Source organism: Dicentrarchus labrax, unplaced genomic scaffold (assembly GCF_905237075.1).
Source record: "Dicentrarchus labrax unplaced genomic scaffold, dlabrax2021, whole genome shotgun sequence".
Taxonomy (NCBI): Eukaryota; Metazoa; Chordata; class Actinopteri; family Moronidae; genus Dicentrarchus; species Dicentrarchus labrax.
In genome coordinates, this window is record NW_026136705.1 from 19,546,174 (window position 1) to 19,690,352 (window position 144,179).

General features: G+C 39.4%; 2 protein-coding genes across 2 annotated transcripts; one reads left to right on the top strand and one right to left on the bottom strand.

The window, feature by feature from the left end:
- Positions 1 to 30,674: 30,674 nt before the first annotated feature.
- LOC127364349 (reticulon-4 receptor-like 1) lies at positions 30,675 to 111,397 on the bottom strand. Its single transcript, XM_051401800.1, has 3 exons — positions 110,698 to 111,397; positions 35,324 to 35,778; positions 30,675 to 34,358 (listed from the first exon to the last, which is right to left on the bottom strand). Exons 1-3 carry the CDS (start codon positions 110,708 to 110,710, stop codon positions 33,459 to 33,461), a joined length of 1,368 nt encoding a protein of 455 aa, XP_051257760.1. The 5' UTR covers positions 110,711 to 111,397; the 3' UTR covers positions 30,675 to 33,458.
- Positions 111,398 to 138,010: 26,613 nt separating this feature from the next.
- Positions 138,011 to 140,097, top strand: ovca2 (OVCA2 serine hydrolase domain containing). The gene is made up of 2 exons (XM_051402052.1): positions 138,011 to 138,374; positions 139,326 to 140,097. The coding sequence occupies exons 1-2, from the start codon at positions 138,221 to 138,223 to the stop codon at positions 139,853 to 139,855; spliced, it is 684 nt and encodes a 227-aa protein (XP_051258012.1). The 5' UTR covers positions 138,011 to 138,220; the 3' UTR covers positions 139,856 to 140,097.
- Positions 140,098 to 144,179: the final 4,082 nt, after the last annotated feature.

Below are 144,179 nucleotides of genomic sequence, written 5' to 3' on the forward strand. Positions count from 1 at the left end.
ACTGACACCATTACATCATTACATCAAGCATTGTTATGCATTTGTAAACGTATAACAGGCTGAATATCTACCATAGATATGATGAATCAGGTTTTCGTTGATGTTGATTTAGGTATATAATTCTTTGATGCCATTACGTGTATGTGTTGTTGTGATGTGTGACTTTTACATCCTTCTATGGACACACGTCTCACAGACAGTTTATGTTGCCCATTCATTTGGTGTTGGATAGTCATATAGCCAAATGTTAGATATCATTATAATTTTGTTAAATACCTGTTGACTACTCTCTCCTTGTGTCTGCCTTGCCTCCTACATTCACATCTCAGCTGGGAGGGACTAAGATGCAAGGAGAGGAGGAAAGGAAAGGAATCGAGGATGTACTAACTTAGTGTAGGGGTTTAACACAGTAGACAACTGTTCATTTCCAGTTTTCAACTGACAGGCAATTGGATTTATTTTATTTTATGTTCCCTAACAGCTACCATATGCTTTATAATTGTAACCATGACAATGAAAATACCTTTCCCTTAACAAAGTAATAATTTTAGCTCTAACTTGAATGTTTGTGAATGTTTTGTGCCAAACCTTAACCATAGTGGTGTAACATCAGCAAACAGTTGAAAAATGTTTTTCTTTGTCGTTCTGCAGGTTGCCATGCACCAACAACTAATTTTGTTATTTCATTTAAAGGACATGTTGTGCTTTTTACAACCCTCACAGTGGCACAGTTAGTAAAATTCATTCATTTCTTTAATACTCAACTAATTGTCAAAAACAGGATGAATTGGTTCATTCAGGCTTTTATAGTATGTTTATAGAATTGAACTGGGACACAGTGACTGTGTTCGAAATCACATACTAACCTACAATTTATACTATGATGTCAAATTGAGCATGTAGTGCGTTTCAGCTGTACAGTGAGTGAATTTTGTGAATGCAAGAAATGCCCAGATATATACTAGATACACTAGAATTTCTGAATGTATGGTTTGAGCTTACTGCACACACTCAATCACCCCATAATGCATTGCATCTCCTCTGACTGGTCAATGGCAGATGTTTTTTTTCCCCATCAAATTCACTTTTGAGAATATGAGTGCTCAAACTTTTTCGGAGATAAGAGGAACCGTCGTTGGTAGCTAGGAAGCCAGCTCGGAGTCAATGCAGTAGACGTCAGCAACATTTCTATCTACTGTTCCGTATTTAAGCTGTTTAGTTAAGCACTACTTTAGGTAAACTTAAAACTTAGGATAACTTACATAGCCAGAGACAAATGCTAAGATAGTAACATCCTTCTTCTTTTCCTGGCGTGCATTTGCCTCCTCAGCTCAGCAGCTCCCTCTTCTGCTTCTCAATAAAATATACTGACAAGCTGATAATACTGCCTGCTCTGTCTGTGATAATAATTCTTTATTCTTTTAATTAAATGAACAACAAACAAGTAGCCTTTAGTACCACTCTTTCCTCCTTTTTTACGTTAACTATTTTCATTCAGTGGTAGCTCGGACCATAATGTTGTGATTGGTCTGAAGTAGTCAGAGCTATCTCCACAGCCCTGTGTCTGAGCTCGTTGTGATCGATACAGTCATGTGATACAGATAAGACATATGTTATCCTCCAGTGTGAACAGTCATACTTAATCGTTCGTTTAGTACGCAGTATGCAGTACATACTGACTGAGTGTGTAGTAGGCAGTACATGATTTCGAATACAGCCAGGGTAGAATACCTCCTATTTGGTTAATGATTTCCCAGAATGCCTTTCAGCACCCCTCAGAGATAGGATGAGAACTTCTCGCACTTATGTTGTCGGTGAAGAGAGCAATGGCAATATCAAGAGAACAGGAGAATCATAAATTTAAGAGAAGCAGAATGAGCGAAATGTGTGAATAGCAGGCATTACTCAAAACACTGTATTATATTTTGGTCTATTGTGGCTGCTGTCAACGGACAAATTGGTGTCTCTGGGCTCTGTTCTGAAGAATCAGTGGTGCAGAGTGCTGCGCTCATGCTGTGGCAGCTGACTTTTGGATATTTTATTGCTGGAGGCATGTGGCCCAATTGAAGTGCAGTTGGAAACAGGGTGTGATTATGAGAAATATATTATCAGGATGTGGTAGGGGCTCACGTCAGTCATCATCAATCAAATTAGCCTTTTCCGCCTTTCTTTTCTAAAAGATTGGTCTGCTTCATGGAGCTCAATCTGTGATACAGAGAACAGTTGGGAATGGATTCACTACAAAAGCTTCTCTCAAGAGGAAACTGATGTCCTTGTGTGGGAGGTGCAGAATTGCCGTGAGTGAATATGTGGCACCTTAAATTAAATTAGGTTAGATAATACATTAATGCACTGTTGTAGGACAACCGTTATGCAACGTAAGAAACAGTTTGATGACATTTAGGACAACAGAACAAGTGGCAAAAGTTCAGTTTTTCACGGTGTATCAACCAGCTAGGCTGATCATAATCCACAGTGCATGTTTAAAGTTGCACTGTGACAGATGGATGTCAGAGACAGTATAGGGTGCACAGCAGTATGTTGGATGACAGTTATTCACATCACAGCCAGACTAGACTATAGCTGGCATGACAAATCCCCCCCCCACACACACTTACATCAGGTCATATTAAGCAGCATAGTCTTTGCAAAAAGTGTGTTAACTCTTAACCCTCTATGGTACAGTGTTGCCCTCAGGCAACACACCCATTTTTGGCCTGTCAAATCTCCACAATGCATCTTTTTGAATGATACTATACTTTTAAAAAGAGGTAAGACCATAAGGAACCAATAACAATGCTTTAATTTGTCACATGACTTTCAGTAAGCCATATTGAAACCCTTTTTTGCAGACATTTTCAAAGGAAACAGCTTTGCAATTTTGTGCCACAAAAAGGGTCTGAAAACGTCATTTCCCGGGAACTTTTCCAGCTGGAAAAAAATATATTCACACTAATAATGTGACTAACCCTTCATTTCTGATAGTTTAATGCATTTTTTTTTTTTTGCTAATTAAATAATGGAAACTTGATAAAATGCAACTGTTGCCCAGAGGCAACAACGTACCATTATGGACAATTGCATATGTTGCCTTGAGGCAACAGTGAACCATTATGGAATCACCATGGCAGCATGAGATTTTGGTAGTGTGTGTTTAGGTATATATGATGTTCAAAAGCATGTGATCTTTACAATTTAACAAAGATACATTTGATGTTTGTTGCTGTAAAGTAAAGTTCAGACTATTACTATGCTCTGTAGGCCATAGTGAGCTTTGCCTTATTTAGCCTTATAACTTTGTCTTCTTTGCTTATAATTTCCACACATTTTCCTCCATTTACAGAATTAATCCAGCCTCATTCTATACCCCTTTATTGAGGTAGAGAGTAGAAATCACACTTCAGATTGAGCATAGTGAAGCTGAATAAGAATTAATTAGTGATGAAGAATGCAGTGCCATCATAACCTGTGTGTCAGGACAACACTGACCATTGACCTCTTTGGGTGGAGAAAAAGGGCAGGTGCAAATACCCTGATGTAAGGGTATAGTGGAAGTGCAGTGCACAAAATGTGTCACCTATGTGCTTCACTCCTGAAAAAAACTGCTTCATGGAGTTCCATAAGCATTGAGCAGCAACACCACAAATGATGGCAACGCATGTCAGGAAAGACACAGGGGACTGATAGGAAACATGCATTGAAATGAAGGAGTGATGATCAAACACTGGAATCTGACACCAGTTTCTTGTTTTGCAAATGGTTATGATCTTTGTTTTGATAATTAGTTCATTTAAAGTTTGAAGAATTACGCTTACGCTTAGAATTACAACTCTTCGAAAGATTAATTTCAGTGGGTTGTTCCACAATGGTACAATGTTGCCTACAGGCAACGTTTAGACAAGAAACCCTTTAAAATAGTTCCTTTTATAATATTTTTCAATTTAAAATGACATGTATTGTAACCTGTTGAAGCTATTGAATCTTTTACACATGTTTATGAAATAAATTATGTTCAAATAAAAAAAAGACTTAAGCACCGTTATGGTACAATGTTGCCTACAGGCAACAAACCCCAAAAATGTATTTAAAAAAATATTTTTTATAAGATTTCTTTAGATTATGTTTATTTAGTCTTTTTTAAGACATGAAAACACTCCAAACATTTTTTTCCTAACTGGCATCATAATGCCATTCTGTAGTTTATTTCCTCCCTCTTACTTTCTCTGCAAGACCAATTTACAAAATAATCAGTCTTTTAGATACATGACAAACTGTCAGCCATCTGGCCAAACTTGTGTTTTTTGTCCATCCTTTGACTTTCCATTCAGGCTCCCCCAGATTTGTTTTTAACAGACTACTTTTATTATTTTTAAAAGCAAGTCTACATATTTTCCCTCATTGTGTACTAATCCAGAATGTATGAATAAACAAATGTGTTTTGTTTCAAACGTTTCTTGCGTGAATTGCATATTGGACCACTATTGTCCTCCTGTCTACACTGAATTGAGATTTTGAAGGTGAGCACAGAGAAATTGCACATACAGTGAGAATGCAAATAAAGCGAAAAAAGCCCTATCTAGAGCCAGTTTTTGGTTTGTCTGTTCAGGGCTACTGTATAAACATGACGGTTCAACCTGGCGGGCTCCATGGAAGGCAACCCGCTGCGTCTGTCGATAAAATGGCTCATTCTAATGTAACGAAAACAAAATGATTCCTATATTCAGGTGATTAAACACTAATGAAGACATAGAAAGACCTATAAATATTATGTTCCATTTCAGCCAAATGCAGATTTTTCCATACAAGGGTCACTGAATAGTTTGATGAGTATGAAAATCAGGTGAATCATATACAAAGGCCTTCACCATAACCAGATCTCAACCCAAGCTGAACACCTATTAGAGATTTTGGGCTGAGAGGATATCTTTTGGAATATGTGTGTTTGTCCCTCCTGTAGAGTTAAGAGAACTGGAGAGTCTATGCTAAGAAGCACCAAAGGTGTTCTAGTGGTTGTACGTTGTTTTTAAAAATTTTATTTGTCCTCACATTATTCACTCACCATCATCACACCACCACCCACCATATATTACTTGGTAAAAGTGGCACAGAACAGAGTTACCTGTTTTACATGGCATCCAAATTACACTTACCATTGCTACTGTCATGGCTATTCATCCTCTCCCTGCTTAAGGGACAGTCAGGTTTCCAGTAATTGGACAAAATCTCAGTGGGTGGGAAAACAACCAGTGTACAGCTGAACAAAATGTCACTTTACTGGCACGAAGTACACGCTGTCTTTTCTTTGATGGATGTTTACCTCTGTGGCAAGTGTGCAAAGACGCTGATCTGACCTTTAAACAAACTGCAGCTATGCTAAGCTAAATGGCCGTCCTGTGCATATATGTACAGTTCAGTAACTCACTGCTTGAATGTTTGTAATTACAACATAGAGAAACACTGTCCCTGTTTCTGCAGAAATAACAATTTATTTAATTTAATTTTTTTTTCTTTATTTAATCATTATATCATTATCGATATTAAATCATATTGGGACTGACACATTAATAAATGTAAGTCTACAGCCATGCTAGCAGCTCTGTGAGACTGTACTTAAGCACATTGGTGCTTCAGTTAAATGCAAACAGTTATAATGTGATAAATATAAATCACCAGTGGTATAAGCCTACGGTCCTCCAATTGTCTCGTACATAAATTTAAAAAGATCCATCTACCTCCATTGAGCAAATAAACCCAAACTATCTGCATGGCTGCCAGAGTAAGTCATTTTTTTTCTTTCTTGTAATAATTTGGGTGAACTTTCACTGACTTGGTGCCAGTGTAATTCCTCACCTGTCCACCAGGCTCCCTCAGTGTTTTCCCACCTCTGCACACCTGTCGCTGATTCTCTAATCAGCCCTTGTGACCTGCCGCCTGCCTCACCAGCTGCACCTCATTTCACCATTAGTGTCTCTGTATGTATGTATATATTTATATAGCTGACATTTTGCCTGCTGGCTTTTGTCAGAATGTCCAGGTTGTCTTCTCTGTTTTTTTGGCCACCCACCCATCACAACCTACCTATCTACCTGTTGTCTACATGTGTGTTTCTACTGTCGGTTTTGTCATAGATTTTTCGGAAATCTCCAACCTAGTTTCTGCATTTGGGTCCACAAAATTTTATTAAAACCCCACTAGCCTCGAAGTGTTGGGAGCATGGCATCTGTGCAAGATGATGATATAAGGAAATATTTCAAAATATTATTTTTAAAATTATTTTTAGTATGTTTATGAATTCCTTATGCAATGTCCATTAAGTGGCTCTGTTTTTCAGTCCATGTGATGCCGTCTCTATGTGCACCTGTAATGTCTTCAGGATGAGCCAGTAGATAACTGTCTTAAGCCTCTATCTTCATAACCTTAATCTGATCACAGAGAGATGACTGTGATAACTCCCTATTGTTTGTTTTGCTTATCTGCAGGATTAGATACACCTACTGGGATAGTTCTACCTTTCCATTACCAGGTAGAGAGAAGAAGAGAGGTGTGGGCTTTTATTATGAAGTCTAGACGGATGACTTTGATTTAGCAAATCATACATTCATGAATAAACTTGATGTTTTCCACCTTCACATGCATATTGAGGTTTAAACTCATTTTACTGGTTAGGCACATGGAAATGTTTTGCGTATTCTTTGTTAAAACAAAATAAAAGATGTATTTTTTCTTTCTTTGTTCTTTCTGTCTTTTATCAATTGTGACTTTATTTTAAGTTGTAATTAGTAATCAGTAGTGCCAATCAGTATTTTCATATGAACAATAGATTGAATGATTGTGTGTAATGTAAAAGAGGTCTGTCTTGATGTCTGTCAGTGATGAACCCACAGAGAATGATCACCCAACTTAGCCTCTTTCAGCTCATTGTTTTTTTAATTTTAAGGCCTTACTGTTTTAGTTCAGTCTCACAGCTCTCAGCAGCATTTCCAGCTATTTTCAGTGACAAATTCTGATGAACCCATTAAACACTACCTGCCCTGCAGAAACGGCAGACAGACAAAACTGAGCCAAAAAGTGATATAGTAAAAAATATGAGTCCAAATTAATTCAAATATTTCTTGGTATCTGCTGCATGTGTAAATGGTCCACTGTTTGCTAGCATGTTTTCCATATCAACTTTACAGGGTAATAATATGTTGTTGCAAAGCACCCAAGTGGCCAAAAAACATTGTCATCTATAAATTTTAAGTCAGGAACAAAGGATCTTCCAAAATAGAAAACATGCAACAACAAGCAACATTCCCTAAGAATACAAAAAAATATAGGACAAGGGGAAGAAAACAGTAATGACAAGCATACAGAGGATTATATTAATACTAGATTCCTAAAATCATAAATATTTAATTGGCTAAATCATTATGATGGTCATAATGAGACTCAGAGCAGCCTTAGGCCATTTGTTCATATTCAAAATAATAAATACTGATTACCATTGCCTTCAGTTTTGCATATGTTTAGGGATTTAAAATAATATAAAATGTTGATTTCAAAAGATAATTTGAATATTTCTAAATTCAAGGTCTGCTTGTTAGCCTTTTCCAGAGCTTTCAACTGCAGCTCATGGTCTCATCTCTTCATCAGAAGAGGGAGTTTTCATCCATGAAATGCAGCTGAAAGCTCAACATATGATTATGGTTAACCAAATCAGATATATTAGATGGAAGAGTGTCTGAATAGAATTCGAATGTGGAAGAATTCCACCAGGACACCGGCTTTACATCCACACATTGTGCATGAGTGTGCAGACATCCCTGTGCACTGTGTTTTCATAAAGGGTGCCTCAGGAGGGGGAGGGAAAAAAGGGAACGATGGTGATTGTATATACAGCATATGGGTAATTCTCATTATGCTAGCATGTGTTTTGTATTGATTTATTTAAAAATTGTATTATCCTGCTTTGGAATCAGAGTCAGCAGATGTGGTGATGTTTCTGTCTGCTTCTTTGCTCGCTCCTCTCCATGTTTCCAGCTGAGAGCTAAGTGGAGACACAGCTAATTACCCAGTTTACACCACAAACGTAATTACACCCCTATGGGAAGTTACACGTTGGGTGTGCAGTACGTACTAAATATGAGAAGATGGTGTGGAGGCTCTGTGTGTGCGTGTGTGTGTGGACTCACATCACAGGTACGTCAGTGAAGTGTTATTGGGAAATATTTTTCATGAAGCTTACGGGTCAGGTTAATTTTTAATTAAGCATTCAAACACCCTTTAAATGCTACCGTTTAAGCAGGATTAAATAAATAAAAGAGGCATATGAAAAGGCAAACATAATGGAACATGTCTGTCTTGCTGTTGAGCTTTCAATACCTGGTATCTGACTTAGAATAAAACAATGCTGCTTGAAGCTCATAAATCTCTCTCCCAGAGGGACGTGGCTAATCAGAGACGCACCACATGTCTATAGCTCAGTTATTTAGCCAGATTATCAGTGCAGGAGGTATCGAGCAACAATGCTGCAGACCGCATTCCTAAACACACAACCTTGGGAGGTGGTGATTGCTGAAAATTTTGCAACCTTCTATTAAATTAGATTTTAAAGGGAAAAAAAGGAGAAAGCTTATATTGAATGGGGGATTGGAGAGTAGAGGCTGTCAGAGTGGAGTTAATGTGTAAAGATGATCTTTTCTTCCCCGTGCTATTATATCAACCTGCTCAGCGACAGTCTTTGTCAGGATTTTTACCCACATTCACACGTAGCTTGTGAGCTCACATATTTAATCACGCACACAAAGCCATCCGCTGATCAATAACGCTCTCAAAATGCTGCAATCATTTCGGCTGAGTTATGTCTTTTTTTTAATCATCATAGCCATGAGTCTCTTCTTTGTCTACTGAAGTGATCATGAATTTCACACGACAACAGAGGAAGAGATGAAAAACTCAGAAATAGAAACTGGAATAACAGCAAAAACCAATCAAAAACCTATCACTATTGCACATATGGTGTAAAATCGGTCCTTTGTGTTTGAGGGCGCCGAACTGCAGCGGCACCTTTTTAAGTCACATTAGAGAGAAGAAGACAGGATAGGAGAGCAACATTTAATTATCCCTGTAGGGAAATATGCCTTAGATGTCGTGTTGCTGCGACAGTTACAGCACTTGTGTGACTGACGTAACCAACATATTATTTAAAAAAAACTGTTTACATTGCAAGGTATTGCACAATCCAACACAATCGAGAGAGAAAGCAAAAGACAGGAGCATCCTGTCACAGTACAAATGTCTTTCTCTCTGCCCTTCTTTTCTTTGTGCCCTAAAAATTGATGTTTGCACTTCCATCTTGCTGACTATCCCAGTATTGTTGGAAAATGGAATACGCAGCTTTGTTGGAGGACACACTTGAGTATTCTTTTTAGAAAGTAATTTTACCAAGTGGCAACCACACGTGGCTGAGTGTAAAGGCTCTTTAAAAGGTAAAGGCTAAGGGAGACAGGGCACAGTAGACATTTTTCACCACTAACAGCACTTTTGTCGTTTTATTTGTATCTCACACTCGTACACATGCACGCTGCAATGTGTCCTTCCATCACGATGACATGACCCACAGTTCTGCACACTACACAGAGCGATGATGCATATTGAGAGTTGGTGGCCTTAAAGCAATCTAAAATGTATCAATGAATATTCATACATTTTTAAATGACTTTATGAAAATGCAAGTTTAAAAACATTCAAAAAATATATATTTTCAAGTGTTTCATGATGATTGCAAGTATTTTCTTTTTTTTTTTTTTTACCCACAATGCATACATACATTGAAACTCATACTCCATAAATCACTTGTTTATTGGACAGTTTCACTTCTGTATATTTTAGTGGCAGAATCTAAAATTACTGGTCACATAGAAGGACTTCAAAGGTTAAAGACGGGTATGTGTTGTGTGATACTTTGCTTGATTGACTGACGTCTCAGGATATCATACTGCTGTTTCCTTATCAAACTTTGATTTTCTGGATGATTAGAAGGCAGTGAGAAGTGAAGTCAAGCTATAAACTTCAAAATGCCATTTGGAAACCTATGAGTGACTGACTGTGCTTTTTCAGAGTCATTTTCCCATGCTCTCCATCCAACTCTATTTCAAGACGACATCAGCAACACTAAGAGACACCGCAGTTATGTTCTTACACAAATATCCCCGGTTATTACTGATGACAGATTCTACAGAATATTTCTGATGGTAAGTTTTAGGGATGTGGCATTAAATAATTCATGCTGGTTAGTATTTTGTAAGCTTGATCCGAAACTCCCTGAAATGTCTGTGGCCTATAAAGCAGATTACACCTACATAATCCTTATTTTAATACATGTTTAGTGATAGCATGCTGGTTAATTGTCATAGTACAATGAAACAATGGTTACTTTAATCTGTCCAGACATGATTAAGTCCTGGCAGGAGACATGAGACTGGTGCTTGTGCAGACAAAGCCTGCTATGTTTTTTTCAGTATCTTTTGAAGGCATTTTTGATGCCACTACCCTTGAGAAGTGTTGGAGGAAGAAGTTGAACAATGGCGGGTGAGCAGGGCAGGACTAAGAGTACACTTCATGTCTCAAGTTGTGTATTTACTGTAACCTTTTCAGCTTAATCACCACTTGGCAGTCATTAGACTGTGACCAGTTTGATGCTCTTTTCCTCTTTGAGGAAAGAAATTCAACATTTACTGTGAACTCAGTCAGTCTGCAAACAATTTAGGGTTTTTTAATGAGCAAATCTATGTGTAGTCCTAAGCACAGATTGAAATGTAAGTATGAAAATGTGACTGAAGAAAAGCGTGTGTAGAAACAATCTGTAGAACTGTGATATTCCCTTTAAAAAAGATATATTTAACTACGTGGGTTTCTTAGCTTTTCAAACAGGATCATAAATGGAGCCTCACATGTTCCATAAATACAGCATGTATGACCACGACTGTGTCAAGAGGTGGTCTATATTTTTACTTAAGCACACATTCAGTCTGTCACTGCTTTTAGGAATGTAACTCCCTCCACCTTCCCAGCCTCCTCCTTTATCAGCATTTACATGTAAGTTGTGAATTTTGAATGTTTCTTTAAATATGTGTTCATGTTCATCAAATGTTGTGAATCTCAGGCTCTGTCAAAGTCTGTGTCAAGCTTGCTCACACTACAAGTGCAACATTGCCAATAAATGGTTCAAACCTTGACATGAGTGTCCTGACTGATTTCACAGATGTTTCAATGGTTTAAATCTTACAAACTTGATTGACAGCGAGCAACCATATTCAACAAGGCTAAAACATACGAAAAAGAGGCAAAATAAATGTCTTATTCTATTAATATGGTATCAAAATTAATACAAAAAAAGCAAGTGTAGATTTTGATGTGTTTTTAACTGAGGCATTTACCTTTAACAGTACCAATCTTTTTAATCTTCTGTAAGCAGCACTTTTTTTCCCTTTTTAAATTTAGCCTTCTTCGCAATAACAATCCTCTCTGGTCGTTTTGTCATAATTAGAATCACTCTCTCCTCACTTCTTTGCCTTCCCATTTATCCTGAACCTTCTGCTAATGAGTTGGGCTTAATCATGCATTTCATTTCACTTAGAAACCAATGAAATGTTGAGATCATTCACAAGTGAGTTTTCATTTAAAGAATAAAAAAATATTTCTTGCTCTGTCTGCCTTTTTTAAAATACAGCTGTTCTCATCGCGTCCGCTCAAGAGTCACAGTAGATTACTTTAACACAAAGAACTCTCTTCTCGCAGCATGTTTCTGGAGCAGGGACATAATTGGAGGGAAGGTTATCATACTGTGGAAGGCGAACTGAAAGAGGTGTTTCGCAGAGGAATAATAACATATTTTATTATGGATAGTCTTGTAGCGAGGGTGTTCAGGGGAACAGTGACTTATTGTGTTGTCTTAAGACTACATTGTTCACAAAGAATATTGTTCGTTCATCCAATCTCTTAGACCACAGTTCAGGGGAATGTGCTACATTCAGGAGCAGGCCCTTACAGTGTAAGTTGATAATTGCTGCTAAATGATGAGCTAATGTATGGCTCTGTTATATTTTCAAACGCACTGACTCAGAAGGCAACATGTTGTGAGTAGGCAGTTTCAGTCACTGACACACCTCCTTCTGCTACAGAGAGGTAAGGAATAAGAAACACACAGCATTTTATACTGTATTAGAGGAAGGAGTACAGTATTGCACTGAAATTGGTTCCTAATTCCGTAATTCTGTATTTGTAAGCAAGTTTCACTGTTCAGCTATTTTCATAAAATGTTAAATCCCCAATTTCAAGGATTGGAATAATAATCTAAAATGAACTGATTCATACACTTAATAGCTGAATTTCAATCCCCTGTGGAGTTGGAAGTTGTAAAGCATTTTGACACTTTTGGATAGTCCAGTACTACCCTTAAGATGAAGTGATTATGAAGAGTCCACTGAGTTACAGGTGATACTCAGAGCAGTTGAGTTGTTCAGTGTCTGGGTTACAATTGATCTGAGGGTTGAGTGTGCTGTTAGAATAAGTGCTAGGGCTGTGACAAAAAGTGGAGTCAGGTGTGTGTTTTTTATAGTCTAAAGCAAAGCAGTAGGTAAATGTGGAACGGTTACAGTACAATGAAGATATGAATTAAGTCCCAAATTTAACTTAAGAAAGTGCAGAGTCAAATGAAAAGTTTTAAGTTTAAGATTTTATTCCAGAAATATGGTGCATGGAAACCAAATGCTGCCTCTCAATGTTTACTTTTGAATGGGGACAGTAAGCTACGGTGGCCGACAAGGGCAAATGCGCCGCAAACGGGCAAAAGCGCCGCTAACAGCAAAGCACTGCAAACACAGGAATGAGGCAAAACAAAAAACACACAAATACATAAAAACAAATGCAAAAGAAAAATCCTGCAATCACAGAAACGAAGCAGAAGCAAAAACTTACAAACCCACAAAACAAATGCCAAAGAAAAATGCTGCAAATACCAAAAACACACAAAAAAACCCCAAAACAACTCCAAAAGAGAAACGCTGCAAATTCGCTCCACCGAATGGAAGTGCGCCAGGCCACCAGATGAACCCGACCTGAGGGATCCTCCTAGTGGCCTGGCGCACTTCCGTTTTGTGGAGTGAATTTGCAGCGTTTCTCTCTTGGAATTGTTTTCTTGTTTTGTCTTTTGTGCTTTTGCCCGTTTGCGGCGCGTTTGCCCTTGTTGGTCACCGTGGTAAGCAGACTTGTCCCAGATGATCTGGACTTTTCTTAACATCAGCAACAGGTCCAAAATATATTTTGAAATCCATTCTTTGATTTTAAAATGCACACAGGAAGTCCAGTTTGCAGATCTGAGACCTGTGAAGACACCATTACAGCAGCACTACTGCAGAGAAATGCATGAACAAGTTCTTCTAAATCCTGCTGAGTTGTATGTTGTTTATTTCTTGATATATTCTTAAGGTGATAAAAGGCCAATGTATTTGTCTAAATGGGGAGTTCAACAGAGCCTTGCTTTGTGAAATATCTTGTTACAGTGGTAGTATTTTAGCCAAAAAACTGGCTTAGAGGACTCATTAGGTTAGCTGCTTTATGGCCAAAAGAACAATACTCAAGAGATTCTGTGTGTGTGTGTGTGTGTGTGTGTGTGTGTGTGTGTGTGTGTGTGTGTGTGTGTTCACATTCATAAAATAAAGGCGTTATGCAGACCACCAGGCAGAACTAGGACGCATATACAATGTAGGTTAGCATTTATAAGGGAGCAGGACTATCTGTCTGGGACAATTCACCAGAGAGAATGTGTGTGTATGTCTGTGTGGATTTTATGTGAGTGTATGTATAACCCAATGAGTAATACCTGAGAGGCATGGTTATATGTATGTCTGTGTGTGCCTCCAACCAAGAAGTCCTGAGAGAAAACATGAGCAAAAGTTCCCTGGCCTGTGGAGTAAGTTAGTTGTCATCAGTAAATAGCTGCCTGTGTGGTACTGGGCCACTGGGCAGGCAGAAATAACGAGGACTGAAGATGGAGCCAGATGGAGCTTCTCTTCACACAGCATGGCTCTGCTTGACTTTCTAATGGATGCCGTTTTGTTATGTGAAAGAAAAACTCAGTTTTCTGTCAGTTGTCTCTTAGGCCAAAAATAGAGCAATCTTTATTAGTGCTGAAAATGCTGATCTGGAAATATTGATGGCCTGCGCAAAAGGATGTTACAAAACATGCACATTGTTCAGCAGTCAGCATATGGGAGCAGTCTGGAGCCTTATCAGATCAGCATTATTTTAATCTCAGCAGATAAAATGATATAATAGTTGGCAACTGAATGAAATAATATAGTCAAATCATAAAATGGCTAATTGGCTATAGATTATCATAGATGTCAACTGTGTGTACTGTACTATATTAACAGTTATTCACTAATATGAGATGAAGAACATAAAATTTGACAATTATTGCAGTTCAACTGAGCATGCAACAGACCATGACTAGATGGGATTTTTTGATAGAATCTAGTGCTAAGTTAACATCATCACGCACACGTGGGGATTTGTGGATGTGGTTTTGTTTTTGTGTCTGGAGCTTTGACATGTGTGTTTGCAGAACAAATGGTTTAGTGGAGTGTACAAGCATGGCCAGCTGTATTTGTCTGCTGTAAACCCCCCCAATCTGGTATCACCAGAGCACACTGTCTGAGTCACCCAAGTGTGAGTTTGCATGTGTGTGCGACTTAAGCTGGAACTCATTGTGAATTGTAAGAAATTGTATGAAAAGCAAATGCACTGTGTTTCTCTGAGCTCTCTTTAAAATGTTGAACAACAGCCACGCAGCAGTCACATAGCATGAAGTGATTGTGGAGAAGCTGAATGTGGTTATTGGATGCTGTAATATGTTGCATGCAGAGAGGCCAAATATTACATCAGGCTGAAGTGCTTAAACAACAAAGACTGCTGAAGTGAGAAAAACTATTTTTACTCAGTAAAGAAACATTCTTCATACAATCCTGGACAGAGCAAGGACAAAAGTTACGTTAAACCAGACCAGTGTGTAGGATTTAGTGGCATGGAGCGAGGAAGTTGCAGATTTCAACTAACTGAACACCCCTTGTGTCTGTAGTTGACGACCTAGGAACGAGAACGGGCTGTGAAGTGTGTGAAATTCAGTGTTTTCTGCAGCCAGTGTTTGGTTTGTCCGTTCTGGGCTACTGTAGAAACATGGCGGTTAAACATGGTGGACTTCATGGAAGGTGACCCAGGCTCAAAAAAGGGCTCAGTCTAAGGTAACAAACACACAATTCTTATATTCAGGTACACTAATAAAAGCAACCTGTGAATATTGTATGGTTTAAATTGCAGAACCCAAGGTCTTCATAAGGGTGGAAATAATAAAATAAGATATCCTTATAAAATCGTATATTAGCATTAATGAAAAGCTATAAAAAGCAACATTAGGTTCCTACACAGATGCACTCTATATATGAATAGTATTGGTATTATGTGCAACAGATGCACCAACAGACATATTACAAAATGTTTCTACAATACTAGGAAAATAACACCACATGGAAAATTTGTAACTAATAATAATAATAATATATTTTATTTATAAGCGCTTTTCTAAATACTCAAAGACACTTTACATAAAAAAAAAAAAAAAAAAAAAAAATAGAATAAACATAAAAGCAGCCCTGGCACACTTGTTCCTTTCAGATTAGCTAGAATAGCTGCATCATAATATCATGGACACATATGTTTGGCTTGGACATAAATGCTCCTTCTCAAATGTATGGACCCCTGATAACACTGGAATTCTATTTGAATGTGAATCCTCATCGTTAAGAAGTTTTCAACTAAAGTTTGCTTCTTCTTCTTTTTCAAGAAAAGGTCACAGAAGCTCATTAATTGCCTGAAAAGCAGCCTCAGGTTATGTAGAGATTTGTTATTCGATTTTTTCAAGATAAATACAATGAGCCTCATTGCCACCTATGGAGCGAATAAATTATAGCTGAACTCAAAACTACATCATTCCTGTTTAAAATCTTTCAGGGTAATGCATTATGTGTTAAAAAGGGAACTATAACAACTTGAGAGCCTTCTATTGAGATCTTCATAGGAAGACGTTGAAGCTTTGTCACAGCAGAGCTCAGAAAAAGTCTCACAGAGTAACAAGGAGGAGTGGAGGTGATTTACTTGACAATGATGGAGGAAGTGATGGATCTCAGAAAGCTACAGCCGAAGAAAAGATGGCAGGAATGCACATATAGGGATGAAGGGGGAGTGACAGGGTGACATGGATGGGTGTTGCACCCTCCTCCGGTTCCATTGGTCTTACAGTGATGAAAGTGTCAGTAGCAAAGACAGTTATCTAAGAGGCACAGGAGGAGGGAGGAAAACAGAGGGAGAAGAAAAAGAAGAAGAAGAAGAAGGAGAAGCAAAAATGAGGAGAGCAAAGGAATGAGAGGGAGAGACAGAGAGGGACAGAGCCGAAAGAGCAGGAGAAACCGTGAGGATGAGGTAAGAGTGTAAGGGTGGGAGGAAAGAGAGAGGAACAGCAGGAGGCATAAACACTTCGAATGTGAATCATAGGCATCTGGCAGGAAAAGAGAAGGAGGGGGGGACTGAGATGTGAGACATAAGGAGAGGTGACAGAGTTAGAGAGTGGGTGAGTGAGACAAAAGTAGGCGGAATGATGGAGAAAATGAGAAGCTGAGACGGTTTTGATGGAGGGAACAAAAAGCAGCAAGTAAGGCAACGATGATCAACAGAGAAATAGAGGCAAATAGAATGTAATAAATGTAAATCAGCATGTTTATCCTTATGTCCTTCTTATTTCTTTCTTATTTGTTTGGTTAGAGCTTGTATGGGTGATGGGCTTTCCCTGCTCAGATGTGTCTGAGTGAGTGTGTGTGTGAGAGAGAGAGAGAGAGAGAGAGAGAGAGAGAGAGAGAGAGAGAGAGAGAGAGAGAGAGAGAGCAGGAGGGAGGAAGAGAGTGAAATGTGACAAATCTTGTCAACTCGCTGTCCTCCCACATAATCTGCTGACAGCTTTTCTGTCCGGTGAAATAAATAAATAAATAAAAAAAAGATTTCAATTCCATCATTTTTCTTCAGATATTAATGGGCTCGCGGGTGGGGAGCTGAGAAAAGCTTTAGAGAGAAACAGTGAGTGACAATGAGTATTGAATCGCTCTCTTCCGGGAGTTTTTAGCAGAGGGTATAAGCAATTCACAGCTTCTTTGTGTTTATCATGAACCAGCAAGTTATGGATAGATTCACCCCATTTAAGGTAGAATTCAGCCAGTCTTTTGCATACAATAAAGGAAGCTGAGGCATGTTATGACAGCTATGCATGAGCCACATTTAAACTATGTATAGTAGCCAGAAACAGAGGCACTTAAACTACAAAGGGCTCCCTGCAGATTCAGCCTCTGATAATGTGTCTGTTTGAACTCAGGTTGAATTCAGGTGCAGCATTATTATAAGCATTGTTGGGAAAGTTGCTGAAAATTGGTCATTAGTTACAGTTACGTGCTATTTCTCTCAAAGGTAAATTAATTACTTCACCAATGACTGCATATAAAAAGTAGTAAGATAAGATAAGATAAGATAAGATAAGATGATCCTTTATTGATCCTCCGTGGGAGAAGTTTGACACAGCAGCACAGGGGAATGTAGTGCAAATAGTAGTAGTAGTAGTAAAAGAGTAATAACATAAAAATATAATAAAGATATAATTGAACACTATAATGGAAATATATACACTATATGCAATATGAAATAAAGTGGAATAGCTGTAATAATAATAGTTGTTAATAGTTACTAAGGAAAGTAACTTTTCCAATGCTTTTAAATGGTTGCTTCAATTCTCTTATTGATGCACACAGCTGTCAGCTATATTATTTTAGTGTTGCTATGGGGCAAGACAATTTTTAAATTTAGATTATCAATACACCTGACCACCAGTAACCACCACTAATTGTAATTGTGTTATTTAATCTGAAAATGTTATTAATAACAGTACTAGTTACCGCCAAAAGTAGTGTAATTACAGCATGTAACACATTACTGTAATTCCACTGCTTTTAATTCGCAACCTCCCAACACTAGATTATAAGAACTATGTATACCTCCCAGAGTTTGTATCTAAACCAATATGATCCATTCTGTCAAGATGTTTTATAATTTGGGCCAATTTAGCGCCAGTGCAATACTAGTGTTTGTGTTTTTAGTGTCTCTTATATTTTACTCTTGGGTTATTTACCTAAACTAAAATATGGTATAATTTTTAATTTTATAATACACTCGACAACTAACTATACATTTGTCTGTCCTCAAGGAGCAGTATGTAGGATTTAGACGCAGTTTGCAACTAACTTAACACTATTTGCCTGGGAATGAGAAGAAGCCAGAGTGGCTACAGCCAGTGTTTGGTTTGTCCATTCAGGGCTTCGTTCTGGCGGATTAACATGTATATGAATATTATATATTTATGTCAATGAATCCTCCTAAATGTCACACACTTGACCTTTAGGTAAAGTGACCATATTGTAGTTTTTGTATAGTAAATAACACCAACACTGGGGCAAAACAATCCATTGGTTCTGGGTAAAGTTAACCCATTATTGTTCCTGTATTGCTGCTATTTTGACCCAGTGTTTTTTAGTGTGCAGATGTCAGCAGTATTCAAAAGCATTATCATACTAACAACAACAATTCATATGACTCTGTGACAAAATAATCTCTATCCACTTACTAGTTGGAACAATAATGGAACAACAAAATCATAGTCTTGATCATCAACAATATTTTGTCACACAAACTTATCCCAAGGTCAAGAATGAACTTCCGTGCTCAAAATTCATATGACTGTTCATACAATCTCTCCCAACCCCTTTATGTGATATATTTTGACTTATGGCAAAACGTTGCTCCATTAACCTCTATTGATTATAACATTTACCTCCTTAATTACTATAGGCTTATTACACTAAGTCTCCACCTGTCTTCACAAGATGGATAAGAGACACTGTGCATTTCCTAAAATTAAAAGGACAGCACAACAATTTATGAGGATTTTTATCTAGCTCTAAATCTTTCAATGTGGCATTTGAAGGTTGTTTAGATACTATTGCAATTGTTATTGTACTATTGACTACATCTGCTGTTATAGGCATGCAACTTTCAGGACTCTCATTATAACACTCAAGAATGGGGATGACACACAGTACAGGGCCACATGCTGGATTTAAACCCATGGCTGCTACAGCAAGGACTCATCCTTGGTACATGGGGCCCTAGCTCTACCAGGTGAGCTACCAGGATGTCCCTGTATGAGCATTTCTATTTTATATCTGATTTGGAAACAAAACCAATAAAAAATATTAAACTCAAAAGATTCATATGACTGTTTTCTGATCTGCCACTGCAATTGTTAAGGTTTGGGTTCAGGCGTAAACATTACTTAGTTAAGGTGAGGGAAAGATTATGGTTAAAAGAAATCAACTGACAGAAAGATTTCATAATTTGACGTCCACAAGAAGTCCTTTTTTGGAAAAAGTAAACAACTAATGCTGTATTTGTGGCATTTCGGCCCCAACACAAACAGCCTTTAAGGTTGGAAAGATCCACTTGTTCCACACTTGTCTGACAATATCATGCAGATTCTGTATCAGCTTGTTCCCACAACAAGATAAGTGTAATGCCTACACTTGAGTGATATATTTTAAACTTTTTATAGCTGCACTAAATATTTCCATCAAATTCAATTATTCTGGATATGCACCATTTTATGCTAATGTCTCCCAACTTCAGCCTGACATATTTGGTATCTTTGGAAACTTTAGTATTCTCCACTAGAATTAAAAATACGTTACTGTGGGTTCGTAGTGACTGAACCAACAGCAGGTCAGCAGGAGTTGAGGGGTTGAATACGCCACTCCCTTGATCTGGAACAGTGGACAGAAGGACCTGAAATTGTCTGAGGTGATTACTCTTGATGAATTCAAGTCAGTTTTTACAAACTGACTTCACCTCACTCTCTCAAAGCTTTTGTACTTCATTTGTATTGTCACTTGAGAATTCAAATATCTCTAAAAGTTGTTGTGGTTGTCTTTTCTCTGCTTGAATAAAGGAATAGAAAAAGAAGAGAAGCATCACAAATGACTGCAGATGTTGCATGCTGAGTTGGTTGTACACAGGAAATATTGCTGAGATATATACCACACAGATGTGTTGGAGCCAGTGATGATCTCTCGGATTACTTCTGTTATGCTTGCTTACATTCACTAGTCCCTAAACTACTCTCTGCTGGTCTATAAGTAAGCTGCCCACCGAACAAAATTCTTATCTCTAATGATGATAAATACCGTGGCAACCATCCCTGCTAAGGATTTGTCAATAAATACCATGGCAGCATGTTGTCAGTAGTATTCCTGCCTTGAGGAGTTGCATGAATGCTACATCAGCCTCGGTCTCTAAGGACACACTGAGTAGTCTTGTGACTGGGAATTGACGATAACCAAATACACACTGCATTCTTTTTTGTAACCAGGCCCCTGTCTCACACACACACACACACACACCACACACACACACACACACACACACACACACACACACACACACACACACACACACACACACAGTTTAAGGTGTTTGGGACACACAAGGCTTAGGCAGGCTCATAAAAAACAGATTAAACCATGATGGATCTGGGAATCTGCAACAGAAGTCAGATAAACAGGGTGAGGTTATGAAGAGGATAAGAAGATGAGGACGAGAATGACAAGAAGATCTTTTGTTTCTCCTATATTTTCTGAGTCCTGCTCCCACCCCTTTTTTTCTCCCTCCTCCTGACTGTTTTGCCTGCTATTATGTGAACACTAAAAACATACACACACACACACACACACACACGAAGCTCAAGGCACAAGCCACCTACACTTAAGTCATTGTTCTCTCTCTCTCTCTCTCTCTCTCTCTCTCTCTCTCTCTCTCTCTCTCTCTCTCTCTCCCTCCCTCTATTTGGTTTTAATTTTCCAAATGCGTAGGCTTTAATTAATAAGGGAAAGAGAGAAGCCCTTAATTGAAAGCATTCCTGAGAATATCAACTACTACTCCTGAGGACTGCTCCATTTTCTCCCCTTTCAACAATACAAAGCCCAAGCAAAGCCTTATACTCCTCATGCTACAGATATTGCTCATCAGTGTTATTAGATAGAAACTGCACTGGATAATCTTAAAAAACTATGGAACAAATTCTTCCAGTTCTCAAGTATGTCTGAAATAATAAACCAGTGGAACTTTCTTTGTTGAATTAATTCAAATAATACTTGCTTGGATATCTGTGCAGGCACACAGGTATTAAAAGTGTCACTCAATATTTTTATGAGTAACTGCGAATTTTTAGGTAAAAAAATAAATGGTTAGAAATCATAGTGCTTACAGTGCTGTACTGCAATTAGACATACATAAATATGAACAATGCTGTAATATATATATATACGCAGGGTGCTGGCCTGACCATTGGGAGTAGGACTGCACAGTTAATCTATTATTATTAAATTTGCAATATGGCCAAGTAAAATATGCAAATTGCAGAAGGTGCAATTTTTTGATAAAGGTAAAATGTGTGACAAAACAGCATTATACTGAAGTACTGTAGTTCTGAAGAGATGCCCTGCCTGTTCTTCAGATTTAAGAGAACATGTTGGTACAGACCCCAGAAAATTGTATATCATCAAGATTGTTTTTTTTGTTTTGGCAAAAATTTAATTTTTGATGCAACAATGATCATTCCCGCACTACTTGTGAATCTTGCAATCGCAATACCTGTCAAAATAATTGTAATAAGAGGTTTTGTGCAGCCCTGATTGGGCACAATTTGGAGTTGGTCTAATGGTTTTAGACTGTGCTCTGACACATTTAAAGTAGATTAAATATAACCATGTCAATTTGTACTTAGTCACACACTAGACTTCAGTGTGTGATATGATGAAATCTCTGACTCAAAAGACACTGCAGAAAATTGATGATGTAACGTATGCATGAAAACATCTTTTTGGCCCGGCCATGTAAGTAACCTTACAGCCGGTTTCTGAAGCAGCCGATCAAAATGGAGCGGTACAGAGTTGAAACCTGCACTCTGGGCTAAGAGGATTACAGCTGAACATCATCCAGCGTCTGGGGCCAGACTAAGTCATTCTTGACTTTAAGAAGGACAGTCTCAGTATTGTTTGCTCCAAGGCCTGATTGGCCCTATTGTACACTGGCCTATTGCACTTTGAGATACTCACAACTGTTAACAGCTTGCGCGAGAGCAGCTACACTGGCTGTTAATGTAGACTTATATTGTCATTCTGTTTATTCCACTCTCGTGCAGTTTGGTACTGTATTGAACCTTGCATTCAGGACTAAGAGGTTTAAAACAGAGCATCGTCCGGTGTCTGCTGACAATAGATTCATATTCATTCATAGTGCTTAGACTCTGTAATGTACTCATGGTCTGCCATATGGTGCATTTGTCTTCTGCAACCAGATGATCACTACCCCCCCTCTTCAATGTGCTGAAGCTGCTGCACTGGGACAGTTACTTAAATAGAATGAAGTCTGCCTCCTGGTTCAGGTAGAACAGTTTTTTTGGGGAAAAAAGGCCTGTTCCCTGCACAACACAATGTGGGCCCGCTCTCTGTATGGCCCCCGACCCCCAAGCCCCAGTGCAACTGTATTGCCTGCCCTGTCTATATTTACACCCCTGTCTAATTGTTCTGCACTTCATTTATTACATTTATTTTATTTTCATTTTGGGGGGGGGGGTGATGAGAGACAGAAAGGTGGGGAAAAAGAGAGAGGGGGTGACATGCAGCAAAGGGCTGCAGGTTGGAATCGATCCCAGCCACTGTGACAACACCAGAATAATGCATATGATGGAGTTGCATGTCATTGAGGTCACTCCAAGTTCATTTTTAATCCAGGAATTTGGATAAAAGTCAAATTCTCTGTAAGTCTCACTAGCTTTCTGTTATTTTTTCTATTTTTAGCTCACATTCATTGAGATATCATTTCAATAACACTGGTGGATCATAATTAAATTCATTCACTCAAGTACCTTTCCTTAAGTACAGTTTTGAGGGACTTGATTGTTGATTTTTAGAAAAAGGAGGCAAAGAAACAGACCTCTTTCCGGTTCCTGGGAGTTAAAATCACAGAGTCATGGTCATCTCACATCTCCAACTTTGACCAAAAACCTCAGAAATGGCTGTATTTTCTGAGGAAATTTAAGAAGGCAAAAATCCTATGCCAGTTCCTTGTTGAATTATACAGAGGAGCAATAGGACGCATCCTGACTGGAAACATCACACACCGGCATTGGATGTGCACGGTGGAGGAGGGCTCAGCAGCGGGTGATTAAAACTGCTCAGAAGTTCATCCATCTACTGAGTATCAGTGATGTCAGTGAGGTGAGGTGCCTACAGAGCCCAAAGGATACCAAAAGACAGCACCCACCCCAACCACAGCCTGTTCACCCTGCCACTTGGCAAGCGATACATAAGTATCCGCTGCCATACCACTGGACTTCATAGCAGCTTCTTCCCTCAGGCTGTGAAACTGTTTAATTCATCCTCAGCACTCCACCATGTAAAACAGTTTTATTTCTATGACTTATTATCAATTTGCCCATCTAATGTATATTATTTTGTATATAACGTTTGTTTTTGTGAGCATTATAAAGGGAACTACAACTTAATCTCATTCTACGGCCTTTTGTTGTAAAATTCAAATATACCTTGTAGGCTTGTAAAGAGGAAAATCTCTTTACTCCACTACATTTATCTAACAGCTACAGTTGCTTGTTACTTTCCAGATTAAGATTTTACACAGAAAAAATATGATGAGTTAAAATGAGCTCCACTTTGACCGACAAAATCACATCTAATAATATGAACATTTACTGACAGGGATATTTTCTGAAGTAATATACGCTTTCACTTTTGATAATGTACATTTTCTTGCAAATGTGTTCTTATTAAGGTTAATTTTAGAATGCATCATATCTATCTATTTTGACAATCTGCTGTTCAGAATGACTCTGACACAGCTATGAAGGTAACAAGCCTAGAACAATGATGCATTTAAAAGTTCACTTTTACTTCACCAGCCACCAGATATGAGCCATCTGGTGCTCTACTTGTTCATGTTTTTGAATCACAAAAAAAGACACTGTTCATTCAGACAGCAAAATGGTGAGTGGTGTTTAATCCTTGATTTAACTATCTTTGACTGAACATACTGAGTTTATCAACTAACAACACCCATGTTTTGTTTTGTGTGGAATTACCGTCACGTTATGTATATAGTGTATGGCTTATATTAACTAATGCTGGCTACAGGCGGCTAAATTTGACAGCGACATTATGATTTCAGCTATGAAATTTAGGTTTTGAGGTCAGAAATTTAACCTCTAATCACCTGTTAAAAAAAAACAAAAAACTTGCTGCTCATGTAAGGATGGTTTTGTGGAGGAAAAAGTCCTGTGTGGATCCACTCCATGCTGCAGCTGTGACTCCCCTCCTTGAAAGTTACCATCCTTATTAAAGTGTGTAGGGTGTAGGTATGTTGGCCATATTAGGCAACAAAAAATTGAAATGCATGTGGCAAAGATTTGTTTGGGATCATGTGTCGCCATTACATAGTTTGTCCACCAGAGAGCCTGACAGGTTTACTGCAACATTGGAATTTCCCCATTGTGGGAATATCTTATCTTATCTATATCTTATCTTATATTTTGGTTTCGGCTTGCTGATGCTGTCTATGTTTGTGTATTATTTGTATTACTTCTGTGCAATAATACACTGGTATTCATTATAAATTATTTTCTTAGTGTGGCTTATTATAATTGGCTGGTGCATTAAGTGGTGAAATGTAATGTTTCAGTATAATGAATGTGGTTTTGAGACATGTATTTCTCTTTAAGCTGTTATTGTTGTTTAGAGTCTGTCCTATTGGCTTAGAACAAACTGTATGTATGAATGAATGAATGATATATATATATTATATAAATACCGGTATGTATGTGTGTGTGCTTGGGAATATAAACTCTTGTCTTGCACACAGCACATTCAGATTATGTCTCTGTATGGCTTCATAGAACACTCAAGATGTTTTTTGTCACATAGAGGTAGTCACATTAACATATTCAGCCAAACATTACATAAATATTTTACTTCAACTTAAAGGGTTTGTTTATTTATAACATCTTGTTTTACTATTATTCATATTTACTATGTTTCCATGTACTGATGGTCCCTCCTTCCTTTCTCTGATCCAAGCCATGCAAATATTATATCTATCTATTCCCTGCAGTGGTTGGAGTTACTCCTTTGCAGAATCACCATATGCATGTTTTTTTTTTTGTTTTTTGTTTTTTATGACAAAACTGCTATCTTACATGGCAGTACTGCACTTGTCACTCTTACAAGAACTCCAGTTGGACCAGAAATGTGTAAGTTACAGCAACAATTCCTACATTTGAGAGGAGCTGCTTAGTTATCCAGGTGACTTCAAGCTGTTGAGCCAATTTAGATTTCTCATACCCTCAAACTAAATGATGAGATGTGAAAAGCTCCTTCTATCACCCTGAGTAAGCAGGGAAGCTGGCACAATCCCCCAAAACTGAACTTACCCAGGCAAAATTCCTTGTGCATTCCTTGCACATGCCAAATGCAATGATATGATAGGAATGTGAGCTCAGAAATTGGTTAGTGACCATCAAAATTCAAGACAAGCTTTTTATCAATGCTGGGAGGGAACTTAAGCATCTTAAAAACTAAAAAGAGAAAGACTCACTGTCAAGAAGCTATAATTAATAATACAGAAGAACTTATGGTGTAGGAATTAAGTTGGGACAGCATCTAGATGACAGGTAGAGGACTAAAAGTGAGATGCTGTCTCCGCTAGGAATGGTTTCAAACCACCCAGCACAGCAGAGTACTCAGAAATAATAGATAGGACCCCATTAGCGGGGAAGCTCTGGGTGATGTTCCTAACTTTTTTTTTTAAAGAAGAAAAGTAAGAAAAAAATACAGAAAAAGTATTTTTCATACTTCTCAGGGAAGATTTTTTTTAGTGGGAGGAGCTTAAAATATATGGCATCACGTTGAAAAGCGCTGTACAGCTGTGGTGATCTTGCCATTATGCTTTTCTTTTCACACCTTGAAGTGGGTCACCTACACAGGTCACTGGACACAGGACAACCCTTTTACATGGATGTTTGACTGGTGTCTGACCTGATGAGCTCTAATCAGCCGGTCATTGTTCAGGCAACCAGATAGTGTTCTAGTCAAACAGCTTCCTACCACTCTGACTGATGCCGTGGTTCTAGGGATGGCGATGTCAACCTGTCAGTTTGTTGGTCAGTCCACCACTTTGGTCCAGACTTAATTATCTCAACAAGTATTGGTTTGATTGATTGAATCTTATTGACTTTAGAATCCCCTGACCTTTCCTCTAGTGCCCCCATGATGTTGACATTCAGAGGTTTTGAGTGAAATGTCTCAACATCTTTTGGATGGATTACCATGAACTTTTGTGAGGACATTTGTGTCACCCTTAGCATGAATAGGCCTTTTTCATAGCAGCCATTTTGGCATGAAATAGTAGGGTAAACACAGGTTTTACTAATGACACTAATTAAGGTTCCATTCAATGTAGCAGAGCCTTTCCAGTAAGCTTACATACATAATAACAGCACCCTAGCTCTGTTTGACCTTAACAGAACAGAACCTTAATTAGTCTCATTGGTAAAACACCTGTTTTTACCGTACTATTTCATGTCAAAGTGGCTGCTGTGAAAAGGTCTATTGTAACAACTTTGTCAAAATTTCCTTTTTTTGTCACAATCAGGTCAAAGTTTTACCCTGTCTGAAACTGGTTGAGGGTTCAAGATCAACTACATGCAAAAGTAATTCAATTTTCAATAAAAAAAAAAATTTATAGCACCGATCGTGTAACAGAAATTATCTCAGGACACTTTTCATATAGTCAGGTCTAGACCAAAGTATTATATTTTATAAAGAGTACGGTCAACTCTTTCTTTGTTTCATTCTCCACTTTATTTATTGTTTAGGCCAATACTTTCTAAGCTCCACCCCAGTCATGGTTTGTCAGTGCTATTTAGCTCTCAGAAGGGAACCAACATGCTGACAATAATGCCTGACTGTCATTTCCCTTCAGATGCGTTTGAATTACATTTGACATTTGTTTTGAGATTGTTTGGTTGAGGGAACGGTGCATTAAAAATGTAGTTTGAAACACACATTTGTTTCTGAGACAACACAGTGCAAGCACAGACTTCACTTATTTGAAACATTAATCCAGGATGATGAAACATTTAATAAAGCTGCAGCAAGACTCTAAAATTGATTAAAACACACTGACACATGTTTGATTCACCATGCATACACAACAGATGATGAAGACATCAGCTGCATATTTAAAATGTCATGACTCATATTTCCTTGTGCAAGACTCTGCTGCCAAAAGGTTAAAAATGTCTCCAGCTGTGTCTGACTGTTCAACTTTTTGTTCACATGCACATGAACTTTTGTTACCCTTTTGAAAGTGTGATATTTGGACTTGTCAAGTGACAATAATATGTAGACATATTGAATAAAGGAACCACTTCAGTTATGCGGGTTGAGACTAAGATGGAGAAAAAGGAGCCATCAATAAATGTAAAAGTGCGAGTAAATGTGATGAAAGTTTTGACTTGAAACAGACAGATCAAGTCACATCTAGCAGGGTACACACTTGTGGTTCCATGGCTGCACGTCCTTTTTGGCTCCATTGCGGTTCCACACCTTGACCTTCTTTCTAATTAGAATCAGATATGTGCCTATAATGAGTGTAATGTAGCTTGATGGAGTTATGGCAGCGAAAAGACGGCTGGCGTTAAATGGTGCCTAACGGAAGGTACTGTAAGGCATGTGAGCTGATGCGTGATAGATGTCATGCGCTTGGATGGCGATGGGAGCGAAAATCAAATCACGTAGTGGGGGAAATTCTGCCTGCATTTACCTTGAGAAAGAGTAAATGCAAGACAAATGGTGTATGCATCTGTTTGGTGAAAACATCATACATTTGCATCTCACTGAAGGTGTCTCCCATTTCTTAGTTTTCCGCTTGTTTCACAAAATCTACTACTGTTCTTTCTAGCAGTGCTTTATTTCTTTTTTTTCACTCTCCCTTGCTCTTTTCAGCTTTTCTTTTGCTGAGTCTCAACTCTTCAGGGATTCACACAGAGAAATCAATTTTGCTTGGCCTCTTTGCCTTTGGAAGGGAACATAGGCATATATAAATATTCACATGCGGCTATTTCAGATCCTCAGCTTAGGGACTGAACTAGTGGATGAGCTGTTCTTCTGTTTGATCATGAAGCCTGTATACATGCATCTCTATGGATGATTTCCCTCGTTCTCTCATGTGCATTTATTTTCCCCCACTACCTTGTTTTTTCCCTTAATTCCTTCCTTCCTTAACGTTTCACATTTCCCTGATCGTTCTCAAGAGCATCTTGATTTCTTGCCTCCTATCGCTTTCCCTTGTCAACTTAAGTCCTGGTCTCCTTTCTTTTCTCTCAGCTCTATTCCTTTTACTCCTCTTCCCTTCTGTTATTAGTTGTTCCCTTCCTTTGTTCTCCTTATCATTTCTTCCCCCAATCTTTTACCTTTTGTTTTCCCTTCCCTCCTCACTTATTATCTTATATTCTTAGTCCTCAACTTCCTCGAGCCTTTACTACTATTTTTCTTCCTAACTTATTTCTTAATTTCTTCTAACTCTTCTGTCTTCCTTTAGTACTTTCTGCCACCTTTCTCCCTTTATTCTTTCATGCCTTCACCTGTCTTCTTCCTTACTAAGATCCTCCCATGTTTCATCAGGGCGGCAGTAGCTCAGCGTGTAGGGACTTGGCTTGGGAACCGGAGGTTTGCCAGTTTCACTTCCTGTGCACTGCCGAGGTGTCCTTGAGCAAGGCAACCTGCTGTTAACGTTGCAGCCCCATCACTCCACCATCTCTCTCCCCTTTGCATGTCCACAAGTGCATGAAGTGTGTATTTCAGCCTGTGTGTGTGTGTGTGTGTGTGTGTGTGTGTGTGTGTGTGTGTGTGTTTGTGTAAAAAGAGTGAAAAGAACAATTTCCCCTAGGGGATCAATAAAGTATGTCTTCTTCTTGTATCTTCAATGTTGCTTTCTTTTTACTTTTATTAATTCTTACTTTCCTCAGTACTTTATATAGATATATATATAAACACACCTTTATTTTAAGTCCCTTCATATTTAAAGTGCCTTTAGGTGTGTGAGATATTTTATATTCTTCCATATACCTCTGCTAGCTACTAGCTGTTATTGATAACTGTGTGATTTAGAATTCCATTTCATTGTGTAAACAAGTATTGTCTTTATCTATCTTTTTAATGTCTATTTATTCTTAGGAATTGGAATATTATTCTCTTTTGTATATATATGTTTAATTTATATATTTAATATATATTTTGCACTACGTGGTTCAGGGAGATGCTCTTGAACAACAATAAAGATACTTGAACTCATTGACACCGAAGCTCTGTGCCCTAATTTAAATGCTCTTCATCTCATGTAGTGTCTCTACATGGATGAACACATGTAGTGGGACTGTCATTTCGCTTGAGACACACACAGTGATTGACCGAACACAACTTGGAGCTGATACTGCAGCCACCCATATTATGCCCACTTCCTCTCCCCTGGCTTCTGGTCTGTTTGGTACTGATAACTATTTCATGGATTTATTTTGCAGATATCTCCACCCCTCTGCCTTTAAATCATTGTGGTTTTCCTTCCTCTTTCTTTCTTTCTTTCTTTCTTTCTTTCTTTCTTTCTTTCTTTCTTTCTTTCTTTCTTTCTCTCTCTCTCTCTCTCTCTCTCTCTCTCTCTCTCTCTCTCTCTCTCTCACACCCCCCCAATTGTCAGCTTTGTTTTACAAACAGAGCAGTGATATTGTCTCTCTGAGGCACACCTCTTCCCCTGCCCTAGCCGGCTGTCAGGCTGGATCTGCCGTGACAGTGGGCATACTTTGTACACTGGAGAAACACGCACATATAGCACACAAACACACGCAGACTGAGAACACTTCCGTGCAGAGTGCAAACACGCATGGTTGAATATGAAAACTGTGCAAACAATCAAAGTAGATGGAGCACACGCTAGCACTCACTTTGACCTCACCTTGACCTGACACAAGACACCTCCCTTGCACCCTCACAGCTAACACAGCTCGACAGGTGTATTTGTGAGTTTGTGTGTGCGTGCGTGTGCTTACAGTCATTCTGATGCATATTTTATATGAGGCTGCTGAGTGTATGAGTGAAACTAGGACATGAAGGAGGCCAAAATATACCCTGGTTAAATCTGGGTGTGTTTCTTTCCCTGCAGTAGATGAATTTGTGTACTTATTCCATTACCTTTTTTTTTTTTTTTTTTTTACTTTTTAACCATTTTTCTTTCATTGCCTTATCATTCAGCTTCAGGGCTCATTTTGGAGGTCTGTCTATTAGCCACACTCACAAGTATACACGCACAGACAGATGTGCATATGTGCTAACAAAAGGGAGGTAAACAAACAGAGACCACCTCAGCCATTTGAGGACACTTTCTGTTTAATGTTATTTATAAACAGCTTTTGAGTCTGGCATTGTTTGATAACCACATACAAAACATTTGGGTTGCACAAATGAAGAGAGAGGAGAGGGAAAGAATAAGGAGATAGAGGGGGGAAGGAGGGAGCAGCGAGGGTGGAAGAGAAAGCAGTAGAGAAGGTGAAGAGGGAGTGAGAGAATAAGCAGACAGACAGGGAGGGAGGGAGGGAGGGAGGGAGGTGAGGTGATGGAGGGAGGGAGGGAAAGACAGAGGGATGAATAGGTGCATAGAAAAAATAGGAGGAGCAGAAGGGGGACAGTGCAATGTACTGTTTATCTTGAATGAGTCAGAAAAACCAAAAAAAGACAGAATAAAAAAAATGAAAATAATGATAATAATCATTTCAAATAAAAAATAAAGTTCCAGCCCCCAGCTCCCTGTTTATTTTTTTTAGGGAGCTACCGAGACACAACAGAGTTTCTCTTTTTTTTTCCTTTTCTTTTCTTTCTTTCTTTTTTTTTCATTTTATTTCTTTTTACAAAAAGTCATCCTCACAGGAATAAACAGACACAATTTACATCACCTCTGGGTTCACAGCAGCACAAACAAGTTCACCAGTAGGGGTCTCTAATCCTACATGTCAGGAGAATGACACCAGTGACAGGCTTCTGTTCGTCCCCAACATTTAGATAGATAGACACGAAAAGGCGGGACAGGAAACACACACAAGCAGGGTACAAATGTGACCCCTGCTCTTGGATTCCCATCCAAACTGCGCATTGTTACCAGCAAACCAAAACGAATAATCTTTTGTGCTTTTTATCAGCATGTCATGATTTTAGCTTTTTAGCTAGTACTTCCTTTGCATACAAGGGCAGCTTCTTTTAAAACAGAATTCGTAACATTGTAATGCTATAAGAAATAAAGAGACTTTTAGCATTACTGGCTAGTTAAGGTACCCGGACGGCCCGTGTGTATCTGTACAGGTTTCACCTATTGTAATCGAGCACTTGAGAGTGTGGGTGAATGACTCTGAAATAGTTCAGTCAAACCTAGACAACATCTGCAGTGCTCTGCTCTGGGATTGGACTGACAGGGCTTAGTAGTTCGCAATGGGACAGGAAGGCTGTGAAGGTGATTGGGCTTTATTAGGGGTGTGTGTGCTTGAACCGCTCCCTTTCATACAGGGCACTGTGTCCCGTAGTCCTCTCTGTCCTTGTTATTTCCTGAAGAAGAATCCCGAGCCTCAGAAAGGGCTCCTCTTGGACGTAGCAGCATTAAAATCCAACTCTCCAATCAGGGCTTACATATTGTCAAGTCCATCTGTTCTGGAGCGCACTAAACACAACAGAGAGGACAAAAATAAATTCAGTAGCAGTTTGTCAGTCCCTTTGCCCTGTGATGATCATCACAGACTCGAAACTGCTTTGTTTTCCAGTATCAGCAATTGATTATGCCATTGCAGGAGATATATTGCGGTGTTGTGGTGGTCATCAGTACTCCTTCCTGATTGTAGAAATTTTTCTTTACCAGCATTTGAAACCCTCCTGTGAGTATTTGGATTGAATCATCTCTGCTTGAAGGATATATTTTCTTTCCATTTTTCTCCACAGCATTTCAGAGGAAAGTGCATAACATTTTCTGGGAGTTAGAAGGTTTGTGAGTGAGGCTCGGGCCTCAGCTTTTCCTTGACTTGCATGAGTTGACCTTCCTGGCCTGTTCAGGCCTCTGTTTGGGAGCCAGTGAGGTCGCAAAGAGTTATTGAGGCTATCCCTTACCTATATGGTTTGTCCTCATTGGCCACTGGCTCTCATTAGGCACTCTTGCTATCTAGTGTCGTTCTACCCGCATGGCTTTTTTTTTAGTAGACACACATTCATACAAACAATAACACAGAAACTCATTCACTCACCTCCTCATTTACAGACCGTGACGGTTGGCTCTTATGATAGGTTAGTTCTGAATGGCTTTTAAGTTGATGAGTTGCAAAAACAAGGACAGCGGAAACCTTTTAACAGGACTAGTTTGAAGAATTGCCAGTTATATAGATGTGTCACAACTCCAGTGGTGTTTTTTAGAGTTAAGACTAAAAGCCAAGGATACAGATGTCCATTAAAGTGGGTTCACCTTGCTGTGAGACATGCAAGTAAAACCACTTTATTAGTAGATATATAGTGATTGTAGTTATTACTGCTCAAACGATGACTCATTTTACTGCCACTGTCTGCAGTATTTTGTTTCTGCATCTTAAGGTGCTGTTGAATGAGCAGTGTGACAGTTATGAATGACTGTGCCTTTGTCTCAGCATGAGTGACAGATGGAGGGTGCGCTGAGAGAGCACTATTGTGTCAAGAGGGCTAAACATAGAGACTGAGCCTTTAACTGTTTTGAACCTTATTGCGCGTTCTTCTCACTATTATTAGAATGAATCATTGGCTTGTTATTTTATGTGTCTGTACAGTTTTTATAAGTACATGTATTCAGTGAAGCAGTCGATGCCACAGAGACAGATGTAAAGTTTTCCTGCTGTTTCCCTTGGTGACATCATCAAAGAAATGGGCTAAATTGTTTTCCCTGACTTCCATGTTTTGATTATGACTCATATAGATTCCTGCCTTAATACCGCAGGGATACTTCGACAGTAGATATTTGATAATGTTCTTTTTACACAGTCATGTACACACACACTTATGCACACATGCCTCATTTAAAGAGCCAGGGCAGGGTGGTTCAGGAGAATGAATCATAAGGTTGCACCACCAGTACAAAAGTGTCCATTTCCTGTCTCAGCGTAGGATCACAGAGATGAGTGACAGCAGCAGAGCTGATGGTAAACAGAAAATATAATCTGCAAGGTGTGACCCTGCGTTATTATTAGCTCTCTGGACCCCACTTGGTGGGCCGACAGAAGTTCTGGGGATGCACTTGTTCTTCCTTCTTGCAGTTGCAGACAGGTCATATTTACCTCCATCTGGAGTATAGTCTTTCTCACCATCCTCCTGTAGCACCTGCACCTCATTGAGCCCCCCTTTTGCCTTGCGGCCCCGGCGGGTGCAGTTTCTGCGGCCTCCTTTAGGTGGCCGTGGCAGGGGCGAGGGTGAAGGCAAGCTGTACTGGTCCCCGTGGGGCAAGTACGGTCGCTGATGGTGGTTGTGATGGTTTCTGTGTCGATTCAGGTGGTTCAGAGACTCTCCATGCTCCATCTCCCCACCCGGGGCACCATGTGCATGACCCTCGCTGGACGAGCAACTGGGCAGCTCCTCTTTCTTCAGCGTTTTCAGGTCCTTCCCTGCAAGCTCTGGTGGTGAAACACACATGAGTGAGGAGGTGGAACCTCTGAACCTCCGCAACCAATCCCAAAGTGACAGGGCCTTGCAGTCACACTCCCAGGGGTTGTCGTTAAGTCGTAGGTACTCCAGTGCTGGCAGTAGAGTCAAGCTGCCACCAGATAGCTCAGTCAGGGAGTTATTAAACAGGTAAAGGGTGGTGAGGCGCCGCAGGTCATGGAAAGCCTGGCGGTCAACCCACTGGATTCGGTTCTGGTGGAGAAGCAGGCGGTCCAAGACCCCCAGACCACGGAAGGTGTTCTGGCGAAGGCTCCATAGTCGATTGCCATGCAGAAAGAGATGACTGAGGTTCAGTAGGTCGATGAACAGATCGTCTTCCAGGAACTCTAACTGGTTGTCCTGTCAGGATGTAGAAAGGTAAAATCAGAAGCTTAAAATTGGGTGCAGTGCATTACATTGAGCATCACTGATTATTTTATGGGTCATTTTACATTAATTCACTGTATTAGGATTTATTATCATTAAAACATTCTTATCGCTATTGTAATATTGATTACAGCAGTAGTATACTATGTATCACTTTTAGCTCAGTTCCAGCATCACACCAGAAACCGGTAACATTACAATATTATGCATTATGTACATTATACAACACAAAGAATAGATTAACAACAAAGAATAGATTAATAACGCACAGTGTAGGAAATAGCTGGACTATGCCAGGAATTCAGAGCCTGTATTATTTTTTGATGCAGGATGGTTGGATATTCAGTAATCTATACAGCTTCCAAAGGGCAGTAGCTTGAAAAGATGGTGAGAAGTGAAAGAGGGGTCAGAAATGATTTTCTTTGCACTTTGAGTGATGCGTTTGAGGTCGAGGACTCGGTTAGAGGAAGGGGGCCAATGGCTGATGATAGTGGCTGATCTACCCATGATTCTTGTTTGTTGTACTCCACTGTTAAATATGATGCAAGAATGCTGTCAAACATTTAAGCATTAACCTTTACCCTGCTCACTCAATGTCAATATCTTTTGATTTTCCAATCAATAGAATGGATAGGAGGTATTTTCATATAGCAGAAGCTTTTCTCCTCATACACTCACCATGTAATTAACAAAATCATATACTCAAGCCTGGATTTTAATTCCTGTGGTCCATCACAGAAGCTATGCAGTAGGTTACTAGTGTGAGGGCTGCTTTGTAGTATTTTCCCTGCACTCAGGATAACAGCTAGCATTTGATCAGCATCCAATTCATAGGCAGTAAGTGCTGAGCCAGGCTGATGCACAGATTACACCATAATGCGATTGTGGCAACAGATGCAATATACAGTAGAGATAAAAGAAGGCTGTTATCCATGTACCTGTAGGTAGAGATACTGAAGATTATGGAGGCCCGCAAAGATCCCTGGAGGCAGGCTGATCAGGCCACAGTGGTATAGGTGCAGGGCATGAAGTCTGCCCAGGCCAAGGAAGGTATCTGAAGCAATGGCATTCAGGTGCCGGTTGTCCCCAAGGTCGAGCTCCTCCAGGCGGTCAAAGCCGTGGAAGGTGGACGGTTGTATGTAGGAGATGTTGTTGGAGTAAAGCCACAACATGGTGGTGGTGGGCGAGAAGTGGCCGCGAAGCAGCCGCTGAATCTTGTTGTTCTGAAGGAAGACACGCTCGCTCTGGGCGGGGATGCCCTCGGGCACGGCATGGAAGTTGTGGGCCTGGCAGGAGACGGTGCTGGGTGAAGTGTAGCAGATGCAATGGCGAGGGCAGGGCAGAGAGAGATCCAGGCCACACAGCACCAAGAGTAACTCCACCCCACCATAACCTGGAAAAGGAGAGGAGGATGGAAATGATACAAGGAGATGGAGGGAAAGAGAGCATGAGAGAAAGACAAGCAGAGTTAATTGAATTCATACAGCAGAGCTCCTGTTATCAGACGCATCTTAAATGAAAAACTCATTGCTCTCAGTTTACAAGGACAACAATAGGCACGGTTCAGTGCAGACAAATTACAATGCTGACACAAATCTCGTACAAACGCACACACGAACGCGCACAAACGTTCATGTATTGCTTCGTGAGCCCATTCTCCACACATATATTTCAATCAATCCCAGAATGTCTACCCATAACCGTAACCTTGCCTTCCCTTCATTGTTATCTTCTTCTTAAATTGTTTCAAAATCTAAAACTCAGGGGACCATTTTTTCATGTTTTGCAAAAACCTTGAGTTTTGAATACCAAGAGCACCACACACAGACGCATAAAAACACTGCTCAGGTATACAAACACTTTTGGGAGAAGAGTGTGCTATGTTTCTTCCTTCTTTTTTATTGTGCTGTAGTATTAGTGTCACATACATACATTTTTATGTATGTATTCCTTGCACCTTGTTGATGATACAGCGCACACATACAGACAGACACACGCCGCACAGCGTTATATTCATTGGTTATCTTCTAAAGGCGACAGAAAATCGATGTTTCTCCTGCTTACAAGAGAACACGCACCACACCTGTAATACATTCCCACAATAAGGGAAAACCAAGAGAGAGGGAGAGAGAGAGGAGGTGGAGGATGAAGCGGGAATCATCTGCAGCATGCCTGTGAAGTGGATATTACTTTTTATTTTTCAGATTCCCCTCGTCTCAGTCATTATTTATTTGATTTTTTTTTTCCCGCCTTGGATCATTCCAATGTTTGATGTATTGTGGGGCCGGAGAGTTAAAAAAAAAAAAAAGGGGATGAAGGAAAAAGAGATTGGGGTGGAGACATGTTGATCCAGGGAGTAATTTCCGAACAGAAAGACAGACAAGTGATACAATATGAACATCATGTGCTGACATGTGTCCAGCCTGTGTGTGTGTGTATGTGTTTGTGTCGGTGACTTAGACAGATGTGATGGACAGATGTCAGGATGACCAGGACACTGCTGCTCTGTAAAGAACAACGTGTTCTGAAGCAGTATCAGAGCAGTATTATCCTGTGTGGTACACATGTGTCTGTATAGCTCTGTACACTTGTGTAACCACGTACGCACAGGTACCATCATGTGTTTCTGTTATTGTGTCTCTCTATATATGTTACATTTTATCTGAAACATAGTGTGAAAGCAGTGTGTCTGTTGTATTTGACAAGGCTGACCTTTTCATCAAAAAAGGAAAAAAAAAACAACACACAACAGCTGTTGTCATGGCAGCCCGTCTTCTGTCCTGTTGTACCAACAACAAATCAATGATTGGTTTGTTGTTTATTTATATATATAAGTATAAATATATATTAAACTTTCTTTTATGAGCCTACATTAGACCTCAGTAAATGTTTAAAGAATGATTATTAATTATATTTAGCCCCAGTAGCGGCATGGCTCTATGGACGACAATGTCTGTTGGTCGGTCCACCACTTGGATACAGACTGAACTATCAAAACAACTACTGCATAGATTGCCATTGAATTGTGTATAGAACTCCATGGCCCCAGAGCATGAACCAAGCTTTATTTTCCCCAGATTAATATTTCATTTTTGCAAATTGTAGCATACTAACATGCAAAACTAAGATGGTGAACATGGTAAAGACTGTACCAGGTAACTAAGATAACTAGGCCAAGTGAAGAACAAATTGATAACAATAAAAGTATACAAATGTAATTTCTTCTTTTAACAATTATTATACACATATGATTATACAGCGTGCCATTTTGTCATTTTATGTTAATAATCAACCAATGTACAAACTGAAATCATCAACTAGATAGCCTGTATTATTTACATGCACATACATATTTGCAGATGCATCATACTAGTCAAAATGTAATTAATTAATTCAAACTTTCACTGTTACATCAAATAGAGCATCTTTTTATACTTATTTCCATTCAGATAGACAAGATATTTTGATGTAAATAGTTTGGCCCTGTGATGTGTTTGTATTGATAGACTCACTGTTAGGATAGAGGAGAGTTAAATATTAAATATAAAAAATCCATTCACATTTGTTATTGATGCTTATGCTGAAGAGCTCTTTACAGCATTTCATGTGTGCAACTCTCTCCTTTGTCTCATATTTCTCACTTTCCCCCATCCTCTTCTTTTAACTGTCGTCTGTTTCTCATAGTCCGCTCATAGTTTTGATTGGTCAACTGTTATTGTTATAAGCTGGGACATACAGTGTGCATTCAGTCCCTCTGGGTATTGAAGTGATTTTATATCTCTGTTCTTTCCTCCTCTTCTCTACTCCTCTGCGTTATCTGTTCATCTGTGTTGCCCTTTGCTTCATGCTTCTCTGCCTCCTTTCTCCAGAGCGTTTATTCTTCCCTTCCTCCACAGCTTTATGAGCTGCTCTGTTCCGCCTGCTGTGTCTGTTAATTAGGTATAAAGCTGCTGTTTGCCTATGTATGTGAATATGTAAAATGTGTGCTGTATGTGCGTCTCTACGTCTGTGTGACTTTGTGTCTTTGTTAGTGTTTCTGAGGGAAATTCACTTCACAGCACTTGACTGACTTGTATCTTGGCTTGAATAGAACATTGCGCCTCATGTTTTATTAGATGCTTTAAGCTTATAGATTTTATTATAAAAATGTCACAATGGTGAAATTTAGCTCTTCGCTGTATATGTTATGGTTTTCATGTCTTGGTAAAATACGCTCTACATGTGACTAGAAAGGGTTTCATAAAAAAGATTACACCATTGTGGCAATTTTCTTTGTGCAACCCTCAACTGCACCACAAATGACAATTAGATTTCTCAGCTGCTAATGTAAGTTTACAGTGTTAAACTCACCAATGGGGTGTTCCCACTGGTCCCATTAATTTTTTTTTTTACATTAAAATTGTCTTCAGTACAAGTCTGCTTGACACGTACTTGTGATAGTGCCCCCAGCGTTAGTTTGCATTTCCAATCGCTTTTGCTTCCTCGTTGCCTTCTGTTTACCCCTGCAGTCTTTCATTTTTTTTCTTTTTGTATTTTCATCATCATCGCTTTATATCCGACTTCCTCCTTCATCCTCGTTGCCACTTTCATTCTTTCCAATTATATCCTCTCATGTTATTCAATGTGAAATATTGGGTGTACATGTGTGTTTGAAAAAAAATGTCCCTAGCTGAGTGTGTATAAATTTGAGCCCATCTGAGGAAAATGTGTGCAGATCTCTGCTTGTAGATTAACTGTGGGTGTTTCAATTTTACAGATTGAGAGATGGAAGTGATGATATTAGATAGAAAAGCTGCTGACTGCCATATGGCTTTCACACTGGGGGCAGCATATCTCCCACAAGCCTCCAGTCGTTTTATTTATTTATCATTTGCCTCGTAAAACATGGAATTATCTCTATTCACTCATAGCGTTAGTCTGCTTTAGACAGTAAGGCAGCAAAAGAGGAAAAAAAACGTTTGCCGTTTTAGGTTTCAATAGTATTTAGATAATGCATAAGCTGTTCTCAGCACCAGTGAGGGAAAGTCTCCAATCCTGCATCAACAACAAATTCTTGATACCTTGTTTTCCAGTGTTACAACATGTTTTCAAACATCTTAACTCCAAGTCAGCACATCCTTGGAATTACAAGTGCAGATTTTTGACTGTCACAGCACTAGCGCAGCCTTGAATACACAAATAGACAACTAATTTCAAATCAACAATTAGCAGAGGTATTGAGCTGGCATTAAGCCAAGCCTCGAACCTGTAACAACTCTCAGTAAGGAGCATCAAGGTACATAAAAATCTGTTTCACTTTCAATTCTTCATGACGCATTTCCCCATGTACCGCTGTTAAATAGGAAAATGAATCAGGGTGAGTTTCCATTAAAGTAATTCATGCCTGGTGTGAATCTCTGGTGAAGGGGCGTAATGTTTTAAAGCTCATTTGATACCTAACACCTTCTTAAGAGTGAAGTATTTTTAGTGATTTTGTCAACCAGGTGCTCTGTTGAACAAAGATGGAGAGCAGTGTGTGGGCTGCAGCTTAATTGTCTTATTTTTGCTTGAGCTAAATCATTTGCAAATTTCACTAACTAACTAACCTGACTGTGGGAAAAGAGAAAAAGGGAGCAATCAAAGATAATAAATACTTTCTCTTCTGCTCATCTAACATGTATAAAATACCTGAACATTATTGCTTCACAATTTGAGTAAACTTTACAATCACTATACATACATATATACATTCATACAGTAAATTTACAAGTATGTGGACACCCACACAGCATGTAATTGTTGATCATTAGGAACATGGCCATTCATTTGCTGCTACATAGCTCAGGGGTTAAGACACTGACCATAAACCTGTGGTTTGAGTCCAGCCAGGGACCTTTGTTGCATATCTCCTATCTCTTTCCCTGTCATCTCTCCACCGTCTGTAATACAGGCTTTGCATTCGTGAACACTGATGTTGAGTGATAAGGTCTGTGTTAGTCCCAAAGATCTTGGATGGTGCTGAGGTTAGAGGTCAGAATTTTTGGGACTGACTGATGATGTTTGTAGTGTAATTTGATTGGTCCAATATCTGTGCGGGCAGCAAAAACCTCCTAATATCACTATATCTGATAAGTTGTTAGCCACTGCACTTTGCCAACACCACAAATGGACCCATGAAAGAGAGACAGCTATTGCTAGCTAGACCCACCTATTCTGTATAGTGCAGGACAAACACAGCACTAAGTGTGTGAGACCGACCAATGATTCAGTCTAGCAGTAATCAGTGCTATAAACTTTCTCATTACAGAGTGAAATACAACCTTGAGTCCCCCCAAATGTTGGAGAAAGGGGCAGTATAATTTTAGTTTATATTCCCTCATACAAAAAGAGTTAATAATACAAAGTACAGTTTGGCTTAAAATAAAACAAAAGAACACAATAGCATGTGTAGGGTGTCCACATACCTTTGGACATATTGTGTAATCCCACTCTAAGAAACGTGATGATTACCGTCCACTACACCACACAGTCAACGATGTTTTGCAGTTCAAATTCCAGCTTGATTGGATCATAATCACACGGGTGATGATGTCCTTTTGTCCTCTGGGTTAGAACACACACATGGCTTTCACTTTATACCAGTAATTGTCCATTTCAGCAAGTGATGCCTTTTTAATCAAAACTCTCTCTCTCTCTCTCTCATTTTCTCTCTTGGTCTCTCTTTCTCTGCGTACGTTTCCCGATGGTTGTTTGTCTAAATTCTCATCTTAGCCTCCTCGGTTAGATATTTGCTGAAAGCTTCATCAAGCACAGCCAGGGTTCAATTAACTGAGCCGTCTCCCTCCCATCCCTCCACACCAATCATAATGTGCACACAAAAACACACCAAGGAATGACAAAAACACATAAGCACACACACATGCTGCTTGTCAGGCCATCATCACACTGCCTCCCAACTACAACTTGGCATCTGGAGGAGACACCTGCCGCTCATCCAGGAAAACACAAGGAGAAAGTAACAGAGCGGGGAATGTAAGAGAAGGAGGAAAAAGGAAAGGAGAAGAGCCAGGCAGGGGAGGAATGGGCAATATCATACTCAAAGGGAATGAGGAGCTCTTAAAACATGAAAGCAAAGGCAAGGGGAGAGAGGCACAGCGTGGCGTGTGGGAGGGAAAGAGAGCAGAGCGGGTGAGACTAGCTAAAAAAGGATGATGGGGATGACAGGGATCTACTGCGAAGCGTAGACCGTTATATAGGTTGGTGTGTAAATGTCTGTCTGCTCTGCACAGAACACGACTGTGACTTCCGATGAATCGCCAACAAATTCTATGACCTTCTGTGAGGTGAGTCAGATAAACACTTGCAAATTGATTACACATAACACACATGCATACTCACTTAGATGAAAAAAAGATTAATTTAGTCAAACTAAAACACATGTATTCTCTTGTAAATCCAGGTGCATACACACACACATACACACATGCATGCAGGCCGCAGGCGCATACACCCACATACAGACACAGATAATCAACCCTAATTAAGCAGCAGTGGCAGGATTTAACCAAGAGCAAGAGCAGGACCAAAACAGAGTAAAAAAGGAGAGAATTTACAAAAATGGTGAGGAGGCAGAGAGTGAGAAAGAGTGCAGGAGGGACGACGGCTAGCTCACACACTCAATATAGATGCTGTTCTCTCTTGTTGGTAGTTGATTTAGCTTAGCATAATCCCAAAGATCATTTAGCGTTGCTCATTCAAATGGTGATAAATCTCTGGCAGAGTTAATGAGAGATTTAAATGGCGTCATTGCCTCAAAGACACAGCTGAAATATCTCTGCACTATATAATCCTCCCCTCTCATGTAATATTGTACATAACCATTACATCCATCTTCATATTGGAGACAAATCAGGTCAATATTGCCGGCTCTGCACCACTGATCCCCTGTGCCCTAGGAATTACTATTTTGTGCCTTCTTAAAAGTTTATTTTATTTAAAGTCCCACTTCTGTGACCCCAAACAAAAAAAATCAAACAAAGCTTACAAGCAAAACACTGGCTGACCGGGCAGAGTAGGAGTAACAATTGATTTCTTTAAACAGACAAGATAGTAGCTACATCCCTGTCTTGGTCTGACAGTTTCCGGGCATAAAAGTTGGGGTAATAATGCTTGTGGGACATGGACTGAAAACTAAAAATAGGGTTTACACATCCAAATTAGAATACTATTTTAAATGTATTTTCTTCTGTTTCTGTATTTTTATTGTGCAATTCGGGACACACCTTAAAAATTAATGGAGAGAAGAAATATTTTATCTTCATACTACAAATCGTATGTATTGAAGTTTAAACAATTAGTTCATTGGCCCACAACCAGCAACAATTCTGATAATTGATTAACTGATTGATTAATTAACAAAAATGACAACAACTGGTTCCTGGTCTCCTTAAATGTGAACATTTTTTGGTTGTCTATGAGAGTAAACTGGAATACCATTCGGGCATTTGACCGCTGGCCATACAAAACAAGCAATGAAGACGTGGATTTGGGCTCTAGGAAATTGTAATGGGCATTATTTCACAGTTTTCTGACATTTTTAGACCAAAGAAATTAATAGATTCATAAATAATATAGATATTAAGAGTCCTTAATTGTCTTGAGCAAGCTCAGTTGCTTGCCAAACAGTAAATAAACTGATGTGTTCCCTTTTTACAACCTCAATGTTTGGTCATAATCTGTCTTCTAGGTTCTGTTTTGTGAAAACATAACTAGAAATGCAAGGATTTTCAGCAGCTGACTGAAATGTCCTTGAACACACCACCAAAGTTTTTTAAATCGTCCTTGCTTGTGAATATGCAGTGTCAAATAAATGGCAATGAAGTGCTCACTGTGATGGACTACCCATCTCATGAAAGTTGATGCCCTAACAAGTACATCAGTGGCTGCATGGAAAGGATAACATCTAAAAATGTACTGTATTTTATACTATGGGAAATAGCAATAAGGTAATGCACTAAAGCATGTAAATCACTTATCAGCCAGTTAGTCCTTTTTATTTTGTATTATAAAAGGAAACTGCAGACTCTTTAACCTCAGGATCTCCAGCACAGCGATGTTGTCTTCCTTTGTCCAGCAGGGAAGTTAACTGCTTAAAGTTGAAAGAAAAATCGATGTTCATTATCATGAAGCACCTAAAGTGGTACCTTGCCTGTTTAACAAATCCAAGAAGGCCAGCTTGAATGCTATTTTTCAAGGTATCTTATTGTTAGCGCCGGTCCTGTGTGGTCTTTTCTCCACTGCCTGATACTCTCAGTGGTCTGATTCTCTGCATCGCCCGCCTCGGCCCCTGTCATGGTGTTGTGACATCTGTTCAGCACACAACATATTAGCCCATTCAAAAATACACACACTCTGATCAGGGGGAGCACATACATGTCTGTGTGTGTATTTTTGTGTGTGTGTGTTTGGGACTGAGACAGTGAGGCAGAGACATTGAGGGGGAGAGAGAAAATGCAAAAATAACCTCTACCCTCTTTGCATGCAGTAATTGGGTCATTTGAAAGGCTAAGCTTATCTCAACACTAATCAAGCTCTAATTATACTCAGAAAAACTTTGCCCACCCCTCCCTCCCATATACACACACACACTCTCCACATGCATAATCAGATGATGCAGGTCACAGCTTTCCCTATTTAACTTCTGCCTATTAGTGGAGGAAAGATGTAAGCGGGAGTACAGTACAACGCTGCTGCTGCTGCTGCTGCCCTCCGTCTCGTCCTGCCTCACTGAAACCTCAATGATAACACAGGCCGACAGGGTGACACGTGTCAATGGGAAACAGGGGCCGTGTTCAGACTTCATTGCGGAGGTGTGGCACCCCTCCTCAGGCATCAAAGACTAATTCACTTAGGCACACAAGGACATAGGAGGCCAAGACCCACGCATTCAACTTAATCGACACAGAAACACAATGTACACTGTACTTGGGGAGCATTACTTTGATCATAAAATAGGTGAAAACTGGAAAACAAGAATCTATATAAAACTCCCAGTGAAAGTTTTGAAGTATAACTACCATATGCACCTCAAAGAACTTTATTCAAACTGCTTTTTTTCTGAATTACTTCTAAGGTACTCAGTTGCACACTTGCGCTATCTCGCCATTTTTCAGCTCACCTTCTATTACCAGAAATATTATCTGACTATCTGAGCTGCTGGTATTGAAAGAAACCTTGTTCACTGTAAATTATGGTAATGAGAGTCGTTTTAAAGCAGAAAACACGCTTGGATGCATGGGAATGTATAATCTGGGTGAAAGTGTTTTGTTTAAAAAAAAACAACAAGCTTGCAGGCATAAATGCAGATGCAAACACACAAATGTATACCACCCCATGGAGCAAATACAGTACACACCATTCACAGGAATTTTACAGCCGACTGACCCTAATCTGGCAGAAGAAATCTGTGTCTGCTAAAATGGTGTGTATGAACGCTTGTGTGTGCAGTTTCAATGTGTGTACACATCCACACACACTCGGCAGTTTTGGCTGAGGTGCTGGCTGCTCTCCTGTGACTTGCCATCACTGGATCTGGAACGCTCTTTGGCAGATATCCTCAGTGGAGAGCGGCAAGAAATGAGCTTGTCCAACAGGCCAATGAGAAGAGGAAGAGAAAGTGCAGCATGGGGGCGAGCTGGTTCTTCTCTTAATAGCTGTTTGTCCAATTCCCCCCAGCACGAGGAAAATCTCTCTTCCTCTTCTTGTGACTAAATCATTCCCTGCTCTCTACTCTACACTGCAGGTATGAATCACCCTTTGTCACCCTCCTCCGCTCTCCTCCCTGTTGTTCGTTTAGTTTCCCATCTGTCTCTTTTACAAAGACTGTTAAAGGTACATCAGGAGGTATTATTGCATAAATCTTTCATAGCAATGACTGTCTGCGCTCTTGCACCCTATTTCCACAGTATTTGTTTTTGAGGATCTCCAGAAGCGAGAAATTTCCGTCATGCTCTGGGATTACACTTGTAAATCAGACACGCACAGATTCGAGAGAAGGGAGAAGAAAAGAAGGCAGAAGGCAAGCGAGATGAAGGGTTACAAATCCAAGTATCCAGAATGACAAGTGAAGTGAGCGATCTCAGCACAGTGACATGTCCGAGGGATCATCTGTCAACGGGCTGTTTTATCGGATAACACGCTGCTCTTGCACACTTGCCTTTTGACTGAGCCAATCACAGGCAAGCATTGGCCATTTTTCAGACTGATTGGCCCAAACAAGAGTGGGAAATCGGCATCAGGTCTCTCATTAAACAGGCTCCCCATGGAGAATGATTTTAAGCACTATGGAACTGTCAGAGCTTGATGCGATCAGTTTCGTTCTAAATGAGTTATCCAGCAACTGACAAATGTGAGACCTACAGCAACAAAATGATTAATGACTTGAGAGCACAAGTACATATACAGTACACTGCGCTGGAATGAAATTGCTGGATCAACCCCCCCTCCATCTAAATCCAGAATGTCAAACTGAACTGTTTCTAATAGCTTTCAACTGACAGCAATTCAACCATTCTCACAACACCATTAGCATGATATTAGTGTAGCAAAGTGCTACACTTCCCCTTCGGCCCGCTTTTTCTTGTTGACATTTTTCACACCATGCCACTGGAGGAAAATATGTTCAGGTGAAATGACAGAGAAATAGCGGAGAGGAGACATCAGTCAGAAAATATGAGAGGGGCAGTGGTAGGGAGAGGAAGGATGTATGACGGGAGAACAGGAGGAGGTGTCACAGTTTTTCTTCATCAGCTAAAGAGAGATGGATGAAGCAAGAAGAGCATGTCAGTGAAATTTCTTCAATCTGTCATCGGATCTGGCTAATCTGAAGGTTGCCAGTAAACTCTGCCATAAGTCATGGTGTTTGGCTTCTGTGAAGGTTAGAATAATCTGAAAGTGTCTCATCTTCTTCTGCTTTCTAGTTTGTTACGCTGATCCTCTGTGGTTCAAGTAAAGTTGTGTTCTGTTCATCTCCTGAGCTTGATCATTCTCCTATCTCCATTTAACGACATACTACACTGAAGCTTGGGTTGTGAGTATAAAGTACTCCCCGTTTGCAGGATTAAAAATGGCCTTGGAAGGTTTGTAGCCTCATCCTCCACTGAGGACGGCAGCTGTACAGCTTGGATCGACAGCAGTTACAATGGCTTCCAAGGATGACTCAGTCACAGCATGAAAATGTCACATACCGAAACATTCACAGAAACCTTTCAAACCCCTCCTGCAGTACAATCATCTTCTTTGCTGTTGAGCTGTTCACTGTGTTCCAAACAATCCTGTCATTAAATCTAAATATACTACTTCACGTTGGAGACCTGACAGAGGCATTACAGAAGTAGGGCTTTTGACTATGTTTTGAAGAAGCTATGAGTGTTCCTGTTTGAGAATATTGCAAGAAAAGATTCAAACCTATTGTGGAAATCACAGTAACTGAAAATCAATACATTGTATGCAGCCTATTTGCAAGTGCTATAAGGGATGACTTTTTGTTTGGCCTACTTAGCCAATCATCTGCTTCAGTGGTGGTTTATGTATGTAAAGGCTGATCATCGAATAGGTTCTGAAACCCTCTTCCTCCGCCTTCTGTGTTTTATTGATGATATGAAGTGTGATTTTCTTGAATGTTGCACCCTAACAGAAGACAGATATAAATAGCCAAAGGCACACTGGTATTGATATGTGTGGCAATCGGATATTTCTAAAAATAAACAAACTCGAGATCTGCTCTAAATAACTTCTCTGTAGTTCAATGCGAGATGGATTACAAGAAGAAAAAACAACAGTGGTGCATTACATACATTAGACTCTGTGGTACAAATGTAGGTTTACATAAACAGATTGAGAGATGTTTTAAAGGATATTGTTGTTAAGGCTGCAGTTGATTAAAGTTTGATTACTTTCTTGGTTTAGTTGATGGTTTTGTCTCTAAAATTTGTAAATGTCAATGAAGACTTGTTCAGGTCATAGAATAACAGTTTATAAAGAGGTGAAATTAACTTAGGAATCATCTCCACTGATGCTTGTTCGGAACATGTTAAAGTACTGCCACTTATTTTAAGGGTTAGAGTTTTTTACTCTCTGGATATTTTACTCTCTATGTATGGAATCTATGTTTAATTGTGACTCAGAATACACAAGGGTCAGACAACTACAAGTAGTTGTAAAATATGAATGTTTTTTGATTTGAACTGAAAGAAAAAGAGTGGAGCAGAAAGCTTTTGGTCACATTGTTGGAGACTCTGATTGGTTGCACACCAGAAATAATGTGCCATGGCGTCAGTTCACATCATTCAGGATGTGCTTGAGATTTCTGGACATATTATTATTCCCACACCCAGCCACCATAATTGAATCACATATAATTTTAGTCCATTTTGGTAATTCACTTCCTGTTTGTTTTTTGTTTTTTTTGCTCTGAATTATTCCTGTGTTTTTCTTCTTCAGTTTCTTTTCACTTTCAGGGTTTTTTCTGGCCTTATCTCCAAATTCTTTTGCTTCCTTGTTTTCTGTCTCTCTCTACTTACAGCTGATTGTAGTAACTCTCAGTTCATTGTCATATTTTGTTTTGGTAGAAAGTACTTTGAATAAAAACAGTTCATAGAGAGGTCTGTGGATTATCCAGGGTAATTGGATTTGGAGTTCCTAGAAAGACATGTCACTGTTGAGGTTTTCAGATGTCATTTTTCAGTGCTTTGAAGACCACAAAATGAAATCCAATTCACCTCCATTGAATTGGAGCAGCGGCAGATGTTTCAGGGTGAATATAACAAAGCAATGGCAAATAAAACTAAAATTATCTGTGTGGCTAGAGCCCACAGGAGGTAAATAAGTAAATATTTTGTCTGATTTGGGTGAAGACTCTTTTAAATGGGGTTAGGTTAGAGTTGGGTCATGACTGGGCTTGGGTCTACCAGGTTCAATTTGTCAACATAATGAATGTTTCCTAAGAGGCTGCCTAACCTCTTTTTTGCTTCTCTTTATTTCACAAGTCATTCCATCTCTTGTTACACACAGACACACACACACACACAAGGGTTCTTCAAGAAAATACATTGTCGTGATCCAGGATTTTAAATTAAGCTAAAATATTTTATTCCCGGCAGTGTGACTCGACTCTCTCTCTCCTCACCTGGGGCAAGTAACAAAGAGAGAGAAGCATACCCACAGTGCAGCGTGTCCCTGATCTTTTTTCAGCACAGGGGCAACGACACTCATCACAACTCCATAAATGTTTTGATTTCCTTCCTCAAGGCCACACACCTCCAATCGCACACACAAGCACCCATTGAAAAACACAGAAACACAAAAACATGCCTTGACAGGGACACAGGAGCACACCCACATGAAAGTACACACATCACTACACTGGAGTATAACATGTGCAAACGCACACACCCCCTCTACCCACATTTATATGCTGAGAAGCATGCAGGAGGACACACATTTTTGCTTCCACAAACGTGTACTTCTCTCATAGTTTCACAAACACATGCCATCCCACGCAAACACATATTGTACATCACACCAAAAACGTGCAGACAAATGCACACACCAGCTGGATATGAATTATGAATGCATATCCCCGACTGCATCCTCCTTTCCAACTCACTATGTCCGTCCACTCAATCCACCTTCACCTTGGCTACATAATCCTCTCAATTTCTCAACCGTTTGTACCACCTTCCCCTGACCCCTCTCTTCACTGTTTCCACTCCTCTACTCCTTCTGTTCATCTTCCTCCTCCTCCTCTACTCCTCCACCTCCCAGATGTTTTTGAATTAGGGTTGACCCATGCAGTTTTGCTCTGAATTTTGATGCCTCATTTGTGAGGCACTGCATTTAAGGATTCTTCTAAGACTGTGTGGTGTTACGTGTGCGGGAGAGAATTATGTGTGTAACCACTAACCAATATTTTCCTGTTCTGCACCCTTTTTTGGTTGGCAAGCAGCACATCACAGCCTCAGTTGGTCAAACCTGTGTTCTGTTCCCTCCTGATCACTTTTACTGTATACTGTTTCAACATGTAAATAAATGCTTACCTTTAAATAAATAAAATACTTTTTTGTCATATATGATAGTGGACTGAATACTTTTGGGTTTCAGACTATTGGTTGGGAAATTTGACAATGTTGCCTTTCTGTTAAGACAAAATTAAAAAACATTTATATGAAGAGTTTGTCGTATGTTAAATAATAAAAAGAATCTTGCATTTCTCAGTAGCATCTATTTGTTATTGATACTGAAATTGGCCTCCTGTATTGGAAAATTTCAAACTAGTCCTAGGAGAATGAGTGAAAAATGATAGAGGGGAACAAAGGCTGATGCATGTGTATATGCATTTATGAGAGAGAGATGGAAAGGGAGCTGGTTGACATTTTCCTTCCATCTTGCACACGGCTGGTGGGCAATGCCAGTGACATAAGTTTGTGTGTTTATGTGTGTGCTTATGCATTTTACAAATGCCACTTTCTACAGCCAGATTATGGCAGCCCTGAAGACAAACACACTCATGCACACACACACACACAAACACACAAACACACACACAAACACACAAACACACACACACACACACAGATAGAGAGTTGTTAAATTTTTTCTTTGCTGCAGGGCTTTTGCATGATGGTAAAGTGTCTCACTGCACTGAGGTAAACTGTGTGCTATGCCAGCACCTTCCCCATCCCTCATATACACACACACACACACACACACACACACACACACACACACACAAACAAACACTCAAACACATTTTTTTCTCTCTCTCTCTGTCTTTATCTTTCAGTTTGTCTGTCTCTCCTTCAATTAGAGCCCATATGCTAGAAGGCCCCCAGCTCTCCATGTGCCCCTTTGAAGTGAAGTAGATTAAAAAAACAAACGTTTGGAAAACCATAAATGAGCATTTGCAGAGCTGAGAATCATGAGAGCTGAGAAAAGACACACAGACGCACACACAAATTCCCAGAAATACATGGATTAATATGCATAGACTTACAGTATCACAGACACACGCATGTGTACAAAAACACACAGATCGTGGATGAGACATGAATAAATTCATCAGTGTGCATCTGAATACATAAATACACACATACACACTGTCACCATATATTTATTTGATTCAATACTCAAAATGACCTCTGCTTTTTTCATAAATGTATGACACGTGTGCTGAGAGATAGGTAGAAATAGGGGGAAAAAAAACTTAAAGTGAGTGACTTGCCGAATGTCCTCTCAAAAAATCTAACTTATGCTGCATTCAGGAAAAAGCATTCCCTGCTGAATGTAGAGCAGGTTTGGGAAATTGGATTTTGAAGCCATTTTGTCCACTTCTTTAACTCCATAGATTTCTCTGCTCAATGTATTCACTGCACAGGGATTTGTTACCTGTAGTGCAGTGCATTATCTGTCTCTCTCTGGTTGGCCCTTACAAAACATACACAGCGATTACACTCTGACTCTGACAAAATGCACATAACACTGCAGACACACTCAGGCACATACACACAAACAGACGCACTGTCGAACACACACACACACACACAAACTTCCTGCTGTGTTCAGGTGGTATTTACATCCCATCCCAGAAGGCCTTGGGATTGCCCTCACAACATTGAACAACTAAGTTATTAACAGCAATGCTTCTCTGCTGGGAGAGTGAGGCAAACCACATACGCACATTAACAAGTAAACACACAAACAACACAAATGTGCAAAAGCAGATAGGCCCAGTCCAAAAGTAGAGAATGATAATGAACTCAACTGCAAAACCATACAATGTAAACTCTTTTTAAAGGATAATTCTAGTTTATTACAACTTTTCCGAGTAGCCATACCTCCTCTTGGTGATAAAAAAAGATAATAATCAATCATTTGCTAAGACTCATCCCTCTTAGTTACTGTTGCTATGTCTGTCAAGTTTTCTGTTCTTCATACAGTATGCTGTTCACAATGATAACAGTTGAAGATTTACCATCCACAATTTGCAGTAACTTTTTGTGTTTTTGATTTCAGACATCCTCCTTTCCAACTCACTATGTCCATCCACTCAATCCACCTTCACCTTCTCCTCATCTTCCTCCTCCTCCTCTACTCCTCGAACCTCCAAAATGTGTCTGAATTAGGGTTTGACCCATGCTGTGTGGCTCTGAATTCTGATGCCTCATTTGTGAGGTGCTGCATTTAAGGATTTTTCTAAAACTGGGAGATGTTGTGTGTGTGAGAGAATTATTGGAAATGGATAGAACGTGTGTACACAAGCAGATAGGCCCAGTCCAAAAGTGGAGAGAATGATAATAAACTCATTGCAAAAACATACAATGTAACTCATTTTAAAGGATAATTCTAGTTTATTACGACTTTTCAGAGTTTTAGCCATAACTCCTATTGGTGATAAAAAGATAATAATCGATCATTCACTAAGACCCATCCCTCTTAGTTACTGTTGCTATGTCTGTCAAGGCTTCTGCTCTTGCACTGCACATACAGTATGCTGTTCACAGTGATAACAGTTGAAGATTTGCCATCCACAATTTGCAGTAACCTTTTCTGTTTTTTTGTGTGATTTCCAACAGAAGTAAACGAAATATGCTCATTCGTCGCTGACCACAGCAGTATTTTTTTTTATCCTGATTTGATCTGCTGTAGCAAGCTAGCACAGGCAAATGTTAACTCTAAAACTCCAATAATTGGTTAAAAATTCCATGTGCAGCTGATGTTTCAGTGTCTGCTTATTTGTTTTGCAACCAACCCAAAAGGGGGGAGTTTTATTGTTATTTGAAAACCATTAATAAATAATAATAGTTTAAACCAGTACCTGTTCAGGACTGAAACATAAACTAACCACATATAACAAGATATATAGATAGTCGATGGCATCCCCCTTGCTTTTGGAAATAACACTTGATTACCACTACAGGTAGTAAGTAAACAGTCAATTGCTGAGACAGCGCCATCTCTAAAAAATGTGTTTGATATGGCAATAAAGGAGCCAGATAGACAATCATGCCAGTTTCAAACAAACCATCAGGTTATTTAAACTTAAACAGCAAACAGTAAATGGTCTGGTGTAAACATCCATCATATTTTATTTCTGGATCAATTTTGACCTGCTATACTAACTGTAGTAGTACACACTAACAGTTTTACTACAGAATGTATTAAAGACATATTATTGACATATTCCAGTGGTTTAGATAATCTGGCTGATCTTTTGGCTTGTTAACAAAGTATTTGATTGTATCCTCTCTTTTTGCAATGTAGTGCAGTTACTTTGCAAACATTATCATAACCAATAGAAATGATAGCCCAAACTTTGATGATGAGAACAAGTTGTAATAAAACAGAATTGTCCTATAAACTCCTGCTGGAAATAACAAATATTATCAAAGAACAGACCTGAAAATGTTACACTAAACTGCCACAAACCTTTCGCTTCTGAACAACATCCCTGCAATTTGAAATTCAAGAGCAACTTTTCTGCAACGTCTCCTGTGATAAGACAAAGTCTGACAGCACTTCAGGAACAGAGAGGATAGTGTTGTTTCTCCTTCGGCCTCCTGAGGTTAAACTATTTGTTTGTTGGGTTTTGGTGGCATCTAGTCTTATGGCCATTATGTAACAACCTCAGCCTTGACAAGAAGGTGAGAAGGGAGCAATGGGAAATGCTCAGTGTATCCGTGGGCAAGGTGTGCCTGCATGCATGTGTCATGTATCTGTGGGCAGGTATGTTCATGTGTGTGTGTATGTGTGTGTGTGTGTCAGTGATCCCCAAATCTAGTTCTGTTTTCTGTCTTCCATGTAATTAACGGCAGTCACCTGTCGACTCAGGTGTAAATCAGACCCTAATTACACTGCCAGACTGAAGAACTACTTGACAGAATAGAAAGCCAGAATGAAAGGATTTGGGGAACTCTGTGCATATATTCAAGCTGACACCATGGAGCACTGAATCACACCCGCCTGTTGACAGGAGTGACTTCTCCTCACTGAATACATTTACATACACAACGGAAAACCAGAGTACTGTGAGAAATCAGTCTGAGGCGAGAAATCAGATAACGTGTTTACATGTGCTCAAGTACTGCAAAAAGTTTACATGTAGTGTTGTGTGGTCTGTAATTGGACTGCTACCAAAGCACAAAGTTACTTAACAATACTTAACCTATCTTCTGTCTTTCTCATGCAAATAGTCAAACTTTCAGAAACAGTTTTCATGGCCATGAAATCAGGTTACTGCACAAAAAACTCTGTGTTAATCAGGTTTAATCTGATTTCTCATGATCACGTAACTTGCTCAAGAAACTTGTTTACAGTGTTTCAAAAATGAGGTTCATGCCGAGATCTTTTTATTTTACTTTACTTGTTCAACTTAGTTGTCGCCTATTTTGTTGTTATACTAAGACTGACAGTGCAGTGCATTAGTTAATACTTACATATAGTTAAAAACATATGTAAATATCATGAAAGATGCTAATTCTCACCTAAATATGCTAGATATTTTTGCCTCGATTGTATTGGAGAATATTCTCCTGCCCCTTTTAAGATGTGATGATTAAATAACATCTGACTTGTAGGTTGTTTCTCTTTAGGCTATTGGTGGCTGGACGATTACTGTATTTTACTGTATAAAAAAATAAGCTTTCAATCCTTTTGTCCTTGTTTAATGCATTAACATAGAAGGTCTTAAAAACAAATGTAGATTAGCGTAGGTGAGGTGCAGACATACTTCACATCTTTCGCCACTGCAGTGTTATTTTACACCTAAGCATAATGTCCTCCATTAAACCCACTCTGCATATGTCTAATGTCTGTTCTTCCAGTAAGGTTATAGATCTGTAAAATGTACATTTTTGCTATTATGTGAGACAAGCTCTTATAGATTTTTACGTAACATTACAGGTAGGTTGGTACTGTACGTCTAACTCTCTCGACGATGGGGGAAATCTCTGTCACTGTCCACTGAAAACCATGCACCTCCAAATTTGGCAAATTATATATTTTTAAAGATAAACACAAGGATTAAGTGTTTCTGTATAGACTGAGATAAGCTAAATAAACTATTTAAAAAAACACAGTTGTAACAAACCTGAAAACAGGGTGTGTTGTTTTTTTTTTTGAGGAAGACCAATGTCTGAGGGGGAATTATTGTAGCAAGTAATATTTATGCGTTGATTAAAATGAATGTGGGCTCGGAGCGTAGAGTGGGGGGTCCAATGGCCGGTAACCTACCTCTTATCCCACTACATCTGCCCTTGCTCAGACAACACCTATTTTCAAACTTGGCCGTGATTTTTTATCTCAAGTACACGCCTGTAAAGTTCAGTGACTGCATCTTGCACGTTTCTGTGGTAGTTCCTGCTAAAGTAGGTGTCTCCAGGACCACATTTTGCCCAGATGACACACACGCACAAAAAAAACTCACATGGTGAAAACAATGCCACCACACTGTTGCAGCAGGTAAATAAACGTGACAATTTGGGACAATTTAAGGGCACAATCAGGGTTTGTGAGTATAAACTGAAAAAGACTTATATGAATATTGATATTTTCATTAGTTACTAACAATTGCTATACAATGAGACAATCAGACAAATCACTTAAAAGCTATGGATTTAAAACCAGTTTTTCCCTGACAGACAAATCTGCTGTACGAGCAGTGAAGTTTGTTATTATCCTGTGTTCAGGTGGTATGTAGTTTGATCTTATGTTGTGCACTGTTTTTCTTTGAGATCATAGTCTAATGTATTTGTGATGTGTGTGTTGTTGGAAGTGCATTGTGCTACACTTTACTGTACGCAGCAGAGCTGCCCTTATGAGATCCTAAAATACTGCACAGTGGGTTTTCTGCCTAGAGACAGACACAGACACACAGAAAGATTGGGTAAGAGAGTAAAGATGAAAGAGGGAGAACAGCATAAGGCGGGTTGGGCCTGAATGTATAATAGGCAATCTATAATGGATGACAAGTTGACCAAGTTCTTGCTCTCTCTGTCTTTCTCTGTCTCTTTCCGTCTGTCTTTCCCTCCCTCCCTTTGCTTTTTTTTTACTCTCTCCTCTTTTCCTCTATGCTTCTCTCTCACTGTGACACCATGTCACTGCTTTGAGGCACATGTTCTGGAAGAAGACGGCGACTGCCAGCCTCCCCTGAGCCTCTTAGCTGCCTTTGGAAGAGAGCCGCTTTACTTTATGGGCTTCTCAAATCTCCTGGAGAAGCTCTCTCTTCTCTCTACTTCTCAAAAAAGTCCGATTAGAGGACAAGGGATGTAAAACAGGGAGAGAGGAAAGACGAAGGAGGGCGGGTGGGAGAGGGGGAAAAATGACTGCAAAAAGGAAGTAAACACTCACACACACATAATTTCACAAGACTGTAAATAAGGAAACTGTGTAAATGGGAAAAGACACTCTGGGGTTTCGACATTTGGCACCTGTATATGCTCTTCCACTTTGCAGAGCAATGTCATTATCCACCCAAAAATGGGTAAATTGATGCATTTGCAACACACAGTGACTCATTCAATGAGTAAGAGCTCTAACACATTTGTAAAAAATCACTTATTATTGCCTCCACTCTTTGAAATGGTAAAACAACTCCAGTATGACTGCGGGAACAGACACTGAGAGAGAATCTGTTAAGTTTCACCATTTCTCTTTTTCAGTTTGTTTATCTCCTTGTTCATTCATTGTCAGTCATAAACACTTGCACCTGTTATGAGAAAGCAGCGCTGCATGATTTGCCATGCTTGGCAGCAAGCAGGATGTGGAATGGTGCAGCTCCTTGTTGTTTTGTCTATAACAGCTGTGTTGGTTGTCCATAAGCTCCTAAGCTGCCTTCCCTACCGCGCCACTCCCAGTGTTGCACAGACCTCCTGTGGTGTTCCTCTGGTAAGTTCATTGTACATATCAAAACAGAGAGCTGAGCATATTACCTCATGGAGAGAGCTGGAAATAATAGCCAGGCAAACATCTACAGCCTCTCTCTGCTTTGTGCGTTGGTATTTGAGACTCAATCCACCTTGTTGTTGAGACAGAGACAGGAAAAAGGCAGGCAGAGGTGGAAATGACTCTTTCTTCCTGGATCAGATTTGTGCTTGTTATTGGATATTAATGCCAGAGCTGAACAAACATACATATTCTGGTAGGGGCCAGTTCAGTGACAGTGAGAGGAAACCTGGTGAATAAAGGAAAAGATTAGATAAAGGAGATAAGAAAAACAGGGTTTAAAAGGAACAACAGCTCAGGTGATTTCTTTTTCCACATCAACATCGACTCTTCCCTGTTGGTGTTAACAGTTGTTCCGGAGTCAGCTGGGACCCAAATCGCACAGCTCTTTGGGACCCGCTCAGTTTTTCCATCACTCCTTCTCTGTCCAAAACATTTTCACTTTCAATGAAAGTCTAAACTGCTGTAATTTTACAGTGAAAGACAAAGATTAGAAACTGTCATTGCCTTTTTGTGATTGCTATTTTGGCTTAGTTTGATCTATCTTCATCCATCTTTTAGCGGTTAGCCACATCAGTAGTCTCTCTCTATTTTTTCTCTCTCAGTACAGCAAATGCCTGCGAGGACATCAGCTGAAATATTTAACACAGCTCTCCCTGAATCCACACTCAGCACACAAGCAGCACTCTGTTAGCAGCATTAACTGCACTCCAAACAATGTTGATGTTGTCTCTGCTGTACCACGCTCACTACCCATCAGCCTCAGTAATTGGCATCCTTGAAGGTTTATGGGGTCAAAACTTGATTTAAAATGAATTTGACTTTGGTTTCCAATTACTGCGCTGAGATGCTGCAACACACATATAATAACGTCCATTTGACACATGAAGCATGTTGAAGCTAAATATATTCCAGTGAAAGCACATGAATCCTTTAGTGAAATATAAACAAAAGATTGAGGCACTTGTCACAGCTGGAGGGTTGTCGGAATAAAGAATAATTGGTTATTGGTTTGTTTTACACTCGTACACAATGACAACTGAAATTCTGTATTTTTTTCATGCCAAACAACCAGGAAATGATATTTTAACGACTTAATACTTTACATAATAGATGTTTATGGTGACTGACAGAGTATTTTCAGAATCTGTTTAGAAATGGGAGTTTAAGGTTTTTATTTTCATTGTATATTTCTCCATTTACTGTTGCCATACCCCAAAGATGTCTCTCTGTATAAAATCCTGCACACCATTAAGTTAATACCAAATCCCTGGCCTACAGATATTTTGTTTTATACTGTAGTACGCCCACTGCTATCCCACAGCCTTATAGAAAAATTCCTTCAAAAATATCAGCTAGACCCCTAATTAGCTCAGTATTTTTCTGATGTCTGAAAGTTTCCTCAAGCGACGCAATCACACACAGAAAGGGAATCTAAAAAGATGACCTTTGGTGACCCAAAAGAATCATATACATGAGTCATCAGAGACAAAGCTGCACCACAGAGACTTTATAAAGACTAGAAATTAAGCAGATACATGCATAAACACAAGCAAGAACACAAATATAAACACACATTTACACATTACACCACATAATTCTCTTTTTAGTTACTCTAATTCTGCCTTTGTTGGCACCAGAAGTGGAACGCAGACACACAGCAGGATGTGGGGCAGACGCAGCGGTGTCAGTATAAAAAGTAAAAGATTCAAACATACAATTACACTTGTACTGACTTCACAGGAGTCTATATATATATATGTGTGTGTGTGTGTGTGTGTGTGTGTGGACGCGCTGCTGTTTGATTGACAGCTGCGGTAATTATAGTTCCACAGTGGCAGTAACCCCCGCGCAACCTCTCAGGCTGAGTTCTCGCACCCCGGCACTGATGAACCCCAGCACGGAGGCTAATGCCAAAACTCACGCTTCCTCTGCCAAAAATATACCTACTAAATTACCGGGGGGAGGAGAGACGGACAGAGTGGGGAGGAAGGATAAAGAGAGAAGATAAACAAAGGAAAGAAGGCGCACAAGTTGGCCAAGACTGCACTGACCAACCAGGAGGGAAAAAGTGATCAAAAGAGAAATGAAGAATCCCCAGGAGGAAAATGATTTAGGTCAGTGTAAAGAAGAGTGAGGGGTGAGCAGAAAAGTGGTGGTGAATAAGGGTGACTACCACCATGCTCTGCTGTGCTAACAGGCACAAGACCAAAATAAATCTGCAAGACCGAACAGAGGTGAGAAAAGGCAACCATTTTTAATAGAGAGCGAGGAGGGAAAAAAAAGAAGGAGGTAAAGAGAGAGAGAGATGCTGAGGGGAAGGAGAAAATAATAAGTGATGATATGAGCAGGGGGATAGTCAGTGTGGTAGAAAACAAGGCATGGAGAAGATATAAAAGAGATAGAGGGAAGTGCACAGCGGGTTGCACCAGCTATTTGTAAACTCATTTCTAAGTTTCTCCTTCCAAAGTAGCTTCTAGCAAGTTTTTAACTAGTGATTTACAACATCAGGTTGCACAATTAAAACTTAGAGCTGCTAAAATCAATATTTCATCCATTGTTAATACAGAAAGGACTGTGTAATGTGAAAGAATTATCACTGACTCGGCAGTTCGCCTCAGCTCCACTGAGCACTACAGATCATATGGACCACAGCGTTACTATTTGTGTTCGCTCTCACAGCTTTCATCAGTGTTACTTCCAGCAGCAGCAGGCAGCTGTTTCCAGTGAAAAAATTCTGACGCTACCCGCCCAGCACTCAGGCCGTACAGACCAAGTTAGTGACTTAGTTGGTGAACATAGTGGAGCATGTAGCAGCTAAAGTGCCAGATATTTCCCTAAGAAGTTGGTGGAGACTTAAAATAGAGCTAAAAGGAGAGCGAATATTGGACTACAACTATGAATTCTGATGTTACTGTTTGCTGGATGTATAAATAGGCAGCTAACAAGTTCGCCATGTCATCTTTTTCAGGTGATAATATCTCAGTAATGTGTTGATAGCTTGCTACTCTGCATCCAAGTGGCTAAAAATGTTTTATCAATGCAGGTTTAAATCTGAAGTAGTCTCTAGTGACCTAAAAACCTTAATGTGTGATTCAACACCATCTAATCAAAAGTAATCAACAGTGTAAACATTAACTCTCATGAGCTGTAAAAAAAACTTCCAAAATAATATTAACTCTGTCTTAATTTATATACACTATAATAGTATATAATAGATATATAATTTAGGGGGAGGGAAATGTTTTTCTGGGTGATTTAATCTACTGTTACTGGAATAGTTTGTAATTTTAGGTGTATTATCTTTTCTTTTTCTCATTTAATGTTAGTTAAGAAAACTTGCAAGTGTCCTTAACTTCCTAAGTACATTTAGTTCAAATCTGTGATGATGTTTGTTAATTAAGGTGAGACTCCACTCAGCCAGGTCATTTTTGTGCCAGACCAAATATTAACCATAGCTGTGGTGGATCAGAATATGGTCATATGAATAATTTAACAGTCATATGTGCCACATCAGAAAGCATTCATATGTATCAGTTGTCATTAAGTTTGGAGGACCTGTGTTTAATGAAGTGATGCACTCGTCTCCACTTGGTAAAGACACTATAACTCGACTTAAGTTTGAACTCATGAACAGCTGGTACAACTCTCCAGATAGATGTCCTTCTCTTGTTCTTTTTCTCAGTTTTTTTCCCCTCACTCTCCCTACCTCATTCTCTCTCTCTCTCTCTCTCTCTCTCTCTCTCTCTCTCTGTTCCAGGTCTTCACGAGTTTGATGAAATATTAATCTTTTCCTGACGTAGCCTTGCTCTCTTTCCCCTCCCTTCTCTCCACCTCTTTCCCTCTGCCTCATCTGTCATTCAAATTCAAATCAGTTATCTTCTCCTTTCTCGTACTAAACCCATCTGTGCATCCCCCCATCCCTCCATCACTCTTTCAATCACTCACTTCAATCTCGCCCCACCTCTGCCTGATATCTCTTGTCCTTCTCCTGTCATCTTTTTACCTAACTATGCTAAAATAATCTGTAATCTGTGGGTTTAGTCTGTGCAACGACTGTACAGGAAACGTTAATAATGTAAAGGATCACAGAGCAGCAGATTATATAAGTTAATGTGACGTACAGAACAGAACAGTTCTGTTAGTTAGCTATCTGATATACAGCAGAGTGAAACACGCTCTGCTAAGCCTCATGGGACTTCAGTGACAGATGATAAGTAAAAAGAATTCAATAGAGCAATTTATCTTTATTATTATAATTCATCACTTCTCTTTTCATATATTTCTCTTCACAAGTTACTGATTCACTGTGTAAACTCTTTATTTCTAAAATGAGGAAGTCACGATTCAGCTGAAATGAGGCATGTGCATCTCATCATTGGATTTGACATATTAAGGTCAAATTTTGATTATGTTTCAGGATGTGAGAGTATGGTCCTACACAGTTGTTTGCTTTGATTCCTGCTCAGTTTCCAGCTATTTTATGCAGCCTCTGTAACTTTTTCTAAGCAGGGAGGTCTGTACAGTTATAAACCAGTGTCAAATGTTTTTCAATCTAGAAAGCACTCAGAGAATGCATACCTCAACTAAGACTGTGCAGTCCTCAATGTTTATTATACATTTTTAATGTGCAGACACATACAGTAGTTATAGACAGTCATCGGATACATGTACTGTGTATTTTTCACTTAAGTAAGTGCTGTAGTTTTTCAGATGTCTTGACATTGCACACTGTCAAGACAGGGGCCGGCTACTCTACTTAGCAATAACTATCAAAACAATTCAGCCTTCAGTGATATGATTGTATTGTAATGATATGAGCTTATTGAGTTGTTTTTACAAAATTGTGTTCACATGAATGATTCCAAAGAAAACATAATGAGTTATTGAATGTTTTCTTATACCTATTGATAAGCTTTGTCTGATGTAATGCATTATATTGGAATGTGATTCATTGCATTATATATCAGTTTAATTATTTTACATATATATCACAAGTAGAAACATATTCTTATTAATATTATGATAGGGATTTCAATCTTTGTGATTCAAGTATTTATTCGTTAAAGGAATAGTTTTTGGGAAATATGCTTTATTAGGTTTTTTGCAAAGAGTTAGATGAGAGGATTGATACCACTCTCGTGTCTGTACAGTACTATGAAGCTACAACCAGTTAGCTTAGCACAAAAACTTGAAACAAGGGGAAACAACCTAACTCTGTAAAAGAAATCCACCTATCAGCACCTCTAAAGCTCCCCAATTAACACATTATATTTACAAAAGAAAGACGACAAGTTGTGGTTATTGGCGGGAGTCTTGTTGTTACAGTGAGGTTGCCAGGCAACCAGCAGAGACTTTGAAACTATTGATTGACTTATTCTTCTCTCCATCTTCAAAACAACTAGGAGTGGAAACATAACCTCCTTGTCGCAGGTAATAATATTGCAGGCTTCTCTTCATCACCTGATAACTCCTTTAGACGAGAGAATCCTAGCCACCGTTCAAAGCTGTGACAGCAGTAACATCTTCCATACTGTGCTGACTGCAGACACTGTTTAATAATGAACAATAATACTGGAAGAGAAGGAGAGATTGACTGTTTTCTGACAGGGATTTTTCAAGGCAGGAAATAAAGATCCAGATCATTCCTTGAAAAATGCCTCTCATGCCTCCATGCGCTTTTGGTCTATTTTGGTTCTTTTTTCTAGCTACTGTAATTCCACCAAAAGAAATTATACAAAATATTATTGTGAAATGATCTGAGCAGCTAAATAATGTCTAAACTTGTTTATTTCCTGTGCTGAGGGAAAGCATCAAATGTAAAATAAAATATTACTGCTTGAAGGAAACGAAATGGAATGAACAAGATGACTAACATGATGACATGTTGGACCTGATGCACACAGTCTACTCTGCTTCACATAATTACTTTGGGGAATAGAGTGCAGACATGACTCTATTTCGATTATTTAGTTTCAATATCATAACAGTGGAGTGTTTGGGGGAAAGAGGTGAAAAAATAGCCTGTGTGTGTGTGTGTGTGTGTGTGTGTGTGTGTGTGTGTGTGTGTGTGTGTGTGTGTGTGTGTGTGTGTGTTAGTCTGCATGCATGCACATTTGCATTCCCAAACATGTGTGCACCTTTGTGCATCGTCTCTGTGATTGTCTGAAATAGAGACACCACAGCCTTGTCTCCGTATGATACAGAAACTGCACGACAATGCTCTCTGAGCCAATCAAACTCTCCAGTGAGGGAGCTCGTCCAATCAAGGAAGAGGTGGAATATGAGGTGGAGCGAAAAAAAGAACTTGAGAGAAGGCAAGATACAGAGAGAGAAAGAGAGATGTTTGTGCTCTAAAGACACGAGGATAATGATTGTTAGTCCTTCCATGCTGCTAACTCTGTCTTGCAACTGGCTGTTTCCGTGTTGATTACATTGTTTGTATGTAACTGTCTACACACCTATTCCCTGCCTGTCCATTTTGCAGGAGTTTTAGATGCGTGAATGTGCAATATAATGTTTAAATAAACCATTACCACCACAGACAATTGCAGAGTTTTCTAATTCACATTCGCAGCAGAGAACAGATATTCTACATTCTCCCTGATAAATAAATGTGTCGATTTGTTGAAGTCAGCTTTTCAGAGCATGCACTGTTCAGGTGTCACATGTGAGGCGATGTTTGTCTCCCTAGTTGACAGTCCACAATAGAAACACCATACATGTGTGACTTTAAATAACACCACATGCAGGTCTCTCTCTTTCTGTCACACACACACACACACACACACACACACACACACACATATACACACTGTGGCAGAACTGCTGACAACAGTCTCTGGATTATCTCTGAGCTTCTCCATCCTTCTTTACGATTCACACAACCATCGCTTTCTCTCTGTCCATCTCTCCATTCTCTTTGTCTCCTCTCCTTATTTTGCAATCGGCCTCCCACATTAATGTTTTGACTTGATTTTTCACACGTGTGACTATGTGTGTGTGTAGGTGCAGTATGTGCAATATATCATGGCCTTCCTGGTTTTCAACCATCTAGAGTCTACTTTTAGAATCACACCTTCTGATTGAGTTGAACCCCCCTCTACATACAACCACACATACAGAAAGCCTTAAGCTATTTTATTTATGCAGGTTTGAGCATAAACAAATAATAGTTAAAGAGGTTGCAAAATAAGCAAAGAATAGGCAATCATCTGATTTTCATGCTTTGATTTGGAGTGAGGCCGAGTGTGATGAGAATATCGTCAGCCATGCAGTAGCAGCAGGGCTGAAATATGTGTGTCATTGCCATGACTGTCAGGTGCATCAGTCATACTGTTGACTAGAGGCTGGGGCTGCCCTGGAAAAGCCAAACCACTGCAACCAGTGGTTAATGAGGTGTGTTCAGCACACTGGCAATTCTAACCATTATCTAGCATGCAGGGGAACAAAGCCACAGGAGGCTATTGATTATCTATTTGACATGCTGCTGAAGCCAGGAGGGCAGGAAGAAAAGGGGGGACAAGGGCAAAAAAAAAAGTCTCAGAGTCAGACTGACAAATAGATGGAGACAGACAGCCAGACAGGAATCAAACACATCAGGCATAAGCTCTGATAAAATTGTGTGAGTGTTTGTGTGTGTTCAGGAAAATCAGACACAAGGGAGACATGAAAAATGGACACTCTTGCAAGATTACTGTAATTTCCATCTCTTATAATGATTAGTTTGAAGCAGGGTTTACTTTTATTGTGACAAGATTTGCACAGTTCCTTGATGGTTATAACATCGCAAGTAATATTAAAAGGGACTCTGCTGTGTGATGAGCAGTTTAGAGCTTGCTGTCATGTCCAGCACTGTTTATATACTGTCAAACACTGTCAGCATTCTGTATGTAATGCAGGAACGGGCAGATCGATTCCAAAAGTGTTAATATGTATACACCAATGCTAATCACTGCGTCATTGATGCCACACTGGCTCAAGGAGTCTGCATCAAGCTAGATGGTAGGAAGAATGCTTATGTTACAAACACTATTAACAATGGCGCAGATCTATTCAAGTGTCCCAGTAAACCATGGCATGAGTGCCAGTAAGTCAGCATGCACAATATACAGGACCTGAAACTTTCACCAAATGAGGAGGAATATGTTTTCTGGTAACTCCTAGCATTATTAACTAAAAATGTATTATTATTTATTAGTCTTATTCTCTTGTTGTATTGTCTTAGCTGTTAGCCAGCCACTGGTAAGCCTACTTTCAGGAATCACATGGCTCCACTGCAAGGACAGGACTAAACCACATGTACAATGCTGTGGGTGTACAGTCTGTAACTAATTTCTTCTGCTGCTGTGTAATTATTTTGAGTAATAAGTTCTTAATAATGAATTAGTTTACATTACCATACTCAGTATGCTCAAGTAATGCTGCTCTGGGGCAAAATGGGCAAAAAAAACCCAGTAAATTTCTCTCTGATTGCTGATCTGCTGACTGATGGTACTAAATAAAAAGATGCTAGATTAATGTTTGAGGCTGCAGTCAAAAATGTTACTTCTTTTTTTTTTTTGCCAATGTTGTTACCTTGCGACTGTCAGACACAGTCCTTGCCCACAGATGATTATTAATACAACAGTGTTCAGTTTTCTGGCTATTGGCAGAAATCAAGGCAGTTGATAAAATCGTAATGATCAAAGCCGACCCCAGTGTGAATGTAAGAATAAGTAAAAAGAGCATCACTCCAAAGTCTACATAACAACTATAATGATCACACAGATGTGTCATTTTCAAGGCTAACGGTACTCATAAAATATAATTTCTCAAGTAGGACATCACCATTAGCTCTTGTGTGTGTGTCTCTGTCCTACAGCTGGAAACCAGAAAATCAAGACTATAGTCTGTGATGTTATGCTGATTTACATCCTGGTGCTGTTCAGTTCACAGTTAATCAGGGACTAAATTTGAAGATTTGTGATTGTTTGGATATCATATTCAAATAATTTAAAATGCATCATAATAATTGGTTCTAAATCAGGACTGTTTGCTCTTAAAATAAAGATGGATTTCATCTTAAAATGTGCATATAAATAAGACATTTCTTAGACAGCTGTCACACAAGACAGTTCCACATGTGACTGGGAGGTGAACTGAATATAAAAAGGAGAGACAAGAGTAGAAACAGCCAGGGGATTTTGCCTTTTAAATAGCACAATAGAAATTACATGTATGGTGGGCGGATATATCTCACTTCATGGACAAAATTTGACATTTTTAGTGTTTGTCATTTAAAGATACCCTCTGGATGTTTTTCGCCAACGGCATCATGGAGCAACGTTTTAGCGAGTGGGTAACAGCTTTGTTTGCAAGCACATGGATGAGGACACTGTGACCAGAGTATAGCATAAAATTCTGGACCCTGTACATGTGCACCCCCTATGGGGCCCCTCCTCTAATACATGGCTATTCATTCTTGTAACTTTGTGGGCCAACTACTTTAGTCACCTTGCTTTTTCCTTCAGTAACTTACCTCTTCTCCACACAAGCCACGCACACATCTACTCTACTCTGTCCAAAAAGCGCAAGTCGTGTTTGGGATTTTTTTCACCAGCGATTCCATTTTAACAACAGCAGGTGAGCCACGTGTGAGGGAGTCTTTGTTAATGACAGAGCCTATCCTAACAATCGAAAACAACATGGTACCGAATGTGTTTACTACTGTTCACTCTTGCTTTACCTGATCCGCGCTGGTTAAATATCCCCCGTGTCTGTGCCAGGGAATGTGTCTCTGTGTTTCTCTGCAGTGTGACTGTCAGAGCGAGAGGAGACTGTCCACTAGTTAATCGCAAAACACTATGTTAGAGACGTGTAAAAATATCTTTGGTTCATTATGAAACCATGGTGGGGGAAATTATACTATGGTGGGCTACTATAGTCTAGGTAATTGATGGGAAACACTGAAATGGATGCATCATTGTACATTGTTCTTAAAATTATTGTTCCTTTCATTGTTTCTTCATTCATTGATGTTTTGAGGCGAGCTCAGGTCTTTTCTAGGGGAAGAAGCATTCACACAGTTTCTGTCTGTAGTTCACAATCTGCATATCAGAGTTTAATTTCTGCATTTCATTAAATTTTACCAGACTGTGCTGTTTTGGAGGTGTTGGATGTTGTGAAGGGAGGGGTCTGAGGCATTAGTGGAGAGGTCAGTGGGTTGCCATTACTAAAACTGTTGTGTTTCTGCCCAACACAGCACAATGTGACACACCATCCATTCCCTCTTAGAATAACTGCTCCCACAGGGATGAAGTCCACCCCTCCCAACCACCCTACTCCCAAAGTCTTCTTCACACAGACCTTCTATTATCAAAGTCATCGGCTACAGACCGACATCAATACGTACAATTGACCGGCGATGTCAAAGAGTAGATGGGTTACTTCATGGTCACAGGATCATCTTCATGTTAAATGATTAGTCTTATAGTCATTCAGGTGTAGAGGTCAGTGCTTATATTTGTGTGTGTGTGTGTGTGTGTGTGTGTGTGTGTGTGTGTGTGTGTGACTGAGTGTGTGTGTTTCTCTAGGCTTTTATAAATGTTAGTGTGCAGGGATCTGTAAAAAAGGCGTCAAATAACTTCATGTTTCATTTCCCAGAAGGCTTTTCTCTGGCTTAGCCAAGGTCAGAGGTTATCAAGGATAGAGAAAAATAGGATTTAGTATGGGATGTTTTCTACCTTTAGCAAGGTAGAGACAGAAATTAGAGACAGATTAAAACGTAGAACGTGATGAGAGCAGTCCCCAGAAACTAAATTAAGCCATCGTGAGAGGAAGTAAGTAGTACGTAGAGAAATTATTTTTAACATGCCGAAGGGTTCAAGAAGTAAATAATCGGCCGTTGCTGTTGTGCTACACACATTCTCAAAATAATTCTCACTCTTACCACATACGTAAACATCTTGCTTTCCTCGCTCTGATCTGTCATAGCTCTGTCATTTGACTGTAAAAAAGGAGATCCGCTCACAGAGGCATCAAAAGCCTGCCACATCATGTGAGTGAAGCATGCTACCTGTGCCTAGACCTGTGTTAGCTGCAGGCCCAGCACACAGAAACATGCACACTGTTGTTTGTGAAGGGATTTTTGTTCTGCTGAGAAAAGAAAAGTGAAAAAAAGGCATTGATAAAGTCATAAGCCTTAAATACACTAGGATATAATAGTTGACGCATGCGGGTATTAGTGAAGTAAGATTAACTGCTATGATAAAATATTAGATAATGCTTAATAAATAAGCCAGCCTGTCTGCCAACATAGAAAGACCTCCTTATGACAAAGCAGAACAGTGCAGCTGAGGCACATCATGTCCTGTTAACCATGCTGCTTTTTCTGTGCAGAAAATGTGCAGAGATTACTGGTTAAGAGAAAACACCACAGATTTGTTCCTTGAAAGCATGAAAGACAACTCTCTATTTTAGAGATCAGGCTGTATAAAGTTATTAGTCTACACCTACAGGTGCTCTGATAGCACTGGAAAGAAATTCAAAACATCGTAATACAGCAGTGGTTGTGTGAAAATCATATTGTCAGAAAGTCTGTGCTCATGAGCTCATGAGATTAAAACTGTGGTAAATGTTAGAGCTTGTAGAGGTCAAAAATAATGATTTCTTGAAGAACAGGAGATGTTTCTCCACACACTCGCTTGATCACCTAATGAAGCGTGGCATTGCATGGTCATGCAGCAAGGAGGTGAAAGGTGAAGGGAGACAGTAGGGAGGATCTGATGCCTGAGAGGGAATTGACAGAAAAATGCAGAGAAAACGCAAGATGGTGAGCGAAGCATACTTTAAACTTGATGTCGAGAGCAGAAACACAACCTTTAGTATGTGTGACTCTTTCAGTAGGTAGATGTTGGGGGCATATTGCCTGGAGAAAACGTGCGTGTGAGTAAGCATTAAAATCATTACACGTGACTGAGCGGCTAAATGCACATACAGTACCAGCATAATCAAAAGTTTCCACCTACACCCAGTGACATGGAAAGAGAATATGATAATGTGCATCGCTGTAGGGATTTAAGAGTGGTTCTATATTGGCACTGCTCAACTCTCAGCTCAGCTCCACAGGAAAGACACAAATGTTCAGTTCACACTAGATGAACTGTGTACACGTGCCAGATGTTGGTTAAAAAAAAAAAAATCACAGAACTTATATATTAGATTTGCGTGTAACAAGGTTTAATAGTTGTGTAGAGTTTAAGCAAACTAGTCTGCTGCATTTCATGTATGTATTCAGTGCTATTTCTGTCCATCAATTGAAAATCACATTTAGCATTAGAATATTCTGCTGTTTTTTCCTGTACAAAATTTAATGGTAAGCCATCAAACATTTGTTGAGATATTGCAGTTTGGACCAAAGTGGTGGATCTTGGGGTCCAGCCAGTATGACTAAAAATAAAACAATGTGAAGAAGCATTGCCTAAAAATTGTGAGTGTAGATCAGAGCAGTGTCCCAACCTCATGTGATACAACTACCAGGGTAGAAAATTAGAGAAAAAAATTATATTTTATTGTAAATGTACTTATCCACTTTTTTTCTTGTGAATTACTTGGTCATCTTTACCTATTCAGGCATCAAATTAATCAGATAAAACAAGAAAAATGGGTCGCAAGTAGACATTTCTTCATTTTAAGGCGTCACAAGTATATACGTATACGGAACCATTGCATAAGAGTTTGACAACACAATTGTGGAGCGGCTGAGCTGATGAAGCTCACAGTGACAGGAACCAGCAGTGATGTGACTCATCCACACTGAGCATCCAGCTCCACAGCTGAACAATAACTGGTTCTGACTGTACATCATAAACCAGGAACAAACACAGATGTATATGCAAACTGACTCTTGTGGGCCAAACATGATGTGAGATGCATATGGACCAAAGAATGTGCATAAATATAGCACACACTTATGCATACAAACACAAATATGTGCATACTATTACAGCATACCATCATTTCAACACTGTCCACTTACTGTACTTACAGTACTTGCTGTAGGAGTGCAGTGCAGGCAGATGCCACTGGCATGAATATTGACCGAATGGGGAAAATGCTACTGTACAAGCCATGATTATGGAAACATGCGAATAAGAGTGAGAATATGAATATGGATATAACCTTAGGAACAATGCAAATGTGTCATTGTAGAAAGTTATAGAATTGCTACACTCTGGCTCAAGAAAGGCTTTAAGGAAAATTAATTCAAGTACAAGTGCAAAATGAAAACAGGCTTGAACCTGAATAAGCATGTTTTTATGCAGGAAAAAAGCACTTGATTCCCTGAAGAACATTTGCATATGGTTTTAAACCAAAAGACAGCATCTGTACAGCTAGAAGTTAAGGCATACAGGCAGTTGGAAGAATCAAAGCGTTGACTCCTGCATTATGCAACAGTACATGTTCTGAACAATGATAATTCTATAATATCCTTTTCTTAACAATTCCCTGCCCTGTCTCTCTTACAGCGCTCACCTCAAAAAGCAACTAAACAAAATACTCTGGCTTTACTCACTCGTGTCACTTTACTGTCAAACTGTGGGCTCATTCATCACAAAGAATATTTAGATTTTTATCAGTGGATGAAAAATATTCCAGAAACTGAGTTTGTCTGGTTTATGACACGGCCTTTAGTTTGAATCCCCTCACTGAGAATATTTTGGCTGGGAAAGTGAATTGGTAATTTTAATAAATGAGTAATGCTCCATCCTTACTTTTTATGAATTCATCTCACAGAAAGCTGCTTTTGCCATATAAGCATGCAGCATCACATTATAGCTACGAGACCATTGTTTGTCTTTTCCATCTGGCAATGCAACAAACGTGCAGCAGTTAATCATTTAAAGGAGAACTTTTGACATTTTGACAAAAGTAAAATCAGAACATTGGCACATTTTCCAATTCAGTAATAAGCAGCATGAATCACTGTTTTGACTTGAGCTGTTTGGAAGCATAAAATGTGTGTGTAAGAATATGAAATGAGGCCCCTGGATCTTTTAAGGCCCCCCCCCCTACACTGAAGAGCATATTGTATGTAGTACCACTATTCCCAAACTGGGGTAAGTGTACCTCCAGGAGTTTTGGAGCTCTCCAGAGGGGTACCAGAGGAGATTCTAAATTTGGCATCAAATTATTAACGATGAACCTCATTAACTTTGAGAGCCTTCTGCTTATCATTGCCTCTCATAAATGTGGGCACTTGTTACTAGAATCCCTAAAAAAAATGTTTTAATACAAAATTCTGAATACATTTTTCCTGTCTTTCATGGTCTCAAATATTTAGGACTAAAAATACATATTTTAAACATGTTTCTTTTTGCTTTTGTATGGTATGTCCGCTCTATTTTTGTCTTGCACCTATCATGTCAATCACATCTTGTAGCTGTCTTTCAGTATATCACCTGGCTCAGACTCCTTGTGCGGAGATTGTACTTTGAGGATGAAGGCATTTCTGACTGGATGATGGCATTTTATCAAGGAGTCCAAATGAGAAGTCATAAACAATCTTGTTTAAAATCTTGTTGCAACATTGCACATTAGCTCACTCTTTGATCTGCACTGTTTCTGTGTGTGCCCAAGGCAACAGAAAGATGCAAACCAGCAGGCAAACAGTAGATCAGTCAGGCACAGCGAAGAGATTTGATATTCCAGAAATTTCATCTTCTAGTAGCCCAGCCAGTGACAGTGTAGGGTTATTTTAAGCGTTATGCAGCTTGTCCGTTCCATCTCCTCTAACATGGACATACTGTACGTTGTCTGGTTCCAGGCCAGACTGAGTAACTTGGGGTTCACAACAACAATTCCTGCAACTGCAAAACTGTTTCCAAACCACAGTGTGTCATGTCAAAGTGCCCTTGAGTACGATTGAACCCCTTCCTGCTCACTCACTGAAAGCTACTGTCGATGAAAGTGTGCTTATACATAAAAGCACTAGCTAAAGATTCAGCATTGTCAATAAATTTGACTTGATGTAAGAGGCTATTGTATTACTGAAAGTCATCCAGTATCAATCAATCAATAACTTAAAATGCACTCAGAGTTTACATCTTCATCAATGGGGATGGATCCTCCGGTGGATATCACACCTGAGAGCACAACTCCTGTCAATTACATTTTAGGTGACATGGACAGATTGTGACTGTTAGGATTTACAATCAAGTCTTTACCTCTCATTATGTAGTTATTGTGTGTAGTTGAAGAAACATTTGTTCAGCAGTTTCTGTTATCCCACTCAACATAATCCTATAGTTTGTCCTATAATTGTTGTATTTCATACATCGTTTAGTTGTTCAAACATTTACATAATACATCCAAATATAAATTAACATATCAACAGTAGATAGCCATCTTCTAATAAAACCAACAACCATGTGCTTGACTGACAGCTCTGATTAAAAATACACTGAATTTCAAAAACAACAATCACCAGAAAACAAACAAACACAAATATTTACATTTTAAAAAACCATATAGAAAATTCAGTTGACTGAACTGTTTTCAGCTAAGCAGCTGGATTTAGATGAACTCTTTTCAACAGTACATTATTTCTGGATCACAAAATTTAATCAACTGTTCTTTCCTCTCAGTCCACCAAGTTTAATGGAAATCCAATTAAAAGTTTTTTTTTTTTAGAAAAGCACTTAGACAGACAAAATAAAAGCTACACTGCTGCTACTACTGCTACAGGTACTCCTCCTCATAATAATAATAAAAATAATAACTCTTTTTACAATAATTATTACTAAACTGAATAAAGTGAAAGATTAGATAAAGTTACAGTACATAACTATATTATAAGATGTTCAAAGTAAAACAGAATCAAAGACAATACAATAAGATGAAATCAGAAAATCCTGAATTTGACAACTCTGAAGTCATTTGATCATGAAAGTACATTTTAAGGATTAAACTCTCCTTTAGTTCTTCAGACATGTTTTCCAAAGCTTCAAGGCTCATACTGCAAAAACCTCATCACCTTCTGTCTTAGACCATCCTCCCTGTGGAGTAAAGGCTGCGTACTGGCTCATAAGGGATTAAAAGGTCTGATATGCAGCTAAATGTTATCAGTACAATAAGAAAAACAGTTTTTAAACTAACTGGCAACCAGTGTGTGGAGGCTTTTACAGCTTCCATTATGGTAATCAGCTACAGGGATAATGTTTTTCTTCACACAGAGTTTATGAAAAATCTGAGTAGACGAATGGGGAAACATCACAAAAGTAGATGCTTTCATACAGGTACCGGGGGCTCTCTGGAAGATTTAAGAAAAATTAAGTGAATCACATGCTATGGCCTTCATAGTCACCAGATTTCAACCCACAAATGTGTCAGACAGCATCTATGCCAAGGCACATTGAAGATGATCTAGCAGCTAATGGTGACCCAAAATTCTCCAAGTTCTCCAAATTAAATAGAATGACACATAGGAGTGTTTTCTGATCTAATGTGTCCGTGCCTTCTTAAACTATTACAACTGACTGGTGAAAAATATATACATATTTTTGAGTCAGAATGTATATATACATATATATAGATATATGCTGAGTTACACACATAAAGTGCTTCACAGTAGAGCATACAAAAATTAATCACTAATTCAAAGTGAATAAATATAATGCTAAAATAAATCAAACTTAAGTAATTAAATAGTGGATTATGTCCTTTTCATTGGCATTTTACAGACTGTTGATGTACAAAACATTTGCCACCTTATAATATAATATCATAAATACCGGTTTATGTGTAGAAAAATGGTGTATGCATGTGTTTTGTGTGTCCGCATTGTTCACACGTCTGGCCCTGGATGTGTTGGAGGCAAACACATCCCATAAATCCCGGTCCCCGGACTCCAAACTGTCTTTGTTGCATTGTATGGATGTGACACTATTTCCTGTACTGGAACCGAACACTTTGGCTGTTTTGTGTTTTAGCACAATTCACAGAAATTATTTGGTCCAGTTGAGAAAAAACAAAACAAAAAAACAACACGTCATATCGTCAGTCCGCATTACTAAGGGATTAGGCCTCAGCAGAAAGCTTAAAGAAAGCCGGGCAGGAGTATTAAAGCACAAGAATCTATCACTAAGACCTCAATACCAAATTGATTTGTGTTTGATTTTCCATCCAGCTGTACATTCAAAGGCTATTTTATTTGCCTAAGGTACGGAATCTGCTGCTTTTGTGAGCTGCTTAGTATCATGCACTATTATTAAATAAAACGGAGTCTAGGGTTAGAATATCAAAGGTTCAGTTTTCTTTTGATTTTCTTTGTGAGAAATCTGCCTCTGCGTGATGGCAATCGATCAAATACACCCTCCATTAATCTTACCCTCACTTGTGTGAGAAAAAAGTTTTATTTTGGTTTTTTTAAACTGTGTTTCTCCCCGCTCACTGCCTGTCTGGGCTCCCAGGAGTGGTACTCAGTGGGCAGCCTGTGCTAACACACGCAGACACACACGCATACGCACTGACCGTATACGCCTGCAAAACACACATGCACACCCCGATGCACACTCACATAAACACAGAGACACACACACAGAGCGGGTAATCTGTCTGATTGAAAGAGCTTTCAGACGGGTAATTAAATTTCCCAATGATCCGCTGCGGTGGCTACACACGAATCCAGCTTTCAGAGGTGAGCAGACGACCGAGACCCACAGCAATAACACACAGCTACTGCCACAGTGAGAGAGAGAGAGAGAGAGAGAGAGAGAGAGAGAGAGAGAGAGAGAGAGAGAGAGAGAGAGGGAGGTTATATTTCATGTTGACAAGGACAAGATAAACACTGGGGCCTTTAACGACCATTAGCTCAACCCTAACCTTCATCTCCAGCACTTCTGCCATCCCAACGTAATCCAAAAACAAGCACACATGCACACATGCACACATGCACACACACAACACACACATAACACATATGCACACATACTTGTATCAGTGCTACCTGCCACCAGTAATTACAGTTATGCCATAAATAAAACATTTTATAATAGCATTTCTGAAGATAAAACACATACAATGACAAACTTATAACACGCATGAGTAAAACAGGTGCAGCCTCGGGTGCACAAGCCTCATCAATTTTCAGATTTTTATCGAAAAACAACCCTATTTTTAGAAATAATTGCAAAGGAGTAGTTCAACATTTTGGGAACTGGCATCCTTTAGTTGACTGCTATGTGAGGTTGGTGGCTTTAAATGTATAAATAAATATTTTGGCACATACAGTATGCTTGTTTGCTTTGAGTGAGATTGGATGATCAGTATTAATCTCACTCATTAATTATGGAGCTCAAGTCATGACGGTTACAGTACAGTAGCTTAGCATAAACACTGGTGACAGAAATCTTGTTTGTTTAATCTGTGATATAAAAACAACAGTTTGTGGTATAAGAGAGTGTTATGTGGTTAGAAACCACAGACACCAAACCTGTCCTAACCACTGTTTAGTGGAAATGTTGTGTTTTTCACAGCTCACAACACGGTTCACGCAATCAGAAAGAAAGACAAAAATAGTGAGAAAAGGCAAATAAGCTGCTGATTGTCTGCCTGAATGCCTCAAAAAATGATGAAGGAAAATAATAAACTAAACAGTTAAACTCTTATCTAATTTCCCCACTGATAATAATGAGCCCACAATTAGTTCATTACTGGTCGCAACAATGGTTTAGGGGGGGAAATCACTCGTTTTCATCTTGCCTGTTCTCTCCTAGCAGGTGGCTGGTTTCACTTACAGTATTCATCCTTCCAGGTGAAAATAAATAAACAGCGTTATTAGGAGAACATGTTGTCTGTTCAAAGCACATAGAGGCCAGGAAACACAATAACAGCCGCCTGTCGGGCCAAATGTAGCACATCGGCGGCAATGAGAAGAACAGAGGTTATAAAAGCACCAGTGTGATTTGATCACCAATTGGCATGGCAACCAGTCCTGGCCAAGCAGCCTAAATTAATTGAGGTCTACCATGTGAGACAAAGGCCAAGCTAATCAAGCTGCTCAGACTCAGTCTGTTAAGCTCAAACGCCAATGACAGCAGGTTCGACACACGTCTGTCATCAAACACAAATTATCTAACACTGGAGCTCCAGTAACTCGAGTCGATGTGTAGTTTTAAGTGTGAGAGTTTATTCATTCTCTTCACTTTTCAGTTCCTCCTCTGCACAGCAAGGTCAGTGTGTAGAGCTCAGAACAGAACAGGATCCCTGGAGCAGATACACTTCGAAAGGTGTGTGTGTGTGTGTGTGTGTGTGTGTGTGTGTGTGTGTGTGTGTGTGTGTGTGTGAAACATTCTTATTTTTGTCACTTTTTTTGGACAATAGTAAAGGACAACCCATTTCTCATTTACAGTGGTCAGACATTCGTGAAAAAAATCAGGTAAGATTAACAGTGATAGTTGAAAACACACATACACAGACATACACAGAGAGGGAAGCAATGCTCCCATCACTGCTTTTTCTTTATTTTTTTATATGCAATTACTCAAATCTGCTGATGACATCAGCTCACGTCTTCAGCTTCCTCGCCCATCTGGACAATATGCGCACAGTGCATGACTCAAAGTGTGTTTGCATTTAACAGTGTGTGTGACAAGAGGTAGAGAAGGAAAAAACAGGATAAAATGAAAGAAAGCAGAGAGAACAGGAGAAAGAAGGTTTGGAGGGATATAGAGAGAGGGATATGGCTTGTTCTTTCTTGTTCTGTCTCTTTTTTTTCCCTTTCCACTGTAATTAGACAGGTCTGTGTGAGCGGCATAGCAAGCAGAATGATAGAGGAGCCACAGTGAGGTGGGGGGATGAATTAGTCAGGGGAGACATGATGAAGCTAAATACTAGAACAGTGCAGGGCGATTAGATTAGATCAGATTGAAAAGGAAAGGTGGGCAAATAAACAGGGTCGAGTGGCTCAGATGAGACAAACCAAAGCGTGATATGATATGATACTGCGGATATGATGGAAAATTCCTCCTCTGTTTTTAATTGCGGCTGCACAAAGGTAGCATGATAATGGAACAATCAGAAGAGGAGTGCCGAGGTTCAGCCACTACAGCTACTCCATCTGTGGTGTTTATCTGATACCTGATTTCAGCTGTTGGGAAATTGGGACATGAGAGAGAGGCTGGGACAAGAGAAAGACGGTATCTGAAGGGGGGAGAGAGGTGTGAGATGGTGAGAGAAAGAGAAAGGTGAAGAGGGGTGGGACTGGGAGCAATTCACAAGCTTGTTAAAATACCACTAATTACCAGCTGGCCTTGCAATATAATGAGTCTATCTGAGTGCTAAGAGCTGAGGGGAAACAGTGAGACGGATATAATAGCAGGACAGGATGAGAGCAGAGAGAGAAAAGGAATGATTAAGAGAGAAAGATAAAAAGGAAGGATGTGACAAACGGGGTCACTGAGGGCTACAGTGTTCATGTAAACAGAGGCACTGTCACATAAACAAAAGTGGGAGAGGCTGTAATTGTAAATAGAGAAATGCTCATTGTGGGACAGAGAGGGAAGCAGACCTGAGATTATAATTATAGCAGAAAAACTTGTGCTTTGCCTAAACCAGTGGTTCCCAACCTGGGGGTCTGGACCCCCACTAGGGGTTGCCAAAGCTACATGTGGGGTAACAAGGCCTTCTTGATTTTAAGGCTTGCTAGAAAACTTTTAAACTAAATACAAAGTGGATCTATATCTCAGCATTTGGTTCACTTCTTTGAAGAAAATAAGTAAATGTAAATTATTAAATAAATTCTCTAATGGCCCTGTATCAGGGACAAGAAAACACTGAATTTGTCAAAAAAGAAGCCTATTAAGTATGTATGATTTTTTTTTAAAAAATAAAAAAAATACATAATACAGAGAATTGTATAAAAAGTTGGTGGTGCTAGAGAAAAAATGAGGGGATCACCAACGTTTGTAGAATTCATCCTCAGGGAAACATGAATGCCTGCACCAAATGCCATGGCAATCCATCAAATAGATATTGAGATATTTCAGTCTGGACCAAAGTGTACGACCAACTGACCGACGTTACCATCCCAAGAGCCATGCTAAAAAGACTCATTATATGTTCCCAGAGCACCACATCTTTAAACCAACGGGCCAAAATTTAAATTAAATAAATTAAATTATTAATTAGTGATTTAAAAATTGTTGTAGTTTAACCTTCTGTTAACTAATTGAATCAACAGCTAATGGTCAGTTTACCTTGTGTATAGACTGAAAAATGCACTTGCATTTTTATACAATATGTGCCTGATGAGTTGGGATATTGTTGGCCAGCTTTGGATTGACCACTGTTATTAATTTTTTCTGCAATTGTATATCACTCTAACAATTTGTCATATTTGTATTTTTTATGTTTTTAAATGAATTGTATATGTGTACTTTTGTTAGCCCATTTGCTAACTTGCCCTGAATTGCCTCTTGGGAAGAATTTTTAATTGAATTGAATTATATAATTTTCAGAACAAGCCTAAGTATGTATATGACCAGGAACTTTGGTGACAAATCTAGAGCACATTAAATAAAACATAAATCATCTGATATGTCCAACAATTTGTAACCAGACATTATAAAGTGTACTGCAAACACAAGCGTGAGATGACTCTATCATTTCTCTGCTTTATTGGGGAATATAATTTCTGCTCCATGAGGCATGCACACTAAACACAGAAGATACAGATCCACAGGATGGAAATAGACTTAAAAAGGTCAGAGCTTACAGCAGCATTGACAGTACTAAAAGCAGTGTCCTTGTGGAGCATGGCAGCAATAGAGAGGAGACTGCAGTACCTTGGAAGCATAATGGTTCAAATTTCTAGTTTAGCAAGCCCTGTGTGTTAACCATGGTGTGTTAACTGTGAAGCAGATGAAAATATATTTTCAGTGAGCATACATAAGAGTCATTTTTACAGATTATTTATAACCATCATTTCTTTCTTTTTTGACATCCTACTGTAGAGTGAGACAAAAAATGGGTACGGATGTCACAGACCAGACACAAAGCCAGAACATCACTGGTACATGTTAACAGCTGAGCAAACTGAGACACCAGGATGCCCTGAGGACCTCATGTATGACTGCTTTTACGATTAGGGACATTTGAAAGGAAAAGAAAAGAGAACACATACATTTACTCTGTAATGTACTTCATATATCCCAGAAACCTATGCAGGACAGTCTCTTAATGTTTTATTAAAACACTTAGAGATTTGGTCTCTTGCTCAAGGACTTGCTTCCTTTGATGGGATGATGTGAGCTACAGTAGTAGAAAGATACGTCGTGCCAGAGGTGCCAAAGTACAAATAATTTGTTGCTATTACTGGAGTTTGTTCAAGTATCTGTACTTTGCTTGAGGAGTACTTTTTACTTCTACGCCTACATTTTTACACAAATATCAGTACTTTCTACTCCTTACATTTACAAAACAGGCTTGTTACTTGAGTTTTAATACGTTTGAGGGGAACTATCGGTTGTTGCAGATTTTTTTTATCATTGCACGCCTTCAAGACGGTGCATGTCAACATCAAAACCCCCCCACAAAAACGATGTAAAAGATGACAAGAGAGACAAAAGAAGGGGACTCAACCTTATTTTTAGTTTCTGTAAGTTTTGCACAGAAACATCCAGTAGAAATGTCCTTCAGAGAAACCAAAAGAATACTTGTCACTCAACAAGAGTCCATAGCCTTTACTTTTTCACTTTTGAGTAGAGAAATTGAATCAGTACTTTTACCGCAGTCTTTTTTACTCAAGTATCTGTGTGTATGTGTGTGTACTTTTGCCACCTTTGCAAGAGATGAATGTGAACAACAGCCTTCTGTACTCCGAAGGTCAAACATGACAAACCAGGTGAAGTAACAATGAGCAAAACATTTTTGAGTGGAGCAGGACTTTAAAAATAGATCAGACAATAAATGAAAGTGTTTACCTTTTACAAATACATGTGTGTAGATGTTTAAAGGAAAGGAAAGGCTTTGAAAACCCTCCATCAATAAGTAAGGTCATGGGAAACAATAGCAGAGAGCTGTAATTGTACCGCACACATTACTGACAGTGTATATGAACCAGAGCCATTTGAAAAAGAACATGTCGTTGCTCATTAAAAAAAGGAAAACAATTTAAGAAAATATCAAAATGTATGTTAATGACTGGCTCAACAAAAAGAGCTAGTTACAAAACACACATGATTCATAAGCAACATTCTGCTACCATGTTGATGAGTAATTATGGTTCTGCTTTCATAAATAAGCATAATAAATTCTTACTTTGGTGAATGCAGTTAGCATTGTGCAAAAAGACAATGTTGAGTAGGCATATACACCTGTATCGAAGTACTGTTGACTGTGACAGAGATTTTTAAGCCACAGATTTAGGGGAGCGTGCTCACAAAGAAATCATTATCCCACCAGAGTCACTGGAAAGACTGATTCAGACTGAACTAATTGTTGATTAATCACCCGTTATTAGAGAGATTTTGCAATGAGTGAAAATGCATGCAAATGTATCAGATGAGAAATACATTTCTAAAAATTATTTAACAAGACATGACTGTGTGACAAATGTTGTGCATGTAGGTGGCTGAGAACCTCTACTTTTAAGATTATGTATCATGCATGATTTCAAAAGCCCATCAGGACGTACAGACTACTTCTTTTTCACTGTTCAATCATCCAACTCAGCAGGAGACACTGTAGACAAAAATGTAACGGTGCTTTGTACTTTGTAATCATCTCTGTCACAAAGGGTTTGTATTCAGTGAAGATTTTGCAGCACTGGGAAACATATCAACACTTAAGTAGAATCTATAGGACGTTCTCCAACTGTTTGGCATGCTGCACCATGAACATGGGATCAAGGGAGCTCATGCGTCTGACACCAGCACACATCAGAGCAGCTCTCTCAATCAACTTTTCACTGATGGTGGCAGTGAGGGAGAAGCACTCTCTTTTCATCTACTTAAAGCTCTGCTGGTTTTCCTGGTGATTTTATGATGCCTACTGTTATGTAAAGATTGCATTTTATGGTTTCATTGCACTGTTTTGTCAAAGAGGTCCAACTTCACCATTTTTATTTTTTATTTTTGTCTATAGTGGTTAATAGGATGCCCCCTATATGTGTTCCAGTTTCTTTAGCTAAAAGGTTACCACTGGGGCAGCTATCTGAAATTTCAGAAATGCTCTAGCTGCACTGCAACAAAGAAAAACTGTGGCTCTGCCTCAAAGGGATATCCACTTGGGGGGCCTGCTGTCATGCCACTCATGTGCATGAACAGCAGTGGCCTTTTCCAGAGTACTGTAGGATGCTGATGAGGTGTCTGGATGAGGACACTTTGACATCTTCTGCTTTGCAAGTTTTATTTTTCTCTGGCTGTGAATGTATTCCTACATGCTCCTCAACTCTTACATTTTTCAACCATCCATTGACACAGAACTTTGAAGGAAATTTGAAAGGAAATGGTGATGTGCAAAAACATCTAGTGGTGTATCAGGGAGAAGTTGCCAAGTGGCTCTCAGGGCTCTCACTGTTTCTGGTTGTTTGAATGGTCTTAAAGTGTTCCTCTCATCCATCTCAAATGACTTACATCTTGAGTCTTAATTCAACCCCACTGTGCAGTGGCATGCACAGACTAAATATTCATACAACAGAAACACCATTTGGTAGAGTAACCTGATTAGGGATGTCACGGGAATCAATAGTTTGGGTATGCAGGAATGCAATTGTTTGGGACCTGGTGTGGAAACCCATGTGCCTACAAATATTCTAGTCTGCTGTTCAATGTCATAGGAAGAAGTGCAGCTGTGTCTCCACTGTCTGTCTCTTCACTCTACTGTGTGTGTGTGTGTGTGTGTGTGTGTGTGTGTGTGTGTGTGTGTGTGTGCAGGAGCAGGAAAATAAACACTCAGCAAAAGACAGTTCATTTAAGTAATTTAGGCAAAGGCATCATCGAAGTGACCAACACTGCAGGACACTTTTAAAAGGGAGAGAAAGATTTCCAAAGACAAGACCAAAAAGGATTACAGAGGGAAATTGTTAGACTATTTTATAGCCTACTTTGTTATTTACTTAGTATAAAAAAACATTAAAGAACAGCTTGGATGCAGGCAATTTTCTCTGAGTGGAATGCAGAGCTAGTCATCTGTATTATCTAGGAAAATACAAGTATTGGATCGGGACTTGGTAACAGCAGATACTCAATATTAAATGGGGATGGTAGCGAAAAAACTTGAAGGGGACTTGCTGTTAGACTGGTAGCATGCCCTTGAGCAAGATATTGAACCCCAAACTGCTACCGGCAGCCCATCTTTCCACATTTGCACAAGATCTGTGTGTGTGATTGTGTGATTCGAGTGAAAAAAGAATTTTCCCATTGGGGATTAAGTTAATCTTTTTCTTCTAACAGATTTTTTGAAATGCATGACATGGTGACGGTGTGCAGTTCCCTACATTGTTTTGAATGAGTCGTGTTTCAGCTCCAGATGCAAGTAAATGCAGATAAATGGCAGCAACATGGCAGCCTGAGTACATTTGGGTATTGTGTCTTCCAGCTTCCAATCTTGGTCTCTTTCCACTGTTGATGAAAACTGCAATACGCTGTGGACCACAGCTGCCAAAACTGATCAACTCTGACATGTCTGGGTCTTCAGGACTTCTGTGCTTTTAGAATATCTTTAAAAAAAAACCTCTAGGTACATATTGGAGCATTTCAAGACGGACATTTTAGAAATGTTCAAAAATAGTTTTAGTTTTTTATACAAATCTACACACTCTGAATCCAGATAAAGTAACCTTTCCTTCTTAAACTCCCCAACACTGTAAACCTATCTTTTCAGACGGTGTCACTTTGTTTAAACCTTCTTCAAAAGATATGACATCGCTCTTTGACAACCTTGTATAGCTGAGTGCCTATCCTCTGAAGTAAGATGACAGACCAAAACATGAAAGGGAAGCTGTTTTTGTTGCACAACATGAATATAACTTTGCAAGTTCAGTGTCTGGAAACATTTGCTCATGAATGCTAGACAAGTCTGAGCATGAGTTGAATAAAAAATGTGATATAACATGTTGATGACCCAGAGAATCTCTGCTTCATGCACTGCTTGGTCTGAGAATATAATTCTTAAACTTGAACTACTGTACAGTGGCAGCACTGTGATGTCAAGTTGATACTTCCATTTGTGTTGCGAACATATTTGGTAAATTTCCTTTCTTTTGTCTGCACTTCTTCAGTTGCCTACTTTACATTGTCTACTTTAGGCTTTGCGCCTCACTGGCTTTCAATTTTTGTAGCAGATGAAGCTCTCTTTGTTTGATGTAAAGGTCATTTTGAGATTGTCTGAGACCCTGAGATGGGTTTGGCCCTGTGCATAACCCTTGAGTGCTGAAAGATCTATCATCATCATTATCAACATCAAAGAGTTTGCTTTACAATAGTTTCAATACACTCTTTTTGTATCCAGAACCCTCATCCATCCACATTATAAACGGCAAATCTTTGTTCCATTATTTGAATGCAGAATATTGTTGGTGCACTCTCAGAAAGCGATGTTTTTAAGAAATCATAATCTTATTGCTCATTATTATTTTTATTTCTTTATTTTGTGGCTATTCAAACTAATGTTACAATTAGATGGCAACAATAAGCTATCACAACATATAGCTAAAGGCTGATAGCATCAACAACTGCATTTAATGAACAGCAGACTTTTATCAACACTGCACAATGGGTTCGTAGTACATCTTATATATATATATAGATATATTTAATATCATTAAGTTGAGTGTATTGAAGTGAAGTAAAACTGCCTGTCACGCCAGTTAAGGCTTTAAAGAACCAGTGCAGAGAATTAAGCTATGTATGAGTTGTAAATGTTTTAGTATTTTTCAGCAAAACTATCTTAATTGTTAACACCTCCCACACTTCAACCAACCGCTGACAAACACAGCTGCAGTCCTGTTGTTTTCTTCCTTAACAGCCAAAAGATAATACTTGTTTTTTGTTTTTGTTTTGTTGTTTTTTGCCTGAATGAAATGCTTAACACAACTCCTAATTCTTCATCTTTTGGCAGCTTCCGTTAGGGGTTCCTACAGAGGATGATCTGTTTCCATCTCTTCCTGTTCCCTGCATCATTCTCTGACATGCCACCAGCATGTCCTCCTTCACCACATCCATAAACCTCCTCTTTGGTCCTCCTCTTTTCTTGCCTGGCATCTCCAGCTTTGGCATATTTCTCCAGACATACCCGACATCTCGCAACTTGCTTTGTTTCCCAACCATGTAACCTGTGATGTCCCTCTATTCGTTCAATTTTAAGTACATTTAACTTGTTGCCCCTTGTTAAACTTTTGTTGTTACTAATTTTGTGTGCTATGTTTAACCCTTTATAGGGCACTCATTGAAATACTTGGAATTGAAAATTTTAACATTGGAGTGGTATTGGTGGATATAAGAAGACATTTTTTCTTTTTTTACTTTTTTCAAAAGTGTCAGTTTTAGGCTGCAAATCAAAGTCAATGATGTCTAGGTGGTTTGGCACAACAACAGTGTGTGGCACAGCAGGCCTCCTCTTCCCATAGAAGGACTGATCAGACAGCTGCTGCAAAAGAAATATGCCACATCAATATAATATGAAAATCAAGATCAAGCACAGTTTGAGTTATTTGTGAAAGAAAGCCGTAACAGTGAAGTGTATATTAGTATATCACCTATAAAAAAAACCCACCAAAATATGCCATAGAAGTGTAATAAAAACATAAAAGGAAGTTACCATATATGGTTTCTCGCCCGATAAACTGTGGAAGTGTCAGATGTGTTTACTTAGGGCACAGATTGTTTGAGGCTATGTGTGACAGCAAAAGTATGGGATGGAGGAACTTGGCCAGTCATATCAGGGCTGAATTTTAAATTTTTTTTGCAGTTTCCTCTGTACAGTGCTGGGAGAAGGGCTGTGGTTGAGGTCACGACTCTATTGGGCATCCTCTCACGTTCACTGCGACCAGTCTGGCGTGGTCAGTGGCTGAGATCTCACAGATTTGAGAACAGGAGAGGTTTGTCACAGAGGTGAAAACTGACAGGGGTGGAGACGATGAAGGAAAAAAGCATTTGGCTGCAGGAGCTGTGTCTGTTTTGGTGTGGAGGAAATCTTGACATAAGTTACATTTGTCAGTAGTAATGGAGAGGATTTCCAGAGTATCATTTGGTGATGTACGAAAATGGACAGAGCTTCCACAGCTGACAGGACCCTGATATTGCTCAAGTCACAGTGGGTATGTAACTGCACACTGAATGCACAGCACATTAGGGATGGTAGCTGTTTTCATCAAGTACACTGATGAGGTGAATCCAGGCAAAAGCCATTATCTCTTATGGAGTTCCCTTATTAAATATCAATCACAAAGTTAAACGGAACATGCAAAGATGCTGATAAACAGAAGCAGATGAGTTACAGTAAAAAGCATATGATAATTAAAATGTGACGGCAGCTCAAAATCAGAACAATGTCCCTGATATTTCGCACTTCTGATGTAGTTGTTCCTCAGTGGGGGTGGGGGGGATTGTGACAATCATTTAAAATTGAAATTTCCGACACTAAAATTAACTGTGATTGCACCTGCTTGCACGCAGTCTCCTTTGAATTGCTTTCTTTTCAACCTTGAAACGGGTTGTGTTGCTGCAGACCTTCTCAGTGTATTGTAATAAATTTTAATCTGTGAATATTTGTTTGCTTTCAAGCCACACAACACACCTGTGTACATGCATATTCTATATCGCGTGCAGACTTCACACATTTCCTTTTGTCTCTCCGGGCTTCTTACAAATGAATGTACTGTGGTGCTGTGATGTGCTGCAACAGCTGTACCATTTCCAGTTGGACATACTTTGATTGCTGCTACCTCTCATAGTTTGTCAGTCTTGACGTGTTTGGTGTACTTGAGTGTGTCTGATTATAGCGCGGGTGCACGTGAGTGACAAAAATAGGGAGAGGTAACAAGCAAATTATTTTTTGATGGGAAGGCATTTATTTCAAACAAGTTTTTAAATTTGCATACAGTGATAGCAATGAAATCTCCTGTAAAACTGCTGTAATAATTGGCACGTTTTCATCTGGGACACGATTGGAGAGAAAGAGCTTGTGTATGTGTGTGTGTAGATGTGAACATACGTGTAAATGCACTTGTTTATGTATCTCCATATTAGTGCACTAGGCCTGTTTTGCATAAATGCCTTCCTCCTGCGGCCCTGTGAAAGGAGATGTGGATGGGGACAATAAAGGAGGATTAGATTGTGTCTAAGGGTCTGTGTGTGTGTGTGTGTGTGCGTGTGTGTGTGTGTGTGTGTGTGTGTGTGTGTGTGTGTGTGTGTGTGTGTGTGTGAGAGAGAGTGTTTTGGCTGTTGTCTGAGGCATATGGGAAAAAGATTTAATGTGAACCTCCAGGCGATGGAAACTAAAAGATGATGAGAAAGCATCTCACACAAAGGCATTAAATAGCCAATATTAGAGAAGTTCTGTTTGATTTGGACAGGGACACTAACATGTGAAATAAAATGTGAGTCCATTCTGTTTTATTACAAACAATGCATTTGATTTAAACAGTGGGATATTTGTGTTTATAAACAGAGAGAGATTATTGTGAGATTATATTCCTGGGGTGTTGATCCCCACAAATGGGATCAGACTCTGATGAATATGACAGCTGAACAATATTCGCTGAGGGTTTGAATGTTACGCCTTTTCCTACTTGTCATGGCTCTGCTCCCCTCCTGCTCCCTTTGCTCCTCCCCCTTCCCTGTGTGTCTGAGGGTGCGGCCTCCATTCTCCTCACCTGCTGCCTGCTGTCTCACCTGCTCTCAATCATTCATCATGCTTCAGTCTTCAAGAACCCCGGTCTTCCTCCCATTCATCGCCAGATTGTTTCAGCCTATGTGGTGGTAACTCTCGTGGCTCCCTTCAGTATTTAGTTAAGCGATTCAAGCTCTCTTGTGTTTCCCCTGTGCCTGTCCCCTTGTCTAACCGTTTCTCTCCCGTGCCCCAGGGTCCCTTTGTGCAGTTTGGCTTCCTGTGTCCGCTCACCTGTGCCTCTGTGTCTCCGGTCTCTTCCGCCATCTCACCCACCCGTTCCTGCTGTGGCCGCCCCTCTTCCCCCCCCCAGTGTGGGTGTGTGTGCGTGGAATAAAACCCCCTTAAACCTTCCATACTGTCTGGGTGTCTGCTCCTGGGTCCGGTCCTAACACCAGCCTTGTCACTACTTGTGTCTTTATAGGATTAAAGGCATGATGTCACATCACGAAGACAACTTTTTCACTTAAAACGCCTAAAGACCTGGCACAAATCACTTTTGCATATAAACATTAGCATTCGATTTAACCTCGCCAGATGTGCAGGGTTTAGACCGTCAGGTCAAATCAGGTAAGTAGTCAGTCATGAAAAAGTATGCTCAATTTGCTCTCAAAGGCTTTCCTGAGTGGCAAAATCTCTAAATTTGGCATCTCCCAAAGTCATAGCAATCTATGAAAAGTTTCTGTAAATGCAGTTTGACCCAGGTCTGTGTGTACGCCTGAGAATTTAATTTAGTCACTTCAGCCCACTCCCATTTCTGCTGTCTGCCTCTGCTTCTTTCACCCTGTTTTTCCCTTTCCTACTTTTTTTTCTCAACGTGTTAAATCTCAACGTGTCTGACACATCTCAGACATTTCTTCGTCTTCCATCTACGAAGCCTCCAACGTCAAGCGGAGGGGCTGGAAAAGAGGGGTATGAAATATGAAACAGAGTTACATAAGGAGGACTCAGTCAGATGCAGAAACTTGAGCTGAGTTAAGCATCTGTGTACAAGAAAACCCGCTCTCTGACACGCACCAATACACGTAGTGTTCTCACCAAAACACATTGTGTGTGTTTTCGAGGTCTAACAAACATGTTGAATGCATTTCTTTCCTAATACAACATTTGCAAAGCCAATGTTTATTGTTTGTTTTTTAATTTGGAAACCTTTTATACAAGGCATACAAAACAGAGACCCAATTATAAGACTATTGCTCAATAGCACTACTAGTGGTCAAAAACTCCACAGGGTACCTTTAAGATCACATTGATGCAAAGATCCAGTATTGACATACTACCTTGAATTGAGTGATGAATAAGGTATTTTGAATTGAACGGAATAAAGCAATCAAGCTCATTGATTTTTAACATTGCCTACAATATGACAGTGTAAAAAGGTTCTGTCACGTTACACATTTTTATCATCTCATGTTATATTCTTCCCTAATTCAAGCATAACCTGAATGTCATAGACAGCCACCTCTGACCATTAGACATACACAGTACAATGCAGTCACACTTATTTTCTTTACAAAAAAAGAAACAGGGAAATTCTATTTTCTGTTTATCCTCCTCCTCAGTCTCTTTCATAGAATATAAGCCCCACAGACTCTGTGTCTAAATCTGTATACTCTGGCACTGGACAGTGTTATGAAACCTCCTCCCTGTAATCAGCAGCATGTCCTCTTTGACCTCCATAGGTCTGTTGTGTGTGTGTGTGTGTGTGTGTGTGTGTGTGTGTGTGTGTGTGGCGAGAGAAATTGTTTGTTTTCATTCTTCTCTCTACCTGTTGGAGTGGGTGCTTTCTCTATATTTGAGCTGTGTGCGAGGTTATGTGAGAGCATGTGTGTGTCTTTGTGACACTTAAAAGGTGCTTTTCCTGAATTCATTTAGTACCCTTCTTAACATGTTCTGCACCATGGACCACAACCCCTAAATTGAACTTTCACCTTCCACCTTTACAGACTCTAAACATATAAAATTATACCTGACCATTGCTATAGTTTAATCTATCCAGTGGCTAAGGTGCATATGAAGTAGTCAGACAAAGCTTTCATGTGACCACCAGCAATTCAACTCCGACTGTTCTCCACTGTTAGTTTTGCTGATAGTTCATATTTCTTTGGACTTAAAGTTTTGAATGTGGGACTTCCTGTTACTTCTTATTTCTATGAGCATATATTCACATTGCAGTGTTACTACTGAACCTGAATATTTTTCCACAATTTATTTGTATCCATTTTTCACACAAGAAAGGAATCAGCAGTAGGTAAAAAAAGGAAAGGTGCAGGGTGACTGAGGTGAGCAGGTAGAGGAAAATAAAATGTTAACAAAATAAAATCCTCTAGGGAAAGGAATACTGTTGCTGAGCTACCTCGTATGCAGGGAGCCAACTGCCTGTTAAAATGATGTAAATAAATATTGTAATGCTAACAGTACTCCACTTCTCTTCAGATATGACTACACAGATTAAATACAGTGTGTGAGCCACCTCTGCAGCCACTCAGACCCAAACCATTCTCTGAATAGAAAGCTCTAGACAAATTAAAGCTCTACATTGAAGTCTGCTTGCTTTCACATGGTTATTTTCGTTTTTCCTCCATGTTAACTAGGTAGATTCTCCACATTCATAGCTTAAATAATGGGAAAATGTCCTAGTCCCATTGCAGCATGGCTGTCAGGGATGCTGTGTGAAAACATCAAAGCCACCGCAGCCCCATTTTCTTTTTACACCTCATCAATTCTGCTCCAAATTCCTCTTTTCTCTCTTCTCTCGCTGTGGTTTTTAATTCACCATCTACTTAGCCTCTGTGACAAAGATTACTTGACTTGAATTCGATCCTACTGCACTCACAGTACAAGTATTATGATGTGCAAAATGGGCAAATAGTAAGGTTATGGCAAACACAATACAATCAGCCTATTATTAATATATTATTATTTTGCAGTAATGGCCACACTTAAATAAATATTCATCAAAACTGCTCTAAATTACAAAAACTTTGTACAAATAGCAATCCAAATCAGTTTGGCTACCTTTTATGCCAGGAATATCAACAGTAACAGTAATTATGTGCATCTAATTAAGTATTGATGTGGTCATTTCCATTGGAGCTACAGTACATTAATAATAGTGAAATCAGAGATTAAATCCAAACCATGATTTAGTGGACTTTCTGCAACACTCTACCATTGCCCCTCAGAAAAATGCCAATCACACAACCTTACGGTGAGTGCATCCGACATGCAGTGTGACAGACACCCCTGACTATATAGGGTTTACTGTTTGATTCAAATCTAGTCACTCTATGTGATGGAATGCAGTAGGCTCATGAACTGTCTCTCGAATCACACATCAGAACCAGTGGTTAAATGAACTGCTGCAGAAGCAATTATTTTCTGTGTTGCTGGACTGACGACCAGTAAAGTGTGTATCTTTCTTCAACCCAGTGTATGCTGGGATGTATGTGGATGTGTGTGTGTGAACATTTTTAGGTGTGAAAGTCATAACACAATAACCTAAGAAACATATTTTTTTTAAGCTTACATTACAAACAAAACTTGGCACGAATTAAACTCTCACATTAACATTAACAGGTTTTTGTTTTATTTTGCTTTATATTTATTTACTTACTTACTTACTAAAAGGCAATGAAAATAAATTAATAACAACTGTTCTGCACTTTAAGTTCCATAAAAATCCTTAATATGTAATGTGGCTGTATTACACTTGGTTACTGATGAATCCTCAGCACTATGTTATTTTTCAATCCTTTGTCCAAGGATGGAGGCGGTGGACCGGTTAGTCAGTTCATCTGCCCATCCAATACAGCTCTACAACATGATATGTTAATAACTACTGGCCTTGACATCAAACTAATAATTTTGGAGACCCTGTGATGTCAGTCTTGATGTTAGTGGTGGGCAACTTTCTTTCCTCTAATGCCACCAATGGGTCAAAATGTCCACTTGTATTAAATAAATATTAAACCTAGTGGACAGATACTTTGAAATTGACTAAGCTTGTCAATAAAGTATGAAATCTCTTGTCAAATTGTTGACTTTTTACATACTGCAACTTCATTCCATAACATTTTCTGTTGATTTGCACAGTGACCCCAAACCTTCCTCAGGTCAAGTTGTCAACTACAAACATAAGATATCAAAAGCCAACCTCCAGAGTTACACGAAATTTGCTGAGGACATTTGTGGTCCCCAGGATATTTTTTTGGCTTTTAACCACCCTCACTTAAAAATTTTTTTTTTCCTGTCTGCTTCTTGAAACTGGGGGTGTGCAGACCGTCGTCTACTGTAGGTAACACACTGACTATGGGTAAGTCCCCTATACCCCACTACAAAAAACATTAACTATTCCTTTAAGTCTTGTTTTAATTGTGGATTTCAATGTAGTCTTTATATGTAATAACTAAAATTATTTATGGTCTTGGAAAATGTATCAATTATGGGAAATGAAATAATTTCCACTGGATCCCTATTGCTTTTCCACTTACTTAAAAGGTTTTGTTCAGCCAAGGCTACATTAATGGCCCTGCACATACGAGTGAGCCCATTAACTTTGTATTTTTTGCATTTCTTTGATGTCCTTCTCTTGCAGTCTTTGCAGAGACTAGCCTTCAATCCCCGCAATACTTCAAGCTTCCTTTTTGCTCCCTCTTGATCCTCCTTCTCACGGTAGCCTTGCCCTGTCCTACCCAAACAAGCTCCTAATGAGGCCAAACCTCCGTTTTCACACACAGACACACGTACACAAATCCACGTGCAGACGTGCTCATGCATGCACACTCACACCCGATCAGTTCTCAGGGTGGTGTTGCATACCCTTGTGGCTTTGGTGCAAAATCTACTCTCCATCTGTCAATGTTTTACACATCTCACTCTCTCCCTCTCCGTCTCTCTCAATTGATTTCCACCTCTGGAAAGTGGGACAACGACACGGAGGTGACACAGATAAGATGGACACTGTGACATAGTGTAGAGGACCTCTGCCCTGCACCTACCCTTGTTTTTAATTCCTGTCTCTACGGTATTTTCCAGCGGTCTGCTCTTCCCGGCCCGGAGCAGCAGATGTTACGGAGTTAAGCTGTAATCGTTCTGCTTTAGCTGTAGGCGACAGCTGTGCTTAATGTATTCTAAAACAGCAGAATATACTCCACTGTAACATCTCCCTCCCTGCTGAAAGAGTGATAGTTATTGGACCAAGCTTATATCACAGCAAAAATCCACTCTTTGCTCCAATACACTCCCGACTTTAGCGTTGTTCATTTGCATCGATCTTTTTTTTTGCTGGCTCGATGAATCGCTTTCTTTTTCATCTATTCAAATCATTCCTTTTCCATCTCTTCTTTGTTCAACGCCATCAATCTGATGGTCTCCCTCCGTAGTATCTTCCCACATTTCAGTCCTTTGCCTCAGTGTCTCATCTCCATCCGGAGTTCTGTATCCTTTTCTTAATTGGTCTGTCCATAATGCATAATGCCACTCGGTAGCCAGGCTTAGTGCCTCTCTAGTTTCCTTGTAGATGAAGGAGAATTGATTGGTTTATCCCTGATACCATGGTGACACAGTCAATGAACATAATCAGTCGAATGAACTTCATTCAATATGGCCAATACTCTGTTGTGTGTGTGAGTGTGTGTGTGTGAGAGAGAGAGAGAGAGAGAGAGAGAGATAGAGACTGAGACAGACAGAGTATCTGCAGTGGAGTTTGACAGACTAAAAATAATGCAGTACTTTTTTGGGTCTAGCCTGTTCTATAATAGAAACCAGCACAGTGAACTGCTCTTTCCTGAAAATACTTCTGTGCATTCAATATTTACTAGGATGATCTAGGATGATGCTCTTACACTGAGCACTTAGCAATTAGCATTATGGAAGACTAAGCTTCTCTTTATGCTTCACTAGCTGTACAAGAAAACAAAGACAAAATTGTTATAGTGTGTTTACTGTATTGGTTTCTATAGTGAAACAATGATGTGACCTGTTATTGCTCTCTGAACCCACTCTGAACTGTTAATCTCTCCTCTTCCTAGTGACCAAATGACCTCCAAACTCTAGGCGGAACAGTAACAGTATAACAGTATAACCTACAGACTCCTTAGAAAGCACTTCCCATGTCATTTAAAATCAAAATTTTAAACAAAACTTACTCTAGAATTGCAACAATTAGTCGATTAGCTGATAGTGAAATTGTGAAAATTAATTGGTAACTATTCTAATAATTCATGCCATTAATTTGCTTCTTATCTCTTGTCTAATATGAAGATTATCTCCAGCTATTCTCTGTTTTATATAATTGCAAACTGCATATCTATATATGCATTTTGGACTGCTGATCAGACCCTGTAATGTAACTTTGATGGGCATTTTGGATTAATTGAGAAAATAATCAGCAAAATAATCAATAATGAAAATAATCATTGGTTACAGCCCTAAATATACTACATTACTTAATACAAGGCACAATGTTATAATGTGTAGTGCTTGTAATACAGAAATGTTACAGTTCTGGCCCTGCGGGCTGGTGTCCAATATCCACTAAGCACTGATGGCTGACCACACATATACAAGCTGGTGCTGCGTTTGTTACAGCACGGTCTGTTGATGCTACTATTAATGGAGAAATTGGCATCACTGCCTACACTGCCTATCTACAACCCATTTTTGTCGTGTATAATTGGTGAATGTTGGTCAAAATGGCAGCTCTAGTGGGAAGCTCTTGACCTTTGACTGAAACTTAATTTTATTGAAGTTTTTTGTATTTAGCTATAATGGAAATACTGCTTATTCTATGATAGGTTAGGGATGGACGCCACAAAACCAAACCAGTTCCAAACAACCAACGACACTGTGCCTTTTTTGGGGACGAGCTCATCCTGGCTTGCTGCCGTGTTGTGTTTAGCTGTGGAGAGGCGGGGGGACGGGTCAGCGCACTCTGACCTACGGGAGCCCAAAGGGAGCACCGGTGTTGTGGAAGTTCAAGAGAAAACCGATTTTAACTAAAAATAAATCGTGATTAACTACGAATTTGAATTAATCGATAAAATCGATTTTATCGCCCAGCCCTATGATAGGTAATTTATCTGTGAAAGCTGTATTAGCAGATATGCTCAAAAGTTATTTTTGCAAGTCCAAGTCAAGTCTTGTAAAGTCTTTGAGGGGCAAGTCCAAGTCAAAGTTCAAGTCACTGTCAAATTGTGACTCCATCTCTGGTAAATGGTGATGCAAAGTGCATTGTCAAAATCTGTGTAAATCTAATTTAACATGAAACATGTACCACTGACTCTTGATTTGTGACAGCTGAAGTGAAAAAACACAGAAGAACACTGTGAGAACACACTCAGTGTGTATGACTACAATGATTATAGTCAGTGTATGTGATTGTGTACAGTGTAGTCCTCATCTCCTTGTCTCTTTACAGATAGTCAGTGTGAATGTTTCTGCATGTTGCACATTCAGAAAGAATGCTCTGTTGATATGTTAACATAATGAAAGAAATCCATTGTCTGTTTCCCCCAAAATGTATTAAAGTCCCTCAAAACTAGGTTTCAAACCATGGGTATTTCTCATCTAACATTAAGTATTCATGACTAAATGAGCAACAATCAACATTGAAGCTCAGAAAAAACATTCTTGGTTATTATTTATTAAAGCTCAGTTAATCTTCATCAGGGCTGGTTTGATCAGATGTCATCATAAGCAAACAATTCATCCGTTTTTTGTTTAAATGTTGATAAACTCTGATTGGTGTACGAAAATAAGTGACTCACCTTTTTTCAACCGACCCACTTTAAACAGTTTCTTACGTATGGGGCTGCATAACATTATGACCACCAGGGTGCCCAGGTGGTCATAATGTTATGGCTGATCGGTGTAATTGTAATTCTTTGGAGAAATGGTTGCATTAGGTGCTGTATATATGTGTGTGTGTGTGTGTTGTGTGTGTGTGTGTGTGTGTGTGTGTGTGTGTGTGTGTGTGCGCTCTGGATATCAGTGTCTCATTTAGAAATAAGCTGATGCTCACAGTCAGATAAGAAGCTTATTGTGTAGTGAGACCATCTCATAATTAAAACTGAATATGAATAATCTCTAGAGAGCATGTTTCATTAACGCAATGTAACTACTGCGTTTACTCCAGCGTTTATGTATGACACGTAACTATGCCTACGTCATCCTGTGATAATATCTCTGTCAGGATACCAAAACAACTGAAATTTGATAACCACAAAACATCACGAGTGCATCTAGAAGTAATAGTGCTGGTATGTTTGCCAAGGATGCTGGTGTTAAAATGACACACCTGATATCCAGGAAAAAAAGAAACAGCAACTGCAACACAACTTCCCCCAAAATGAATTGATTTTTTTCTGCCCCTGTGGAGAAGCATTCAATTAAAAATGCAGGTCTGAGTGGAAGGCAACAGCAGTGCATGAATCAGCTCGTACAAAGCGGGATTGATAAACAATAAGCTGTCAGGATGATAAAATATGCCTTTAAAGTAAAGAAAGGTGAGGCTGGCACAAATGGGCCAAAACTCACAAACACAACCACACACACACCTTGGGAAGTGATGAGACAGCTCTACTTTTGAATTGAAGCTGCCCATCTTTGGTCAGGCCATAAAATTCCCCTCAGAATCACAGGTCTGAACCATAAAATTCCCCGTGATAAAGGGAATATATGACAGCCCCCCCCCCCCTCCCCCGTCTCCCACTCCCCTCCATCCTCTCTCTCGCTCTCTCTGGGAGATTGCTGTGGATGGCCCAGCCCCTTTGATGTGAGTAGAGCAAGGGCTTAACTCTGCTCCGGCCTGGCTCACTGACTCCGATTCCAGAAGGTATTACCATGCTAACTCTTTAAGGTAAGCCTGTGCTCTGTCGCCTCTGGACCACAGAAGGCTCATGGGTTAACACAGAGGAATTGTATTAGGAAGGAAAAATTGGGGTGTTGGGAGTGTGGTTGTAAACAATACCCAGCTAAAGGGGCAAAAAGTACTGCTGGGACAGAGTTTGTGTTTAGTTTTAACATCTATAGTACACATTTAATCCAAGTGTTCCTGTCTTTATTAAAAGCCCAAACGAGCGTCCAAATAACTTGCAGCCATAGGAAGGGATTGAAGAAATGGATTACATGTTATTACCCTCTTTTGTGATGACATCTCAGGATGATTAAGGAGGAATTAAGTCTCTCCATTTCCACCATTTAATATCACAATACTTTATTTACCCAACATCCTACTCCTCTTCTCACAGTGGAAACATATGTAATCTATTTAACACACCGATGACAAGCACATGAGACATAATTACTCCGGACAAAAATATGGTGTCTTCAGAAGCACCTCGACTCCTACACGTTGTACAAACCAACAGTGCACACGCACATGTGACTACATGAAAAACCTCTTCCGTGAACGTGTCTGGGGGAAAGCTTGTGAAATGACATTTGGAGAAGATGTAGCTGTCGCGATCTATTGCCGAACAGAGCATGTAAGGTCCCTCAGACTAGCAGAGGAGACAGATGGGAAGAGACGGGGCAGGTAGGAGGAAGCAGTGGGAAATGCAGACCAAAACACATCCTGAGAGGTAGGCAGGAACCTTGGCACTCTGTATTAGTGTCATATTTGTAATGGTTTCATATTTTTTACAATAATGATAGGATACAAAATCCCGTTATTATACATTTTTGCGCGTTTCATTTAATCTCTCATTTGTTTTGTTCATTATTTAAACATTATTTTTGTCACTCCTTTGTTTCACAATGAATAAAAACAGATTCTTCTTCTGTTTTCCAACACAAAAGGTGTTTATTTTGATGCCCAGATCAATACTTTTTACATTTCTAGCAGCCCTCATGGCCCCAGGTAACATTCCATGTAAATAAATTAAACTAGACTTTGCAGCACTGCAGCAGTTCCTCGGAGTTGTCCGTATCAATTAGTTTTCACAAGTTCTGAGTCAATGAATGTGAGTGTCGGTGATTCTGTTCAATACAAACGATCTGACTGATCAGGTTAGGGCAAAAGACTCACTTTCACTTACGGGACATATTTATGTTGGCAATAAAATACATTTACATTAATGGCCAAGTTTAATATTCATGCACCACTGATCCTCCCTTCAGTGTAGATTCACTGTCACTTAGTGCCAAGATAAAAACATAACCTGTTTTTACAATGCAGACAAATGTACACATCTCGGTTGCCCTAAATCTTGGGTGGTACGGCACAAATCTGCCCCGGGGACAGGTAATATGCTCTGAGAGTTGTCGCCTGATTTCAGTCACACATATTCAGAGAGGGGAGAGAGAGCAAGGCATGAGAGGGATATGATAGATAGATAGATAGATAGATAGATAGATAGATAGATAGATAGATAGATAGATAGATAGATAGATAGATAGATAGATAGATAGATAGATAGATAGATAGGTCAGTCAGTAGGTAGCAGAGAGACAAAGAGATGTAGAATAATAATGTTTGTTTTATTCAAAAGGTCAACTGATTCATCCTCAGTTTATTGTTTACTCTGGCATTTGGTCTAGTTCATTAAGAGATGTCAACTGCAGTCAGACCTCAAGGCCGAGCGTTTGTACCTGAGCAGGTGCTAAAAGTCTGTCAGAAGTTACTGTCTGCTAAATACAGTGTGCTGAATTTTGTGTGGTTGCATACTGTTCTTGCTATTACAAGACTGATTGCAGCGGTATTGATCTGGCTGGCTGAGAAATCGACCTAAAGCATGTTTGACATCATCTTCTCCTCCATCCTGCTCTGTCTCTTTCACACTATGCCCTCGGTCCTTTTCATCATTCTACAGTGTAGGCCGTTTTCCTTCACCTCAGCGCCGTACCTCTTGTTACAAATCACTCTCTCACCTTTCCTCTCCTCATGTTATCATTCTCGTTGCCATCACTCTTTTCCCATAGCTCACCCTCCACCCCACTCTCATCCATCAAGACTGTTCCTTGGTTCGCTTCTTGCTCCACTTTTTCTTGGATCTCACACCTCTTTGTTTTTCTAATACATTAATTCCTCCTTCTTTGCATCCCTTTGCTTCTCAAATCCATCACTTTTCCCTTCTGCTTAAGCATCTGCATCCCCCTCCTCCTCCTACTCCTTCAGTTCTTTTTTACTTGTATCCTCCAAATTTTCTCCTCCATTGTCCTTCTCCACATTCTGCCGTTTCCCTTCAACTCTCCTCTTTTGGCTCCAACTTTGTCATCCTTACAACTTGCTCTTTCTTTTTTTAACCTCGCAACTCATCCTCCTGTCCCTCCCTCCCTCCTTCCCTCCCAGGGTGATTAAGTGATGGTTGGGCTGGCACAGCTGGTGTAGTTGGGCAGGCGGCCCATCTTCATGACAGCTGTGCTGCAGTGTAGCCAGATCCTTATTGGGGCAGTAGCACTGTTGTAATCATAACAAAAACACAGGTCATACAGGCTTTTTGGAATTCACTGTATTATTATGTAAGCATCTGCTGTGTTGTGATTATCTCTTGGGTCATTATATCATGAAATATCAGGTGCAAGCAAAGGTGTAAAAATTCTGTCCTGTTCGCCATTTGCTATTTCACACATCCTCCATGGTGTTGCAGCATTTGGTTCATGCCACTCCTGCATGCACACCTTTTATCAACTCACACCTGCATAACCACGTGAGTGAACTGACATTAACTTATGAACCAGTGGTGCCATCTGTTAAATTGCACATCTGTGGGGAAAAAAAAGATCTCTAAAGTCAGTGTTCTCTGGCGTGCCCTGGTTCACAGGGAGGTCACACATACAGCAGGCAGAAAGTTGGACTGACTTATGAGTGAGCAGAAACATCTGAGGTAAGCACCTTTCTCAAAGCAGTAATTGAATTGTGCCAAGGTGATGGTGCTACAACTCAGTTATGAGCTTGGTGAGCTGTGCTAAACTCACTATTAGTCACAAGCTGTTGTCTACTTGGCGGGAGTTTTTCCTCTTCTCTGCGCACTTGTGCATCATCAGTTTTAGGTCATGCTGACAGCTTAAGAAGATTAATGCAGTATTGGTTGAAGGGGGAGAGGAAGTTCGGAGGGTGCACTGTGGATGTCTTCACCCTTCCTCTCTCTCAACACTGTAACACTGTTCAACTGTGAGACAACCACACACTGGTCCTTGCGTTGTAGTAATCATCCTATTACAGACCCTAACCCTTTAACCCATTAACTGTGCTGGCAACTCTCCGACACAGATGCTGCAGGGACAAGTCTCCCATAAACACCACTTGTATGCGACAGGAGCACCCCCATAAAGCAGCTCTATCAACAATGGCTATACCATCTTGACACTTTTATTTAAAGCTCACAATATTTAATGTTGTCTCTCTCAGCACATGCTGTAGCTCTGGGTGAACATGCTGGCCCATATCAACCTGTACTAATCTCTCCATGATTCAAAGGCAAATGTACTGTACACTGGTGCACATGACATAAATGAGACATTTCATCCCTAGCAACAATTCACCATTTTAATGATTACTAGCATAAAACACGAAACCTCACTGTGGATTATTACAGCCACTACCTTCAGCCCATCATGTACAAATAATTTCCAATTTGCTGAACATAGAGCAGACGGGGTCAGGGCTGGTTAAGTGTTTTGAATTTATCCCCTTGATATGTTAAAGATATACAATATGCAGTAAATGGTACTTCATTTATTGTATTTTATAGTCCAGCTACAAAAAAAGCATCCCCAAGCTTGATTTCCATATGGTAACAGCTTAAAACTAAATATGTAAAAGCCAATCTGAAGTATTCTGACTCACTCATTCTGTAAAAAAGCATCAGCAATGCCTAAAATATAAATGCGATGTCATGAAAATGAGTGTGGGTTTTTGCACTGATGTATAATAATGATGTATATTTACTGAAATACTAGAGTGAGTACACATTTATGACTTTTCCAGCTCTGTGAAAGTTCGTCTCTGATTACTTTTTTAGTTGTGTTCCAGAAAACCTCCACGCTAGATCCAATAAAAGGGCGTCATGGGATTCATCTGTACAGTGTCCCCAGCTGAGCATCTTATTGTTATGTAAGACCTAGTATGACACACACACATACAGTGAACACACACGCTCATACGCACACACAAGTGCCTCAGTGTTATAATGAGACTCAGACTGAAGACACAAACAAGCTGTGGCAGCAGACAAACAACACTTTCTCACACGTCCCTCATCTCCTGTTCTCTCACATCACTCCATCTTTACTTCCTCTCGTCACTCGGAAGCACACATCAAACACGAACTCCCACAAAATAGAGGCTTCTTCTAATTTCAGCCATTTCATGCGTCATGAGTCTTTGTGTGGTGTGCTGGTGCACCTTTGCGTGGGCTTTTTGCAATGTGAAGTCATTTTTGGCTTTCCCTTATTTGTTCTAGGGCTAAATTAGGAATTTAGTCAAGACTTGGATTTAGCATCGGTATAAATGGATCAAGATGAACTTCATTAAACCTGCTGGTGGGTCCTGGAAAATTTCTGTGCTTGTGTGTGTGAGTGTGTGTGTGTTGGGAATTGGTTGCTGCACAACCCAAATCCCCAAAGGACACATGAATGTATACAAAGGATAGAGGCATTCTTTTTGTTAGCAATTAATCTTCTTATTATGTATTGATTAATAATTTAGGATTAGGGTTAAAACATCAGAAAGCTGGAAATATACCCATCGCAAGTCTTCAAGAAAAACAGCTAATCATTCTATTTGAGACACTGGAACAAGAAAATATTTTGCATTTTTGCTTCATAAAACACTTAACTATTCACCTATCAAAAATGTTGTTGACCAACCGATTAATTGAGTTGAACATTCATGAAGTTTATCATGTTCATTATTCGTCAAATTCTTTTGAAAAGGGTTTATTCAAATGTATAGTCATTTTTGAGGTTGTAATTTGTTCTTCTGTTGAATTGGTTACTGATAGAACATTAAAACATTCACGAAGGGAGGATTTATTACAGGGTTTTTGTGCTAGACTGTTATAGTTTTAGCTGTGCGTTTGCCTTGATTGTAACTTCAAATTTACAAATGGAACTAGAAAGCAGCTGCATTTAAGTTTAATTTAGTAGTGTATCTCCTTTCAAAAAATGAAAATGTTCTCAGTAGAGACAGAAAACAGTAAATCTTATTCAGTCAGTTTTCACCTGGTCAGTCTGCTTGTAAGGACAGTTCAGGTGCTCTTATATTGTGGGCACTTGTATTAAGTGTGTATCATTTTAACAGAGCTCTAACTCGATGTGTAAGCACCAGTCAGAGGCAGATGGGCTCGTTAATGCAGTGATGTAGTTATGTAAGACCTGCTACTGCTGCCGCTCCTGTCTGTCTGTACTGCAGTACAAGAGAGAGAGAGAGAGAGAGAGAGAGAGAGAGAGAGAGAGAGGGAGACAATGTAAAAGAGAGCATGTGGGTAAGTCGCTGTGTGTGTCTGCATGTGTCTGTTCGAGTGATTATGTATGTGCAGACACACACGTGTTCAGGTGTGTGTATAGGAGCACTGTGGGACAGCTGGGGAGTGATGTGGTAAATCAGGAGGAATTGACTTGTTGTCCTGGGTTTGATGAACTCTTCTCCCTCTTTAACCCATCTCCTTCAATTCCCCACATGCTGGGTAACAGCCAATACAGGCTCTAAACACTTTATTGCACAGAGGTAGCAGAAAAGGAGAGAGTCACAAAAGCAGAGAGCCTCCGAAGCAAAGGCAACAAATAAAGAAGAAAGGTTGTAAGGCAGTTTTTGTAAATACATATTAATACACCAATACATTCTGGGATACTCAAGTGCTCAATTTCAGATATCTTGAAGGGGGTAGACAAAACAACATGAATAATAAATGAAAAATTACTTTTAACAATGTAGTAACTGAAGTACAAACACTGCTTCAATGTGAATGAATCATATGAGGTTGAATGCCGATGTGCAGCATTTGTTAACTTTGAAAGAGAATTTTGATATGAGCATTTGCAAAATGAGGACAACAGGACTATTTTTCCATGGTGGAAAAATAATATACAACCCGAAGTTCATCAGTCAAAAATATAACTATAAATATAACTATCTTGTGTCAAAGTCACACACTTCCTGCCTGTTCTCTTCATGTTACTTAGGTCTTTCTTTCTGATAGACAACAGTTACAATTCACATGGCAGCTAGAGGTCCCATGCAATAACCTGCATGGGCTGTTGCAGTATGAACCAGTTTATGGTTTACTTATTTTTCTGTCTCTTCAAGTTCTGTTTCCATAGTAATATCCAGAAAAAACAACATTTATTTATATTTGCAGGGTTGTTTGTAAGGAGAAGGAGATGGATATCAAGAGCTTATCTAGAATAAAACCTGGAATAGGAGCTGTTGGCTACAATACAGTACATGCAAGTAAACATATTAGAGAGAATGTGAGTGGCGCATATCAGAATATGGAAAAAATGTGGGGGAAAAATAATAATAAAAAAGACGAGATAAAAACAAGGAGGTAGCCAGAGTGAAGAAGGAGAAGAGAGAGGGAGTGAAAGGATGGACTGAGCCGTGTGATCCGCCGTGAGGAAAGCAACAAGCCCATACTGCTGAGAGCTGTGGACCCCAAACGCCTTATCGGAAACCAAAACAGCTATCAATTATTCAACAGGTACAGAGCGAACCAGCTACAGAGGAGAAGACATGGGAGGAGAGGAGATTTGAGTGGAGAGGGGGATGGAGGAGATATATCCTGCATGGAAGTTGGACACAAAGGATTTGATTTTCTTTTATTTTGTGAATGTGAATGTGTGCAGAAACATGCTATGTGGTGCGTGTTCATTGATAATGCAGCCATCAATTTTTGACTAATGCATCCGCAACAATGAACAAATTCGGTGCGTGTAAGCCTAATGTCAGTTGGTTGACAATTACGTGTAGGTTGGCTTTAACGGCTTTAGTTTAAAGGAATAGTTCAACATTTTAGGAACGTACACTTCATTGCTTTCTTTCTGAGAAATCAATCTGATGGTGCATTAAGTGAGCAGCTAGCCTCATTCTGTGCTGCATGAAAGAACAAGCATTGTATCTCCTTTAACAGATTCATGGTGAGAAATGTAAAAATGACAGCTTGTAGTTTTAGAGGGAGTTGCCTTTGAGTCGGTACCAGGGGTGCACGATAATTATCGGGCCGATAGTTATCGGGCCGATAACAGGAAATTATTACGTCATTCCGATAACTCCGATATCATGACGAATAGCCCCGATAACATATATAATTTTGTCAACACGGCAGTGCCCCGCACTCCCTATGAGACCTGAATGGCCTCCAGTGAATGCTGTGTTCAAGTGACGTTGGCATAATCAGAAAAACTCTTCTGGGAAAATTCAAGAATACCCCCTCATGTCAGTAAAAACTCGTTAACTCGGTCATAATTTTGGTAGTTGCTGACTTGAATTGATATCCACAGTATTTTTCCACGTTACACAAAAACAATAGAAACACGAACTTAACAAGGCAGAAAGAACGGCTACCAAATGTGGGAACAGGGAATTTCCGTTACACCGTGAATGCAGCACAGCGTGCTAACGTTTGAAAACAGACAACACGGCGTCGATTGTGTGGGACTTTTACAAAGTTTCTGAAGAAGACAGGTCGCTTGTTATTTGTACAAACTAGTGCAGTGCCCGTAGGAAGTATGTGTTGCTATAGAAAAGTGGGAGGTTAAGTAGCTTTTTCATGGATGGCCAAATGAGGTTGTGTTTGAAGGTGCAGCAGCTAGCTACAGACGAACATCCACAGATTCCGATTCCAGTTTGTTGTCCTCGCGTATCCGGATCTCCTCAGACCGGAACAGACTCGGTCCGGACTCGTTCAGTGTCAGTAATCCACAACGGTCAGTTTAGATGCACAGAACGGGACCGAACAGCCGGCAGAACCCGCTGCAGGTATAACGTTAGATCAGCGTGTTTCTTAAGGTGTGTCGTGGGGGTGGGCTCTGCAGTGATTGGCTCTGGTGTGCACATGGCTGTGGTGGCTATGGTTGACAATGCTAGCAGAATTTTCTCTCTCTCTCTCTCTTTCTCTCTCTCTCTCTATAAAATAACTGAACCTCATTTACTTTAGTGAAAAGGTATTCATTTGAATAGAACCATAAGCCAAAATCATTCAAACTTAATGTTTTGTTACTATGGAATGCACTTTTTCAGTTTGTTTACACAGACAAGTCTAACTTGTGTCAGTGCATTGTGCACATTTTATTTATTGTTATTGAGGAATGTACTTTTTCATATTGTGTTTACATAGAAATGTTTAAATCTAACTTGTGTCAGTGCATCAATTTTCCATATAAATATTTTTTTGAACTTCTGGAATATACTTTCAGTTTGTAATCCCGCTGCATGTACTTGCATCAGTTCAAGGGGCCTTTATTTTTATTTTTTGAGAGGCTTCCCAATAGTTTTTCATTGGAAAAAATAAATATCAACATTTAAATTTAAACATTTAAAAACAAAAGTGTTTTTGGGTTTGTTCATTGTATTAATGTCATGATCTTAGGTCATGATCATATATATTATGTATATTGGTTATGGGTATCGGTATCGGCCTTTAGGAGCTGAAAGTTATCGGTATCGGTTTTAAAAAAAAGTTATCGTGCATCCCTAGTCCAAATGTGCCTGTATGCAGACTAAAACAAATGCTCACCAATCTAGCAACCTGCGTTTCAGTTGGATGGATGAATTACTCATGTTTAAGAAATAGCTCAAACATTCACCAAACACTCCCAATACAGTCAACACAAGTGTCACTCTTACATTTCTATATATGTGGAACTTAACAAACATGATACAATATATTTAGTACGCTTTAGAGGTGTTGGTAGGGATATTTTTTGACTTGGACCTGGCTAAATGTTTCCCCCTTGCCTCCAGCTTTAATGCTCAGCTAAGCTACTCTAGTTCTGTACTTAATGCACAGACATGAGATTGATATCGATCTTCTCATCTTACTCTCAGAAAAAATGCAAAACACCCACTTTAAAAATGACTATTCTTTTCATATTAAGGTTATGGCTTATAAGATAAGACATGCCGGCATGAACATGAATAATAGTGGCACATTCACTTCAGTTAGCAAGCTGCTGGAAGCGATTGGTTTGTCCAACTGTCTCTCCCTCTGGAGACAAGAAAATACCAAAGTTCCTGGGCCAGAGCGGGAGAAAGTGAAAATAAGCCTGAAACACACACACACACACACACACACACACACACACACACACACACACACAATCAGCTCCCGTCAGCTCAGTTTTCACTCGCCACTGGCTCTCTCTCTCTGAATTCCCTTATCCTCCAGGTGAAGTCTGTTTCCAAATAATCGCTCATTTTCTTTTTGTGTCCATCTTTCTGTCTCTCCCCCCCCCACCTCTCTATGCCTTTTCTCTCTTTCTGCATGTCTGCACCAACATCTGCTTGGTATACAGTATAACTCCTCTAGTTCTTCAGCTCTGACATTTACACTAACGATTCCTGAGGCTCGCACACACACACACACACACAAAACCCTTATGATTACCGTGTTCTTGCTATGTGATCACACACATTTGTGTCCCTTTCATCCAAAAATCTTCATGTAACACTTGTGTATGCACACACACCTCACTCTCTGTCTCATTGTATCACACACACACATACAGTACATGCACAACTAGCTCTAGCTGTTGCTAAGTGAACCTGCAATCAGAGGCCTCCACAGGGCTCCTGTTAGGGAGTAATATCTCATTTGATTGGGCACTCTATTCACACAGGACCTTCCCGCTGTGTGTGCAGCCAGATCTCAAGGTGAACCTCCAAGATTCATAAGGAAATTAGAGCACGTTATTTACCAACAAATCAGCAATAACTTTACTGCAGCTGCAATTAAACTACAAGTATGAGTCCAATTAGGGGGAACTGAGGCATACGCCTTTTCTACTTTGTTCATTTTGCTGTGCTAGCCTTCTGGGTTTCACCACTTTTTTTTTGTTTGAAATATGTAAAAATGTGCAGAGAAATGTTTCCTTTGCTATGGCTAGCTCCATTAACTTGCACTGTAACCTAGTAAAAATATTAAAAGCGCAAAAAAAGTATGTTTGCACATTAAGATAAAGGTGTGATAGAGCTTTGTTTGGCAAAAAAGTTGGAACAAAACACAACAGGGATATTGTTAAATGCCATTTCATGGTCTGTACAGCATAATTTGTAGCACTTGGTGTTTGCCTATTAAGCATCAAAACAATTCATGCTCATTCAGTGTTTCTTTTTTTCCCTTTTTTCCCATTGTGTTTGTGAGGGTTTGCAGTTTAGAAGCTCTGAGCTGTAAAACATCAGTCCTTGTAATTATTTTAACGCATTTCAACACGGTGCATCGATTGTAAATGCTACACACGTTCAAGAAAATTGTCGTGCAACTTAATGATAAAATAGATTTCAGCAGGCAGACCACACTGAGCTCAGGATACAGCAGAAGAAAGAAGGACTCTGTGAGTGACCTTGATATCAGGCAGAAGGAGCGGTTGCAAAGGTCATTGATATGCATGGCCATCGCACGGACGCTCGCTGTGTGCGGCGGTGTGTGTGGTGAAGCGTTTCATCCTGTTCGCCACTGTGACTTGCATTAGAAGATGTAATTGATTATCATATGAATTCCATTCCAGTCATCAAATCCCAAGATGATTTAGCTATCTAATATAATATATCCACGCTCCCTATATTGTGTTCCTCTGCCTTTATCTGTAAAATCTGTCCACTGCCTCAGGATGGAGGTACTGCAAAAGCAAATTTGGATCAATCTCAGCACTCAATTATCCCACCATTTGGTGCTTCACGACCCGAATAAACATTTTGTCACTAATCCATATGTTATTATCATCCACCAAGGCTATCATAGATGCAAGTAAACAAACACACATATACACACACAGTGACACAAAGCAGCAACAGCAGCTTCTAATTCTTTGACTGTAGATTTGACAATGGCCTGCAGGCAAAATGTATGTGTGCCAACGCAACTGTCAGCTCAGAGACAGAAAGTAAGGATGTGACATTAGTCTTTGTCGCAGTGCCATCAGATACACTGTATGATAATGTGTTTATAACAGTGTCAATCAGATGAAATTAATCCTATAAAAAAGAGCGTTTGAAGATGACATATTATTTCAGCTTAATTAGCATCAGTGACTTACACACAGGTCAACATTTCAGCATGAGCATACAGTATGTACGGAAAATGTTGGGTTGAATGAGGACAATCTTCTCATTCGTTTAGGCTCAAGTTGAGCAGGAACTCCATTATACTGCTGGAAAGTTTCATAATCAGGCCAGACCTTATTCACATTTGTGCCCAGAGAAAACCATTGGCCCTCAGGCGAGGTTGAGGCTGTAGTCTGAATGAACAGTGACTTGCAATTTTACCATCATATATTGATATTGATCAGTGGATTTCGGTACTGAGCTGAAGTTAGTTATATATTATCATGGCTGAAGGTAATATCACAGAACATTTCACTGCTTCAGATATTGCAAATTTTTCGTGGATTACAGTATATTCTTTGGTGGGGTGGGATGAAGAGCGAAAGCGAGAGGATGAAATCAAATTAAGTAGTAATGATAAGAAGAGAAGAAGAAGAAAAGGCAGTTTTGTGCATGTAGAAGTTCAAGCTCAGAACTCAAGAAGCAGGAGTTGCACTTATCCACAAGGGTTTACACACATTATTCCCCAAAAATGTCAAACTATCTGGTCAAACTCACACAAAACTCAATTTACTAAATTTTCCATATGAATTGTACTTGTGTGTCTTAATATGACTTCATCTGACACCATGGAATCCATAGACATACTATTATGCAACTACTGTAGTATTTGTAAATTGTGTAGATTCAGTTTGAAGAGGGACAAACACAAGGCAAAGAACCTGCGGGAGGTGCAAGGGATAGGTGCTTTTAAATTCGTGTTCCTTTTTGGTTCCAAATCTGAACAAACACATGATATTTTTAGACTCAGTGTGACTTACACTTCCCGTGAATATGATTATCTCCAATATCCACTGTGAATAAACGTCCAAAAATAATAGAAAAATGATGCTCATTATAACTTGTCAGAACTTGCTTAAAAATCGTCACGTTTGTAAGTTACCAAAGTGATCCAGTGATAGTTTTCTGTACATCCGTTGGTATATTGCAAACATGGACTCCTAATAGCTAATTCGGCTTACTTTTAATGTTGCCAAATTAAAATGTTAACACATATGGGCTTAAAATGTATAAGATTTGTCAAATTAAAATGTGCTCATCAATGTCTTACAATTCACTGCATTTATTTCTCACTCCAGTCCAGCCACCAACAAAAATGTATTTCCACAGCCCATTTTGGAAAGTTGGCATATTCTTCTCTTTCTCTTGTTCTATATTTCTGAAAACTAACATATAAAAATCCAGATGGTAGCAGTTTGCTGATTTACAGATACTCACAGGAGTCTCCAGAGAAAGCCTCAAAATGATGCCATCAATTTCACTGTATATTTTATTCTAAAATAGTTTGCCTAGTGGGATCAGATAATGTAGCCTGATTTGACAGTAGAATTATGGGGCTGCACTAGTATGATGGTGTATGCTTTTAAAACCTTCATATTGATTGATTACAGTTGATTTGTCTGTCTGATCCACCGCTGTCACAACTGTAGAGCTTCATCCATGTTTGCTCTTGAATTCATCCCCACAATCTGACTGCTGATCACGTTGCACTGAATGATGGTGATTTCTAAATTAAAGCACAGGCTTACTGTGATTTATGAGTATAACTGCATATTTGATGTGGGAAAAGGCTGAATTAAATATCCTATTTACTAAAAGGAAAAGAAAAATTGGATGAATAGTGCTTAGCTTTGGTAAGATCTGTAAGCATGGGTTTTATAACTTAAGAGCATCACTAAATTCCTTGCTCGTAGTCACAGAAGAGAGTAGAAAGTGTAGAAAATAGAGGTGAAACAAATAGTAGAGAAATTGATTAAGTGATTGACAGAATATGTATAGGCTATTTTGATAATCACTTAATCATTTCAGTAAGTTTTTCAAGCTTTAATGCCAAATATTTGCTTATCAAATGTGATTATTTGATGTTTTCTTGGTCATATATGATGTTAAACTGAATATATTTTACTTTGACTGTTAGGATAAACATCCATTAAAACATATCAGAGCTTTAGGATATTAAAATGGACATCTTTCAGGCATTTTATAGAAAAATTATTAACTGAGAAAATAGTCACCAGATTAATGGATAATACTAATACTAATAATGTATTGCAGGTCTAGCTGAAAAGCTTTTACAGGCTGTGACAGAGCATGATAAAGCCTTTCTTTTGAGCCTTTCTTATTAAAATGAACGTTTCATAACAAATTTTAAGGTTTGGCTTGTTTTTTTTTGCTCACACAGTGTCAGTGTGTACGTGACTGAGAAAGACTGTAGATAAAACAAAAGACAACTGAAGAGTTGGATACAGAGGCAAAGTCAAGTAAGGGTAACAAATCCAGCTTCAAACAAGCTGGGAAACAAAGCTTCGGCAGCTACCCAAACCAGCCAGCTAGTAGCCAATCAGCCTGCCAGGCCTCTCTCCTCTCAGACTGAGGCTGGCAGCAGGAACTGGCCAAGCAGAGAGATAGAGTGAGAACGTGAGACAGACAAAGAGAGAAAGAGAGAGGGAGTTTTCATTACACAAAAACACTTATCCTCCTTCTCCTCCCTCTCTCTCTCTCTTGTTTTATCCCACCGCAGAGAGATGCTGTGGGTAAAGGTGACAGACATAGATAACTGTATCTCAGGCAGACTGCACAATTACTCTGAATTTTATTATTGTTACTGACAGCCACATATTTGTAGGAGGAGATACAAAGCAACGCATCAGCCATCACCACTGTGCGTTAGTGTGTGTGTGTGTGTGTGTGTGTGTAGGTGGGTGGATGCTATCCATCTGAAATTACAGGAAGATTAAAATTAAAGCTTGTCTCCCTCTAGCCAGCAAGCGCTCCTTGTCTCTCTTCTGCTCTGTCATACACACAACGACAGCACTAATCAGCCCTCTGTCAAGCCCATTAGGTCCCACCCTTAATGAGGCGATCGCCCAGCTTGTGCCCTGACTTGGGCCAAACCAAGTGAGCTAATAGATAATGATGTGCATGAGTGTTGTGTCCCTCGTCAGCGTCGGGCTGCATTGAGATGACAAATGACAGACTTTCAGTGTCTCTATTAAAGAATGTTTTTCTATTATGTTCTCAGGGTTCAGTCATCCGTGCGCCCCACTCATCACAAAACAGTACCCTGACAATCTGCCTTTCACTGGCACCCTACTGTATTTTTTTGAAGGGGGGGTTGGCAGATGAGTCACCACTCCACAAATAGGCCTTCATCTTTTTAAAATGTCCCTGTGTGTGGTGTGTTCGTTTGTTTATACATTGCACTACATTCTTAATCACGACTGAGTGACTGGCTTTTTTTGAAGGTGGAATATCAAATTTGGTGAAACGGACTTTTTAGGATTTCTTCAAAGTGATGTTAATTGGACCTCAGCTTTGTCGCACACGTGCGCGCTCGTGTGCGCATGTGTGCACGGACAGGAAGGCTGACGGTGGGATTTGGAGCTTCCCTGTCAACACATACACAAGCGCAAGGTCATTGTGGTAAAAAAAACTTAATACGTCTTCGCACCACAAAACAGCCGCGTGTCGGAGTGATAGTAAACAGAAAGGTGTTGGGCGCGCGCTGTTGTTCTCTTCTTGTCTACTCCTCCACCGGGAGAGAGCCACCCGCTCCCTATAGAGCAGACACAAGTCAAAATACCCTGCTGCTGGTAGGCTGGGCGCCTCATTCTGTCAGCCAGATGTAACCACACAAGCGCGCGCACACACTCGAGTCACAAGTGCGCGCGCGAACGGGTGAAACTTTTGTAACAAAAAGCACAATTGTCAACTTTACCCCCCCCCCACACACACACACACACACACACACACACTCACAACCACCGCCAACAATATTCTCACGCGCTCTCTTCCTCTCTCACGAACACTGGCGCGCGCAGCAACAGCACCAGCCGTCCTCGTGCAGGTAGGCAAGTCCCACAAACTGCAGTGCGGCAGCGGTTCGCTATTTTAAGAATAATTTTTACATGAAGAGGATAAATATTTAATTCCCCTCTTTTTCCACTCCCGGCCGTCAGAGCGGGTGAGGGACCGGCTGGTAAGTTGTTAAAAAAGCAGCACCAAGAGGCTCCTTTTGCGACTTTATTTAGCACAATAACAAACCAAAAAAAAAAAAACAACATTTAAAATGAAATAAAACACTTCCAAGAATTTGTACCAACTCTCACACACACGCAAACACATCCACGCGAGTAAACAAGCACCCAGCCAACACGCACTCCACATCACCGGCAACAAGAACAAATGAATTCCTCTTTCTCTTACCTCGCCTAAACATATTGGCAGCGGCTGTTCGGACCGTCTAGTAGTGTCTGTGCGGGAGTAGCATCCTTGTGAGGGTCCAATCTTGTGCTTGCTGTTCACTAAATTGTTATTTTGATTCCCTTTGACCGCTGGCTGGCAGGCTGTAGTGTTGTCTCCTCGGTGGCTGCTTTCTCAAGTGAAGACGGTTGGAGGAGGAGAAGGAGGTGGTGGTGGTGGAGGAGGAGGAGGAGGAGGAAGAAGAGAAAGGGGGTCCGCCACCGGTAGAAAGCAAGTTTTCTCGCCCGCAGCTGTTATAAAAGAGGTGAGAAATAAAACACCCTGTCCCGTCCCAACGCTCAGATGTGTTTGAGTGATATTTCAACTCGCCGCCATCTGGTGTTTATGAATCAATAACGTGCATTCTGACTTTAGATGATGCCCGAATTTAAGAAGAAATATGCTGTCAAGTGTGGATTGGGGGGAAAAAAAAAAACAATTCCCCAGAATCGGAGGAAAGTTCCTTCCTTTAGGTCTTCTTCATCGTCTTCCTCCCGGTCAGGTTTGCAGGTCAGGTAGAGTGTACAATGCGCTGTGTGGGGATCGTCAGTGTCCGTCTACTGTCTCTGTTACCGGAGAGCTCCGAGGCAGCCGCTTCAATCCCCCTCCCACTGCGAGATGTGACTGATGAAAGCCAGAACAGCTCTCTCTCTCTCTCTCTCTCTCTCTCTCTCTCTCTCTCTCTCTCTCTCCACATTCACATGGGTTATGCTTTATTGGGATGACAGGCAAGAAGATATGTTGATGAAGCAGTTATAGGTTCCTCATTAAAATGCTGCTATCAGTCGTCGCACCCTCTCACTCTTCCACCTCGCCCCTATATCTCCCCCCCACCAATTCAACTTCACTTCCAACAGTTCAGCGTGCTTTATGGGCGTGAATGTTGCACAAACAACATTACCCGAGCTTCAGTTACAGTTCAGTTACTCCCTTTCTCTTCTTCTGATCAATCTTCTTCACTGTATTTGCCTTCACTCGTTTGCCCCCACTCTCTCCATCGCTGTTTCTCAAATTCACATGAAAAATTGCTTTTTGTTTTGGTGACCATAATTGAATTAAAGTGCAGTGTTGCCAAAGCATGTTGTACTAGGTTTAAAATCCAAGTTGAATAATTCAGAATAAGAGAGTTAGAGGAAATTACGAGTCAATAAATGGCTGTTACAAAATGGTCTTCTGTAGTGATCGTTGCAAAGAAATCATTACAGAAAAAGATAATATATATGTAAATTTGAGATGTAGTTTAACAATCAAATGTCCCAGAGCTTAGAAGAGATTAGATATAAAAATCAAAATAAGGCATTTAAGGAGATCAGTATTGTGCATTCTGTGAGGTATTTGTACTTAAATTTCCATTTTATTCTACTTTTACTTCCTCACATTTGCTCCACAACATGTATCTCATGGCTATAGTTTCTATTCACTTTGCAGATTAAGATGGTACATACAAACCCTATCATTATCTTATAAAATGTTATGGTTTGTTAGAGATTTAAGATCCCCTCCAGACATGTATTAAGTATATACAGATAGTCTGCTTGGAACAATAATGGGTGTTTTTTTCCACAAAGAAAGTATAATTTGCATATTAAAATCCTTAAAAAAGGCATCTACTCTTTCTACCTCATGAAAGATTCCAGTATATATAAATATGCAACTTTTGTTCATTTCTAAAGTTCCCTTTAAGTCTCCGTCACTGTAAAGCCCATTTTTATTGTAAGTTAAGTTTCCTACTGGACTAGGATGGACTTCGAACTCTTTTTGATGTCACTAATCGTGCTAAAATCAGATTTTCAATGAGCACGGAAAAACTTTCCACTTCCAGCAGGTGAATGTGAAAACATGCTTCTGGTGTCAAACTCTACATACATCATTCTGCACAGCTAAGCTCAAACATCCAACTGCGGGAACAAGAAGAAACAGATTTTTCAGTGGAAGGCGACTTTAAGCTACCTGGTACAATATAAAATGGTTTAAATTAGCCCCACCACTGCCAGCTGCAACATACTTATGTGTGATATAATAATATAACTCTCCAAAACGTACTTACTTACTTACTTTTACTCTGCCACTTTATTAGATCTAATGCAATCTAGTGCAACAGCCCTGCCACATGTTCTTCTTTTATAAAGCTTAAATGTGTTTAGTTTTTGTTCAAACTTTTCTGAGAGGTGTTAATTCAACTAGGTGTTTCTCATTGAGGTTGCAGTTGGTGGTGGTGCTGGGGTGAGCAAAACATTAGAAAAACCTCAATATAATGCCATCTGCTTCAACACCAGTGCAAACTACAACCACAATATTAAACATAGTTAAATGAATACCTCTCTGACAGCATCTTTGTAAGGGTAGAGTTCATGGCTGAGCTGTTTTATTGGATCGCATTACATATTACACATTACAGATGTATCTAATGAAGTGACCACTGAGTGTATATATGTGTGTTAAGTAAGTATGACATTTTATACGTGTGTCAAATTCTTGTTGTTTTTAGTTGTATTTTGATATTGAGAATACATTTTGTGCTGTCTCTACTTCTTGTCTTTGACAGAAGTGACACAATCTGCTTTCTCTGGGTTGCCCGGTTTGTCCACCAGTCTCAATTGTCCAGGTTGTGTCCACTCAGTCTGAATTTTCATCACGTCTTTCTCAGTTTCTGGTTGCTCACGGTGCCCAGATGGTGTAGTCACGGCCACTCTGTATTGTCTGTTTAGTGCTAAATGGCATTGAAGTTTACAAGGCTTGTGTTCTCTCAATCTATCATATCCAGTATCTTTATAATTTTTCATTCCTGGCTTAAAGTTGAACAAACATTAGTATAATGACTGCTAAAGCAATTAACCACCGCTAGGCAGAAATTCACATTTGAATGATGTTGACACCTATCAGTGAATGCATTGTGTATTTGTGTGTATTTAACAAAACAGTACAACAAAATCACTGCAATCATGTGAGGACTCGAAAAAACAGGAACAAACAGGCAAATGCTGATGAGAGTAATTACAGTTTTCATGTGTTTCTCAAATGGTTTTCTCTTGGCATGCCCTGATATATTTAGCTGTCTCTGGGGAGATTTTTTCCTCCCATGAGGCATTTCATTTTAAATTGGTCAGAAGAGGTATCATTCTCTTTATATTTGAATTTTATTTTTATGAAGAATTTGGTCCCTTTCTGGATCATATTTGCTACAGTGGAGCAGAAAATCTCATCTCATTGAGGGCAGAACTGACACATTGTGCCTTCTCTTTGCTGCCAGGTTTATCTTTGTGTCTTTTATACCCCTCGTCTGCCTGCGCCGTCTCACTTTGTGTTTGTCTCTGTTGCTGATGAGCACTTTTATTGTGCTTAAATTGTGACAATAAAGGTTTTAGAATCCAGAATCTATTCTCGCCCCCTCTGTTTACTCTGTTTTCACCTCTCCCTTTCTCTGTTTCTTTAAATAGAAACAGAAACTGTTCACATTTTAACCGCACAATTGCTACAAACTATCAATAAAACAACATAGCCTGAACAATTAGAAAGACAATTACAACTGTAGAACACAAAATGGGAATTTAAGTGAACGTGTGAATTAAGTATATGAGTGTGTGATGTGACTGTTGCGTGTATGTGAAGGAGTTTGGGAGTGGATGTATGTTGAGATGGATATATCTGTATGATGTCGGGGGATGCGCGGGAGACAGTTCGTATTGGTATAGGACATGTTTACCTTTTCATACCCATGTCTCTCCAGGCAATGTATTTAGGAGTAAAGGAGCGCTACAGTTATACTATCTATGATTCTCTAGAAATCATACTGTGTTCAGCGTTGAATCTGAAGTGAACTGTGATGGCTGAGAGAGAAAATCTCACAGGTGGTCACCAAATATGATGAAACTGTCCGCTCGACAGATAGCACCTCGATGCCAAAAGGCAATCTCCAAATGTCCCATATTTGGTCAAACACACAAACAAAACAAGCTTTTATATGAGTGTATGATTTAATTGAAATCAAGTGTAAGATTCATCATCATTTAGTGTTAGTTGTTACAAACAAGGAAGGGATTCCTTGGTACAGGGTAGAGAAAACTTTGGCATCAAGAAAAGAGACGTGTCTGTATCTAAATTTAAATTAAAATGTATATCAACAATAACAAATCAAGAAAAAGTATTCTTTTATTTTTTTTCTGGCCACTTAATGGTAGCCGAACAAGCTGGAAACAAGACAATGACACACTGTCGCAGTATAAACTTGTTACTGTGAATGTGTTACAGTAGCAAACGTTCCTCTTGAGTTGTGTTTCCAATATTCGCTCTCATTAACCAGGCTTCAGGCCGCCTCAGCCACACATATTTGCTCATTTTCGCATTAGCCGGGAGACGGCAGTGTCAGGACTGCCCAAATGGCAACGGCCACAGCCACCACACTGAGCTTCACAACGGCGCTTTAGAAAAAGGAGACTGCATCCAGGCTTAATTATACAGTGTATGGTTTGAACCTAAGAACTCTTATGTTCACCAGCTAGTTGCTAACTTTGTATATTGTTTGGCGCTGGACAGTTAAGTAAGCAGCCTGCTATGACTGTTAACAGCAACCCCCTTTGACATTACATACAGTTGATTTATTTTCTTAATATAAAAACGCTGATTAGTGCTGCTTTAAAGCACAATCTTTAAGCGGCTCTATGGACATTCCACTTTTGTAATCCTTTAGTAACTAAAAACTAAAAACTAATGACATTCCCATCAGCCTCAGTTGTATTTTGTATGTAGTGCTAATTAGCTATTGTTGGCATGCTGACATGCTAAACTGAGATGGTGAATATGGTAAATCTTATACCTGCTCAACATCAGATCAAAGCACCGCTGTGCTTCATTACAGCCTCCAAGAGACACTAGCGTGGCTGTGGAGTCTTGATCCTGCACATCTGCTGATATATCTGTAAATGCATTTAAAAACAACATAAAGGGCAAAAACTCTAATAGCAGTGTACTAGCATCTGCTAAACACTATCACAAAGGAGAACTTGAAAAAAAAAACTTGACATGGTAAGAACTATTCAGTTTAATTCATTAACAAATAACTGTTCAGAATAAAAAATGTTGTTAAAATGAGAACTAATGTTCCTGCTTTTTAAACATGTAGTTTGATTTCCTTATATTCTCTCTATTTTAATGGGCCCTGCATACACCTTTGTAAGGGCTTTGGACACCCACACAGGTGTATTCAGTTACTGTGGCTGATCAGACGTCAGGTGGAGGTTTGGTGGAGCTCAAAGATTAAATAAGGATGCTTATAGTTCAGCTTGGAATTAAGTGATTTAAACTCTCGTGTATAAGAATGATAACATGTAAGTCATCCCGCCCTAACAGGTGCAACACAACTACAGAGTGGGGGGGGCTGTCTATCAACTGCTTTCCCACACAGTCTTGAAAAGACGGCTAAGCAGGTAACAAAGATCTGTGTGTGTGTGTGTGTGTGGACTTGTAGGGGCTGTAATGGCACTACTGAAGGTCATATAGTCCACAATACGTTCCTTCCCACAAGCTGAAGATATGTCAGAGCTCTAGATTCTCTTTTCTTCCCCTCCCCCAAAAGGGCTGAGGTTCATTAGCAAAAGCAGTTGGATGTCTGTGTCCTATATTCAATCATTAAAATAGTCTTCCTTCGGATTATATTGGCCACAGTGAACAGGGAGTTTCTCTATACTGCAATATGATATAGGAATAGTACAGTAGGTAGCAGATTTTAAGCATACATCTTTATTAACTCAGTTTGAACTGGCACAGGAATACTGTCTGCTCCTAAATGCAAATCACGGGTGTTAGTTCCTCTCCGGGATATAAAAATAAACACTTCAGCAGTGCTTGTATCTGTCCATGCCATCGGAGTTAATTTAACTTTTACATAGTTTTGAATAGCTGCCCTAGAGCCAAATCAGCTCTAAATGGACAAACGACTCCAATCAGCAAAAAAACAATTGTTACAGAAAAAAATAATAGTACAAGCAAATTTTCTGTTTTGGAGCATAATGGTGTTTTGTTTTGTTCTTGTTTGAGCTCGCTCCGGAATGAATTGATTGCAGTTAATGAAACAACCATACAATTTGGGGTAAACTTAATCTTGAGTCCAGGTCAAGAGGCCCTCAGTTTTTCATATTTTGAGTAATATCACATAAGCAAGTATTTATTAGTGTACAAGGGGGGTGTATGAATATTTTTTGTCTAGTGTTGCAGTCAATTCTCCAGTGCTCCAGTCAATTCTCAAACCTCATTAAGTCTGAGCTCTGTTTATTTTATAGCTTTCATGATTTGTTGTTTCTTTGGACATTTCAAATGTAAAACTATTGTAAATGGCAGGTCTAAGCATGGTCCTGTGTAAAGCAAAGATCCACATTTATTCTGATTATGCTGCAGTGAGACAAATGTGTGTATCGATTGTATAAGTGGCCAAATAATATAACTGCTGTGTTCCTGTATAATTATAACACATCATTTTCAGCATTATAAGGCCATAAAAATGTGTAAAATCCAATTCTCATGTGTCCACGTTATAACGTTATACAAGTTCTGCAGCTCATCGTGAGCAAATGGGGAAGGGAAAGTGATTTGTATGGGTACTGGATACTTGGCTTAATACATCAATTTTGTACTTGAAAGTAATGTGCTTTTGGGCCCTATTAGAATAAATGTGCATGTTTTAATGAAATTAAGATGATGACAGTTTTGAAGATTTACTTGAGTGTGTGATATTATATAGTATATAATGTACTATAGTAATGCTATACCTAATGTCTGACAGTCAGTCTTCAGGAGTCATACTTTATTCAGACAGTCCTGTATTGATACTCTGCAATAAATAACTGTAATATGTCCTTACAGATGTTTGATCTGGGGTAGGATACATCAGAGGAATGGAATATAAGAAGAGACAATTATGTGTAGTTTACACTTAAAGGTCCAACATTTAGGAGGATCTATTGACAGAAATGGAATATAATATTCGTAGGTATGTTTCCATTAGTGTATAATCCCCTGGATATAGGAATTGTTGTGTTTTCGTTTCCTTAAAATGAACCGTTTTTATCTACAGACGCTGCGGGTCACCTTCTGTGGAGGACGCCACGTTGCTACAGTATAGAACGGACAAACCAAACACTGGCTGTAGATATGGCTTTTTGCGTTTTCAGCATCATTTGGGGCTGAAGTTTGAAAATGACAAAATTCTGGGGGTGTGGAGTTACAAAGAAGTGGACCTGTCAGACCGTTGTAGCCTTTTATCTGCTTGTGGCTAGCAGTTTGAGGGGCTACATTAGCTACTATTAACATAATGCTCCTGAGTCTCCAACCAACCTGTCGGTGGGCGAGTTGCATTGTGGGTAATATAGGCTAAGATGAAGAATGTGTGGAATAAAAACAATGATATCTCTGGTTCTGCTGCATTGATTTTGTACTTTTTTTTTGCTGTCCATCCGACAGTTGAGTCCTACGATATTACAGGTGTGCAATTGAGAACTGGTGAAGTACTCTGATGTTGAACAGTCTGCAAGAAGAAAAGCAGATTTGTCCATCTCAAAGAAAAGTCTACTTGCTATAGCATATTTTTCTGGTAACCGCACATATATTGTTGAGTTGCATTAAGTTTTTTATTTTTTAAGTTGTTTTTTTGGCTTTATTGATAGAGACAGCTGTAGAGAGACAGGAAAGGTGGGTGGAGAGATCAGATCAGATTCGAACCCGGGCCGCTGCAGCAATTCTATATATGGGTCGCCAGCACTACCGACTGAGCTAACCGGGCGCCCTGGATTAAGTTTTGATGTCATATGATGACAAGTGGCTATTCACTTACACTTAGTGAATTACTTGGCAAATTAGGGGTAAAGTCCTCAATCAGGGTACAAATTTGGATTGTACAAAAGTTGTTTTTTTTAATCTGCTACAATTTATGTTAAATTATTTACAGTATAAACACATGTTACTTGAAATTATGTAGAGGTATATAATATAATGAACCATGTCTGTCTTGATTTTGTTGTATGTGCCACTGTAGGATGTTTTGCTGTATTACTTATTTGTTTCAATGATGGATAAGGAGTAGATGTGCTTTTAAGAATATTTAACCATATCAGACACTAATTGTTATTCAAAGCATAGTCTTTTTAAATGTCTTAAAACATGTCTGGAGGGGATCTTTAAACATTCACTTCTTGGTACCTGACACTCGAACATCAGCCAGTCACAAAAAGTACTTCTCATATAAAAACAAACAGATCATCTCATCCATTTATTCATGACATCCCCACCTCCTGTCAACTGCTATTTCCTATCAAAATAAGATCTGCAGTTATGCAACATTATAAAGTGAATAAATTATCTGCCAACCAGGTTTGACTCCTGTGTGTGAAATCTTACGGGAAAATGTGGTCTTTTTCCTGGTTTTGATGTCAACACCGGTCACCCACCATCTGTCCATCCAGTCACTCATCTGCCAAATGTTGTTTAGTATTATCTACTTACTGGTTACTCTGGCAGGTAACCAACCATTGTTTGGGGATTGGTTTCCATGATTAAAACTGGTTGGTGGGTAAAACAATCAAACTCTTTAGTAAATACCAGGAAATATCCGACTCTGTAACACATCCTGATCATACAAAACCTTTTATATATTCTCTGTGAGAGAAATGTGGCCTTTTGCTCACACACTATAGAAGTTGCTTGTATTGATAAAGTACTGTATTATAGAGGTGAAAGGGGTCATTGGGGATCCTGTTTTAGATTTCAATCAATGTCAACATGTCTCCCTGTTAGTCCGTCTGACATTAGCTATATATATATATATATATATATATATTAGTTCATGTGTGATTATGTGCTCTGCTCAGTCCTTTTTTTCCAGCATGTTATCTGAGTCCAAACTGTGTTCTGCATTTTTTCCTTTGTCCTCCCGTGTGTCTTTCCAGCATCCCTGCATCACTGCTATAAATTACCTGCTTCCCTTCTTGTTATCTGCTCTTGTGAGGCTAATTTCTTTTTTGACCAGATGAGCTGTGCCTATTTTCAGTAAATGCTGTGTTAGTCTCACCTAAGCAAAATGTATGCAACACTGAGACATTAATAACTCCTCTCTGTCTCGCTCCCTTACTCACCTTGCAAGGATAGGTCATTCGCAGAGATGATGGACAGGTGATCTGTGCCGGGCTGCTGTGACCTCTATAACCTTTTAGTGACCTTTCATGCCCTTCTGACCAGCCGATTAGTGTCTACCCCGTCCCTCTCTGATTAGCCTGAAAATTGGAGCTATTTGAACGACCTTTTCAGCTGAAAGGTCCACTCCCTACTCCCTCTTCATAGACTTGTACTTCTTTTCCACCGCCTTCATTTGCAGCAGTGCTCAACCACACACACATACACGAAAAATCCAACACTCAACCTCATGCAGCCCATCTCCCATCTCCTCTTTTTGCTTCTGAAGGGTAACATGATGAGGCTTATCGACCACTATGTTGTTAACCACAGCAAATTTGTAGTTGCGTTCTCCTACATTTCACTGTGTCCTCACTATGGACTCCAGCCTGAGTATGTTCTTCAATTACTCCTCAGTTCTTGTAGCTGCTCTCACTTCATACAAACTCCTCATTTCTTTGTATTCCAGCATGTCTTTCCTTGTTCCCTTCGTATTGATGAGCGTGAACACCACAATTCCAGCTACATTATAAAACCAGTAATTCCAAAAATCACATAAAGGCAGTGAGTCACTTTGCCTCACAAAGTGACTCACTCCAAGAAGGGGAAATGAAAACAGAGCACTTTCATCAAACTGAAAAAGAAACAGTGGTCAGACAATATTAAAAGACCACCAACAGAGCTCACAATGGAACTTTGTCCTCTGCAGTCAATCGACTTCTCACCTGGATTTTCTGGTATGAACAATGTCATAGCTGCAAATAGAAATGTTCAATAGATTATATAAAGCAGTTACTATAAGCTAGATTGTAAACTGTCAGCAGTTCCTGCCCACACACTGCATTTATTCCTGTGAGACTCAACCCAAATGAAGGAGTTATTTTATCTCCCCAATCCATATCTTTCACTTGTCCTATCGTTTATCTTTCTCTCCCGGTTGTATTTTATCGCTGTCTATCTTGTTTTACAGGGTTTGGGGAAATGAGATACAAGGAGAGAGAGTGTGAGAGGGAGAGAGGAAGACAAAGATGTGTGTTTACTGTGGAGCTTTACAGCAGTATGCATCTGTTGGCCCCTGTGGGAGAGCCCATTGGCCTTCACCTTGAGGTGTGCACATACAGATGAGCATGCTCCTGAAACATCCACGTGATTAATGTGGTTGTAGAAGATAAATGCGCATTGTAAACCTAGATCTTAAAGGGTAATAAACATCAATTATTATTTCTTTAACTAAAGCAAGTGTGATTAATATTTGTATAATTATGTATTAAATGATATTGCGTAATGTGAAAGGGGTCGCTTGTAGTGATGAACCCACATAATTGTTACCTGAATCTGCAGCTCCCCCTCAGCTGTACAGAGTTTTATAGTGAGATCAGTTAATTTTTATGTTTTGGTTCACGCTCACCCTCATAGATACAATAAGATAAGATAAGATAGACTTTAGTGATCCCACACTGGGGAAATTCGCTTGTTACAGCAGCTCAAGATGTGTAACACAGCAGATAGAAAAAAAGCAAATACACATTAAATAACAAATTAAAATAGAAAGAATACAAGAATTTGGGTTGTATATACAAACTATATCCAGTATGTTTATAAAGATGTGATTTAAAGTAGAATTATAATATTGCATGGGCTACAGAAGGAGGTAGTGGCATATTGAAGAAATAAATAATTAATTACACCAGACAAAAAAATATATTATACAGAAATGATTTCACAGAGCTATGAACAGGTCTAAGACTAAAATGTAAGAAAATATTTATGTATATACATACACTTATGTGAGGACTATATAGGTAGTGCAAGCAAAATAAATGACTATAGTATGAAAAATAGCTATGGTATTGTAGAGATGGCAGCTGGTTTAATTTAGAAATCTCTAAAAATTCACTGCAAACAGCAGACTGTCAGTTAGTGGCGAGCTGGTGAATCTGGTGGAGAATTCAGTAGCTAAAGAGCGATTACCTTCAGCAGTTGGTGGTGACCAAAAACAGAGATAAAAGAAAGTTAAGAAACAAGACTCCAGTAAAAGTAGAAGCACTGATTCAAGTTGTTTACTCAAGTAAAAGTGAAAAAGTAGAGGGACTGATATGTACTCAAAGTATAAAAAAAGTCCTCTCTTGGTGTCTCTGAAGGACATTTCTACTGGCTGTATTTGTAGTTTGTTACGTCACGCTTCTGAAAATGGCAACTAGTATTAAAAGTCTTCTTTTATTAAAATTATTATATCTTATCTGCACATAAGAGAACATAAATATGGATCCCTGTTTGAAAATTGTTGTTGTGTGTTGTGGCAAGCTAATGCAGACTCATTTTGAGTTTAATTTGTAATATCACTACCCTTCCTCCCTTTATGTGTTGTCTACATTTGTTCTAGCCTTTCTGTAACACTTGGTAAAAACACTGCTTGCAGGGCCACTGTGTCACCATTAAAGAGGAAGCTGAAAAAGGACTGCCGGACGGCGCAATTATCTTACTGATATGAAAACTGCAAGAAAACATTTGGAAGCTGAGTACATCACCCACCACAGAGTGCAGCACATTCTTTGCCAAGCGACCATTCGGCCCCTCACTGCTCCACGCATTTATTCTGCTCATAAAAAGCAAAATATCACAGACCAGAGCAAACAACTATAATTCACATAACTCGCATCTCCCTCCAGTAATTAGCCTCCCCCACCCTGTACTCCTCTGCAAGTACTTAATATTTCCCAAATGCAGCGCTGTCGCCTCACAAATTGTTTTTAATAGCGCATCTCATCCTTAACATTTAGCGTTTTCAAATGTCGTTTTCAAACTTCCTACATAATAAGATAATAGTCTTCACTCAAACATTTTAACAATAATAAGCTTCATGAATAATTCAAATGCAGAGATATATAAATAATGTTTAATTTAATACCACAGGGAAATTATAAGCCAACAATACCAAACAAAATACATAACCGCCCTAGTAACCTCTTTGTTTTCATTGCAAGTTCTTTTGTTATTTGGTTAAGATTTTTTAAATATAGTTTTTAAGTTTAGTTTTAGCAGAAGAACCTGATGAACTTATGAACTGCTGCTTTGGATAAACAGTCATGTACAGGATTTTTATAAAGAGAATATTGAAACAAAAATGTATTCCCAAAATGTTTTGGTTGTGCATCAAACATATTTGGCACAAAAACTAGTAAATCAAATTTACATATTACCTTGAAAATTGTAAACTGCCATAAGCTGTTAAAATCTCCCCTGCTCTTTTTTAGTGTATTAAGCAGTGCTTTGTTCCAGCTTTGATCCTTGTTTTTGTTTAGGGGGTTATTTGAGACGATCATTATTAGCAAAATCATTAGAGATCAGATAGTGATACACAAGCTAACGTGGAGCTGTTGATGAGCGAGATCTGAAACATAAATATAATTTTCTCTTCAGTCGTTAAAGGTCCAGTGTGTAGGATTTTGTGGCATCTAGCGGTGTAGTTGCAGCTTGCCACTCCATTGCTTCACCCTCTCCTTCCAAGCACGAAGGAGAAACTACAATGGCCGCGAAAACGTGCAAAAAATGCAAAGAATCATGTTTGGTTTGTCCGTTCTGGGCTATTGTAGAAATATTGTGGTTCAACACATCTTTGTGGAAGACGCCTCTTAGCATGTTTAGATAAAAACAGCTCATTATAAGGTAACAGAAACATAACTTTTCTTACTTTCTGGTGATTATACACTGATGAAAAAATTGTTTTGCATAATATATACCATTTTTATCAATAGATCCTCCTAAATGTTAGGCACCTTTAAACCTTTAAAAGAATAGTTTGCTTTCTTGCTGAGAGTTAGATAAGAAGACTTATACCACTCTCAAGTCTTTACATTAGATACGGAGCTACAACCAGGTGTCAATTCGCTTAGCTTAGCATAAAGACTGGAGATGGGGAAACAGCTAGGTCTGTTGAATATGCCTACTAGCATCTATAAAATGCACTAATCAACACTTTATCTACGTTGTTTAAATTGTATTAATTGCATGCAAAGTGTAAAAATAACAACTTGTGGTTTTACGGGGGGAGGTTGTGTGCTGGACTATTTCTTATCTTCAGACAGAGATAGGCTAGCAGTTTTATGCCTGCTTCCAGTATTTATGCTAAGCTAAGCTAACAATGTCCTGGTTGTAGCTTCACAGATAACAGACAGATATGAGAGTGATATTGATCTTCTCATCTAACTCCCAATTAAGTGTGTTTCCTAAAATGTCCCAGCTATTTTATTGATCTTGATCTATTATATCTTTGGCTACTAAGAGCACATTATTTCTGTCTGTCACTCAGATCCATGTCGGTATAAGGACATTAATATCATGTATAAAATAAATCCACTTTAAGTTTGTGTATTAGAGACACTGCTGAGTGAACATTGAGATCTGCGAAGAGGAGAAATAGAAAGCCGTTTGTGGTAGTATTTTAGGCGAAAGACACATTTCTGGTGATGAATTGATAAGTAGAAGGATGATATTAAATGGGGTTGAAGCAAGAGAGAGTGGCAGTGAGAAGTACAGCGGTGAGAGAAGTGTGGAGCCTACATATCAGGATTAATTAGGTGTATGGAGGAGGAGAGAGGAGTGCTGAGTGAGCTAAAACAAGCTGTCTTTATCCTTCTCTTTTGTCAGTTGTATTGACCCAGTGGCACCAGAATCAGATCTGTATCACATTTAATGTAATCAACACTGTGTTTTCTGTCCAGAGTGCACTGTGAATTCAGATAGATACCAAAAGCAGAAACCCAGAGATGGTAGAGGATGTATTTATCATTATACAACACAAGGTTGTAAAACAAAAGGAAAGTTTGTAGTTTCTTCATGCTAGAAAAAGATAACATAAAAAATAAGAAAAATTAGTAGCCTTTATAGTTTTATTTTTATACATATATACATACATTGGATGGCTGTATTTTTTGTTTTTCTTCGGGGGGGGCATTTTTGCCATTTTATTTAGCTAATGATGAATTTATGAATGTAATAATAAAAAAGTCTATGAAGAATGAGAGTTGCTCAGTGACAGAATAAGTGAGAGTAGAAGCAGCTGTGGAGCCAGTGTATTTTCACATCTAACTGCTGTGAATTAAGGGTTTAGTTTGACTAGTCGACAGGAAATACAGCTACAAAGTGATTAGCAGATGCTCCAAACAAGACTCTAACTTTGGGGACACAGTGGGGACAGCCCTGGACTGGCATTGGAGAGGCACGACAGCTTGTAGAGCCAGAATATTTTCACATCTAACTCTGTAGACTCTAGATGGCTAGACACCAGAGTTGGTGATTGTTGGCACAGTGTAAAGAGTAATTAAGACAAATGTAAACAGCATAAAATGAAACAATGTCCATCCACTGATTGCGTTACGCTCCCGCTGCTGGAGACCTCTGGTAACTACCGTCCTTACTACTGCTGGTGTTAGAGATTAGAACATAAGAAAACACAGTACTGTACTCTAAACTGCGGCAACTGACAGTAATGATTATAACCATAGGCTATGATATAACATTAAAATGCTAAAATATCACAATGTGATAAATACCAAATATGTGGCAATTAAATGTTATTTACTAACATTATTCCATCCCTCACACATTAATTGTCTTTTTTCAGCCACTTAGGGCCCAGCAGCAAGGTGTGAACACAACATTGACATAATTTTGCCACCTAATAAAGGGGTGTTATGGCAAATGTGTCTATTTATACACCCACCAGGCACAGAACAACATATGCATTTTTAGAGATTTTTAGAGTTTTTAGAGCTTTTTTGCTAAAACCATCTTGCTCCTCCAGCTGAAAATGAGGATAATATAAGTGATGAGGATGAACCAAAACTGTAAAGTTGCACGCTGTAAAAAGCAAATGAATGAGCTGCAAGACACTAACATGCTTCATAGGGCTGAGGGGAGCTGCAGAGTCAGTCTAAAGATAGTTGTAAACACACATATCACTACAGCCTACTGCACACTGCCACTTCTGATAAAATGGGATTGTACTAATTAATGATAATCACTGACAACATTGGCCTGCTTCAACATCTTTCATGAATTCAGGCAGCTCATCAATATTAACACTTACTTTGTAGCCAAACCAAGACAGCTAGGTCAGCTAATTCGTCAGTGTGATTGGAAGCCAAGGCAGGTGAGTTACAATGTGAAAAAAGAAATGTATATCCTACCAACAATTACAAGAGAGGCTTAATTTTGTAGCTGAAAGCTCATATTTCCTCTATGTAGCTATAATTTACTCCTGTCTCTTCTTTCTTTTCCTCTCTGCCAGACTCACCCTGTCTCAATACGTTTCTGCACTGTTGGATAAAGTGAAAATTATTCATGAAAATCAAGTCAGCAACATCTCTATTGTATGCAGTCATATAATGCATGGCCACTCCAAACTTTCCTGCAACAGCAGCTCAGGACTCTCACTCATAACCAGAATTTCAATACAGAAAATACGATTGAACAATACGGTGAATATTACTGTTTTCTAGACCCAAGATGCTTCAGAAAACATTCCTCTCACCACAGGAACCAGACACGATATAAATAATGTCACTGACAATCTATCTCCTCTCCTCAAATGAATAAAATATATCAAGGCTTCTCACTGATTTTCAAACTGAATCAGCACAACATCTGATGGAAAATTGGAAGCTAAGCTTCATCTTGCACATGCATGTTTCAACATTTGGGAGTAAATCAGTCAGCAGGAACATTAAGTCTTTATGGACAGTCTTTTTGCCAGTCTGGCAAAAATGATAAGAAAATAAAAAATATAAAATGACTTAGATTTAGATTCAGAGGTAATAGCAGTAGCTTCTGAAACAACAGGGTGCAGTACTTGTTAGAGAGCCTGTTGGGTTACTGAGGTTGTACTGGTATGATTCTATTTTAACATGTTTTACAGTAATGCATAATTAACAACTACATTGTTTATTAATAATTTTACAGTAACTGCGGCAGTCTCCCTTGGTTCAACCAGAAGCTTTAAAGTACCTTTTACTAATTACAATTTATAACAACGTGGATCTTATTTTCATTCTTTTATCCATCATTCCTACCTGCAAGAATAACATTGGAACAACTTAATTGCTGAAATCTGAGAACCTGGCAACATTGCTAAGAAGAAGTTTATTTGCTATTGTACTATTTATTTTTACAGTACTTTTACAGTGTGGAATCTCTACTTTTACTGAATACCTCTTCCAACACTTGGTTTAAAACCCGTCATTAATGCACAATGTCTGTGTATCTCTGGTATTAACAGTGAAAGACAAAGTAGGTAGGAATATGCTCCATGCGTCTCTCTCGCTCGCTCTTCGCTCTCTCTCTTTTGTTTTATAACCATCTAACCCAATCTGATAGCAACTAATGAGTGTGATTACTTTAGAAGCTGCTAATAGCTGTAGCTAATCCCCCCTCTGCCCCCTTTCATTTCATCTCACTCTGCTCCTCCTGCATCACTCCATGCATCTCTCAGCTTTCTGACTTTGCTTATTATTAGATGTGTGGCCGCTGAATTTCCCCCCTCCTCATCACCTATTATCCATCACTAATGACAGGAGGTAATGTGGTAAATGTCCTACTTGAAGTGGAATTAGTTGCTGTGTGTGTGATAGTGTGTGCATGCGTGTGTTGTGCTGTTCTCTAAATGGGAGTACTGCACATGAACCACACCTGAGTGGGAGTCAGACAGACTGACCTGTAAAAATGGCAATTTGTCCCGCCATTATAGCACCGAAAGTGACGTTTCACTTTGTGAGAACTTCTTCACCTTTTTGTCAAACTTGAGGAGTCCATCTTTCTTTTCATGATCGGCAGTCTCTCTCTTAAAGCTAGGGTAGGTAGTAATGTTGGAGAAACTAACAAGATATGGCTGGATTTTGAAAGTATCCTACCAAAAAAATCCCACGCCCTCCCTCCAGGCCTCTCCTCAAAGCCACTCCCCTAACACACATGAACATTCGGTGTATGACTACATAGTTTAGGGAAATAACAAGTGTTGCTTTATCCAAACGTTTTAATCCTAGCTTTCATTACTTCTGTGTTTCTTTTCCTGCTTTGTTTAGTAGTGCACACTGCCGTACATAAAGGTGGAACTACAAATGTCACTGTTCTTTCGCTGCCATTCTTGTGCGACTAGCTCGGTAGCTTTAGCAATATCTGCCTGGCGGACAACTCCGGTCATGTGCGATCAATGAGTGCAGGGTTAGTGCACGGAGGAAGGCAGGTAGGCAGGCAGGTCGGCCAGCTGATCATTTCATTTGGTCTGAATGGGCTTATTACAGGTCTGTGGCTGCTACAGATATCAGATTTCGTTTTCTTTCTCTTTTTACGAGCATTTGATGTATTGACTTCTGTTAGAATGTAAAAATGAATTTCAACAAATATAACAATTTTAAAATATGTTACCTACCCTAGCTGTAACTGCAAACAAGCAAAATGGGTCTAGGACACATTTCCTGGTACAAGTTTTAGATGAGGTTTTCAAAATGAAGGTTAAAAGGTGGTGCTGACTAGAGGTCCCCAGAGCGGTCTGTGTAAATGAGTTGCTATGTACACTAAAAATGTAAATGTTCTGCCAAAAGTGAAAGATCGATTGAACTCATGGTTCTTTGTATTCTCATTAATTGAGATCCGGAGGAGAGTCCCATCTGTGTATACCGATACCAATATTTCTTTTTGAAATATAATCTATATTATTTTGTGTTAATTAAAATCCTGGAAATGCCACAAGCTCTCATGGTGGGACGTACTTGAAGCTCATAACTAATGTGTATGAGAGGAATGTATGAAACAATCCTGTGGCATACCAGTGGGTACATAAAACTGTTGGAATGTATGTTTGTTGGGGGCGGGTCCGTGGTGATTAAATAAATTAATGTGATATGGGTGTGAGAGAGGCGACGCAGAGCAATATACTTCAAAGAGGAAAAGCATGGAGAGAGTCACATGGAGAAGGTTATCAGTCTTTCCACACTGTTCTCTCTGTGCATGTTGCACTGTGATAAGGTTAATTAAAGCCACGTAACGAGCAATGGATACATGTGCACACAACTGTCCCGTCACATGTAGAGCACAAACTGAGCCTGCACCTATTGTACCGGGCCGAACTTGCTTTAACAGGAAACCCCTCAGAGACGAGTTGCAGCTCTTACTCGCAAATGAAAAACTGAGATACTCAACTATAGTTTCCATATTTGGCGTACTTTTTATTTGTGAAGTGCTGAGTTGAGTCATCACGGTAACAATCCAGTAGGAAGACTCCCACCTTTACAATATAGGAGCAGAACGATGCATTTAAAGGAGCTATATGTAAGAATAAAAAATAATAATGATAAACTGAATTTAATCAACAGAATGTGAAGAAATAACAGTTTTGACATTGTGTCAAAGACAGCTTGTTACTGTGGGTCCAGTCTGCCCTCAGTTCAACATTAGAGGATAGTGCTGCTTTGAGTGCAAGAAGGAAGTGATGGAAACAGAAGCGAAACAAGAGTTAACATTGGCGATGCTTTCCACCACTGGAGACTGCTGGCAAGTAATGAGATGAAGTTCGCTGCTGAACTCACAACGTTTCTTCCAGACTGGTAACTGTTAGCATTGGCTATTTAGCAATAGTTTGTAAAGGTAGCTAATTGTTTGCTATGTTAGCTGTTTGTTCTTACAATAGGGTTGGACCCCCCACCTGGTCATATGCTGTCTCCACTTTGTTTTGAGTATGAATTCAGTTCTTTAATATACCTCCTTTAAACATGATCCTGGTGTGTTATTAATACTTAATTTGTAGGACAAAGCATGACTAGATATATGCACAGGGACATACGTAAATAGCAAATGCATACATGAGTATTGTGTAAGTGCAGACTGTAGATCAGGAGCAGCATGTGTTTCACTGTGTCCACTTATTTTTTCCATATAGTTTCCTTCCTGGTTTTAGCTTATATCAATTATCTGACTTGTTTGTCTTAGACACACACATATACACACACTTTAAATCTCCTTACTCTCCTCCCCTCTTGCTCCCATTTCTCTGATTTGCAGCAGGAATATTATAATATTTCTGTTCCTCATAAATCACTGTGACAGGGAAGGGCCATATTACACCTGAGTACAGGAACTCCCCACTTTCTTTCTTCTTCTCTGCCTTTTTATCACACCCCCTGTTATTTGCACTCTCTTTCTCTCTGCCTCCCTCAGGGATCGACACATGGCTCCTCATCAGTGCGGGAGAACGTCAACAGCAGCCTTGTCCCCTGGGTGTGTTTTTTAACTTTCCCTAATTGGCATGTGCATCATGACACAACAACAGGCCTGTGTGCGCTTACAGAGCAACAAAAGACCTTTAGTAAACCTAACTAGCACAGTCTACATGTGACACCTATCTAAAACTAGCATCACATCCTTAAGGAAAAAAAATAGAAAAAGAAAACAATAACACAGACACTGAGAGGACAGAGGAACTGAAAACGCTCTCATTTGGGAGCTGCCTTGAAGCAGGTCCAGAGACTGCACCTATTAAATAGTTGGTGTCATCCCTACCTAACTACCAGGTCCCAGCTGGGCTCTTTGAAAACATGTAGAAGCTCACAAGACTCCTGCAGGATATAGCTGTCTGGTCAGAGAAGTCTTTCTTTAAAAATACAAGCATCGATTATTCATTCTTGCCACTTGGAGCCTGTTGACACGAGGCAGATCAGTTGTTTAAGGTGACACAGAAATGACAGCGTTGCTATAAATATATTATGATTTTATAGTATATAAATATGTAGATTAAATTATCCAACAGTATAAGAAATAGTTGAGCACAATCTCAATCTACAGCAGTAAAATGTAACATTAATGCAGCAGTAACATTAATAAAAAAAACATCATAAAGTAAAACACTGACAGGAAACATGCATTTTACTGCACAGTGAGTACTTTTATTATCTATCATCTGCTGCAAGTTGAAAGTTTCTCTGTGCTTATTGAAAATCAGATTTTAAGGGGTGGGGCCTACAGGCATGATTTGTTACATCACAGTTCGCAACTTACAAGTGTGATGCAGAAACTCGAAGCCACCAGTTTACATACACGGAGAATGGACTTTACGGTGAAATAGGAGACATTTGGTGCCCAGCAGGACAAATTTTAATTTTGATTCTGAAATTTTTAATAAGGTGGAAAGAGTAGATGCCTCTTTAACGACTTTAATTTGAAAATTATACTTTTATTGTTGAGAGAACATATCAGACAGACATTATTGTTCCAAGCAGAATATTTGTATAAATGTCTTAATACATGTCCAGAGGGGATCTTTAAGTAAATGCTGCTAATAATACACACTTCAAAAAGGGTTTGCATGTAAATTAAAAATAAATTTTCTTGTTATTATATTATTATTCTGCCACTGTTTATAATATAGTGACAGTTCTGAGTGTCTGGAGAAAGGCAGAAAATCATTCTACAAATGTATGGTTTGCGGTTTTCTTTGGAATAGAGTCTGCAGTTATTTAACATATATGTGGTTTGTTAATGGGCATATAATGCGTAAAATCACCAGTATGGTCCTGCATTGTCACATCTGAGAATCTGTGGTTGAAGCTCTTCCAAGAAAATGTGAGAAAGTACAGTATGTAACTTTTTCTGTGCCTCTCCAGTGAGCCTCCATTAAGTTTACCATTTGCTCAAAAAAACTGAAATACCAGAAGCCTTTACGCCAGAAGTTAGACAAGGATGTCTTTCTCCATTGTCTCTCTGAGAGCACTAACACAGCACCTCTCTGTTCATCTCTTCAATCTTCATCTCCGTGTCTCCTCTTCTCCTTCCCTCTGGACATTATCCTGCTGCAGCCTCCTCCATTACGAACTGGTGAAAATTCTCTACAAAACCCAAATGCCCTAATATACGATTCTGCAAAAGTTTGGGGTCATTTGTCTCTCTCAACGTTGGGCCTTTGTCCAAAGACAACACATCCGCCTTCAGCAAGACTATATTCACTGCTTTATTTCTGAATGTGAGTGTGACTGGGTTAATGTTTTATAACATATGCAGTGGTTGGACTTTAATTACTTGATCTTGAAATATCTATAACAGAAAATTAAATAATTAAGCAGCATGTGAAGCGGATGATGGTGTGAGAGTAAAGAGTAGGATTTCCCATGTTCAATGTTTGATTCCCATGCGTCTGATCATAAAATTTAATTTCTGCTGGTGACATGGTTTATCCCCCCTTCTAGACTTTTATCAATTTGATCTCTTTGATCTATTTCTTAATCAAAGCCTGCAGCCAAAAGCATCAGGGCCACTGAAGTTCTGCTAGCTCTGCAGCAGCCAATGAACTTGAATTTGAACAGTGAACATCAGTGTATCATTTTGAAACATACACCAGAGAATATTGTCTGGCAGCTTTCTACAATGAAAAAGAGACATTCTCCTTCCCACGTGTGAGAAAGAAGTTTTATTTTTCTGATTCTCTTAAAGGATATGTTCACATTTTATTCAAGTCTGTCTTAATACAATATTCACATACTCATATGTACATCCAAATTGTTTTGTTTTGTTTTTTTCACTATAATTTGTCCTCTTCAAACTGGCTGTGGTGAAATACTTTGTTAAAGTGATTCCAATGTAAAAGTAATGTAAAATCCACTGTTATCATTCTCGTAAAAGTGTATCCTAAAGTTCAGTACTGGCGGTAGAAGTATGTAGATCCTTTACTTAAGTACAAGTCTCAGTACAACAGTGTAAAAATACAGCAGTACAAATAAGAACAATTAGTACAATAGAACAAGAGACAACTGCACACAACCGTGATACACCCACCATCATTCAATAAAAAAAAAAGATAAAGATCAAAAAGGGTTGCCAGATTAGCAAATAATTATCCATGCATGCCCAGATATCTGTGTCCATGACAGAAATGTCAATACAGGCTGGAATCGTCCTTTTAAAAGTACTTCAGATAGAGTGTACATGAAGCCACGCTCAAGAGGGGTACATAAATCAACATATAGTTAGTTATAGTCTTGTCAATTTGCTCTCTGATATAATCAATTAAAGGGACACCTTATCTGGCAAATTTACAGTAGGAGTGAGAATTATGGAGTGCCAAGTTTCGGTCCAGTGTGTGACATTTAGGAGGATCTATTGGCAGAAGTGGGATATAATATTCATAGGTATGTTTTCCTTAATGTATAATAACCTGAAAATAAGAAGTGTTATGTTTTTGTTACCTTGGAATGAGCATTTTATATCTACAGATAGTGTAGACAGAGTTTTTCGTGCTTTTCACACCCGTCGCAGTTTCTCCTTGGCGCTTGGAAGGGTAGTGTGAAGCTAGGGAGTTGCAGTCTGCAACTACACCGCTAGATGCCACTGAATCCTACACACTGGTCCTTTAAGACATTACAAACCTATCCTTTAACTTGACTAGCTCTTTCCCTGTGGCTTGTACGTGACTGAGTGAAATGATATGTGCCTATCTTTCCTACTAGTTGAGTCATATAGTTTAATGGCTCAGATCACGAGAAGTCCCTCCTGTATGAATCAATCAAAATCGTACTGCTTAAAATAAATACTAGTAGCTCTTAGATTTCAAGGCTGCTGAGAAGAAACAGCCAGTGAGTCAATGGGTAAACTCATTTTTTTGTATCAGCAAGGTTTGAGGTCATTTAGAGCATTGAAAGCATCTTCTAAAGGAAATGATAAGAGGCTTTGTAACAGACTGTACTGTGACTCAATGGAGCTCAGAGCAACATCAAATATTCCAGAGATTTCGTTGGAAGAGACAACAAATCAGCTCTGGTCTGTCCATCTGCCACACACATTATATCACAAACTACTGATGAGATTTTAGTGAAACTTAAGGGAATGATGTATCTCCCGCCCTGCGTCGTTCAGTGCAACAGTGCAGGTTAATCACTGAAATTTATAAAATTGCGTCTATGGTTGGGGTTCTACAATAAATGGAGTATCTAACACCAATAAGCCCAATGGGAAAGCATGTCTTTCTGTCGCTCATAGGTGTCATGCGTGGCATCCCAGATTTGGCAAAACCCGATTTCATGAATGAAAATGTGTGAATGGAAACACGTGGATTAAAACGTGGTCTCAGGCAAATCATAAACACATAATAACACATGAAGCTTATAAAATGCTTCAAGGAGATGAAGCAATGGAAAGGTGGATACAGTGTGAGCATGATACTGTCTTATTATTTAACAAAATGATAATAATTGAGTAATGCTGACATTTTCAGTTACAAGAAGTGACATGTCTACAACTTCTGCTGCCTCACCTGTCACCTTTGTCCCATGATAACATCTGTCAGCTGTCAACAATACAACAAAACAGCCTTTTATCACACAGTGTTTTGCACTACACTTGTCTTGATAAGAATCATAGCGGTGTCTCCCTGAACAGAACGAATGTAACTCTTGAAGATAAACACTTTGAATGAGCATGAAGATACTTCTTTTTTTTCCCTTCTATCTATCTATCTGCTTTTCTTCGAGGGCATTCACATTGTGTTTGGCCTACATTGCCAGCTCCAGTGAGGATCCGGAGCAGACAGGACATTCGTCATACTCTTCTCTGTCCTCCTTTATGTGCAAACAGACTTTGCAGATCGCATGGCAGAATGACAGGGTCTCTCATAATGTCATTGCAGAAAACAGCAGCACAGATCTTCCACTGGAGGACACAACCTACAGGCCATGCTGACCTCTCTGAACCCGACTGCTCCCCCTATTTTGGTTCTTGGCTCTGGCTGTGCAGCTTAACCTGTGTGTCTTCATGATCCTGCTGTGCCATCACACATAAGCAGCTGACTTTACAGTGAGAGTACATTTAGGATTGTCTTATCACAGATATTGTAATTCTAGTGCTGTAATTAGTCTGTGGGATGGATCTGCTGTTTAAATTTGAATGGTTTCATTTTGAATTATGGTGTTTTCTATATTTTCTAATTACAGTATTATGCACAGCTCCACTCTTGATTATTATTCTTTGCAGTTACTTGTTGTCTCCTATGCTTGTACACACAGGTAGGTTCAGCTTGCTGGCAGTGTATTTTGCTGCCAAAGAGGCGTGTGCTCTGAACTTATAGTGCACCACTGCCCCCCTGTGGACTGCAGTAAAACATGAAGGGAGACCTCAGTTCACCCCACAGCCACAATTGGTAACTCCTTTAAGTCTTCTTCTAAGACAGATTTTCCACACTGTCTACTTTTGCCTGTAGCCATTCTACAAATACTAACACAAATCACAAAGAATGTTATGGTTAGCCCAATATTTTACACAATCCCACTTGTATGGGTTTGTTTCGTGTTTAGCCACTCAAAAATAACTAAAAATACATCTAATTTTTCATCAGTACAATGTATAAAGTGCCAGATATGACTTCACAAATCAGTTTATCAGGTTTTAAAATAATCAAAGTAACCACATTGATTTATGTGTTGAGTTCAACACAATTTGACAAGTCAAATCAATCAATCAAACTGAAAACAATATAAATTAAACAGTTATTACTTAATGTTAACATACAAGAGACTTCTGGTTTCAGTTATACAGTACCTTGATACACATTATGGCCTCATGTTATATTTATAGACTAATTATGCACATTTTAATGTGTTCATTATGTTACCATTATAACTAAGAGTTGTATATTGTATTTCGCTACAATTAAGATAATTAACATTATGATAGTAGATATGGTTCTTGGTGAAATGCTCATTTTGATAGATTGTTAGTTTTCTCTTATATTTTATTGTGTTATATATTGTTATGTTTAATTATCCACATGAGTGCTCAGGATGCTGAGTTTTGAATAACAGGAAATGTCTAAATGTGGGGCTGGGACAGCCAGAGACTAATATGTTGCAGCAGCCAATTCTGGAAGGAATTAAAAAAAAAAAAAAATGAAACAGGGGATCAGTTTGTCTACACTCTCTCTCTGCCTCCCTGGGGGATCGACACACAGCTCCTTCCTCACCAGTGCTCGAGAACATCAACAGCAGCCTTGTCCCTCGGGTGTGTTGGGGATTTTTTTGGTGTTTTTTTCACTCTTCCTAATTAACATGTGCGTCATGGCCACACAACACGTGTGCTTTCTCAGCAACAAAAGACCTTCACTAAACTCAATTGCCAGAGCCTGTAGATGAGACCACTCCAAGAACTAGAACAACCTCCTCAAAGAAAACAATCGCCTGTTGACAGAGACCCCAGAGAGGAGACAGAAGCAGTAAAAAAAACAGACTTTCTAAATCAGAAACCTGCCTTGCCTTGAGGCCACACCTACGACACAGTCGGTGTCCCCCCTGCTCTATAACAAAGTCCCAGCTGGGTGGACCCAGAGCTCTTTCATAACACAACGGCTCATAAGACATCAGTGAACATTTTAGAAGGCGTGCCCTTGGCCCACGTTTTTTATTTTTATAAAATTGATCTGAGTGATAAAAGTAAAAAGATAAGTTAACAGAAATTGACAAGCCAATATTACATAAAAAAAACCATTGTGTTTACACAGGATGCCTAGGGAACGGTGCAATAATGTATCTATATAGGGCAAACCCGATTAAAGCATTCATTTTTCTTTAACCTTTTTTCCATCCTCTATTTTTCCTAGCACTCCCTTTATGGCTGTCACTGCTTTGGACCTTCCCCAAAGCCTTAGGAGAACTGGCTAAATGCCAACTCCTGCATGTCGCTGCTGAAGTGAGAATATGGTGTTTTGGATATTGCCTTCATATGTTTGTCAGAAGAGAATCTGGATCAAAGATAACGTCTGTATATTTGACAAAGTCCTTTGGGAGAACTGTGCTGCCACTGAAGTTGAAAGAGAGTCTGATAAGTCAGTTGCTGTGGCCTAGAATTAGCATTTCACTTTTATCTGTGTTGAAAATAAAGTTATTTGTCAGGTTTTTTGTGTGTGTTGATGCAGAGAGATTAAAGATTGAAGTATTTTAAGATTTCTTGATTTTTATTGTAGCTGCTTTGTATCACTTGACTTGTTTGAGATGTCACAGTAAGAAACATTCTCATCTGTGTCTTTAGGGGTCAGCCTCCCACCAGCTAGCACTGAGTCCATCGTTCTGCCCCAGAAATGCAAGCACACACCTTATGCATTAGTAGAGCATCAGTCAGACCTTAAAATGCATCCGTCTGTAAATGTGAGGAGGTAGAAGGGAGACTTTGTTTCTGATATATTTTCTGAATTCTCAGAAAGATATCAGTGAGAGTGGCTCCATTCATCAACTGTGAACCCTCAACCTGGTTCCTACTGTAAGTACTTGGTTAATAAATACAGGTGAGAAGCTAGTTGCTTCTAGGAAATGTTGCATGGGTCTCTTTGCATGTTGAAAAAGCCATGTGATGTGCACTGATTTTCACTTCTCTACAAAAATGTGTAAAACGCTACCATGCTATAACTGCACAATTAATTATCAAGATTCTAATGGATTAACTTTCTTGTTTGAGGAGTAGTAGATAGAATATCCAGTTCTAAATAATTCATTATTTTCACATTTGCACTCGAGTGTGTACGAACTTTTATTATACAGTTTGTTTTACACTTGTAACATACATTTTAGATTTGTATATACTTAAACATTGCACAGCTCACCTACACATGCATTCACACATTGCAATACCTATAATAACAGTAAACCTATTTTCATTCTTGGTATTTTCTTCTCCAAATTATCATCTTTACCTGTATTTGAATTAAGATTATTGATTGCACACTAGTATCTAAGCACAGCCTTAAGTGTATGCCACCAAACCATCAGGGCACTGAACTGAACTAACTATACCATACTACATCTATACCGATATATACATGGTATTACATGTATAGAAATCTGGCAGTACATCAGCTAAAAGTTACATTTAAACTGTTGCATTCAATATTTATTCTGTGATAGCAGAAGCACATGTTTTGGTCAAGCTCGTGGAAACTTCCTCAGCGTGTACTAACTACAAATTTTAAATTATAAAATTATGATTTCAGACTATATATTTTCATTTAAATGTATCAGTAGAGGAATCTATACAGTCAAAGAGAGACATATTTGTCATATTTACCAACATGGCTTTTACTTTGAAGAGAATAAACGGAAGTTCTCCTCATTCCTTCCGGTTGACCTCATGACAGATGCAGCTGAACTTTCGGTATTTTAACAGCTAAAAAAAACCTCTCTGTAATCGTTAAAACATCCCGTTATCCATTTTATCTGACCAGTTAAAGCGGTGCGCTGTATGACAAGGACCTGTTACTTCTATATATTGACGTTAATATCCTCCGACCGATAACTGAAAGTAACTTTAGCTCTCCATGGCACCTCTCCGGGTCCTGTGCATCCATGGTTACCGTCAGAACGGCCGCTCGTTCCGCGAGAGGACCGGAGCTCTGCGGAAGCTGCTGAAGAAACACGTGGAGCTCGTTTACCTGAGTGCACCGCACAGTGTCCCGCAAACCAGCAGCGAAGGTGGGTTTCCCCCCTGAACGAGCTTCACACTGAAGAGGAACGGACAGTTGGTGGACAGAAAATGACTTTCACTTTGTCCTTTCCTTTTCTTACTTTATACTACGATGACTTCTCAAACTAGTTACACATAAATACTTTATATATATATTAAATAGTTAAATGAAGTGAATCCAACTCTGACATACTGAGTAACTACTTGAATGTAACCATTATTATTTTGACAGGACTGGTAGATTGATATTTTAAATGTAATCTCTTTTTAAACAGGACAATACTTTTCAAGTTCGGTAATTGATCTCTTGTAATTCATCTAACCAGAACAAAGCTATATTATATGCAGTGCCTTGATCTCCTGCCATACACTATTTACAAGGTCTTGAGAAATAAGAATGCAAATATGACTCTCACAACTACCATAACTGAGGGTCAAAACAGGCTATTTTGGCTCAATTGATCAACTTCCGTATATAGTGTATTGTCTATTGTATGATATAATGTTGTTTCTATAGCAAGTCAATAATGAGTTACAGCCACAGACTGCAGTTTATGGTAAAAGCTATAACAAGATAATTTGTTAATATAACATCAATTTCCACCTTATCTTAAATCATCTGTGATCTCAAAATAACTTCCTGCTTGTATGCAAACCATTTTCAACATCAAGTCATTCAAATTGAAACAAGAAACTGCGCTTTGCTGCAGATTTAAGTTTCCACAAACATATATTTAAAAACACAGAACATTAACTAAACATTGACCTATATTAATGCACTAATAACAGAAGCATTGTTGTAATATTAATATCATGTATGTCCTAAAATAATAAATATTAATTTTCAGAGTTTAAGTGAAACTTGTGGTGCCTTCCCCAGTTTCTTATCTGTCTTCACCTGTCCCTCTTCAAGTAAAGGCATACAAAGCCTACTAATAAACACTCCTTTGTCATTTCAGAAGCTCCAGAGAAGGAGAATGGTTCTGGACCTGGACCTGGACCTGGAGGCGATGAGGACTCCAAGGGGTGGTGGTTTTCTGACATCCAGGCTCGGAGTTTCAATGCCCAGCAGCAGTGTGAAGAAAGCCTGGGGCTCAACGAGAGCGTGACGGTTGTGAGAGAAGCTGTGAAGGTCCAAGGTCCATTTGACGGCATCCTGGGCTTCAGTCAGGGAGCAGCTTTTGTGGCCATGCTGTGCTCTCTTCAGGAGCAAAAACTGGAGCCAGAGTTCAGCTTCCGCTTTGCCATCCTTGTCGCTGGTTTCCGCAGCGCATGTAAGGAACATCAAACGTTCTACAACACACCTCTCCAGATCCCGTCCCTGCATGTGTTTGGACTGGAGGACAGAGTCATCCCAGACAACATGAGCAGGGAGCTCCTCCCCTCCTTCCAAGACCCTCAGGTCCTGACACATCCTGGTGGTCATTTTGTTCCTGCTGCATCTGCTCACAGACAAACCTACCAGGACTTTCTCAAGAGGTTCCAGTGAGAGATGAAAGTCACAGAAACTCAGGGACTAAGGCGAAAGGCCAGGGAATGCTGATTGTTTAATGTTCAGAAAAATCTTGTGATAACATAATTGATACCAGAGGCACTTTGAGTAAAAATGCCAAGTTCAGAATCATGACCTCTGGAAGCTGATCTGATCCTTCCAACAGTGCAGTGACTGCTGTCCTTCTCAGGGAAGATATCTTGTTACAGACAATAAATTGACATTGTTTATGTAATGTATTCTAGTCTTTTTCTTTTTTTGAGATGTGTAATTCTTTAAAGTGCAACTAATAACATTTATGGCTTTGTTCCAAAAATGTTATTATGACCTATTTAAACCAAACCTTTAACACTTTCATCTTCTCCCGCATGGACTCTAGGATTAATAATGAAATAACCGATTTCATCCTGACGTTCTCAGCTTACAAATGGTGTATGAATTTCTGAAATATTGTGGAACTCTGTGTTGAAATGAGAATAGACTGAAGTAATGAGATAAAGCCCTCAGTACGCTTCCAACAAACACAGCTCTAAAGGCAAAGGTCTGTCTGAATGGTCACACCAGAAGGCCAGACTAAACGCTCGCTGTCATAGCCTCCTACTGGCTGCATCCCTCTGCCAACTCTCTCTCTCTCTCTCTCTCTCTCTCTCTCTCTCTCTCTCTCTCTCTCTCTCTCTCTCTCTCTCTCTCTCTCTTAGCACTATGTCTTTTGCGTGTGTCTATACCTCGAATGCAAGGAATTGCACATAAGAAAAGTGACGGACATTGTTGTAGCTCGTGTAAGGAATGAAACAGGAGAGTTGTACAGGCTGTTGGCTTCATCATAGATTGGTCTGTTTTGGGAATGAACAAACGGAAAGGACGCTTCAGACACTGAAATACAATCTGACCAGCACCTTTAGACAAATTGGCAGATGGGAACAATTGGAATATTGGTTTAATTTCTTTGGAAACTAGATGGAAATATCAGGAATTATTATAAATGACTCATTTTACAGGAATAAACGTAAATGTATTTTCCATTTTTCCCTGCAGTGATCTTTAAAGTAAAAAGCTAAGAATTGTCCTTCCCTTTATAAAAACATCACTACGCCAGGAGAGGACCAACATTTTTAGGTTCTGGGAACACTTTACCATGATTGTGGAAAGTTATGACAAGAATTTTATATCAGAGCCACATTGGAAATCTTGATTTAATAAGTCTAAGTAATATTTTGCATAAAATAGCTTTGCTTTATTTGTGTATTGTGACAGTTGTATAACAATAGAACTGCACACTGTCACAAATTGGTGCAAAGACAGTTTTAGTAACTGTGTTAATACATAAGGCACTTTTCACCCACAGTGAATTGCATTGCGTTGTTTGGGAGTAATGAAGAGTTGCTCTGCCCGCCCAGAGGCCATGTATCTCTATAACTGGGTTAAGGTCTATGAAGGTGTTTCTTCATACGTGGGGTTATATGGACAGGTTTATGCACACGCTTAAATGCAAAAGGTTCAAGGACATGTTGTTCTTTTATAGCTGAAAGCATGTGCACTTCAGACTGCACTCATTCGATTGTTTCCAGATGTGTGCTTTCTCCTCTCTACCTCTCTTCTCTCTCTCTCTCTCTCTCTCTCTCTCCCCTTCCCCTTTTTGCTTTCATCTCCCACTGGCCTCTACCTCACTTCAAACTCTCCTCAACATCTCCCTCCCCTCTGCATCCTGTGTGTCATCAGCTTTGGGTGCAACATACCCTATCACATGTCCTCTACATTTATGACATAGACAGAAATAGTTTTGTTTGTCTGGATATCTCCGCTCTTGATTCGAACTACAAACAACTGTGGACTGTTGCTGGTGATTTTTTTGCCTTGCAGGGATGAAATTCCATTGTGAAACATCTTATAGTCGGCATCTATATCCACTCTTGTAAACACACACTCTCGCTCTCCCAATCAGTCTGTCTTAATGTTTATAACACGTCACCTGTTCCAACATCTAACGCAAGCACAAATAGCATGCCTACGTGGTCCCGTTTCCCCGTCACAGCCCTCGTATTCATTCTCTCCTGTGCTCCCCTGTGGCCCTTGTGTCCCTCCAAGACCTCACAGCAGACACACACACTCACACACACATGGTTTTGATAACAAGTAAAGACGAACGGAGAGAGTGAGCGAGCGAGGGAAACAGTAAAAGAAAAACACAGAAGGTCACTCTTGCCAGTAAGTTTTACAACAGAGCCGTGACTCTCTTCTCAGGAATCCGTTCCCCCTGTTGCACAACAACCGGGAAATAATGGAATGAGAGACAGACAGATGAGGGTGGAGTTATCCTCCCCTCCTTGCCTCCCTCTCTCCCTCTCTGCCTCTCTCTGGCTGTTGTGCGGTTAAAAAGGGAGAGTAAGGGCACATTCAAGTTTTCGCCGCGATTGAAGGATCACTTTTTCCCTCTTCCCCTCGGTGGAGTGTGGGGGGAATGGAGCAGGGGGCAGAGGGGTGTGTCAGAGCACAGATGGGCTCTATTTTGATTATGGAGCGTTTGTTGTTATGGGAGACGGAAGGAGGGGAGGGGCCACGTGGTGCGTGTGTCTATATAAGACTTGCACTTAAACTCCAAAGAGCCTGGTCATCCCATGGCCCAGGCTGGTCCAGACACTTCCAAAGTTGACCAACTCTGTCTTCAGCTTCTCCCACTGACAACTCTCCTTCTCTGGAATAATGCTGTGATTGCAAGATATTCAGCAGAGGACTTGAGATCTCAATACCTGACTTACAACTTTTGGATTTATATGCATTTGTTTTGCAGTTATTCACCATTGTTTTTTGTTTTTGTCATCGTAATCTGCATTGTTCCGATCCCAACAAAGGGAAGATGCTGAAGACAGAAGGACTGTGGCGTAGTTTGGATTCTTAAACCGATTTTTCACATCTCTGTTAAACTGAATTGATATTAATATCAATCTGTTTAAGTCTACGCATGAGTGCATATGTTTGTGGGTGCGCTTGCGCCATTAAATTTGGTATGCTGGTGCGTGTGGATGTGATGTAACTTCATGTTGGATGTTTTCCAGAAGTATGGCATGTGTCCAGTATCACATGGGGATTTAGCCATGCCTCTCTGCTTCCTGTGTTTGTTTGTGTGTGTGTGTGTTGTTGTGTTTGTCAGTGACTGGGCGTACATGTGTGTCTGTATAGTTTGCAGAAGAAAAGAAAGTACTCTCATGATGTGAGAGCTGGTTAGATATGCAGTGTGTTTGACGTCTGTGATGTGTGTTGACATGTGAACGAGGGACCAGAGGGAGTATATTTAGCGTTGTCAGTTGAATTGCTATTTAAAGAACAGAAAAGGCAGAGAAAGTCAGTTAATATCATATAATGACATAAAACTACACAGTGAAGACATCTGTGGTGCAGTTTTAGTGTGATATCTAGGCCCAAACAACTGGCAGTGTGTGTTTATGTGTGGGTGTGTGTCTGCATATTTCTTTCCTCCATATGGGTGTGATTTGGTCATTTGTTATTCCATGCTTGCATACTCACACACTTCTGGTTTTCTTCTACTTTGTGGTTTTCTTGTTTGTGTGGACAAAGTGTACTTTGGCTCGGCCAAAGCCTTTTCTGGTTTTTGCTCTCATCCAGTCATCATGCATATCATGCATTCTCTCTATCTGTCCCTCTCACTGATTTCAGACATGTGGCATGTTGTTGGCCCTGTCACCTGGAAAAACATCCTGTTAACCAGCAGTCAACATCTGATCTGTGACTGTCCACGCGACTTGTTCAGCGTGTGTGTTTCTACTTCACTCTAGTACCAGATGTAAATATGTTCGTAGGTTGTGCCCATTGTTGTAAACTGAGGAGGCACAGAGGTGAACTGAGGACACGGCTAAAGCCGTCTGAAGTTAGGGCAGCGGCCGTTTGATGTATGATGTCATCTGCAGTCGTTTGTCTGCCTGTGTGCTTTACTGGACTGTTTTAGAGGCCGTGGCTGGGCCCTGGCAAGAAGAGCTGTGGTTTGGCTGTTCTTAGAGGTGCCTTACTGACACTACTGGGGTAAATATTAGTCATCATGACCATGGAGGAGGACTCGGGTAGAGTCTGCATAAAACCGAAAGAGGGAGAGAGAGAGGTATGTCTTGGATCACATATCCAAAAAATGTGAACACTGTTGTGCAATCATGTTTGGTTTCAGACAATTATTAAGAGGTTTGGAGGGTGAAAAGGGGACAATACAATAATTCCATCAACAGCCTTTGCTGTGCATGTGTAGCTGAATGATATTGGTAGAGGAATATGCGGACAAAAGAAAGTGAGAAGATTTTTGGAGCGTTCAAAACTA

What these genes read in the sequence shown, in the direction of transcription:
- LOC127364349 (XM_051401800.1), bottom strand. An exon ending in TTCAGTATCTCTACCTACAG is followed by an intron (nt 34,359 to 35,323) that starts GTACATGGATAA and finishes ACATCCTGACAG; the next exon opens with GACAACCAGTTAGAGTTCCT.
- ovca2 (XM_051402052.1), top strand. Translation starts at nt 138,221, where the DNA reads ATGGCACCTCTCCGGGTCCTGTGCATCCATGGTTACCGTCAGAACGGC. An exon ending in CCCGCAAACCAGCAGCGAAG is followed by an intron (nt 138,375 to 139,325) that starts GTGGGTTTCCCC and finishes TTGTCATTTCAG; the next exon opens with AAGCTCCAGAGAAGGAGAAT.